Source organism: Trachypithecus francoisi, unplaced genomic scaffold, assembly GCF_009764315.1.
Source record: "Trachypithecus francoisi isolate TF-2019V2 unplaced genomic scaffold, Tfra_2.0 Lachesis_group10, whole genome shotgun sequence".
In the NCBI taxonomy this organism is placed as follows: Eukaryota; Metazoa; Chordata; class Mammalia; order Primates; family Cercopithecidae; genus Trachypithecus; species Trachypithecus francoisi.
Window position 1 is genome coordinate 81,247,505 of NW_022681455.1, and position 143,205 is coordinate 81,390,709.

At 47.2% G+C, this 143,205-nt stretch overlaps 2 protein-coding genes and 1 pseudogene across 13 annotated transcripts in view; 2 read left to right on the plus strand and 1 right to left on the minus strand.

Annotated features, from left to right (window-relative positions):
- Nucleotides 1-678: 678 nt before the first annotated feature.
- On the plus strand, nucleotides 679-53,141 carry IL4R (interleukin 4 receptor). 4 transcript variants are annotated; one of them, XM_033217896.1, is made up of 10 exons: nucleotides 679-799; nucleotides 28,066-28,153; nucleotides 29,983-30,121; nucleotides 32,717-32,868; nucleotides 34,926-35,077; nucleotides 40,981-41,137; nucleotides 44,214-44,313; nucleotides 47,307-47,385; nucleotides 49,155-49,204; nucleotides 50,607-53,141. In XM_033217896.1, exons 2-10 carry the CDS (start codon nucleotides 28,084-28,086, stop codon nucleotides 52,183-52,185), a joined length of 2,478 nt encoding a protein of 825 aa, XP_033073787.1. In that variant the 5' UTR covers nucleotides 679-799; nucleotides 28,066-28,083; the 3' UTR covers nucleotides 52,186-53,141. The 4 variants fall into 4 exon arrangements, with proteins under 4 accessions (XP_033073787.1, XP_033073785.1, XP_033073788.1 ...); XM_033217894.1 differs by lacking the exon at nucleotides 679-799 and adding an exon at nucleotides 871-1,002; XM_033217897.1 differs by lacking the exon at nucleotides 679-799 and adding an exon at nucleotides 917-1,002 and having other exon boundaries at nucleotides 40,986-41,137.
- Nucleotides 53,142-88,655: 35,514 nt separating this feature from the next.
- On the minus strand, nucleotides 88,656-89,601 carry LOC117088736 (annotated as a pseudogene).
- A 9,532-nt stretch (nucleotides 89,602-99,133) lies between these two features.
- The window catches only part of IL21R (interleukin 21 receptor), a 51,608-nt gene continuing 7,536 nt past the window's right edge, over nucleotides 99,134-143,205 (plus strand). The window contains exons 1-6 of one of the 9 annotated variants that reach the window (XM_033217901.1): nucleotides 99,134-99,588; nucleotides 100,048-100,188; nucleotides 126,762-126,826; nucleotides 131,099-131,201; nucleotides 134,063-134,262; nucleotides 141,883-142,037. In XM_033217901.1, coding sequence (XP_033073792.1) covers nucleotides 100,139-100,188; nucleotides 126,762-126,826; nucleotides 131,099-131,201; nucleotides 134,063-134,262; nucleotides 141,883-142,037 — 573 coding nt within the window. In that variant the 5' untranslated portion in view covers nucleotides 99,134-99,588; nucleotides 100,048-100,138. Of the gene's footprint in view, nucleotides 99,677-100,011; nucleotides 100,189-123,919; nucleotides 124,087-124,216; nucleotides 124,260-126,761; nucleotides 126,827-131,098; nucleotides 131,202-134,062; nucleotides 134,263-141,867; nucleotides 142,038-143,205 lie in introns of those variants that run through there. The other 8 variants (XM_033217900.1, XM_033217898.1, XM_033217906.1 and 5 more) reach the window with 8 other exon arrangements.

Consider the following 143,205-nt stretch of genomic DNA (forward strand, 5'->3'; position numbering starts at 1 on the left):
TGGTCTCAATCTCCCGACCTCGTGATCTGCCCGCCTCGGCCTCCCAAAGTGCTGGGATTACAGGCTTGAGCCACCACACCCGGCCTCTTGGTTTTCTTTTTTACAATTTTATAAATGTCAATTTTTGTGGATACGGGGTCTCGCTAACAGGGTTGCCCAGGCTGGTCTCGAACCCTAGGGTTCAAGTGATCCTCCTGCCTCGGCCTCCCAAAGTGCTGGGATTACAGGCATGAGCCACGTTGCCCAACCCATTTTGAATTTCTTAAGTACTCTGTGCCTCAGTTTCCCGATTTGTAAAACCGGTGATAGTATCACTTCCTTATAGGGTAGTTGCCAGGACTGAACGAGTTAACATTTGCAAGTGCCTTCGCATAGCGCCTGACAAGATTGTACTAGTTACTGATTGAAGGGGCTGTTTTATTATCCAAATGTGGCTGGAGTAGGAGCTGGGTAAACATTTATTGAAGAATGTGCAAACACTGGCACTTGGAAGCTGGGTTGTTAGGAAGGAGAGGAGGATTCCAGTCGCCCAGCCCTCCCACCCCAAACGCAACTGCCCCCAGCGCAGGGGAGGCCGCGGAGGCCAGGCAGGAGTAGGTCCTGGAGGCCTGGTCGGCGTGGGCGTTTTATTCCGAGACCAAGGGGATCCACTGCAGAGTTCTCCGCTGAGCGTGACCTCCGCCTGCAGCGTGGGAGGAAGCGCGCCGCAAGACCCCCAGCGGGGTGCTGGGGTCGCCCCCAGCAGAGGACGGCGGCTCGGACTGTCCAGCGGCGGCGGGGACAGCGACAAGGGCGCGAGGTAGCCCGGACCCGGGCCGGGCGCGCCGGGCGGGGCGACGCATGCAAATCTGCCGGGCGCCGGGGCGGGGCGCAGGAAGCCGGGGCGGGCTGGGTCTCCGCGCCTAGGAAAGCCCCGCGCGGCGCGGGCCAGGGCAGGGCCGCCCAGGGGTCCCCCACTTCCCGCTCGGGCTCCCGGACGGCGAATGGAGCAGGGGCGCGCAGGTAGGACCCGGGGCCCGCGCGCCGATCGGGGTGCGAGGTTATCGCCCGGGCACGCAGGCTGAGGAGGTTCGGGAAGGGCTCGGCCGCCGGCGGGGACCCGGGCAGCGGGGACTACGGGGACCACCCCGACCCCGCGCGGGGCCCGAGCCGACGACTCTCGGTGTGCGCTGAGCAGCACCCAGTTCCATCCTTGCGGCCGAAGGGCAGAGGAGGCGCGAGGCCAGCGGTTCGTGGACACCCAGCGCTCCCCAAAGCGGGTGCTGGCCGTGAGACCTCCGCCGGGACGGCCTGCGGGGTGGGGGTCTTGGAGTTAGGCTGTCGGGGGCCACGCAGCCCCTCTTCTCCGGGCAGTGGCGCCCTGCCCCGCGCTCAGGAAGTCAGTGAGGACTTCGGAGAGACAAAGGGTGGGAAAAGTTTTGAGAACTGTAAATTTGAGTACTAGGTCAGTGAATCTGGGGAAACAAGGCCGTTTGGGACGTGCGGTCCCCGCCTCCGAGTTATCAGAGGGACCCACTAATGGCGATCATTGACTAGGACTTGTTTTACTGAAAGGATGCCGAGTGAAACCTCCCACTAACCTCTCTGTGGCCTGTGCTGTGCGTCATGGCCATTGTACAGATGAAGTCACCGAGATCCTGGCCACTTTAATAGCTTGTCCCGAGGTGCCGCCCACCTGGGAGTCCGTGGGGCAGCAGGACTGGAACCCAGGCAATCCCACCTAGAGCCAGGTGCTCTCCATCTCTCAATCACGTTTGAGGAGCCACCACAATAACCAGAATCTCCGGGAGATTTGCTTAAAATGCAGATTCCCAGTTCCTCGCCCTGAGATTCAGATTCAGTAAACCCAGGAATCTGATCTTTATTTTCTTTTTAAAAATTTATTTTATAGGGATGAGGTCTCACGATGTTGCCCAGGCTGGCCTCAAGTAATCCTCCCATCTTGGCCTCCCAAAATGCTGGGATTACAGGTGTGAGCCACTGAGCCCTGATTTTTTTTTTTTAAACAAAATCTGGATTTCTTAGAATTAAGCAAGATAGGGGATTGCTATTTTGTCTGGGGAATGCCCCCAGGCCAGTGCTAACCCTGCTTCAGTTCTAGTGTCTGCCCTTCCCCAGCCCTCGGGGAGGCATGACCCACTGCACTTCTCTGCCACCAGTGACCTTTGAGGAGCCCAAGGCATTTGCTGGGACCTCAGTGCCTTTATCAAAATCCCAAAGTCCGATGGGGAAACAGGCTCGGGTGTATGTTTGGCCAGGGTGTCCTGCACATTAGAGCATTCCAGGGTCCTGCAGGGGTTTCTTAGAACTCAGCTAGCCCAGCCCATGAATGGGAGGTGACCTGCTAAGGCCACTCATTCACTCACTAGCACTCATTCAACTCCTACGGGGCCTTGGGTGCTGTTCTGGACACTGGTGCTTGCCTCAAGGAGCACCCCCTCTGCAGGAAGACACACGTGACAGTGTGGGGGCTGCGAGGGTACAGATGCGCCAGTGGCCGCAGGACCACAAGCCAGAGGGGATCAGCTCTTCACAGGGCACTGGGCCAGGCTTCCTAGCACCGCGGGACCCTGAGCTAGCCTTGTAAGTGGAGCAGGGGAATCTGGCAGGTGGAGGATCGGAGGTAAAGGCGGGCACAGAGTGGGCGGAGGCTGGGAGGTGTGAAAGGGTACTGTGTATGGAACCTAGAGAGTAAGGAGAAGCCAGAGATGGATGGAAGGGTGGGCTGGGCTGCATTGTGGAAGGCCTTAAATGCCGTGCCAAGGAGCGTCGTTGGGCCAGTGTATTTTACCTTCGTTTCAGTTGTAAAAGCAACAATGTAGATTCCTGGGCGCCACCCTGGGCCTCTGGATCTGAACCTGGAGGAAGGTGTTGGGGAGGCAGTAGGGAGGAAAACCTGGCGTCAGTCACCCCGGTTACAACACATACAGTTACCGGCAGGTCTGAGATAACCTAAGGGTTTCCAAATGCTGAGAAGTGACTCAGTGACTGATATGTTTAATACGATACAATCCCAGCGTTGCAAACAACCCAGGGCAAGGGTGGGGATATTCAGTTTTATAATGCTTCCAGTTCAAAAAGGAGCTGAAACGAATTGTTAAAGAACTGAGAAGAAGCCAGGTGCAGTGACTTACACCTGTAATCCCAGCACTTTGGGTGTAATCCTACAAGGAATCGCCGAAGTAACCGCTGAGCTAAAGCCAGCCCAATCCCAGCACTTTGGTAGGCTGAGGAGAGAGGATCGCTTGAACCCAGGAGTTTGAGACCAGCCTGGGCAACATAGCGAGACCCTGTTCCTACAAAAAAAAAATTTAAAAACTCAGCCAGGCGTGGTAGCAGGTGCCTCTGGCCCCAGCTATTTGGGAGGCTGAGGTGGGAGGATAGCTTGAGCCCAGGTGGTCAAGGCTGCAGTGGACTATGATCGCGCCACTGCACTGTATGTAGCCTGGGTGACAGAGCGAGACCCTGTCTCAAAATAAACAAATACATAAATACATGAGAAGAGAGAACCTCTTCTGCCTCCCCCGTCTCCCTGCCCTCTTCCCCATCTGGGAGGATGGAGGAGAGCGTTTGGGATTAGATGCCCCACCTCTCGACTGCCCTCACTGGTACCTGGGAGTGAGGCCAGGACAGAAGCCCCCTAGGTACTGTGCTTCCTCACGTTTGTAAAAGTGAGCTTTCGTGAGGGTTGATGACATGTTTTATAAGCTACTTCACACAATGTCCAACACCCAGTGGGTCCACAATCAATGTATACGTCTGTTGTTACCTGTCAAGACGTATAGCTGGGGAATGATAGTATGGACTTGAACCAGACCACCCACTGCAAATGCTGGCTTTGCTACTTGCTGTGTAACTGACTTCCCAGAGCCTCAGTTTCTGCATTTGTGAGATTATAGTGACTATGCCATTGTATTGATGACTAAATGAGTTAATGTATGTCAAGCATACAAAACAGTACCTGGCATGTAGTAAAAACTATGTATTTGTTAAGTGAATACCCTTTTTTTTTTTTTTTTAGAGCCATGGTCTCTCTCTATTGCCCAGGCTGGAGCACAGTGGCACAATCATAGCTCACTGTACATCCAATACCTGGGTTCAAGTAATCCTTCCACCTCAGCCTCCTGGGTAGCCGGGACTACAGGTGTGTGCCACCATGCCTGGTTAATTGTTTTTACAATTTTAGAGACAGGATCTTGCTATGTTGCCTAGGCTTGTCTTGAACTGTTGATCTCAAGCAATCCTCCTGCCTCAGCCTCCTGAAGTGTTGGGTTTATAGATGCGAGCAAGCGTGCCTGGCCTAAATGAATACATCTCTATTGTTGCCTCCTTTGAGCTCTATTGGTTGGGATTTAGTCCACCCATTTTGCAGGTGAGAACTGAGACCCGGAGATGAATGTGGTAGCCTTGCCTCAGGCCCACATCTGAGGTACAGACTCCATCCTACTTTTCTTCCCGTGTATTCTTTCCTGCTTGTACCAGTTCGCTGGAGTGACCAAGAAAGACATTTCTGAGTATTCCTCCTGGCTGGCACAGTGGAGACATGCCCAGCCACGTTTAGCTAGACTTCCCATGGCTGGGCTAGAAGAGAGGCCAGGAGCTTGCCTGGAGGTTGCACAGACTTGCCCTTGGTGAGTGTGGATCAGAGCACCCCAGCAGAGGCTCGAGGTCCTACAGAGGCTGGGGAATCCACTGTCAGACCGGGTGCATCCCGTTTTATGACATCCGGCAAATAGCTCTGCTTCTCTGAGCTTGAGGCAGAGAGAAGGGCCTGAGCTTGAAGAGGGGGTCCCGGGTGTAAATCGGAGCTGGCTACTTCCCAGCTCTCCAGTGTGTAACCGGAGGAAGTTGTTTCGCCTCTCGGAGCCTCCCTTCGCCTGTCATGGGTATTTGCAGGGAGAGCGTTCGTGAGATAGTTTGTATAGACATTTTGCCCTTGGAAGGGGCTCAGTGATTGCTGTTTCTCTCTGCATTTTGGACCGAATCCCTTCTGCATATCCTGCACCTGGCTTCCTCCTGCATTTCTTCCTCGGGAATTTATTGAGCACCTATATATGCCAGAGCATTGGACCAAGTCCTTTGCTCTCCTAGGGTTTAGATTCTAGTTGAGCAGACAGGCAATGTACAGCCAATACATATGTACAGATCGACAGCTTTATCTGTTATTCCGAAATCCACCACCTCCGAAAACCGAAAGGTTTTCGTAAGTCATTTTGAAGCTAAACGTGAGGCTTTTTAGAGTGGTTATCCTCTTTGGTGTGATGCTCAGATGTCTTTCTGCAGAGATATTAGTGCAATTGATCATTGGGTGCTTTCCCACCCTGCATGGTGGGCACGTCGGGGGGTATTTTATACAAGGTGATCTTTCTACAGCCTGAGTCATTCTGAATTCTGAACAATGTCTGGCCCCCAGGGCTTTACAGGAGAGAACATGGGCCTGCATTATCCTATCAGGTGGAGACTGTGCTAGGAAGGAAAGCAAAGCTGGGTGGAGGTGGAATCAGGGAGGGCTTCCCTGGGGAGGTGACATTTGAGAGGGATGAGGGATGGAGGCCTGAGGAAGAGAGGGCCAGGTGGAGGGACTCACAGAGGACGGAAGACTCCACTTCCTGACTGGCCTATGCTTACCTCTCATTCTGCATGCACAGTTCTGTCTAAATGCGTCCGTTCTTGCCTTTCCAAGAAATGCTGATGTCTCTTAGGTTTCAGGTCTGTCTCTGACTGACTCATTCTCTCTTTAGGGGCCCCCGCAGGCCTCCTCACCTCCTCTCAGTTGCTTAAGAAATCTGAGGTCTGTGCTAAAGCCAGCCTGGGTGCTGTATGTAACCTCTCGGCTGAGGATGGTCCCCAGCTGGGCTTGCATCTGGAGATGGAGGAACTGGGTCCCGGAAGGGGAAGAGTAGCCATGGGGCCTTCCAAGGCTTTGGTGGAATTGAGTTCCTGGTGGGAGGGGCTGTGTTCTGGGTCTTAGAGCCTCTAGCCTGCAAAGCAAAGTTGAACATAACATGCGCTCACATGTCTCGAGTGCCAGCCTGGGGCTAGGCGCTTAATGCTTGCTTAGCCAATGTGCCAGGGGCTGGGGACACGGGAGTGAGTGACCCAGAAGTGAGGGCCCTCATGGAGCTGAAAGCATTCTGGGCTTGGTGACTTTGAGGAAGTGGCTTTGAGCTGAGACCTGAAGTACCAAGGCATGTGGCTGTCTGGGCAAAGAGTGATCCTGGCAGTGAGAACAGAGAGTGCAAAGGCCTGGAGGCGCGAATGAGCTTGGTGTGTTTGACCCGCAGCAAGGAAGCTGGTGTGGTTGGATGGAACCGAGCAAGAAGGAGGTCTAGAAACAGAGATCAGGGAGGGAACTGGGGCCAAATACCTGCATTGTCTTATTTAACTTGTGTAATAACCCTACCAGATAGGAGCTACTCTCATGCAAATGTTGCAGATGAAGTAACAGAGGCACAGAGAGGTTCAGTAACTTGTCCAGGGTCACACATCTGAAGGTGGCAGAGCAGGGCTGTGAACCTAGAAGCTCCAGAGTCCTCAGTCCTCACCATGCTGTTTAAACACAATAAAATCTATGCCCGAGTGCTGAAGACACACCTGCCATTTAGATCGATCTACTTTTGTACATTGTCAGTATACTCCCTGCCATCCATCTGCCCAGCAATACTGTGAATGTGGGCAGCGCAGAACTGGTTCCTCCAAGCCCCATTTGACAGACAGTCCAATCATTTTACATATTGTTTTTTGAATGAGCACTTTCCTCGGTCTCTCAGACCAGGGGTCCCCACCCAGCAGGGCCACACAGCAGGAGGTGAGTGGCGGGTGAGCAGGTGAGCAAGCAAAGCTTTATCTGTATTTACAGCTCTTCCCCATCGCTCACATTACCACCCAAGCTCGGCCACCTGTCAGATCAGCTGAGGCATTAGATGATTCTCACAGGAGCGTGAACCCGCTTGTGAACTGTACATGGGAAGGATCTGGGTTGCGTTCTTTTTTTTTTTTTGAGACGGAGTTTCGCTCTTGTCACTCAGACTGGAGTGCAGTGGCGCAATCTCGGCTCACTGCAATCTCTGCCTTCCCATGTTCAAGCGATTCTCCTGCCTCAGCCTAGTAGCTGGGATTACAGGCCTATGCCCTCACAGCCAGCTAATTTTTGTATTTTTAGTAGAGACAGGGTTTCACCATATTGGCCAGGCTGGTGTCGAACTCCTCCTGGCCTCAGGTGATCCACCTGCCTCAGTCTCCCAAAGTGCTGGACTTACAGGCATAAACCACCGTGCCAGGCCCCAGACGCGTGCTTCTTATGAGAGTCTAATACCTGATGATCTGTCACTGTCTCCCATCGCCCTCGGATGGAACCATTTAATTGCAGGAAAATAAGCTCAGGGATCCCACTGATTCTGCATTATGGTGATCATATAATTATTTCATTATATGTTACAATATAATAATAATAGAAATAAAGTACATAATACATGTAACGTGCTTGAATCATCTCGAAGCCACGGCCCCAACCACGGCCTCTGGCAGTGGAGGCTGGAGTCCACATCACGCTCTGTGCTAGGTGCAGGAATGGAGATGAGTGAGTGTCCTGCCCATTTCCTTGAGGAGGAACCTGAGGCTCAGGATAGAGACTTACCTGGGTGACACGGCTCCTAAGTGGCACAGTCCAGATTCAATCCCAGGGCTGCGGCCCCAGAAGCCTGTGCATTTAACCATGGTTCTGAACTATCCAGCCCAAAGAAGAGAGTTTTAAAGGATTACATTTTGTGGTTGGAAATCAGCGAGCATAGTCACCCAGAACCATTTTTGAAAAACCCAGAGAAGGCCTTATGTGTTCCTGAAGCGGCCAGGGAAGAATTCTGCCTTTTCAAAAGAGAAGACAGGGAGGAGAGATACCAGCTCTCTGGGTTGGGCAGGTCTCCAAGCAGGCAGAGCCACAGCCTCCCGACAATCTTGCTTCTAGCGTATTTCTTCCAGAAGCCACATTTCCACAGGTGGGCAGCTCCAGCTGGGAGAAAATCTTCCTGAGATTTAGCCAAATTAGCTTTCTTTTTTTTTCGAGATGGAGTCTCTGCTGCCTAGGCTGGAGTGTAGTGGTGCGGTCTTGACTCACTGCAACCTCTGCCTCCTGTGGTCAAGTGATTCTCCTGCCTCAGTCTCCTGAGTAGCTGGGATTTCAGGCATGCACCACCACGCCCGGCTAATTTTTATATTTTTAATAGCAATGGGGTTTCACCATGCTGGCCAGACTGGTCTCAAACTCCTGACCTAGGGTGATCCGCCCACCTCGGCCTCCCAAAGTGCTGATTATTATAGGTGTGAGCCACTGTGCCCAGCCCAAATTAGCTTTCTAGGAGCTTCCACTTTCTGGGTCCGTTTCTGCCCCTTGGAGGTAGTGACCATCTCCCTCCAAACTCGGATATTTCTCTTATTCAGACTACACAACTGTAGTTATTTCAGGCATTCTCCTTGACTCAGGAGATTATAAGTTTCGCCTGGCTTTGGACATGATTCAATTGGTTGGAGTCCTGCACAAAGACTGTTTGGTCAAAGAGGAAGGAGACTATCACCTCCTTAGATCTGGAGCTTATACTTCTGTTGATGCAACCTGGAATCATACTGTGTAGCAGCCATATCCCACTTGGAGTGCATATTGGGCTTGTCAGCTAAAATCTCCATGTTTCTTTTCTGTATGAGCTGCTGTTAATCCAAGTTCCTTCTATTCTGAGAGTCCTTGTCTGAAGCTAAGAGTTTCCAGTTTTTCATGCTCTCTAATAAATCTACTTCAGGTTAAAAGGCTATCATTTTTTCTTTGAGTACTGCTTTGGATTCATTCCACAAGTTGTTACACAATGTTATTCACCGCCCAGTTTAGAATTTTCCTTTTGGTTTCCATTTTAAGACTTACTTAATTATGTGCTTTTTAAATTTTTGAGACAGATGGAATTTTTAAAGTTATCTTTTTATTGTTGATTTCTAAATTTGGTCATTATGGTTGTTGTGGTCAATATATGTGGTTTCTATAATATCAGTGGTGGAGAATTTGCTGAGATCTTTACAGGATTTTCTGGTCGTTTTTTTCCTCTTGTGTTTGAAAAGGATGTATATTTTCTGTTGGGTATAAGGTTCTAGAAATGTATCTATTTGATCAAGCGAGCTATTATATTATCTGTATTTGTTATGTCATTATGTGTTTTTTTTACCTGATTTACCTCCCACCATAATACAATTACAATTCACCATAATAGGGGATTTTCATTTCTCCTTTTGAGTCTGTCAGTTTTTTGCTTTATTTTGGAAGCTATGTTGTTAAGTGCGTAGCCATATGAATAGAATAAGGGTTCAGGATTTTTATACCTTTTTGGTGAATTGTTCCATTTTTTTGAGATAGGGTCTCACTCTGTTGCCCAGGCTGGAGTTCTGTGGTGTGATCATGGCTCACTGCAGCCTCAGCCTCCCCAGGCACAGGTGTTCCTCCCATCTCAGCTTCCCGAGTAACTGGGACTACAGATGTGCACTACCACGGCCAGCTAATTTTTGTATTTTTTGTAGAGATGGGGTTTTGCTATGTTTCCCGGGCCAATCTCAAACTCCTAGGTTTAAGCAGTCCGCCCGCCTCAGCCTCCCAAAGTGCTGGGATGACAGGCGTGAGCCACCGCGGCTGGCTGAATTGCTCCTTTAATCAGTATAAAAGAGCCAACTTCCAGCCTGGGCAACCTGGTAAGACCCCATCTGTACCAAAACATAAAAATTAGCTGAGTGTGGTGGCGTGCGGCTGTAGTTCCAGCTACTCGGAAGACTGAGGTGGGAGAATCACTTGAGCCCAGGAATTCAAGGCTACAGGGAGCTATGATTGCTCCATTGCACTCCAGTCTAGGTGACACAGTGAGACATTCTCAAAACAACAAAAACAAAGAAGCCATCCACCTTCTCTCTTCTAATACTTACTCAAGACATCATTGTCATGAATTCTATTTTATGTGACGACATCAGTACTCCTGTACTCATGAGCCAGATGAGTTTAAAAACAACAGCTGCAGCAAAGCTTGCGGTGACGTCTCTGCTCTGTAACTATAATCTTGGGCAAGTAATTTTCTTGGTTTGGGCTTCAGTTTCTTCATCCATAAAATAGGAATATGACCTGTCCTGCCTTTCCCTCTGTTTTTTTTTTTTTTTTTTTCCTGGGCGGGGGGTGGGTTATAGGCACAGGATGGGGGCATGGCAGGCCAGGGTGGTCTTGGGAAATGCAACATTTGGGCAGGAAATGCTTGTCCTCACCTAGGTCCATGAGGATGGAACCCTAGCCAGGGACCACGCCCTCCTCCTTGCAGCACTTCCCTTCCACTCTTCTGTGTTATTTAAAGGGACCACACTCTGCCTTCCCAGCACTACCCGCTTACCAGTCCCAGCAATTCAGGAGGCTGAGGTAGGAGGATCACTTGAGCCCAGGAGGTCGCAGCTGCAGTGAGCTATGATGGTGCCATTGTACTCCAGCCTGGGCAGCAGAGAAGACTTTCCATCTCAAAAAAAAAAAAAAAAGAAAGAAAGAAATCAAGAGAACACACATAAAAATATAAATTTCTAACTTTTGAAAAATCAAAAGATCTAGCAACATGCAAGCCTTCATTTTCATGTGGTAAAAAAGTAGCTGTCCTTTATCACAGGGGGCTGTGTTTTCTACTTGTCCCATCTCTACTCCTTGAGGTCACGTGACTGTGTCCCTGTAGGTATCTGAGTCTACTGCAGAAGAGGTGGCTCTGTGGCCACAGTAGAGGTGGCTGTGGGCTGCGGGCCAGAGGCAGAGAAGTAGAGGGTTGGTGGCCTCTGGAGAGGCCTGGGGACTGAGATATCATCGGGAGTGGATTAAGGAGCCATTGGGATCCCACCTACCCTGAGGGTTAGTGGTTCTGAGATCTTTGCTATCCACCCAACAACCTAGATGGCAGCCTCTGCCCTCTCCCTTCCTTCTTGTTCTTGTCTGTTTTCTTTTCTCTTTTTCTTTTCTTTCTTTTTTTTTTTTTTTTTTGAGATGGAGTCTTGCTCTGTCATCCAGGCTGGAGTGCAGTGGCACGATCTCAGTTCACTGTAACCTCTGCCTCCTGGGTTCAACCAATTCTCCTGCTTCAGCCTCCTGAGTAGCTGGGATTACAGGCGCGCGCCACCACGCCTGGCTAATTTTTGTATCTTTAGTAGAGACTAAATGTTGGTCAGGCTGGTCTCAAACTCCTGACCTGGTGATCCACCCGCCTCAGCCTCCCAAAGTGCTGGGATTATAGGCGTGAGCCACCACGCCTGGCTTTCTTTGCCTTTTTATCACAGCATACGTGCAGACATGCGCACAGACAAGTGTAAAGCTTCATCCATTTTCACAAAATTAGCACATGCATATGACCTAATCAAGTAGCAATGCGTAACAAGCCTCCCAGAAGGTTTCCTCCTGCCTCTGCCAGGTCACAGCCCTGTCCTCCAAGGTCGCTGTCCTGACTGCCAACTCCAAGATCAATTTAATTCCTTTATCTAAACAGAACCAGGCAGTATTGCTGTTTTGAGCCCGGCTTCCTTCGCTCAGCTTGTGCCTGTGACATCCTGCGTGTGCTGTCGTGGCAGCTGTCATTTGCTCAAGGTCTCAAAGAGTTTTCTTGGTGCTTAGAGATGAGCCTTTGCCAACCACTCCACCAGCACTGTCCCAGGTCTCTCCCACCCAGCCACGGCCTCTTCACCGCCTTGCAACCAGCCATGAAGCAAGTGATCTTACTCTCATTTCACAGATGAGGAGACTGAGGGTCTGAGTAGACCCCAGCCCACCACAGTCTCCCACCCATACTGGTTGGAGCCTGCACTCAGGCCCAGAGTTATGCTTCTGTGTCTTCGATGCTCGGGGGTCCCTGCCCACAAGGGTGGCCCCCATGTCTGTGTGTGCCCACCCATCCAGGAATGGTATGGGGTGAGACAATAGGAAGAGCTCCATGGGGAGAACCCCACCCACTGCCTTCCATACACCAGTCTGCAAAGAGAAAATGAACAGGAAGCTCTTACCTGTGCCCATGTGTTGTCCTGGCTTTGGGTTTGCCCCGGGGGCAAAGTCCTGGTCATTGCTGAGACAAGTTCACTGCTGCTGAGGGCGAGCAAATGGTGACAAAGGCCAGATTCTAAATTCCTGCCTGATTACTTCCTGCTCCGTCAGGGTCACCTTGGCCAACTTCTGAAGCCCCCTCAGCCTCATTCCTCCCTCTGTGCTTGCAGGGAGGGTGTTGGACCGTATCTTCCACAGACTGTGCTGTGGACTCCAGAGCCAAAGGCCTGGGTTCAAATCCTGGCCCACTCACTAGCTGTGCATCCTTAGGCAGGTTCCTCACCCTCTCTGGGCCTAGGCTTCTCTATCTCTGCAGTGGAGATGATATTAATTACATCTGCAGTGCTCCTTGGATTGGGTTCATGGTTGAGTGAGTGAGTGAGGCTCAAGGGCTTCTTTTTTTTTAGAGATACGGTCTCACTCTGTTGCCTAGGCTGGAGTGCAGTGGCATGATCACAGTTCACTGCAGCCGTGACCTCCTGGGCGCAAGCCATCCTCCTGCCTCATCTCCCTTAATAGCCAAGACTACAGGCATGTGCCACCATGCTTGGCAATTTTTTTTTGTATTTTTGGTAGAGACAGGGGTCTTGCCATGTTACCCAGGGTGGTCTCGAACTCCTGGGCTCAAGTGATCTACCTGCCTCAGCCTCCTAAATTGCTCGGATTACAGGTAGGAGCCACCGCGCCCAGCGTTCAAGTGCTTTTTTGTTTGTGAGATTGGTACAACCAACGCCAAGGCTGGTGAGCAAAGTTGCACCCAGTTGGAGAGGGGTGAAACCAAGGACAGAAGGGCCCAGGGCATGGCCTCTCATGGCTAAAGGAAGTGGGGACACATGGCCAGTCGCAGTGACCTCTGCAGACCTCATGAAGGAGGCCAGCTGGGAGCCATAGCTGTCACTAAGACAGTCAAAATCTCATCAGCACCCTGGCGCCAGAGGCCATCTTCCGCTGCTCAGGACAATGAGTGGTAGTCGATAACCAGCTCTCCAGAGGTCAGGGCCCTGAGGTGGCTGAGATCTGTGCCTGCATTAGGACATTTAAGGGGACTCCAAGCCAGGATTTGCCAGCATTTGCCCAGCAGGGAGAGGTGGAAAATTGGGGATGACTAGCCAGACCTCCCTGCACACGGCCGGGGGAATTCATCCGGTTGTTTCTTCCATTTAGCAAATATTCATGGAATGCCTGCTGTGTGCCAGGCACACTAGGCTCTGGGGAGATGGCTGTGAGTGGGATCGACACTGGCCTTGTGTGAGCTGGCCTTGCAGTAGGGGATATGAGCACCAAACACATAACGCCTGAGTGTGCAACATGCCACAAAGAATGCAGAGAAATAAAGCAAGATAACGGGTTGCAGAAGATGGAGGCCAGGCTGGCTGCTGCTCGTGAGCAGGTGGCTTCTGGACACAGTGTCCTCAGGCCCTGTCTCCTCCCTTGGGCCTCAGGAATCTTCTAAAGACAGGCCTGGGTTCCAGGCTCCCGGATGGAGTTGCCTGTTGACTGTGTGGACACAAAGTGTCCGCAGTGCGCCGGAGCGCGTGGTCTTCCCTGGCAAATCTGCTTCTCTTCTCGGCTCTCCATCGTGGGAAGGGTCCCTGGGGTCCTCCCCACCACCCCAGCCCGAGGCCACTTTCCCCTCTGTCCCCACTCTCTCCACCCTGCTTTCCCCGCCAAGCACCACCAAGTCCCTGCTGCCTGCCCCTCCCAAACAGGCTCAAACCTGCCGCCTCTTTGCTAGCTCTCATCTCAGCCCTCTCCTCTCCTGCTTAATAGCCTTCACTGGCTCCCCACTGCCCTAGAGACAGAGTTTGAGTCTACTGCCATGGCCTGGCAGACGGTGTTGTCCTTGGCCTGCCAACCTTCCAGCTGCCATCCCAGTCACTCCTTCTCCCCCTTGCTCCAGCCAAGAGCCCAGCTCGTAGGGTGGGAAGTGGGCCATGTCCTCCCTCCTGCCTGCCTATTCACTCGGTCTTTCCTCATTCCCTCCCATACCCCGCCCTCTCATAAGAACCCTCAGAATCTGCCAGGCGCAGTGGCTCACACCTGTAATCCCAGCACTTTGGGAGGCTGAGGCGGGTGGATCACCTGAGGTCAGGAGTTTGAGACCAGCCTGGCCAACATGGCAACACCCTGTCTCTACTAAAAATACAAAAATATTAGCTGGGTGTGGTCGTGGGTACCTGTAGTCCCAGCTACTCGGGAGGCTGAGACAGAAGAACTGCTTGAACCTGGGAGACAGAGGTTGCAGTGAACTGAGATCGCACCATTGCACCCAGCCTGGACTACAGAGTGAGACTCTGTCTCAAAAAAACCAAACCAAAACAAAAAAAAACCTTCAGAATCTGTTAAATGGGTTTAATAATTATACTTATCTCATAGGGAGGGCTTAAAGCACCTAGGCCAGTGTCTAGCACCAAGGAAACACTGTATACCTGTTAAAATAAGAATAAAATAAAATACACATGATCACGTATTGAGTGCCTGCTGTGTGCAGGATGCCGGGCCCCTCCCCGGGAGAATTCTTGTGCATCCCTGCTAAAGAAACCTGACCCTCTAGGACGAGGGAGGGTCTTCCCTGAGGACCTGCTAACAGCCTCCTCTACTAATCTGAAGTCCTGCAGCTTGCCCAGCAGGCTGGCCTCTCACACGGGCTCCCCCTACAGGCCGCCATCTTGGAAAAGGCCGGCGGCTCTGGAATCATTCTTGACTCCTATTAGCCCTCCTGTTCTCTCTCCCACCCCACAGCATCCATCCTGTCAGCAAATCCTGTGGGCTCTATCTTCAATACAGCTCTAGAATTCAGCCCCTTCTCAACCTCCCCATCCCCGCAGCCTGGTGTAAGCCCTGGCACCTCTCTCTGGGGCCAGAGTGGCAGCCTCCTCATTGGTACCCACTTCTACCCGTTGCCCACCACCCAGGCAAGACAGGTCTTTTTTAGTCTCATCATGTCACTTCTTTGCTGAAAACGCTCCAGTAACTTCTTCCTTGCTCAAATATTTGTTAAAAGAAGAAAGGAATGAATGAATGAATGAATGAATGGCCTGTTTGCATCTGTAATAGCCAGCATATAGGAAGTGCTTGGAAAAGACCCACAGCAAGAATAAATGAGGAGATGCCTGGACATGGCAGCTCATGCCTGTAGCACGTTGGAAGGCCAAGGCAGGAGGTTTGCTTGAGGCCAGGAGTTTGAGGCTGCAGTGAGCTGTGATTGTGCCACAGCACTCCAGCCTGGGCCATAGAAAGAGATCCCATCTCTACAAAAATTTAAAAATTATCCAAACATGGTGGCATGTGCCTGCAGTCCCAGCTTCTTGGGAGGCTAAGGCGGGAGGATCACTTGAGCCCAGGAGTTCAAGGCTGCAGTGAGCCTTGATGGTGCTACTGTATTCTAGCCAGAGTGCGAGACCCTGTCTCTAAAACAAAAAAAGAGAAGGAGAATAAATGAGGTATTTGAGCTAGTGGGTGAGGACGGGTGAACCACAGCAGGCCCACAGGGAGGCTGGTGAATGCTGTTTTTGGAGGGTGCTGATTTGTGTTCCTGGTGGCTACAGAGCCAGTCTGTTGCCTCCCCTCCCTCCCACTGGCTGGGCTGGGGACGGAGCAAACCAGGCATAGCCTAGGCCATTCTGGAGCCCTGGCCTGGCCTGCCTTACCATCCCAGTGGGGCCACTGACGTGGCTGCTGGTTCTGGAAACCTCAGTTCTGGGAAGGTTGCTGTCCCAGGAAGAAGTGCATGCCTAGCTTCCGGCCAGCCCAGCCCAGCCCAGCCGCCCCAGAAGCCAGAGGAAGCTCTGGGCTGGTTTCTTATAAGCAGCATGACTAACTGATTGCGCCACAGGAGGTAAGGTTTCAGGCCAGTTTGTATCATGGAGTTTCAGGGGTCAGCGGCTCCAGAACCCCCAGCCCCCACCTGAAACCCCTGCTGTCCTTGGATTCCTCTCCACATGCCGCCTGTCACAGAGCTGCTTGCATCCTGTCTGCAGAACCAGCCCCCCCTCCAAGCCAGGTTTTCTGCCCAGAAGGAAGAAGAGCAGAAGGCCTGTACCACCCACTGCACGCCCCCACTCCTCTGCCCACCCCACCCACCCGCCATGGGTTTGGAAAGAGCCCTGCTGGGTTGCTTCCAGGCTGCTGCTGGCTTCTAACATTTCAAGGCTTAATCACTTAATCTCCCCCGAGTTTAAGACGTGAGTTAAGTGTGTTCTCCTGCTGGCGGGCGTGTTTTCCCAGGCCCCTGCTTCTGCTCACTTCCTGGCTGGGGCCTTCACTGACTTTGCTACTGCCTAACTCTGTGACCTTGGCCTTCTCACTTGCTCTCTTTGGGGCTCAGGCCAATGGGTCTCAGGCCAATGGGGCTCCCCGGACAAAGTTCCAGGGTTTTGGGGACTGCATTTCAAGGGTCAGCAAGCACAGTCCTTAAACACATGTATTCTGGAGTGACAATGCCTGGGTTATGGCTCTGCGACCACCAGCAAGTGCTCTAGCCTTTTTGTGCCTCAGTCTTCTCATCTGTAAAATGGGAATGTTAATGGCACCTACCTCATAGGGTCTTTGGGAGAACCAAATTGATTAATATATTGTAAGTACTTAGAACAGTGCCAGGCACAAAATAAGTACTTCTTATACAGTTACTATGGACAAAAGCTTGGGACCTGGTTCATGTTTAAAAATGATTATTGAGGCCAGGCGCAGTGGCTCACACCTGTAATCACAGCACTTTGGGAGGCTGAGGCGGGCAGATCACGAAGTCAAGAGATCAAGACCATCCTGGCCAACATGGTGAAACCCCGTCTCTACTAAAAATACAAAAATTAGCTGGGCATGGTGGTGTGCTCCTGTAGTCCCAGCTACTTAGGGGAGCTGAGGCAGAACAATCACTTGAACCCAGGAGGCGGAGGTTGCAGTGAGCTGATACCGTAACACTGCACTCCAGACTGGTGACAGAGTGAGACTCCATCTAAAAAAAAAAAAAAAAAAGATGATTGAATTTATTATTGCTGATTTTTTTTTTTTTTTTTTTTTTTGAGACAGAACCTCGCTGTGTTGCCCAGGCTGGAGTGCAATGGTGTGATCTCGACTCACTGCAACCTCTGCCTCCCAGGTTCAAGTGATTCTCCTGCTTCAGCCTCCCGAGTAGCTGGGATTACAGGCACCCACCATTATGCCTGGCTAATTTTTGTATTTTTGTAGACACGGGATTTCACCATGTTGGTGAACTCCTGACTTCAGGTGATCCACCTGCCTCGGCCTCCCAAAGTGCTGGGATTACAGGTGTGAGCCACCGTGCACAGCCTATTATTGCTGAATTTTAACCATTCATTCATTTAATATATGTTTATTAAACACATACTATACCTGTATCAGGCACTGTTTTAGGCACTGGGGATGAAGCAGTGAGCAGAGCATGTACGCCTGCCCCCCTTTTGCCTTCCCCGTGAATAAAAGCTCCCTGAGGCCTCCCCAGAAGCCAAGTAGATACGTGTGCTATGCTTCATGTACAGCCTGTAGAGCCATAAGCCAATTAAACCTCTTTTCTCTGTAATTGTAAATTACTCAGTCTCAAATATTTCTTTATAGCAATGCAAAAATGGACTAACACACTTGCCGTCTGTCTTTTTCTTATGGCATATTTTGATCTAGGCCAGACACAGTGGCTCACGCCTGTAATCCCAGCACTTTGGGAGGCCAAGGCAGGTCAATCACTTGAGGTCGGGAGTTCAAGACTAGCCCAGCCAACATGGGGAAACCCTGTCTCTACTAAAAATAGAAAAAATTAGCTGGGTGTGGTGGCACACACCTGTAATCCCACCTACTCAAGAGGCTGAGGCACAAGAATTGCTTGAACCTGGGAGGCAGAGGTTGCAGTGAGCCGATATCACGCCACTGCACTCCAGCCTGGGGAACAGAGTGAAACTCCGTCTCAAAAAAAAAAAAAAAATCTAGGGAAGTTGAAAACATTTTTGCAGTCAAAGCTATCTATCTTTGCTATCTGCATCTTGAAATAAAATAAACATTCACACATGTAACCTCACTAATCTGATTAGAGATAGTGATAAGTACTGTGACAGAAATAAACAGGGTGTTGTGATAAGAAGTCACAGGGTGGGCCCGCATTAGATGAGGGGGTTCAGAGAAGGCTTCTGAAGTGTTTCTGGTGCAAACACTTGGAGAGGGGAGAGCTGGGAGTGCATCCCAGGGCTCAGAGGCCAATGGAGGATTGCAGAAGAGGGAGAGGGGATAGGAGGGAAATGTTGGGGGGGTAAGCAGAAGCTAGTTTGTCAGGGGGCTTGGCTCTTTTCTTCATTTTCTTAAACTTTTTGTTTTCAGATAACTAAAGATTTATACACAATTGGAAGAAATCATAGAGAGGTGGGGCATGGTGGCTCACGCCCGTAATCACAGCACTTTGGGAGGCTGAGGTGGGCGGATCACTTGAGGTCAGGAGTCTGATACCAGCCTGGCCAATGTGATGAAATCCCATCTCTACTAAAAATACAAAAATTAGCCGGGCATGGTGGCACACCTGTAGTCCCAGCTACTGGGGAGGCTGAGGCAGGAGAATCACTTGACCCCGGGAGGCGGAGGTTGCCGTGAGCCAAGATCGCGCCACTGCACCCCAGCCTGGGCAACAGAGTGAGACTCCATCTCAAAAAGAAAAAGAAAAAGAAAAAGAAATCATAGAGAGACCCCCCGCCTCTATGCTGTTCCCCCCAAGGGCAAGATTGTAGAAATCTGTAATACAGTATCACAGCTGGGATATTGACACTGATACAATCTGCTGACCTTGTTCGGATTTCCTGATTTACGTGTACTAATTTTTGTGTTTGCATACGCGTGTGTAGTTTAGTGCTACACAATTTTATCACGGCATAGGTTTGTGTATGCAGCCAGGATCCAGCACAGTTCTATCATCACAAGGATGACTCCTGTTCTCCTTTTATAGCCACATCCAACTCCCTTCCTGACCCACCCCCTTAGCCCCTGGCAACCACTGATGTGTTTTCCATTTCCATAGTTATGTGATTTCAAGTCTTACATAAATGGAGTCGGGGGTGTGTACTCTGGGAACTGGCTTTTTTCACTCAAGGGCTTGGATTTTATTCTAAGTCAGAGATGCTTCTCTGATGAGCTGTGAACCCCTTGGGGATCTGTGGCCCCTGTAAAGAAGCCCTTTAGGAGCCAGGGGGCATTGAATGTGTGAGCTGGCCCTGGCCTCATTTCTGATTTTAAAATGGCTCTGGCTGTGATGTGGAGAAGAGGCAGGGTGAGCCTCATCTGCAGCAACTGCTAACTGCCCACATCCCCCCAGACTTCTCAAAACGTTGCCACTCCCCTGTTCAAAGAGCCTCAAAAGCTGCCTGCTGCTTAGAGGACAGGCCTTTGACCTGAGGTCCTCACTTGGGCTTTGGGGATTCTGTGAACCCTTAAAATGGAATGCAGAATGAAGTGTGTGCACATTGCCAGAAACAGGGTTTGGGGTTTGCATTAGATGCTCAGATAGGTCATTGACCCCAAAACACTAGGGACTCTGACTGCTAGACAGATAGTAGTTAAGAACCAAATCTTTGGAGCCCGAGTGCTGGATTTAAGACCCATGACTGTCACAGCTGTGCAACCTCAGACAAATCACTCAATCTTTCTGTGCCTTGGTTTCCTCATCCGAAAATGGAGAAAGTAAATTACCTATTTCATAGAGTATTAAATGCATTCGTATATGTAAAAGGTGTAAAAGAAAACTTGGCATGTGGTAAACTCTGTGTGTTTTTGTTAAGTGAATGGCTGCCCAGTATAGGAGGGCAGAACTTTTTAGGTAAAGACTTTCTAGGCCTCCTGGGATTCTTAGGCCCTCTCTGTGTTGGTTGTTGTCATACATGACAGCAGTATTCCTTCCAAAGGGATGTCAAGCTGTGGTTGCACACTGCAGTTAGATCCAGTTGATTGACAGCACTGTTCAATTCAACTATGTCCTTACTGATTTCTGCCTGCTGGATCTATCGATTACCAAGAGAGGTGTTGAAGTCTCCAGCTTCCAATATTATCCAATAATATTATTATTCAGAATAGTTGCAGATTTCTCTATTTCTCCTTGCTGCTCTCAGTGTTTGCCTTACATATTTTGACCCTCTGTTGTTAGTTGCATACACATTAAGGATTGTTATTTACATCTTGGAGAATTAACTCCTGAATCATTATGTGGCACCATTTTTTAAAATTTAGAAATCTTATTTTTTATTTTTTGAGACAGGGTCTTTCTCTGTTTCCCTGGCTGGAGTGCAGTGGCGTGAACACAGCCCACTGCAGCCTTACCTTCCTGGGCTCAAGTGATCCTCCTGCCTCAGCCTTCCCAGTAGCTGGAGCTACAGGCATGTGCCACCTCTAATAACCTTTCTTTAATTTACAATAGTATTAGTTTGTTCTCACGCTGCTCTAAGGACATGCCCAAGACTGGGTAATTTATAAAGGAAAGAGGTTTGACTCACAGTTTTGAAGGGCTGGGGAGGCTTCAGGAAACTTGTAATCATGGTGGAAAGGGAAGCAAAGACATCCTTTTTCACTTGACGGCAGGAAGAAGAGACAAGAAAAGTGGGAGAAAGCCCTTTATAAAACCATCAGATCTCATGAGAACTCACTCACTATCACAAAAACAGCATGGGAGAACTGCCCCCATAATCTATCTAATCACCTCCCATGAGGTCCCTCCCCCAACACGTGGGGATTATAATTCACATTATAATTCAAGATGAGATTTGGGTGGGGACACAGAGCCAGACCATATCACATTATTATTCATTTGTGCCTTCTCTCTTATTTTTTTGATTTGTCTAGGTAGGGATTTATCAATTTCATTGATCTTTTCAAAGAACCAATTTTTGATTTCATTGATTTCCTCAATTAATTTTCTATTTTTAATTTCATCGATGTATGCTCTAATTTTGTTTTTTTTTTGCTTGTTTTAGACACATATTGCTTTTCTGTTTCTAGTACGCTAGAAGGAAACAGATTATTGATTTTAGAACTTTCTAAGATATGCATTCAATAATGTCAATTTCCCTCTAAGCACTTATTTTGCTACATCTACAGATTTTTATAGGCTCTATTTTCATTTTTATTTAGTTAAAAATATTTTTAATTTCTCTTGTGATTTTCATTTTTATTTAGTTAAAAATACTTTTAATTTCTCTTGTGATTTCTTCTTTGATCCATATGTTATTCAGAAATCTCCAAATACTTGGAAATTTTCTGACTTTCTTCCTGCTAGTGACTTCTAATTTGAATCCACTGTGGCCTAAGAGCATACTTTGTATGATTTCTAATGTCTTAAATCTCTTAAGGTTGTTTTATGTCCCAGAATGTGGTCTGTCTTGGTGATTATTTCACATGAACTTGAGGAGAATGTGTATCCTGCTGTTGTGAGATGTAACATTCTATAAATGGATATACCTCTGTTAATATGACCTCAGGTGACTCTTTTTTTTTTTTTTTCTTGAGACGGAGTCTCGCTCTGTCGCCCCGGCTGGAGTACAGTGGCCGGATCTCAGCTCACTGCAAGCTCCGCCTCCCGGGTTTACGCCATTCTCTTGCCTCAGCCTCCCGAGTAGCTGGGACTACAGGCGCCAGCCACCTCTCCCGGTTAGCTTTTTATATTTTTTAGTAGAGACGGGGTTTCACCGTGTTAGCCAGGATGGTCTCGAACTCCTGACCTCGTGATCCGCCCGTTTCGGCCTCCCAAAGTGCTGGGATTACAGGCTTGAGCCACCGCGTCCGGCCTCATTTTTTTTTTTTTTTTTTTTTTAAGTTACTGCTTCACCATTGGCTTTTGGAGATTTTGCAGATGATAAAATCCCCAGAACTTTTCTGCTGCTCGGTCAGATTTTCTTATCCTATACTTGCGGAACTGTTGTTTGAAATTGACAAGCAGGATGGCCAGCTCTGCCCGGCTCATTTCATTTCATCTTACTGGATTCAGCCTGCAGTTTTAGGAGATGAGGTTGAAGGAACTGGTATACTGGAATCCACGGTGGGCTCAGAAGCAAACAAATGTGGGTTCTGATTCTAGCTCTGAGCTTTTACCAGCTGTGGGTCCTGGTGGATGGCTTATTTCACCTCCTGGCCTCGGTTTCCTTAGCTAGACAGTTGGGGTAACAGCCTACCTTTCAGGATTCTTGTGTGGATTCGGTGAGGTAATACTTCTAAAGCACTTAGCAAAGCGTCAAGTACAAGGTTAAGTGCTGGGCAAGCAGGTTTCCAGCCTCTGTTTAACTGAGACCTAAGAGAATGTTCCATCTGTGGCAGGGTATGGGCTGAAACTGCCTGGTGACATGTCAGAGGCGGGGTGTTCGCAGGACTTCCTTGTCCAGGTTGGCAGTTGAGCTTGGCAGGTGACCCCTGAGACCCCTCCCAACTCCAGCACTTCAGGAATCTCTTCATTTAGAATGGGGGCTTGAAGTCATCTCTTGCCACGTACTTGACCGGGATAACCTGGCACTTATCTTTTTAATTCTTTTACTCACCTGCATCTTTGTTCTTTTTGCCTCTGATGTGCACGGAAGCCTCTTCTCCCACCGCATCTGTGATTTCTCCTGAAATGTAGCACCCACGCATCCCTGAGAAGCTAGCTGCGGCCTGTGTGTGTGCACTTGGGCATGAGTAAGTGTGGGTGTGCCTTCCACAACAGAGTATCAATCCTGACACCATGCTGGGATGTTTCAGTCAATCCTGACTGGGTTGTTGACTTCCCTGTTTCCCTTTGGAGGACTTTACCGTGAAAGTCTTCTACTGTGTGACCTTGGACAGGCGTCTTGGCCTCTCTGTGTCTCTTTATTCAAAATTGAGGCTAAAGTGACACTTTTGCCATCTCTGCCACAGGATAATGTGGGCATCTGTGTAGTTGTGAGAGTAAAAGTTACTAGGACTTGCAGAGGAAATCAGTGTCGGGAACCCACCACCCCATTCCCACCCCTCCTTTACTTGAGACTTTGCTTTTGTAACTCTCAGCAAGGAAGACAAGTTCGGGCTTTGAGCAGATACGGAGCCTCCCCCTAGAGAGAGCTTTGCAGCCTCATGCTGAGCTGGTTAGGGGCCCCACATCATGTCCAAAATGAATTTAATCAACAAACAGTTACTGAACACGTGCTATGTGCCAGGCACCGTTGTAGGTACTGGGGACTCAGCGGTGAAAGGGACAGACCCTGGCTGTCAGGATGACAGACAATTTAAAAAGGGACAATTGTCCCACACTGGCTTGTCCTTTGCACCCCCGGCACTTAATGAGGAGTAGCGGCCAGTTCCTGTATTCACTGACCCTCGGCGTATGTTTGTCTGACGTTTCCAGATGATTTATGCATCCTTGGCAGGAACTCAGGAAAAGAAATGCTGTGCTCTTCTCAGGCATTGTTTCAGGGAGATGATGACGGGAATTTGTCCCGTTGCTGATGGTTAGTTTAGATCACCTGGTGGAGGTGGTGTCTGCCAGGTTTCTGTATTGTAACATTCATTGATATATATTTTCACTCATTAGTTAACATACAATACAAGTTTTGCAGGGAGTTACTTTGAGGCTGTCATAGTAAAATAGAGCTTTCCCTTCTTCCCTATTTATTAGAGATGAAGTCTGGCTTTGTTGCCCAGGCTGGAGTGCGGTGGTGCGATCATAGCTGTCTGCAGGCTCAAGCCATCCTCCTGCCTCAGCCTCACAAGAAGCTGGGATTACAGGCACATACCACTGCACCCAGCCTCCTCCATTTATTGATTTGTGTCAATACAGACTCCTGGACTTTAACTCAAAGGGTTACAAGTGGGTACCAAAATATTCATTTTGATGCTCAAATTGTGCCCATTTTGTCCAGGTCAAGCTAGCTGCTGAGTACTTCCTTACTGTCTGGCACAAGAATTCCAAGCCTATCTGGTACTTTTCCTTCTCCTGGAATCAGCCATTTCTCTAAGGAGCTCTGGTTCCTTTCAGTACAGAATAGTATTGAGAAGCCAAGACCTGGTCGCCAGGAAGCCATGATAATCAAATGTAATGAATGATCTTGGATTGGATCCTGGATGTCTAAAGGGCATTATTGAGGCAATTAGCAAAACAAATAGGGGCAGTGGATGAGATAGTGGTGATGCATCACTGTAAATTTCCTGGTTTCAATGGTTGTGTTGTGGTTATGCAGAGAATGTCCTTGTTTTTCTGACATGTACACTGAGGTATTGGGGTAATTTATTCATTATGGAAATGCGTGAGTGTGTGTATGTGTCTCATACACAGATGTTTCTTAATGATGGGGTTATGTCCCCATAAACTCATCATAAGTTGAAAATATTATTAAGTCAGAAATGCACTTCATACTCCTAACCTACTGAACATCATAGCTTAACCTAGCTCGGATCACTTACATTAGCCTACAGTTGGGCAAAGTCATCTAACACAAAGCCTGTTTTGTTATAAAGTGTCGAATAGCTTGTGCAGTTTATGGAATACTGAGAGTGAAAAACAGAATAGTTGTATGGGTCCTCCAAGTACTGCTTCTACTGAACACACATTGATTTTGCGCCATCATAAATTAGGGGAAGAGAGGAAAAGCACGAGTGAGGCAGGAAGGGCCGGGCGCGGCGGCTCATGCCTGTAATCCCAGTGCTTTGGGAGACCAAGGCGGGCAGATCGCTTGAACTCAGGAGTTCGAGACCAGCCTGGGCAACATAATGAGACCCCATCTCTACCAAAAATAGAAACACTTAGCCAGGCCTCGTGGCGCACATGTGTGGGCCCAGCTACGCAGGAGGCTGAGGTGGGAGGATTGCTTGAGCCCAGGAGGCAAATGTTGCAGGGGGTTGAGATTGCACCACTACACTCCAGCTTGGGTGACAGAGTAAGACTCCATCTCAAAAAAAAAAAAAAAAAAAAAAAGAAAGGAAAGAAGGGAAGTTCCCTCCAGGTAGAGGGGACAGAGAAAGGAAAGGCGTGGAGGTGGGACTGAGTTTGGTGTGTTTAAGAAGCGTAGGTGGCAGGCGTGGGATGCATGGGCGCTGGGCCCAGGTGGAGAAGGAGGTGGAGCCCTGCTGGGGAGGGCCCTGAAGTGTGCCCAAGTCACTGGGAGAGCATCCAGCAGGGGCCTAGGGCTCCTGAGGTGGCCTTAAGTCCTTATAGTGTCCCAGACATGGCACACAGTACTTCAGAGGCAATGCCTCAGTTCCTGTTTGCTGCAAGCCTGTGAGATTAGCCTTGGAACCAGTCCTGTGTCACAGAAACATAGAGCACCAAAAGAGAAATACTTTTAATGGCAAAGAGGTACTCATTAGCAGTACAAAGCCTGGGAGCTGCTTTTTTGAACAAGACCCCAGGAGAGAGACCCAAGCGGGAAGTGAAGGATGGGCACTTGAAACGTTGCAGGGAATATAATCCAGTGCATGCTTTTTTTTTTCTCCCTTTTGCGACAGGGTCTCACTGTGTCGCCCAGCCTAGAGTGCAGTGGTGCAATCTTGGCTCACCACAACCTCTGCCTCCCAGGCTCAAGTGATTCTCCTGCCTCAGCCTCCTGAGTAGCTGGGACTACAGGTGTGCGCCACCACCACCCGGCTAATTTTTTTTTTATTTTTGGTACAGATGGGGTTTCACCATGTTGGCCAGGCTGGTTGTGAACTCCCAAAGTGCTGGGATGACAGATGTGAGCCACCACGCCCAGCCCTAGTACACACTTTTTGGAGGGGATTTGACATTATGTACCAGGAGTGCTGGGGAAAAGTACACACTCAACTCCATGAGATTCTGCTGCTTTTTCCTTTTCCCTCCCCTCCCTTTCCTTTCCTTTTTTTTTTTTTTTTTTTTTGAGACGGAGTCTCACTCTGTCACCCAGACTGGAGTGCAATGGCATGGTCTCAGCTCACTGCAACCTCTGCCTCCTGGGTTCAAGCGATTCTTCCACTTCAGCCTCCCGAGTAGCTGGGACTACAGGTGTGTGCCATCACACCTGGCTAATTTTTGCATTTTTAGTAGAGACAGGGCTTCACTATGTTGGCCAGGCTGGTCTCGAACTCCTGACCTCGTGATCTGCCTGCTCGGCCCCCCAAACTTTCTTTTTTTCTTTTTTTTTAATGACAGGGTCTTGCTGGAGTGCAGTGGTGCAATCTTGGCTTACTGCAGCCTTGACATCCCAGGCTCAAACGATCTTCCCACCTCAACCCCCCAAGTAACTGGGATAACAGGCATGCACCACCATGCCTGGCTGATTTTGTTTAATTTTTATAGAGATGAGGTCTCATTCTGTTGCCCAGGGCGGGTCTTGAAACCTGGGCTCAAGCCATCCTCCCTCCTTGGCCTCCCAAAGTGCTGGGATTACAGGTGTGAGCCACCACACCTGGCTTCTGAACATTTTTTCTTAATGATAATAGCTGGTGCTATGGTCTGAATGTGTTCCCCCAAATTCATATGTTGAAACTTCATCCCCATTGTAGTCATATTAAAAGATGGGGCCTTTGGAGAAGTGATTAAGTCATGAGGGCTCTGTGGTTGGTCAATGAATGGGGTTAGTGCCCTTATGAAAGGCCTGAAGGAAGTGTGTTTACCCCTTCTGTCATATGAGGACACAGCAGCATGGCATTGTCTGTGAGGAATGGGCTGTCACCAGATCCGGATCTCCTAGTGTCGTGATCTTGGACTTCCCAGCCTCCAGAACTATGAATTAGAAAATTTATTTATTTATTATTTATTTATTTTGAGACTGAGTCTCTCTCTTGTCGCCCAGACTGGAGTACAATGACGTGATCTCGGCTCACTACAACATCTGCCTACCCCAGTTCAAGCGATTCTCCTGCCTCAGCCTCCAGAGTAGCTGGAATTACAGGTGGCTGCCACCATACTCGACTAGTTTTTATATTTTTAGTAGAGATGGGGTTTCACCATGTTGGCCAGGCTGGTCTCGAACTCCTGACCTCAGGTGATCCTCCCGCCTCAGCCCCCCAAAGTGCTGGAAATACAGGTGTGAGCCACTGTGTCTGTCCTGAATAATAAAATTTTTAAAACAATTTTTCAAAAATTCACCATGAGGTCTCACTATGTTCCCTAGGCTGATCTCAAAACCCTGGACTCAAGTGATCCACCCCACCTTCCTGAGTAGCTGGGACTAGAGATACACACCATTGTACCCAATAGAGCAATACATTTCTGTTCTTTGTAAATTACCTGCCTTAAGGTATTTTTGTTACAGCAGCCTGTATGGACTAAGCTGACTGGTAATGTTACTTGAGACTTTACTGTGTTCCTGTCACTGTTGGAGGGCTCGGTCTGTGTTAGCTCATTTAATCCCCACAGCACCTCAATCAGATGGGGGTATTCTTAGTCCCACTTTATAGATAAGGAAACTGAGGCACTGAAGCACAACTCGTTCAAGGTTCACATCTAGTCAGTGACAGAGCAGGTATTTAAACCTCAGGAAATAATCAGAGAAACATGTGTAGAGGGTTCTCCAAGGAAGGCCACATCCAGAAGCACCTCCTGGGACAGTTCTTGTGTGACTCACCCTCTGGACTTTGTGGGTCTGGGTGTTGTTTCATGATTATAGAGAGAGCTCTGTGAATGTGGAGGACCTGTTGTCCACAGAGACACAAATGGCCAGGGCATGGCTGGGCGTGGTGGCTCAGGCCTGTAATCCCAGCATTTTGGAAGCCCAGGGGGGCAGATCATGAGGTCAGAAGTTCGAGATCAGCCTGGCCAACATGGTGAAACCTCGTCTCTACAAAAAATACAAAAATTAGCCAAGTGTGGTGGCGGGCACATGTAATCCCAGATACTCGGGAGGTTGAGGCAGGAGAATCACTTGAACCCGGGAGGTGGAGGTTGCAGTGAGCTGAGATCACACCACTGCACTCCAGCCTTGGAGACAGAGGGAGACTCTGTCTCGGAAAAACAAACAAACAAATGGCCAGGGCAGGGGAGGGTTGCGTGTTGAGTAAGATGAGCTCTGGGGGAAGCACAGGTCAGCACTAACCTGCTTGCTCTCTCTCTGCAGGTGCCTTGGCATCTCCCAATGGGGTGGCTTTTCTCTGGGCTCCTGTTCCCTGTGAGCTGCCTGGTCCTGCTGCAGGTGCCAAGCTCTGGTAAGTCACCACCTCTCAATCATTCATTTGTTGACTATTAATGGTGTGCCAGGGTCCTGCGGTATATCACTTGGCCTTATGGAGATTACACTGCAGTGGGAGGGGACAGCCAATGACAGGTGGCCCTGATTATCAGTAAATTCTAAAGATTGTTAGAAAGTGATGGGGGCCGGGTGTAGTGGCTCACACCTGTAATCCCAGCACTTGGGGAGGCCAAGGCGGGAGGATCGCTTGAGCCCAGGAGTTCAAGGTCAGCCTGGGCAACATAGGGAGACCTTGTTTCTACAAATAATAAAAATATTAGCCAGGTGTGGAGGTGCACGCCTGTAGCCCCAGCTACTCAGGAGGCTGAGGTGGGAGGATCCCTTGAGCTCAGGAGGTCAAGGCTGCAGTGTACTGTGATCGTGCCACTGCACTCCAGCCTGGAGTCTAAAAAAAAAAGAGAGAGAGACGGTGATAGGAAAAGAACACAGAACAGCATAAGAGGGGGTTGGGGAAGCTGGGTAGGGTGGGGAGATTGCAGTTTAAAGTAGGGAAGTCAGGGAAGGCCTCATCGAGCTGACTTGGAGGAAGCGGGAACCATGCAGATATCAGGGGAAGGCTTATTCTTGGCAGAGAGGCCCTGCACTAAGCCTGGCGGGAGGGTTGAGCACAGGAGTGAATGTGGTGGAGGAGAGTGAGCAGCAGGAGGAAGGAGTGAAGGTCAGCAAAGTGACAGGGTGGCTGAATCAAAAAGGACCTTGCAGTGTTTGAGCAGAGGATCCACATCATCCGTTATGTTCCAAAGGACCCTTCAGGATGCCGTGTGGAGAAAGGACGGGGGTGGAAGCCGGGAGGTCTGGAGTGGAGGAGATGAGAGGCTCCAGATCCCTCTGGGAGGCAGATTTGAGGACAGATTGGAATTGGGGTGAGAGAGAGAGAGAGAAAGAGAAGTGGCCAGGATGACTCCGAGATTTCTGACCCAAGCTACTGGGAAGGACGCGGTTGTCATTTCTGAAATGCAGAAGGATGCCAGAAGAGAAGGTACTTTGGGGAGGGGCAGGAATCAGGACTTAGTTCTGGACATGAGATAAGCTTGGAGTATTTATTTGCTATCTAAGACGGCTCCTTAACATGGTCAGCCCTTATGCAAGTTGTTGTCAGCTGAGATGGGCGTGGCACTGAGCATGGGAGCATGGAGGCACCTAAGGGTCAGGGGCTGGGTGGCCTCATGTTCAGGTGATTTAGCAAACTCAGTGTCCATCCTGCCGATTCCAGTCCTGCCGCAGCCACTGACAAGCTAGGAGAAGGACCCCAATGTTTCCTCCAGCCCATCCATCTCCTCTTTCCCATTGGCCAAACCCAACTGGAAACCAAAGGCCAAGCGTACCTGGTGATGAAGACTGTGGTATCAGCCTCCTGAGCACAGAGAGGGCAGAAAGGGGTGGGAACTAAGAGGGGCACAGATAGTGGGCAAATGGGGAAGTGGCACTTCCCCTACCTTGAGGGCAGAGGCTTGGTGTGATGGAATGGCACTCCTTAAACTGCTACATATTTTCTCTTCAATTTGGCCAAGAACAAGTTGTCAAGTTTGTATAAGATAAAGGTGCACTTGGTTCATTCTTCTCTAATGGCCCCTGCACCCATGGGTATTTCTTCAGCTTCCACAGTCATCCAGACACTAGCTGGGAAGCTCCAGCAGCTCGGGTCCTGGCCCCAGCTCTGTGGGCGCTGGCCCTCAACTTTGCCTGCACTGTGGTTTTGTGCTGTTCCCCTTGGTCCTGTTTGGGTGCAAGTCCCCCTCATGCGTTGCGTTCCTGGCCACTCAGGCTGCTCCTGTGTCTCCCCAGGGAGCATGAAGGTCCTGCAGGAGCCCACCTGCGTCTCCGACTACATGAGCATCTCTACGTGTGAATGGAAGATGGGTGGTCCCACCAACTGCAGCGCCGAGCTCCGTCTGTTGTACCAGCTGGTTTTTCAGTCCTCCGAGTAAGCCTGCGCTGGAGCTGGAGGTTTGGGGAGGTTTTACCCAAAGGGTTTGGCCCAAGAGTGAGCTGGGTCCAGGTGGTGCGCTGGAGTGCAGGATGCTGAGTATGGTTTGCTGCTGTTTATTGGGTATGGTGTTAGAGGGGAGGTCCCATCTCCGGGGACATGTTATGTAAGATGCAGCGGAGCGCGTGCTGGGAGTGTTGGTCCATGTGGCACATGGATATGGCTGGAATATTGGACTAGACCAGCCGTTCTCACACTTTTTGGTCTGAGGACCCTTTTTCACACTTAAAAATAAGTGAGGACCCAAAGGGCTTTGATCTAGGTAACACATCGTTCTATGTTTACCTAATTAGAACTTACAATGGAGAAATTTTGTAATTTTTAAAAAATTAAAACAATTAAAAATGTTTTTCTTATCAAGATGGAGGTCTCACTGTGTTGCCCAGGCTGGTCTCAAACTCCTGGGCTCCAGTGATCCTCCTGCCTCAGCCCCCCAAAGTACTGGGATTGTAGGCGTGAGCCACTGTACCTGGACCAAAATGGAGAAATGTTAAGTCACAACAACATGCAAACCCCCATTCAACAAATCATCAGATCAATGACACGATCACAGGTCATGTAGCCTCTAGAAAATTCCACTGTACGCCAGTGAGAGAGAGTGAAAAGGCAAATAATGTCCCTGTATTATGATGAAAAGAGTTTGACCTGGTGGACCCAGACCACACTTTGAGAACCACTGGACTAGACCCTTGATTGAGGAGTAGTGTTGAGAGTGGAGTTCAGTGTGATGGTGGATGGACCAGGGGACCTGGCATAGGAGTCAGGTGGTTCCCTGGGCTACTCTGTGGTGCACAGGATGCTTTGTTACACTGGTACCCAGGACATAATCACGTACACAAGACACACGGTTATGGGACAGACTGGGATATACGGCATACCAGCACACAAGGTACACTGGTAGAGGTGGTATTCCATGATTATTCTAAGGTAGATGGGCTGTGCTTTGTGTCCATTGGTATAGTCCAGAAACTGGCAAACTATGGCCTGTGAGCCAAATCTGGCCCACTGCTTGTTTTTGTAAATAAAGTTTTATTGAAACACATTGGCTGCTTTTGTACTACATCAGCAGAATTGAGTAGTTGTAACAGAAACTACATGGCCCTCCTTTATCTTTTTTTTGAGATGGAGTTTCACTCTTGTTGCCCAGGCTGGGGTACAACGGCACAATCTCGGCTCACGGCAACCTCTGCCTCCTGGGTTCAAGCGATTCTCCTATCTCAGCCTCCTGAACAGCTGGGATTACTGGTGCCTGCCACCACACCCGGCTAATTTTTTGTATTTTTAGTAGAGACCAGCTTTCACCATGTTGGCGAAGCTGGTCTCAAACTCCTGAACTCAGGTGATCCACCTGCCTCGGCCTCCCAAAGTGCTGGGATTACAGGCATAAGCCACTGAGCCCGGCCTACTCCTTTGTCTTAATTGAAATAATTCAGAAATGGAAAGTCAAATACTGCATGTTCTCACTTATAAGTAAGAGTTAAATAATGTGTACACATGGGCATTATTCCAGGTACAATGGAATAATAGACATTGAAGACTTGGGAGGGTAGGAGAGGGGGTGAGGGAAAAGAAATTACTTAGTGGGCATAGTGTAAACTATTTGGGTGACGGACCCACCAAAACCCCAGACTTCACCACTAGGCAGCATATCCAGTGAGAACAGATCTGGGGGTTGCCATCAAAATTGCACTTGTAAGGCTGGGCACCTCAGTGGCTCACAGCTGTAATCCCAGCACTTTGGGAGGCCGAGGTGGGCAGATCACTTGAGGCCAGGAGTTCGAGACCAGCCTGGCCAACATGGTGAAGCCACGTCTCTACTAAAAATACAACAGTTAGCTGGGTGTGGTGGCGCATGCCTGTAATCCCAGCTACTAGGGAGGCTGAGGCAGGAGAATTGCTTGAGCCCAGGAGGTGGAGGTTGCATTGAGCTGAGATCGCACCACTGCACTCTAGTCTGGGTGTCTGAGCGAGACTCTGTCTCAGGAAAAAAGCTCTTGTACCCCCTAAATTTATACAAATAACCAAAAAAAAAAAAAAAGCAAAACAAAAACAGCAACAAGAAGTTGTATGGTTTTTGAAGTCCAAAATATTAACTATCTGGCCTCTTACAGAAAATGTTTGCAGACCCCTGGCTTAGCCCATGAGATGTGGGTTGGCTTTTAAGGTGGAACACTGGAATTACCCTATGATGGCCAAATTTTGGGATGCACAGCTTATGTTGTTCTAAGTTAATTAGTGCCACCAGTTCTTCCCTTTCATGGGCTTTCAGGGACAAGCTAAGTCCCAGGACCAGGGCCAGCAGCTAGGCAGGTGTGAGGAGCATCCCTGGTGCATGTGGCCAGCAAGAGAGGCAACCCTGGTCGGCTGCCCCCAGCACACCCTGGCGGCTCCCAAGCCCCCAGATCTGTCCTCACGTCAGTGATCGGGAAGCTGGAAGAGTATGGTGCGGTTCCTGGAGCCATGTCCCGGGCACAGCCGTGGGGCCCAGCCAGCCTACAGGTGACCAGCCTAACCCAGCCCCTGTGTCTACAGAACCCACACGTGTGTCCCCGAGAACAACGGCGGTGTGGGGTGCGTGTGCCACCTGCTCATGGATGATGTGGTCAGTATGGACAACTATACGCTGGACCTGTGGGCTGGGCAGCAGCTGCTGTGGAAGGGCTCCTTCAAGCCCAGCGAGCATGGTGAGCAGGACAGAATGTGGTGGGCGTGGGTAGGTGTGTTCCCACAGCCGCCTGGGCTGAGGGTGTGGTGGGCAGGGGAGGTGGTGAGGTCACAGCAATAGCAGGAGGAAGCCACCTGTATTTTCCCAAATCTGATGGGATTTCTGCCCCTGCCTGGGCCTCAGTCCTCCCATCTTTGAAACAGAGCTGGGCACAGTAGACCACCAAGCCCCCTTCAGCTCAGCTGTTTCCACCCTGAACTTAAGTGCCCAGGAAGGCGTATTGAGATGAGGCGTGCTTGCTTGAAGACATGCCTGCTGCTGATTGAAAACTGAACTGGGAACAGTCCTTCTGTTCTGTGTCCACTGGTCAGCTGCTGCGGCTTCAGATGATCTAGACCGTGGAAGGCTGACCTTTTCCTGGTACCTGGGGTCCCTGCAGGAGCCTCCCGTGAGCTTGCTGGAGTGTGGTGACAGGAGTTTAAAACACTGGTCATTGCTGTGTGACCTTGGGCGAGTCATGTTTCCTCTCTGAGCCCCAGTTTCCAGAAGACAGTTACTGTCCCCATTTTGCAGTTGAATGAACTGTAGTTCTGAGAAGGCAAGTAACCTGCCTCGGGTCACACAGCTTCTCAGCAGCAGAGGCAGTACTCAAGGCCAGGGCCCTGCAGGGCTCAGTTCACCGCTCCATCAGCCATACCAGAAGGTCTGCTCAGGGCTGGTAGCTGGGAGGTTATTTAAACTGACCCATGAATGAACTTTAAGATAATTTTTACATTTTTATTTAATTTTTGTTTTTACATGTTTCCTGTTTTTTTAGAGACAGGGTCTCTGTCACCCAGGCTGGAGTGCAGTGATATGATCATAGCTCACTGCAGCTTCCAATTCCTGGGCTCAAGTGATCCTCCCACCTCAGCCTCCCGAGTAGCTAGGACTAAAGTGTGCATCACCATACCTAGCTAACTTAAAAAAATTTGTTTTTTGTGGAGATGAGAGTCTCACTGTGTTGTTCAGGCTGGCTGGTCGCAAACTCCTGGCCTCAACTGATCCTCTTGCCTCAGCCTCCTAAAGTGCTGGGGTTACAGATGTGAGCCTACATACCCAGCCTACATTTGGGTTTTAATATAAATGAAATATATTTTTAGTATATTGATTTTAATGCATATTAAAATGCATTATATTATATTCCCGTGATGCATAGTATAACGCGAGGTCTCAGGGATATGATTGCTTCAAAGGAGACTAAGTTTTAAAACAGATCAATCAAAATAAAGAAAAATACTCAGTAAATCATCATAAAGTACGGAGATGTAGCCAAAGGAGTAAAGGATGCAGCTGTAAAAGCTGAAGTTTGAGACTGAGCATGGTGGTTCACGCCTATAATCCCAGCACTTTGGGAGGCCGACGCTGGTGGATCACCTGAGGTCAGGAGTTCGAGACCAGCCTGGCCAACATGGTAAAACCCTGTCTCTACTAAAAATACAAAAAATTAGTCTGGCATGGTGGCAGGCGCCTGTAATCCCAGCTACTCGGGAGGGGAGGCTGAGGTAGGAGAATAGCTTGAACCCAGGAGGCGGAGGTTGCAGTGAGCCTAGATCACGCTACTGCACTCCAGCCTGGGTGACAGAGTGACATTATGTCTCAAAAAAAAAAAAAAGCTGAAGTTTAGGTGACTTTGGCTCATACATTTTCCTTCACTGTAGAAAGGTGGTTAATAAAGACCAGGCGCGGTGGCTCATGCCTGGAATCCCAGCACTTTTGGAGCCCGAGGCAGCAGATCACTTGAGCCCTGGGCAACTGAGGCTGCAGTGAGCTGACTGTGCCACTGCACTCCAGCCTGGGCAACAGAGTGGGACCCTGTCTCAAAAAAAAAAAGGGGTAATTAATAAACACTAAAGTTCTATGTAGAATTTTAGCAACATTAAATTGTGGCTCTGAATCTGTGGTGCTCCAGAAGTATGCTACAGAGGTTTTATCGACCACAAATCTGGGTGGTGGCTGCGGTTTGCAGTCTGGGGCTGGACTGGGTGATGGGGAGTCATTGCACAGATCCTCACATAGACGCCGCTTCTCCTGCAGTGAAACCCAGGGCCCCAGGAAACCTCACGGTTCACACCAATGTCTCCGACACTGTGCTGCTGACCTGGAGCAACCCGTATCCCCCTGACAATTACCTGTATAATGATCTCACCTACGCAGTCAACATTTGGAGTGAAAACGACCCGGCAGATGTGAGTGGGCATGCTTTGACGTTTTTCTGTGACCTCTGGGGAACAGGGTGGGTGACCAGCAGACGCCCAGTCCCTGGAGCCAGGAGCCTAGGCGGCAAGCCCTGGGACTGGATAGCAAATCCCAGGAGCTGGAGACCTGGCTTCTCACCTGGCTCTGCCCTAGGCAAGTCCCTTCGCTTCCTGGCCCCCCACCTCGCACATCAGAGAAGGGGAGTTATTTCTGCACGCCGCTCCTCATCTGTAAAGGTAGGGCTGTGGGCTGCGTCTGTGTTTCCCAGTTTGGGGGACACAAGCGATCGTAGGTGGCACATCCACAGCTCACTTGAATAACCCTATTATTGAAGAGAATAATACTGACTCAAGAGAGAGTGACCTATGTCAGTGCCCTTTTGAGGCCAACCGGGTAAGGAGGAAGTCTCTGTAAGCTGACTCGTTTACTAATTCCTCTTAATGAAGAGAGCAGAGGCCACACCCCAGGCTTAGACTTTCCCAAGAAAACAAGGTCAGTTAGTTGCTTGGTCCACATGGCAGCTAGTCCTGATATTCCCTTCACGGTAGTGGTAGTGGAGTTTTTGTTGTTATTGTTTGTTTGTTTTGAGACAGTGTCTCACTCTGTTACCCAGGCTGGAGTGCCGTGGTGCCATCTCGGCTCACTGCAACCTCCACCTCCTGGGTTCTAGCGATTCTCCTGCCTCAGCCTCCTGAGCAGCTAGGACTACAGGCAGCTGTCACCGTGCCTGGCTGATGTTTGTATTTTTAGTAGAGATAGGGTTTCACTGTGTTGGCCAGGCTAGTCTCGAACTCCTGACCTCAGGTGATCCACCCGCCTCAGCCTCCCAAAGTGCTGGGATTACAGGTGTGAGCCACCGCACCTGGCCAGTGGAGTTCCTCCTTAAATACATGTGTTGACATCTTTAAAAAGAGCGAGAGGATTTACAGGAAACCATCAGGTCATAATGGCAGGGACCGTCCACAGTGGGTGGCTGAGTCTCCTGTTTTTGCTGCCGGTGTGCGGGGAGGTCATTTCCTGCCACCTGTGTTTCCCTACCCTGCATCCACCTTCCTCACATTCCCATGGAAGGGATAATTTCTGGACATATGGGTCCTGGGGTCCACAGGGCTGCATTCCAATGCCTGCTCTGCCACTTGCCAGCTGTGTGATGTTGGGCATATCCCATAACCTCTTTGTGCCTCAGTTTCCTCATCTGTAACAGAGGAGTGACAAGAGCACCCGCCCACAAGGCTATGAGAGTACAAGATGTGTGATACAGATGAACTCCCCTGTTTGGCACACATGTGTCCTAAAAGCCATGTACCCTTTCTCCCAAGTGCCCCAGGCCACAGAGATCCCCATCTGCCCACTGACCCACACACTGGTCTGTCATTTGCTCCTTGAGGTTTGTGAGGGCCTGCTCTGTGCATCCCAGGGGCCCAGGCTGGGCCTGGTTGACTGTCAGGGAGCAGGCACCTGCCACCTTAAGCTCCCATACTGGTGTCTGTCGCTGTTTCCTCTCAATCTGACCAAGCCAGGGGTGTTGATTTACATCTCTCAGGTCTGGTTTCCCCCTTGGCACTGGGCCAGGTATGGGGAAGGAGCAGGAATGGGGCAGTTGGATCACACAGCAGAGGCTCAGAAAGCCGAGGACATGGGGGAAAGGAGTATACAGATGCTAGAGAATGGGGCAAGTTTTGTTTGGTCAATAAATCTCCTTCCCGTGCCCCAGGCCTGTGCAAGACCTACGGAGAGTCCCAAGGATGGGCAGGGGGGAGGAGAAAGTTACCACCTATAGGGTCCAAAGATATGTTATTTAATATTTTCATATTTCTAGATCTGCCTTCAGGCATGGCTGGATCCAGCTTCTAGAACCTGTCCAGCTCTGCGCCCTGCTTTATTCTGTACTGGCTTCATTTTTAGGCAGGCTCTTCCCCCATGTAGTGGCAGATATGCCCACTAGTTGCTCCAGGCCTACATCCCAAAGCCGTAGTGGGAAAAGGGTTCTTTTCTTGGTGGTTCTAATAAGAGTCCTGAGGCTGCTGCTCAGTGGCCCGGCTTCGATCCTATGCCAGCCTCTGAACCAATCACTGGCTGTGGGTGCAGAGAGGGTATTGGTGGAGGGCCCTGCTTGTGCAGGGAGGTGTCACATATCTGCCTCTAGGGCTGCAGGTGGACTCAGCTCCACCCAAACCAGATGAATTGAAAATAAGGTAGGAGTGGCTTCCCTAGGGGAAACTGGGGAAGGGGAAGCAGGACTGCACTGGTTAAAATGCCAGCCAGGTTTAAGACCTGGCACCAGATGCCAGTCATGGGATTGGATTGGTCAGCATGCCTGGGCTATGGCTTAGGGGCATGTTGGTGCTCAGGGATGCCACAGGCCACCGGATACCGGGTCTGAGGCAGAAGGATGAAGTCCAGCTTCTCTTGTGGGTGGAACAGTGGCAACTGAGATACCCCATCTCTCCCTTCCTGAGGACAGAGCTGAACATAAAGAATTTAGTGATTGGCCAGAGCTTGGCCACGTACTCCCCTCTGATGAATGATAGGCTAGGCGATGGGATTGGCACAATTGGCTTAGACCAATGAGGGTTAGCCCTGGAGTTGCAGGCAGTGGAGTTCTGTCCTAAGCAGTGGGCACCGAAACCTGATGGCATAAAAGCTGGGCAGGTGTCAACCTGCATCTGCCACAGCACTGCAGACACCAGCTGTGGCTCATACTGAGTGGGATAAGTTCCAGAAAGAAACATTAGGAACTTACTACTGAATTTTGGGGCTAGAGCTACTCATTTATTCCCCTAGATGATTTCTAGGCAAGGTTCCATAGTGGAGGGGGAGTTTTGGCTTGGGCATTGAAGGATGCATAGGAGTTTTCTAGATAGGAAAAGAAGGGAAGGGTAGACCAGGCAGAGGGAACTGCCTGATAAAAGGTTTATGGGTCTGAAAATTCATGGGATGTTTGAGGATTATGGGGATGGGGGATGTGGGAATATGTGCAGTGTAAAAGCACAAAACAAAGCCAAAAGTTTAGAGCCCTGAATGCCTTCCTCATAATAATGGTTTCCATATTTTATATGCCTACTATGTGCCAGGCACATTGCTCAGGATCACACAGCTGGGTGTGGCAGGGCTGAGTTTTTGTTGTTGTTGTTGTTGTTTTTGAGATAGAGTCTCACTCTGTCACCCAGGCTGGAGTGCAGTGGCGTGATCATGGCTCACTGCATCCTCGACTTTCCAGGCTCAGGTGATTCTCCCACGTCTGCTTCCCAGGTAGCTGGGACTACAGGCACAGGCCACCATGCCAGGCTAATTTTTTGTATTTTTAGTAGCGACAGGGTCTCGCCATGTTGTCTAGGCTGGTCTGGATCTCCTGGCTTCACATGATCCCCCTGGCTCGGCCTCCCAAGGTGCTGGGATTACAGGCTTGAGCCACTGCATCCAGCCCAGATCTGAGATTTGTGCCCAGTATTTGAACTCCCAAGCCTGTGTGCTCTTTTTCCTCCCATGGACATTTCTCTCAGAGATGGTCTCCTGAACACCTGACCTTCTTGTTAAGAAAACAGACAAACCGCAAGTAGTTCCTTGGAAGCTCAGATTTCTCTTTTGTTTCTTAACAAAACGTTTCCCAGTTCCCAGCTCCCTTCCAGGGTGTACAGTTTCTTCGGTAATCTAGCTATTGCTTCTTGTTTACTCTTGTTTAGAAAGAAAGACGAAAGGGAGTGAGAATTTTCCCTCCCATCTCCAGTCTCCCCTCAACTCACACCCCGCCCTCAGCTCCTCTGGAATAGGAAAATCTCTGAACCCACTGCAATTGCTCCAGCAATCTATTGGGACTTTGCTTCTTTCTTGTGAAAAACTCCCCTTGGCTCACTTTGCACCAGATTTCCCCAAATGTGCTTCTAACCACAAGCAGAAATGGAGCTCCAGGAACCAGGAAGAAACTGCCGGGGGCTGAGGAGGAGGAGAGGGAGGTGCATAGCCCTGGATCTCGCAGGAAGAGGGTGACAGGATGAGAACTCAGGTTGCTCACTTGCCATCGTGGTCAGTCATGAATATAGCATTCATTTATCACTTTTTAAAGCTTTTTTGGAGGGTAAAAGTAATAGTTACATGAAATAAAAATACAAATGGTACAAAAGGACTTAGAATGGAAATACGTTTCTCTCCCGACTGCAGCCTCCTGTTTTTTTTCCCAGAGACTGATGGCTGCTATCTGTCTCTTGCCAGGAGGGAAAAGGAGGCAAGGTTAGGGCAGGCAGAGGGCATGTGCATCCTCTAGAGAGAGCTTATATCTATACAAGCAAATGTGTGTGTTCATTCATCGCTGTCTTAATTTTCTATTGCTGCATAATAATGGTACCACCAGCTTCACAGCTTTAAACAACACCTGTTTATTATCTCACAGTTTCTGTGGGTTGGGAGTCTGAACATAGCTTAGCCAGGTTCTCTGCTTTAGAGTCTCGTGAGGCTATAATCAAGTTGTGAGCTGGGGCTGCAGTTTCATCTGAGGCTCAACTGGGGAAGGGTCACTTCTAAGCTCATATGATATTGGTGACATTCAGGTCCTGGCAGGCTGTTGAACTGAGAGCCTCAGTTTCGTGCTGGCTTTTGGTTGTAGTTAACCCCGCATTCCTTCCCGTGTGCCCTTTGCAAAGCCATTAAGGCAGAGAGACTTGCAGTCTTCTGTAATATAATCACATCCATGAAATCCTCTATGTATCTCATCACCTTTACCATATTCTGTGGGTTAGAAACAAGTAGCAGGTCCTGCCCACACTCGAGAAGACCAGATGACACAAAGACATGATTCAAAGTGGGGATCCTGGGGGCCATCTTAGGTTTGTCTGCAATGATCCTTGTGCCATCTCTCTCTTTCTTTCTGTTTTTTTTGAGACAAAGTCTCGCTCTGTCACCCAGGCTGGAGTGCAGTGGCGTGATCTCAGCTCGCTGCAATCTCCGCCTCCTGGGTTCAAACGATTCTTCTGCCTCAGCCTCCTGAGTAGCTGGGATTACAGGTGCCTGCCACCACACCCAGCTAATTTTTGTATTTTTAGTAGAGACAGGGTTTCACCATGTTGACCAGGCTGGTCTTGATTGAACTCCTCACTCAAGTGATCCACCCACTTTGGCCTCCCAAAGTGCTGGGATTACAGGTGTGAACCATGCCCGGCCCCATCTCTCTTTAAAAAAACAAAACAAAACAAAACAAACAAACAAAAACGTAAAAGGAAGCAGAGAACACATACACATCTGCATCTTACCTTGTTTACTTAACAACACATCTTGGAGGTCACTTCTTAGTGAAGGCTAGGTTGGGCAGAGCATTAGATTCTAGGCCAATGAGTTTGGACTTGACCCTGGAGACACTAGGAAGCCCATGAAGGACAGAGAGAGATGCCTTAACCCTGCCAGTCCTTCAGAAAGATCACCCTGTGCTTTTTGTATACCAAAACCTATTCAAAATACTTACCTATATTAACCCATTTCCTTATCACCACAACCCTGGGGGGAGGGAGATAGGCACTTTTATTACCCTCATTTTGCAGATGAGGACATTGAGGTCCAGAGAGGTTATGTCACTTACTTAAGGTCACACAGCCAGGAAGTGGTAGTAGGGACTCTTACCCTTGTTTTACAGATGAGATTGAATTATCTCACGAAAACTCAGAAAGGTTAAACAACTTGCCTAAGTAACATAATACGGCTAATGAGTCGGGGAGCCTAACCTGTGTTGCTTTGGCCTAGTCACAGTTACAGAGGTGGCAAGCAATGACCTAAACAGGACGAACAACCAAATACCTAGGCTGATGGCTCTTAAACATGGTGGGGTCAGCTACGGACAGCAACCAGGGTGGGCACTGGTCCCCCTCGCCTCCGGCTGGTGCACTAACATCTCCCTTTTCTCTACCAGTTCAGAATCTATAACGTGACCTACCTAAAACCCACCCTCCGCATCCCAGCCAGCACCCTGAAGTCTGGAATTTCCTACAGGGCACGGGTGAGGGCCTGGGCTCAGCACTATAACGCCACCTGGAGTGAGTGGAGCCCCAGCACCAAGTGGTACAACTGTGAGTATCAAGAGGCCTTAGCAATGCTAATCTCCACTCTCTATTCTTCCCCTGTGGCCAGACACTTCCCCTGGCTGAGTCTCTGGGTTTTTATATCATAGGATGCCTCTAATGGCAAATAATGAAATTACCACCTGCCATGGTGTACCGGTCAGGTAGGTAGGCTAGGCTGCAGTAACAAACAAGCCCACAATTTCCATGGCTTAACACTATAGGAATATATTTCTTGCTCATGTAACAAGCTAATGTGAATGTTGCTGGTTTGTGGGTGGTTTCCCTACCTATAGAAATCTGGGGAGTGAGGTTCTGTCCATCTTGTGGTACCCTCATTCTCCAGGACAAAGATTTTTAACTGTTTTTGTGTCCTGGTTCCATCTGGCAGCCTGGTGAAGCCTATGGACCTCATCTCAGAATATTTTTAAATACATAAAATCCCAGCCTGGGCAACATAGTGAGACCCCCATCTGTACAAAAAATTAGTCAGGCATGGTGGCATGCACCTGTAGTCCCAGGTACTGGGAAGGCTGAGGTGGGAGGTTCACTTGAGCCCAGGAGTTTGAGGCTTCAGTGAGCCGTGATCGTACCATTGTACTCTTACCTAGGTGGACAGAGCAAGAGCCCATCTCTAAAAATAAATAAATACAATGAAATAAAATAAAATAAATAGAATTACAGAGGAAACTAATTGTATTGAAATGCAGTTATAAAATATTTAAACACATTTTTAATCTAGGGATATATGTGCTTCTTTATTAAGATATAAATAAGTTCTAGGGGTAGATCTCATAACTAGTATAATTTCAGAGTAGATAAGCATAAATAATACTTCATGATACTGAAATTGTGATGTGATATGAGAATAGCTGTGAGTTTTCCTGGGGACAGGATCACTGAGGCTATCATTACTGGGGTCTCCTCCCTCCATTCATTTTTTAAATTTAAATTTAAATTTTATTTTAAAAATTTTTAAATAAATAGAGACAGGGTCTCACTATGTTGCCCAGGCTGCTCTTGACCTCCTGGACTCCAGTGATGCTCCCATCTTGGCTTCCTAAAGTGCTGGGATTGCAGGTGGGAGCCAGTGTTCCTGGCCCCTTCCTCCATCCTTAATGGAAAGAGATGCCAGGTGTCAGAGGTTAGGGGAAAATAAAGATGTAATTTCTTTCCCATCCAAGTTCTCAGAGCCCTGAATTCTACCTGTAGCCATGTTGGTCCACCAACCCCAAGTGAAGAATCCCTGCTCTAGGGCCCCACCATTCTGCATCCAGCCAGCAGAAGAGACGTGATGGTGTGGAGAGCACATCTGCTTCTTGAAAGCAGGCGGCCCAGAAGTGGGCCACATCACTTCCTCTCAAATTCTATTTGAAAATGGTTACATGACTACACATAGCCACAAAGGAGGCTGGGAACTTTCTCACTTGAAACCTACATCCCAGAAACAACTCTTTTCAGTGAGGTATCCCACAAGTCTTCTGCAGTAGAAATATTGGTTATCTCACATAAAATGAAATCTTACAAATGGACCTACTGGGGTTTGTACAGCAACCAGGTGATATCTCTTCCCTTCTGCCATCCTTCACACAGTGGCATTTTATCCTTAGACTTGCCACCCATGCCCTCAGGTTGGCCGTTGCACACTGCCTTACATAAAGCAGGAAGGAGAGGAAAGGCCGCTATGAGAAAGTGTACCTTGTGCATCTCTCTTTTTTAATCGGGAAGCAAACATCTTTCTAGAAGCTTCCCTGGCAAAATTCCCCTTACTTCTCATTGGCTAGGACTGTTAGATTTACATGGTTACTGTTACTTGCTCATTGCAAGGAAGACTGGGAACTCCAATGCCTGGAAAAGGGAATGGGATAATTGTGATTGGCCCAAGCCTTAGGGTGGTCATGGCTCCCTGACAAGGGAGAGAGGAAAAAGCTGTTGAGTGAAGAAGACTGCTTCAGTTTCCCCATCTGTATAATGGGAGAAGTAAGGGCTGTTGTGAAAACTCAATGAAAGAAGATTCTTCAACGTGGTGGGTGCAGTGGCGGCTGGCAGTACCCCGACCCTGCCACCGCACAGCCCTCTTAGCATTGCTCATCCTACACTGTGGATATCAGTTGAGCCACGTGTCTCCCGCCCTGGGCTGTGAGCTCCGTAGGCAGGGTCTCCATGGCTGTATCTCCAGAGCCCAGCACAGAACCAGGTGCTTGGGAAAGTTTTGAATTGATTCTTGTCTGCCATTGGCCTGGGGAAGGGAGTTAGCTTGTATGAAACAGATACAATGTGTAGGACCCTCATTAATTATTTCAGCAAATAGTTACTGAGTTCATCCTACATGGCTAGCCCTGTGCTAGACACTGGGGAATCAGCGATGAACAAAGCAGACAGAAATCCCTGCTCTTGTGGAGCTGACATTCTGCAGGGGAGAGACAAAAAGCAGACATATAAAGAAAGAAATCACACGGATCCGGATGACAGTGAGTGCTGGGAAGAAAATAAAAGCAGAGGAAGGGGCTGGAGGGATGGGAGGGCAACCGCAAGGAAGGTATCAGGGAAAACTTTTCAGAGAATGTGACAATGAAAGTGAACAAGGAGGAGTCAACCATGTTGAGATAAAGGCAGCTAACGGTGTGGACAGGCCACTCTGTTCTGAGTGCATTATCTATTGATTCATCCTGTAATCCTCGCAACAGCCCTGCACGGTAAGTTCTGTCATTAGCCTCATAGTACAGATGAGGATGCTGAGGCACAGAGAAGGTAAGGGACTTGTCCTGCGTCACACAGCACGAAGCCATCCGGCTTCTAGGTCGGTGCATTTGACTTCTGTGCTTCCGGAAAGAAAGAGAAGCAAGTTCAAGATCTGGAGGTGGCGCTGAGCTTTGGAGGAGCAGGGGGCAATGAGGCGGCCGGTGTAACGAGGACTCAATGTGCAAGAGGGAGAGTGGGGGGAGATGAGGTGGAAGGGTTGTCGGCGGCCAGATCGTGGAGGGTCTCAGAGGAGGGTCTTGACCCTGGGTCTCCAGTTCTGGGAAGTGGAGCCCAGGCTGTACCATGGCTGACTCCAGCTCATGGCTTCCCCTCCCAATTCCAGCCTACAGAGAGCCCTTCGAGCAGCGCCTCCTGGTGGGTGTCAGCACCTTCTGCATTGTCATCCTGGCCGTCTGCCTGTTGTGCTATGCCGGCATCACCAAGTGAGTCCTGGGCCCAGTGCCGCCGAGCGGTCCCTCTGGAGTGCAGGGTGGCAGGGACTTGCCCCTCCAATCTGCCCCTTTGCAGTCCTCTCATTCAACAATACATATTTCTTGAGCAGCTACTACACACCTTGAGAGTGGAGCTGAGAACAAGATCAACAAGGACCCCAGTTTTTTTTTTTTTTTGAGATGGGGTCTCGCTCTGTTGCCCAGGCTGGTACAGTGGTGCGATCTTGGGTAACAGCAACCTCTGCCTCCCGGGTTCAAGCGATTCTTCTGCCTCAGCCTCCTGGGTAGCTGGGATTACAGGTGCACACTACCATGGCTGGCTAATTTTTTGTATTTTTAGTAGAGATGGGGTTTCACCATGTTGGTCAGGCTGGTCTTGAACTCTTGACCTCGTGATCTGCCCGCCTCAGCCTCCCAAAGTGCTGGGATTACAGACCTGAGCCACTGCACCTGGCCAGGACACCACATTTCTAAAACCGACGTCTTAGTGGGGAGACAGAATACATATCAATGATGAACAGATGGTTTTCCATAGTGACCCACGCTCTGAATGCACTAGACCAGGGTGCAGGTCAGAGATCTTCTGGGGTGCTCTTTGCAAGGGGGACCAGGATAAGGCTCTCCAAGGAGGGAAAATGTGAGGGGGGCGCTGACTGGGGAGAATGAGCTGGCCGGGGACAAACAAGATAGAGTCATCCCACGTCCCCTTACGACACTGGCTGCCTGGGCAATTGGGGGCATTTGGGGGTATGTGGTAGGAGCCAGAGGAATTTGCGACGATTGCCCTGATGGACTCAGGAGACCTGGGTTTGAATCCTGACCTTGGAGCTTGGTAGCTGGTGGCTGACAAGTTGCCGAAACCCCTGAGCCTGGGGTTCCTGCTTTGCAGATTGAGAGTGATGGTGAGAACATATTTCGTCAGCCAGAAGAGGCCGAATCACAGTAAAGGCTGAGGGAGGAGATGAGGGGCGAGTGGCTGGTAGGTGGTGGAAGGAGCATTGTTTCCAGAGAGCTCTTGCCAGCCCTTGGAGTCGTGGTGTCTCAGAGCCTCAGTCCTCCCATGTCTGAAATGGGACTAGCAAGCTCAGCCTCACCAAGTCAGGATTAGAGGTGGCTGAGGATTATTCACATGATTGATGAAAGTGCCCGCTCTTAGCCTGGCACACACTAGGTAGGCAGGGAATGCAAATTCTCGTCCATATCTTGTCACTGATGCCTCCAGGCAACCTTGGGCTGATTGCCTTGCTCTGAGCCTCAGTTTCCCCATCACCTGTACCTCTTCCCACTCCCTATCACCATATCCCAGCATGCCAGCTTCTTTGCTGTCTTTGTCTTTGGTTTCTTGTTTTGTTCTGTTTTTTAGACAGGGTCTCACTCTGTTACCCAGGCTGGAGTGCAGTGGCATGGTTATGGCTCACTGCAGCCTCCAATTCCTGGGCTAAAGTGATCCTCCCATTTCAACTTCCAGAGTAGCTGGGACAACAGGCATGTGCCACCAGGCCTGGCTAATTTCTTTATTTTATTTTCTTTATTTTCTTTTATTATTTTATTTTATTTTTTGAGATGGAGTCTCAAAGACCAAGCTGGAGTGCAGTGGTGTGATCTCGACTCACTGCAACCTCCGCCTCCTGGGTTCAAGCAATTATCCTGCCTTAGCCTCCCGAGTAGCTGGGATTACAGGCATGCGCCACCACACCCGGCTAATTTTTGTATTTTTAGTAGAGATGGAGTTTCACCATTATGGCCAGGATGGTCTTGAATTCCTGACCTCAAGTGATCCACCTGCCTCAGCCTCCCAAGGTGCTGGGATTACAGGCATGAACCACTGTGCCTGGCCAATTTTCTTACATTTTGTAGAGACTGGCTGTCACTTATGTAGCCCAGGCTGGTCTTGAACTTCTATCCCTTTATCTTTATTCATGGCACTTATTGCCATGAATGATTAACCTCATATAAGCATTTCTTTCTTTTTTTCTTTTTTTTTTTTTCTTTGAGATGGAGTCTCACTCTGTCACCCAGGCTGTAGTGCAGTAGTGCGATCTCGGCTCACCACAACCTCTGCCTTCTGGGTTCAAGGGATTCTCCTCCCTCAGCCTCCTGAGTAGCTGGGATTACAGGTGCGTGCCACCATGCCTGGCTAAGTTTTATATTTTTAGTAGAGATGGGGTTTCACCGTGTTGGCCAGGCTGGTCTCGAATTTCAGGTGATCCACCTGCCTCGGCCTCCCAAAATGCTGGGATTACAGGCGTGAGCCACCATGCCTGGCCTCATATAAGCATTTCTGCCTCCATTGATCATCCATCTGTCCCTCTTGAAGGTCAGTTTCACCAAGGCAGGCATCTTTGTTTTGTTCACTGTTGTGGCCTCAGGGCTGGACACAGTGAGTCAAACATAGAAGGTGCTCAGTAAATACGTGTTGACTGAAACCATGGGCAGAGGCTAATTCAGAATGGGTCTGAGGATCTTACCTGGCAGTGATGATGCACCATGGCCCAGGCAGGCCAGGAGGAGAGAAGCGGCGTGCTTCTCCGTAGATCCCCCAGCTTCCCAGGCCATCCCAGGCCACTCCCTGGTCATTTACCCTCATCTGCCCTGAAAAAGGGATTGTTGAGGGGAACCTAGAATCGTCTCTCTGCAGTTTCAGTCTTTCCTAATCCCCTGGGGTCTCGTTCCCACTGGGGACACAGGTGGCCTCATCAGGAACTCTGCTCTGGGTAACAGAATGCAGAAGTGTGAACCTGGCTCTGCCACCTACCAGCTGTCACTCCACCTTCTTGGGCCTTACTCTCCTCATCTGTAGAATAGGGTTAGCAATAGAATCCATGTCACCAGGTTAGAGTAAGGAGTCAGTGGTTTGACCTCCAGAAACTAACCAGCCTGATCTCTGACGCCAAATAAGTATTGGTGATAACGAGCATTTTTATGGGAGGAGCATTCACCTGTCAGTAATTCAGAGATCAACACCTTTTCCTTTTGTTTTTCAGGATTAAGAAAGAATGGTGGGACCAGATTCCCAACCCAGCCCGCAGCCACCTCGTGGCTATAATAATCCAGGATGCTCAGGTAGGAGCGGGCGTGGGTGAGGATATGTGGGACTGCGTACAGGAAGAAATGTGGTTCAGAACACCTGGGCTGTTAAGGACATTCATTGGCTTCTGGAATGGCAAATGGACAGTCAGGAGGGTTGCAGGGGAGACAGAGGCAGAAGCCGAATGAGGTCATTAGGAGACCAGAGGCTTTCCCGCCCTTCCTCTTGGCAATCCCAGCCTGGGGTGGGCTCCTCTGGAGTTGGTTTCCTGTTTTTTTCCCTCCCCTTGGGAGAATGACCCTTGGGTCATCATCACTGTGTCATTCCCTGGGGAGGTGCCAGTACCAGGGCTAGAGGCCAGAAGGAGAGGAGGACCGAGAGGGTGACAGGCTTTCTGTGTCTTCCTCTTAAGCATAGGAAACTGCCCCCGCAGCACCAGCGAATCCCTTCCGGGTTCTCATTGGCCTGAAATGTATCCCACCCCTGAGCCAGGGGTGGAGTCAGCTTCCCCAAGGCGATGGTCCTGTGGGTGAGTGGGTGGGGTTTGCCTGAGCAAGATTAGACTTCTCTAGGAAGGAGAAACAGGGGATACAGGCCCTGTCTAGAAGAGAAGGTCTCAGGGTCCTTGCTTTCCCAGGGACTCTGGAATCTAGTGGTGCTGGCTTTGGTTCCTGACTCTGCCACTCACTGGCAGTGTGGACTTGAGCAAGTTGCTTAATTCTCTGAGCCTCAGTTTCTTCTTGTGGGTTATAACAGTGTTTACCTGGTAGGGCAGATATTGGAATTTATTGAGACAATACATATAAAGTGCATATTCCAGCCTCTTGCAAATACCAAGTGCCATTTATGTATCAGTGTTCACTATGTAACAAATGACCCTGAAATGTAGAGGGTTACAACACCAACTTTATTTAGCTCATGCTTCTGCAGGCTGGCATTTGGGGCTCGGCTCAGCAGTGAGGGTGGCGGGGGAGGCTGGGCTGGGCTGGGGAGATCTGGACTGAGCTGGCCTCCCTCCATGGCCTCCCTCCGTGTCTGACAGTTGGCTTTTTTTTTTTTTTTCTTTTTCTGAGACGGAGTTTTGCAGTTATTGCCCAGGCAGGAGTGCAATGGCGTGATCTTGGCTCACCACAACCTCCGCCCCCTGGGTTCAAGCGATTCTGTTGCTTTGGCCTCCCAAGTAGCTGGGATTACAGGCATGCGCCACCACACCAGGCTAATTTTGTATTTTTAATAGAGACGGGATTTCTCCATGTTGGTCAGGCTGGTCTCGAACTCCTGATGTCAGGTGATCCACCCGCCTCGGCCTCCCAAAGTGCTGGGATTACAGGCATGAGCCACTGCACCCAGCCTAGTTGGCTGACTTTTACCTGGGACAGTCCAGGTGCGTGAACCATGTGCCTCCCACCCTCCAGCAGGCCGGCCCAGGCTTGTTCACCAAGTGGCTCAGTTTTCGAGGGTGGGAAGTCCCAAGGCTTCTTGAGGCCCAGGCGCAGAACTGGCACGATGTCACTTCCATCACATTCTATGGGTCCAAGCAAGTCCCAGGGCCAGGGTAGATTCAAGGGATGGGAGGAGATTCAGAGCACTCCTCTGTGGCCACTTTTGCCATCGACCACAGTCCCTGTGAATATTAGGACAATGTCATTAATTCCCAGGAATCTGAGGCTCAGAAAGCGTAAGTGACCTGTTGGACTTCCGACTTGTGTGATGTCAAGGCTTGCACCCCTTCCTGAGCATTGCCGTACTGCGGGCCGGGCTGCAAGGCCACTCTGCTCTTTCATTGGCTGTCTCTGTATTTTAGGAGTCACAGTGGGAGAAGCGATCCCGAGGCCAGGAACCAGCCAAGTGCCCGTATGTATCTGAACTTAGGTCACAGCCTGCATGCATTGGGAAGGTGATAGAATTGGAGAGGCAAACCCCTAGCTCTATGTCTGCCTTCTCTTCCCCAGCATTCGGTAATTGCCCTGTGACGTTAGGCTTCAAGGGACAGCAGGAGGAGGGGTGTTTTGGAAACGTGGAGTGCTGGCCAAGCCCCCTGAGTTTCACTGGTGTGTCAGGTACATGGTGAAGCCCCTTGGGAGTGCTGTATAGTTAACAATCAGAGCAGACGTGCCTGTTGTTAAAATCCTGACCTAATTATATACCTGTTGGCAAATAGCCACTATCCTGAACACTCCCCCACTTTTTTTTTTTAAATATACAGGATCTCACTCTGTCGCCCAGGCTGATGTGCAGTGGTGCAATCATAGCTCACCACAGCTTCAAACTCCTGGGCTCAAGTGATCCTCCCACCTTAGCCTCCCGAGTAGCTGATACTACAGACGTACATTACCACGCCTGGCTATTTTAAAAGGTTTTTGCCTGTAATTCCAGCTACTCAGGAGGCTGAGGCATGAGAATCACTTGAACCCGGGAGGTGGAGGTTGCAGTGAGCGGAGATTGTGCCACTGCACTCCAGCCTGGGTGACAGAATGAGACTCTAGTCTCAAAAAAAATAATAATAAAAAAAGTTTTTGTAAAGACAAGCTCTCGCTGTGTTGCCCCGCCACTGTGGCCTCCTTAGCTTCTTCCCTGGGGCCTGCTGGACCTTTCCACACTCCAGAAACTAAAGGGGGTCCAGGATGCTTCTTCAACCCTAGGACCCTGCATCTTTTTTGGGACACAGGGTCTTGCTCTGTCCCTCAGGCTGGATACAGTGATTCACTGCAGCCTCAAACTCCTGGGATCAAGTGATTCTCTGGCCTCAGCCTCGTGAGTAGCTGGGACTAAAGTGATACACCAATATGCCCAGCTAATTTTTCATTTTTTAAAAAATTTTTGTAGAGATGTTTGAGACAGCCTGGGCTCTGTTGCCCAGGCTGTTCTCAAGCTCCTGAGCTCAAGCAATCCTCCCGCCTCAGCCTCCTAAAGTGCTGGGATTACAGGCGTGAGCCCCTGCACCCGGCTTCCATGGCTTGGGATATGGTGTTGCTTTTAATTATAATCATCCATAAAGACTTTTTCTTATTCAACAGATCTGAGCTTGTGTTTGGTGCCAGGACATGTGCTGGGTTCCTGAAATCCCAAAGACACAGGCCCTACCCTCATTTCCCATTCTAGCAATATAGACTGATCAATTACTGATTGTAACATTAAAAGGCATATCTGCAGTAGATGGCCATCAGGACATGATGATTTCAGGCTGGGCTTTGAAGAATGAATAGGAGTTTTTCAAGTATTGAAACTGAACCCTGATCAAACTTTGCTTTTGCAGACACTGGAAGAATTGTCTTACCAAGCTCTTGCCCTGTTTTCTCGAGCACAACATGAAAAGGGATGAGGATCCCCACAAGGCTGTCAAAGATCTGCCTTTCCAGGGCTCTGGAAAATCATCATGGTGCCCGGTGGAGATCAGCAGGACAGTCCTCTGGCCAGAGAGCATCAGCGTGGTGCGGTGCATGGAGTTGTTTGAGGCTCCAGTGGAGTGTGAGGAGGAGGAGGGGGCAGAGGAAGAAAAAGGGAGCTTCTGTGCATCACCTGAGAGCAACAGGGATGACTTCCAGGAGGGAAGGGAGGGTATTGTGGCCCGGCTGACAGAGAGCCTGTTCCTTGACCTGCTCGGAGGGGAGAATGGGGGCTTTTGCCAGCAGGACATGGGGGAGTCGTGCCTTCTTCCACCTTTGGGAAGCACGAGTGCTCACATGCCCTGGGATGAGTTCCCAAGTGCAGGGCCCAAGGAGGTGCCTCCCTGGGGCAAGGAGCAGCCTCTCCACCAGGAGCCGAGTCCTCCTGCCAGCCCAACGCAGAGCCCAGACAACCTGACTTTCACAGAGATGCCCCTCGTCGTCTCAGGCAACCCTGCTTACCGCAGCTTCAGCAACTCCCTGAGCCAGTCCCCGCATCCCAGAGAGCTGGGTCCAGACCCGCTGCTGGCCAGACACCTGGAGGAAGTGGACCCTGAGATGCCCTGTGCCCCCCAGCTCTCTGAGCCAACCACTGTGGGCCCACCTGAGCCAGAAACCTGGGAGCAGATCCTCCGTCGGAATGTCCTCCGGCACGGGGCGGCTGCAGTCCCCGCCTCGGCCCCCACCAGTGGCTATCGGGAGTTTGTACATGCGGTGCAGCAGGGTGGCATCCAGGCCAGTGCGGTGGCGGGCTTGGGTCCCCCGGGAGAGGCTGGGTACAAGGCCTTCTCGAGCCTGCTTGCCAGCAGTGCCGTGTCCCCGGGGGAATGTGGATTTGGGGCTAGCAGTGGGGAAGAGGGGTATAAGCCTTTCCAAGACATCATTCCTGGCTGCCCCGGGGACCCTGCCCCAGTCCCTGTCCCCTTATTCACCTTTGGACTGGACAGGGAGCCACCTCACAGCCCGCAGAGCTCACACCTCCCAAGCAGCTCCCCAGAGCACCTGGGTCTGGAACCAGGGGAAAAAGTAGAGGACATGCAGAAGCCCCCACTCCCCCTGGAGCAGGCCACAGACCCCCTTGGGGACAGCCTGAGCAGTGGCATAGTCTACTCAGCCCTCACCTGCCACCTGTGCGGCCACCTGAAGCAGTGTCATGGCCAGGAGGATGGTGGCCAGGCCCCTGTCGTGGCTAGTCCCTGCTGTGGCTGCTGCTGTGGAGACAGGTCCTCGCCCCCTACACCCCCCCTGAGGGCCCCAGACCCCTCTCTAGGTGGGGTTCCACTGGAGGCCAGCCTCTGTCCGGCCTCCCTGGCACCCTCGGGCATCTCCGAGAAGAGTAAATCCTCATTGTCCTTCCATCCTGCCCCTGGCAGTGCTCAGAGCTCCAGCCAGACTCCCCAGATTGTGAACTTTGTCTCCGTGGGTCCCACATGCATGAGGGTCTCTTAGGTGCATGCCCTCTTGTTGCTGAGATCTGCAGATGAGGACTAGGGCTTATCCATGCCTGGGAAATGCCACCTCTTGGAAGGCAGCCAGGCTGGCAGATTTCCAAAAGACTTGAAGAAACGTGGTATGAAGGTGTTAGGTTCCACTGACATTGGCCTAACGCTGGGCTGCAGAGACTGGACTCCGCCCAGCATTGGGCTGGGCTCGCCACATCCAATGAGAGTAGAGGGCACTGGGTCGCTGTGCCTCACGGCAGGCCCCTGCAGGAAAACTGAGGGCCTTGGGCACCTCGACTTGTGAACAAGTTGTTGGCTGCTCCATCCACAACTTCTGCAGCAGACTGTCCCTGTTGTACCTGCCCAGGGCATGTTTTGCCCGCCAAATCACCATGGCCCACGTAGAGGCCCACCTGCCTCTGTCTCACTGAACTAGAAGCTGAGCCTAGAAACTTAACACAGCCATCAAGGGAATGACTTGGGCGGCCTTGGGAAATTGATGAGAAATTGCAGTTCAGGGAGGGTGGTCATTACCTAGAGGTGCACTTTCATTCAACAGAGCTTCCTTAGGTTGCTGGAGGCAGCATCCCGGCTGTCAAGGGGTGTTCAGTTAACGGGAGCAGCAGAGGACATGAAAAATTGCTATGACTAGAGCAGGGACAATTTGTTGCCAACCACCCATGCACAGCTGTATGGCTGGGGGCTCCTCATATGCGTGGGACCCCCAGAATAAATATGCTCAGCTACCCTGTGGGCCGAGCGATCCAGGCAGCAGGCATAAGGCACAAGTTACCCTGCACGTTGGCCCAGACCTCAGGTGCTAGGGAAGGCGGGGACCTTGGCTTGAGTAATGCTCATCTGTGTGTTTTAAAGATAGTTTCATCACCTGTTGTCTGTGTTTGCTGAGGAGAGTGGAACAGAAGGGGTGGAGTTTTGTATAAATAAAGTTTCTTTGTCTCTTTATTTTGTATGTGTTAACCAAACATACTGCCAGACACTGCTGTGGGTGTCGTGTCTCTAATAACTCCTGGAGTTCACCCATCCAGAGGAACCGGGATGCAGGGGGTTAAGAAACTTGCCATCTGTGTTTGGGTTCCCCAGACAAGGATTCAAATAGTTGATTTAGGAAGTAATCCCAGGAAACCCTGCTAAGGTAGTGGGAAACTGAGGCAGGGAAGGGCACGAACCAAGCAAGTGTTACCTGAAAGGAGTCCAGATGCAGACCCCAAAAGAGGGTTCTTGGGTCACAAGAAAGAATTCAGGGCAGGTCCATAGAGTCAGTGAAAGCAAGTTTATGAGGAAAGTAAAGGAATAAAAGAATGGCTACTCCATAGACAGAGCGGCCCCGAGGGTTGCTGGCTGCCTATTTTTATGGTTATCTCTTAATTATATTCTAAATAAGGGGTGGATTATTCATGCCTCCCCTTTTTAGACCACATAAGGTAAATTCCTGATGTTGCCATGGCATTTGTAAACTGTCATGGCGCTGGTGGGAGTGTAGCAGTGAGGATGACCGGAGGTCACTCTTGTTGCCATCTTGGTTTTGGTGGGTTAGAGCTGGCTTCTTTACTGCAACCCGTTTTATCAGCAAGGTCTTTATGATCTGTATCTGTGATGACCTATCTCATTCTATGACTAAGAATGCCTTAACCTCCCAGGAATGCAGCCCAGTAGGTCTCAGCCTCATTTTACCCAGCCCCTATTGAAGATGGAGTTGCTCCAGTTTAAATAAACCTCTGAGAAAAGGGTGAGTTATCCAACAGATTACCAGCATGGGCAACTGACACCTGCCGGGGATCTCTGGAAGACCATGCATGGCACATGCCTGTTGTGCCTGCAAAGGGGAGGGAGCTGGGGTATTTGTCCACCAGCTCCCATCTGTGTTTGGCTGAGAGCTGCTTCTAGGAGTGTTAATTCTCCAGCACTTCCAGCTACTCCAGGAAAAAAAAAAAATTATTGAACTGAGAGTTGGAGGTGTTGAGAGATTCTGGCACACCAAGGAGACGTGGACAGGACACCGACAGTGGCTGATACACTTTGCCAAGGTCACACAGCTAGTTAGCAACAGACCTATAGTGGAATCCAGACAGTGTCTCCATCACCCAGGCTCTCTCTCGTGATCTGCACTTCACAATCCCAGGCAGGCAGAGTGATGGTGTGGGCCTTAGATGGGCAGGCTGGGAACCTGAAGCTCCTATGTCTGTATCACTTTGTGTCTCTGAGTAAGTGCCCTGATTTCACACTTGAGAAGCTTGGCCATTTTAGATTCCTTCCTGCTCTAGGAGCCTACATAATACATTGGAAATGATGGGGAGCTCTCTACCTCACATGCAGCCTGATGTTTGTTAGAAACACCCTGCACCAAGTATGATGGCTCACGACTGTAATCCCAGCACTTTGGGAGGCTGAGGCAGGTGGATCACTTGAGGTCAGGAGTTCAAGACCAGCCTGGCCAACATGGTGAACCCTCATCTCTACCAAAAAATAAAAAAATTAGCCAGGTGTGGTGGCGGGGCACCTATAATCTCAGCTACTTAGGAGGCTGAGTTGGTAGAATTGCTTCAACCCGGGACACGGAAGTTGCAGTGAGCTGAGATCGTGCCATTGCACTCCAGCTTGGATGACAGAGGGAGACCCTGTCTCAGAAAACAAACAAACAAAAAAAACCACCTCCTTGTTCTAAGCCCAAATCTATCCCTTTAGCTGCCCAAATCACACAGTTTACAGCTGGAGAAACCGTTTTAGAGAGGAAAAGGGATTTGCCCAAAGTCACCCAGAGAATAGCAGAGCCTGAATTAGCCTTCTGGACTTCTTGCCTCCAAAAGCTCTTTATAATAAAATATAATAATTTAAAATAAAAATAGGTATCTATTTAGGGCCAAGCAATATGCTAAGCACCGTCCAGCCACTGTCATTTACATCTCCAAACAGCTCTAGTTGGCAGGCTCAATGATTATCCCAATTTTACAGATAAGGAAACAGGTCCAGAGAGGTTGAGGATTAGCTTAGGAAATCCTGGGCCAGGATTTGAACGCAGGTCTGACCTAAGCGCTCCCGGCCGCCATGATATGTCAGCTCATGTCATCCTGACACCTACTCAGATGTCGGCTCGAATCCACTTTGCCTGAGCATTGTCTCAGAAACATCTAATTTAAAAATTAGGCAGAAAATAGAAAATAGGCTGGGCGCGGTGGCTCACGCCTGTAATCCCAGCACTTTGGGAGGCTGAGGCGGGCGGATCACGAGGTCAGGAGATCGAGACTATCCTAGCTAACTAACACGGTGAAACCCCGTCTCTACTAAAAATACAAAAAATTAGCCAGGCGCGGTGGCGGGCGCCTGTAGTCCCAGCTACTCGGGAGGCTGAAGCAGGAGAATGGCGTGAACCCGGGAGGCGGAGCTTGCGGTGAGCCGAGATTGCGCCACTGCACTCCAGCCTGGGCGACAGAGCGAGACTCTGTCTCAAAAAAAATAAAAAAGAAAGAAAAAGAAAAAGAAAATAGAAAATATATTTGAGTGCTAGAGATGCAATTGGACTGGGAGCCCAACACAGAATAGAGGCTGGACTCATGGTTCCCTCCCCAGGATCTTACGGCAAAAGAAATCCAAGTTGTTGGCCTTAGCTCCTATTACTGAACTGGCTGGGCTTTGGGAAGCCACAGAGGGGTGGGAAGACCTGGTGGATCAGGTGGGCCCAACTCAGGCCGGCCCCCGCCCTGCAGGAAGTAGGCAGGGTCCAGGGTCGTGGGCCCAAACTGCGGGAGTTTCCCCGGCAGCCCCCGGGGCTGGACCAGAGGGCAGGAGGGGACCACCTGGGTAGCAGCACCAGAGTGGGCTGAGTGGCGTGGGCCCTTGTGGGGAGCTTCCAGAGATGTTGATTTTGGGATCCTCCCTCAGCCCTGCCTTTACACAGAATTAGTGGAGAGGAAAGCAGTGAGTGCGTCTGCATTAATTTTTTTTTTTTATTTTACAAAAAGCGGCTTATTGCATTTTTCTGATTACTCTATCAGCACGTGCAGACCTTTTCCTATTCAGAGAAAGCCTGAAGGTACAAAGAGGAAAGTGAAGAAAAACCACCGGAAATCCCATCCCCGCCCCAGCATCTGGCACTGTGTGGGCGATCACAAAATGAGTGCTTGTTTTTGAAGGCGTAGTATCTCCATGAGCATTCGGTTGAACAACCTTTCTGACTTTATTTTTCCCACGAAAGTTATTAATTATAAAACAAAAAGCAAAACACCAAAAAAACAAAAAACAAAAAACCCAGCAAGTGTTTGAGCTCCCACCACCAAGGACGTCTGACGTCACTGGATCCTCCGAGGCAGCCGATGAGGCTGCGTGGGACTTGCCCACAATGTGATGTGCCCTTACCGTGTGACATAGCCAGGCTTAGAACCTGAGTCCTAACTAACTGCCCTGTATATACCATGGGCTCATCGTTTTCCCTGGTTCCAGCTCAGAACAGAGACTCAGAGGAACAAGGGCTCTGCGCTCACCCTGCCTGGTTAGGTCCAGCCTTTGCCGATTCCAAGCTGTGTCACCATGGGAAGTGTTTGCCCACTCTTGGCCTAGATTTCCTCCTTGGTAAAAGGCACACAAGAGCAGTACTCTGCATGCCACAGTGGTGGGGTGGGCAGCAGATGACGTGGTGGGTGGAGGCCAGATGACACCCAGCTGCTCTTGAGCTTAACTTGCCTGTAGTGGTGGGAGGACCGTGTCAGTTCTTCTGCCATATCCCACCTGTTTCCACCAGGATGTTTGTTGACAAGCCAGAGGCGCCGGCCAGGGTGGAAGGGGTGCGAAAAGGAGGTCATCTCCCTGGTCCCTGCTGCCCTCTGGTGACCACATCAGCATCAGCGCCTGCTCCATCCCAGCAGCTCCAGGTCCAGGCCGTCCCCAGAAAACTTGGCCTGGGAGATCCCTACCCCCCCATCCCACCTCTCTTCCATCTCTGCATTTTCCAGAAATTCCGCCAGCACCAGACAAAAGAGCCTAATATCCATTAGATATGCTGTGTGGCGCCAGACCAGCGTGTAACCTCTCAGTGCTTGATTCGTCCTCTGTAAAATGGGAATCATTATCGTATCTGCCTCATGTAGCTAATGTGAGAATTAAATATGTCAGCATCTGTGAGGCCCTCAGAACTATGCCTGCAGCTGCGTGCAGTGGCTCATGCTTGTAATCCCAGCACTGTGGGAGGCCAACGCAGGCGGATCGCCTGAGGTAGGCATTCGAGACCAGCCGGGCCAACATGGTGAAACCCTGTCTCTATTAAAAATACAAAAATTAGCAGGGCATGGTGATGGGTGCCTCTAATCCCAGCTACTCAGGAGGATGAGGCAGGAGAATCGTTTGAATCTGGGAGGTGGAGGTTGCAGTGAGCAGAGATCGTGCCACTGCACTCCAGCCTGGGCAATAAGTGGGACTTGTTAATCCCTTAAAAGTATTTGCTAACATTCTTCTTCCTCTTCCTCTTCTTTTTTTTTTTTTTTTTTTTGAGACAGAATCTTTCTCTGTCACCCAGGCTGGAGTGCAGTGGCTCAATCCTGGCTCACTGTAGCCTTGCACACCTGGGCTCATGTGATTCTCCCACCTCACGCTCTCAAGTAGCTGCGACCACAGGGGCACACACCATCATGAATCCTGTCTAATTAAAAAAAAAATTTTTTTTGTAGAGACAGGGAATCACTATGTTGCCTAGGCTAGTCCCAAACCCCTAGGGTTCCAAGCGATCCATCCACCTCAGCCTCCCAAAGTGCTAGGATTACAGATAAGGGCCACTGTGCCTGGTCTGCTAATATTATCCTTAATATTACACTGAATAGGCCTGTGGATTTTGTGGGAGGTGAGGATATAAAACATAATTAGAGGAAATAATGACATTCTAAATTTAATTTGACTTTATTACAAAAAGGGCAGAATGGAGCAACTGTGATCCAGGACAAAAAATTGTCCCAATCCCATCATTCAACCCACTTGTGTTTGCATCTGTTTGTGCCACTTCTGTATGTTGTTTACATGCAGAGTCGGTGTTTGCATAATTGTGGTTTTATATCATTCATTTCTCATCATATCTATATCTATATATTTATATTTATATTCCTGACATTTTTCTAGAGACTTTTTCTCTTTTTCCCTTATGTTCTTCCATACTGGGACTTATAGGACCTTGCCCAGACTCAACTTCTCTCTTCTCCATGGACCCAAGTTGCTGAGCTTCCAACAGGTCTTTACAGCGAAGGAGAATGAGACAGAGAGAAGCAGAGATGCAGAGAGAAAGACAGAGAGACAAGACTAAACTGATTGATCCCAACTCCATTATGATATCTGACTCCAACCACAGAATGACCCCTGACCTAGCCACAGACTGACTTCTGATCCTGGCCACAGTCCACCTCCTGTCCTCCGCCACAGAACGGCTCTGATTCAAGCCAGGAACTGAGTTCTGACTCATGTTACTGACTTACTCATGATCCTGGTTGCAGGCTGGCCCCAGCCACATGCTGACCCCTGACCCTCACCACAGACAGATCTTTGATCCCAGCGATAGACTGACCTCTGATTCTGGCCACCCTGACCCATCACTCCTATATACTGATGACCCACCTTAGCGTGATCCCACCCAGGAACTGGCATTTACTGGGACAGGATCTTGGCCACCTGCTGCTCTGCACGAGGCCCTACTCATCCTCCCCCTTCCACCACCATCCATGATTTCCTGATTTCTAGCAGCAAATTTAGCTTGAGCTGGTCAACATAGGTGGGCTGCCTGACCTTCTTCTCTGCCATGGAACCACAGAGCAGGCCAGCAATTCTCCTTCCTAATCAAAAAGAGCAACATGGAGGAGAAGGCCCCTTTCCCACCTTCCTTTCTGCTTTGGATGGTGCTTTGGCAGCCACCTTGCAATCATGAGGAGGCAAGCCTGGAGATGAAAGGAGGCATTTTGAATATGGCACAGTGGAAGAAGAAAAAGGCCTGCCTGGATCTTTGATTACATCACCAAGTGATCAAACCAACCTTAAATTCTTAAATAAACTGTAAGTGTGCTTTTCTTTAAACCACTGTGAGTTTTCTTTTGCAGTCATAAAGCAGCCTTAAAAATTGCAGTAGGTACAATAATGAACCCCTCAAGATGTCCATGTCCCAATCCCCGGAACCTGTAAACATGTTACATTACATGGCAAGGGGGCATTAAGGTTGCAGATGGAAGCAAGGTTGCTAATCAACTGACCCTGAGATGTAGAGGGAGATTATCCTAAATTATCCAGACAGACCCAAAATAATCTCAAGGATCTTCATAAGTGAGAGATGCAGGAGAAGCCAAGTCAGAGAGAAATTTCAAGATATTATGCTTCTGGCCTTGAAGATGGAGGAAAGGGCCATGGGCCAAGGAATACAGGTGACCACTTGAAACTGGAAAAGTCAAGGAACAGACTTCCCTAGAGTTTCCTGAATGAACACGGCCTTGCTGAGACCCTGATTTTGAGCTCGGTGAGACCAGTTTCAGACTTCTGACTTCTGGAATTGCAAGATCATAAATTTCAGTTTTAGGCCACTAAACTTGTGGAAATTTGTCAGAGAAGCAATGGGAAATGAACGCGCGGGTGCATTCATGCATCCAACTTTAGGCTCTGGACTCTTCCTCAAGCTCCTTCCCCAATCCCCATTCTCTCCCTCTGTATTGGCACTCAGTCTTCACTTGCAGAGGATCCTGTAAAATTCCTGCCCATTCCATATCGGCATCCACCCTCTCTTGTTACAGTTGACGTAGGACAGGCCGGCTCCACAGCTATGGACCAGATAGCAGCCCATACCCCCGTGCTCAGAGGACCCCTACTCTTCAGTGTCATGCTCTGAAGTCCCCATTTTGAAATTCTTGGCCAGGCACAGTGGCCCACACCTGTAATCCCAGCACTTTTGGAGGCCAAGGTGGGCAGATCATTCAAAGTCAAGAGTTTGAGACTGGCCTGGCCAATATGGTGAAATCCCATGTCTACTAAAAATACAAAAATTAGCCAAGCATGGTGGTACATGCCTGTAATCCCAGCTACTCAGGGAGGCTGAGGCAGGAGAATCACTTGAACCAGGGAGGTGGAGGTTGCAGTGAGCTGAGACTATGCCACTGTACTCCAGCCTGGGCAACAGAGCGAGACTCTGTCTAAAAAAAAAAAAAAAAAAGAGAGAGAGAGAGAAAAGAAATTCTTAAAAATTTTATCTCTGAAGTTGCATTTTGTAGGGGGGTTCAGTGGGACCAAGGACCACCCACTGAGGGTTTGGAGCCTTAGCTCACACATGGTCTCACCACCTGCCTGCTTCCCTGGGACAGGCTCCTGGCCACCTGCTGCTCTGTCCCCGGCACACCAGGCCCTACTCATCCTCCCCCTTCCACCACCATCCATGGCCACCGCTGCCTTCTGCCCCTGGAGGAGGCCTGGGCACAGGTGCAAAAGCTGACCAAGGTCAGTAGCTCACCTCATGGGACCTTGGGTTGGAGCATGGTGACAGTCATTCCTACCCCAGGGGTATCTGCTGGGCAGCCAGAGGGCACAGCTCGGCCCACTCCTAATCCAGGAACCAAGAGTGACCATCTTGAATTCTCAGCCCTTTTGTTTTGTTTTGTGTTTGAGACAGAGTCTCGCTCTTGTCCCCCAGCTTGGAGTGCAGTGGCTCAGTCTCAGCTCACTGCAACCTCTGCCTCCCGGGTTCAAGTGATTCTCCTGCCTCAGTTGGGATTACAGGCACAAGCCGCCAGGCCCGACTAATTTTTGTATTTTTAGTAGAGACGGGGTTTCGCCATGTTGGCCAGGCTGGTCTCAAACTCCTGGACTCAAGTGATCCGCCCGCCTCGGCCTCCCAAAGTGCTGGGATTACAGGCGTGAGCTACCGTGCCTGGCCAAATTATCAGCCCTTTTTGAATAAGAAGAGCTGCATTTTTATTTTGCACAGTGCCCCTCCAATGATGTAGCCGTTCCTGATGTGGGGTCATTCCCTCTCTCCCAGTCTGAGCTCTCGTTTCCCTCTGGACCCTAAAACACCATCACTCCCCTGTGTCTTCACCTGCCTCCCTCTGCTGGCCTTTCCTCATCGCCATGCACATCTACTCAAGTCTTTCCATCTTCAAACAGCCCAAGCTTCCCTCCGCCCCCGCCTCCTATTTCTCTCTCTCGCCTCCTCTCCCCCAGCCACAGTGCTTGTGTTCAAAAGCTGTCTCCTCTCTTGGGCTCCACTTCCTTCCTCTGCACCCACTCCTCAACCCTCTCTGTGCAGAGTCGGCCCGACTCTGCTACGAAACTACTTGTACTGAAGCCAGCTCCACCATCCAAGCCAAGTCTCGGTTTCAATCCATACCGCTCTGTGGCACTAGCCTCTCCCTCACTCCTGAAACTCGACCCCTCTTGGTTCTCTGACACTGGCTGTTTGCTCCTGTCCAGTCTCTTTTTCTTTTTCTTTTTTTTTTTTTTTTTGCAAAAAACACAAGACACTTTTATTATCTCACACTGTCAGTGAGTCAGGAGATTAAGCATGGTTTAGCTAGATGCTCTGCTTATGGCTCACAAAGCTTCAATCAAGGTGTCAGAGGGACTGCAGTCTCATCATCTGCTTGCAAGCTCACATGGTTGTTGGCAACCTTTAGTTTCTTTTTTTTTTTTTTTTTTTTAATTTTTTTTTTTTTTATTATACTTTAAGTTCTAGGGTACATGTGCATGACGTTTATATCATGTATAACTCCCCAATGCAATCCCTCCCTCCTCCCCCTCCCCATGATAGGCCCCAGTGTGTGATGTTCCCCTTCCCGAGTCCAAGTGATCTCATTGTTCAGTTCCCACCTATGAGTGAGAACATGCGGTGTTTGGTTTTCTCTTCTTGTGATAGTTTGCTAAGAATGATGGATTCCAGCTGCATCCATGTCCCTACAAAGGACGCAAACTCATCCTTTTTTATGGCTGCATAGTATTCCATGGTGTATATGTGCCACATTTTCTTAATCCAGTCTGTCACAGATGGACATTTGGTTGATTCCAAGTCTTTGCTATTGTGAATAGTGCCGCAATAAACATACGTGTGCATGTGTCTTTGTAGTAGAGTAATTTATAATCCTTTGGGTATATACCCAGTAGTGGGATGGCTGGGTCATATGGTACATCTAGTTCTAGATCCTTGAGGAATCGCCATACTGTTTTCCATAATGGTTGAACTAGTTTACAATCCACCAACAGTGTAAAAGTGTTCCTATTTCTCCACATCCTCTCCAACACCTGTTGTTTCCTGACTTCTTAATGATTGCCATTCTAACTGGTGTGAGATGGTATCTCATTGTGGTTTTGATTTGCATTTCTCTGATGGCGAGTGATGATGAGCATTTTTTCATGTGTCTGTTGGCTGTATGGATGTCTTCTTTTGAGAAATGTCTGTTCATATCCTTTGCCCACTTTTTGATGGGGTTGTTTGTTTTTTTCTTGTATATTTGTTTGAGTTCTTTGTAGATTCTGGATATTAGCCCTTTGTCAGATGAGTAGGTTGCAAAAATTTTCTCCCATTCTGTAGGTTGCCTGTTCACTCTGATGGTAGTTTCTTTTGCTGTGCAAAAGCTCTTTAGTTTAATTAGATCCCATGTGTCAATTTTGGCTTTTGCTGCCGTTGCTTTTGGTGTTTTAGACATGAAGTCCTTGCCCATGCCTATGTCCTGAATGGTACTACCTAGATTTTCTTCTAGGGTTTTTATGGTATTAGGTCTAACATTTAAGTCTCTGATCCATCTTGAATTAATTTTCGTATAAGGGGTAAGGAAAGGATCCAGTTTCAGCTTTCTACTTATGGCTAGCCAATTTTCCCAGCACCATTTATTAAATAGGGAATCCTTTCCCCATTTCTTGTTTTTGTCAGGTTTGTCAAAGATCAGATGGCTGTAGATGTGTGGTATTATTTCTGAGGACTCTGTTCTGTTCCATTGGTCTATATCTCTGTTGTGGTACCAGTACCATGCTGTTTTGGTTACTGTAGCCTTGTAGTATAGTTTGAAGTCAGGTAGCGTGACGCCTCCAGCTTTGTCCTTTTGACTTAGGATTGTCTTGGCAATGCGGGCTCTTTTTTGGTTCCATATGAACTTTAAAGCCGTTTTTTCCAATTCTGTGAAGAAACTCATTGGTAGCTTGATGGGGATGGCATTGAATCTATAAATAACCTTGGGCAGTATGGCCATTTTCACGATATTGATTCTTCCTATCCATGAGCATGGTATGTTCTTCCATTTGTTTGTGTCCTCTTTGATTTCACTGAGCAGTGGTTTGTAGTTCTCCTTGAAGAGGTCCTTTACATCCCTTGTAAGCTGGATTCCTAGGTATTTTATTCTCTTTGAAGCAATTGTGAATGGAAGTTCATTCCTGATTTGGCTCTCTGCTTGTCTGTTACTGGTGTATAAGAATGCTTGTGATTTTTGCACATTAATTTTGTATCCTGAGACTTTGCTGAAGTTGCTTATCAGCTTAAGGAGATTTTGGGCTGAGACAATGGGGTTTTCTAATATACAATCATGTCATCTGCAAACAGGGACAATTTGACTTCTTCTTTTCCTAACTGGATACCCTTGATTTCTTTCTCTTGCCTGATTGCCCTAGCCAGAACTTCCAACACGATGTTGAATAGGAGTGGTGAGAGAGGGCATCCCTGTCTTGTGCCAGTTTTCAAAGGGAATTTTTCCAGTTTTTGCCCATTCAGTATGATATTAGCTGTGGGTTTGTCATAAATAGCTCTTATTATTTTGAGGTACGTTCCATCAATACCGAATTTATTGAGCGTTTTTAGCATAAAGGGCTGTTGAATTTTGTCAAAAGCCTTTTCTGCATCTATTGAGATAATCATGTGGTTCTTGTCTTTGGTTCTGTTTATATGCTGGATTACGTTTATTGATTTGCGAATGTTGAACCAGCCTTGCATCCCAGGGATGAAGCCCACTTGATCATGGTGGATAAGCTTTTTGATGTGCTGCTGAATCCGGTTTGCCAGTATTTTATTGAGAATTTTTGCATCGATGTTCATCAGGATATTGGTCTAAAATTCTCTTTTTTTGTTGTGTCTCTGCCAGGCTTTGGTATCAGGATGATGTTGGCCTCATAAAAAGAGTTGGGGAGGATTCCCTCTTTTTCTATTGATTGAAATAGTTTCAGAAGGAATGGTACCAGCTCCTCCTTGTACCTCTGGTAGAATTCAGCTGTGAATCCATCTGGTCCTGGACTTTTTTTGGTGGGTAGGCTATTAATTGTTGCCTCAATTTCAGAGCCTGCTATTGGTCTATTCAGGGATTCAACTTCTTCCTGGTTTAGTCTTGGAGAGTGTAAGTGTCCAGGAAATTATCCATTTCTTCTAGATTTTCTAGTTGATTTGCGTAGAGGCATTTATAGTATTCTCTGATGGTTGTTTGTATTTCTGTGGGGTCGGTGGTGATATCCCCTTTATCATTTTTTATTGCGACTATTTGATTCCTCTCTCTTTTCTTCTTATTAGTCTTGCTAGCGGTCTGTCAATTTTGTTGATCTTTTCAAAAAACCAACTCCTGGATTCATTGATTTTTTGGAGGGTTTTTTGTGTCTCTATCTCCTTCAGTTCTGCTCTGATCTTAGTTATTTCTTGCCTTCTGCTAGCTTTTGAATGTGTTTGCTCTTGCCTCTCTAGTTCTTTTAATTGTGATGTTAGAGTGTCCATTTTAGATCTCTCCTGCTTTCTCTTGTGGGCATTTAGTGCTATAAATTTCCCTCTACACACTGCTTTAAATGTGTCCCAGAGATTCTGGTATGTTGTATCTTTGTTCTCATTGGTTTCGAAGAACATCTTTATTTCTGCTTTCATTTCGTTATGTACCCAGTAGTCATTCAGGAGCAGGTTGTTCAGTTTCCATGTAGTTGAGCGGTTTTGATTGAGTTTCTTAGTCCTGAGTTCTAGTTTGATTGCACTGTGGTCTGAGAGACAGTTTGTTATAATTTCTGTTCTTGTACATTTGCTGAGGAGTGCTTTACTTCCAATTACGTGGTCAATTTTGGAATAAGTGCGATGTGGTGCTGAGAAGAATGTATATTCTGTTGATTTGGGGTGGAGAGTTCTATAGATGTCTATTAGGTCCGCTTGGTGCAGAGATGAGTTCAATTCCTGGATATCCTTGTTAACTTTCTGTCTCGTTGATCTGTCTAATATTGACAGTGGAGTGTTGAAGTCTCCCATTATTATTGTATGGGAGTCTAAGTCTCTTTGTAGGTCTCTAAGGACTTGCTTTATGAATCTGGGTGCTCCTGTATTGGGTGCATAGATATTTAGGAGAGTTAGCTCTTCCTGTTGAATTGATCCCTTTACCATTATGTAATGGCCTTCTTTGTCTCTTTTGATCTTTGATGGTTTAAAGTCTGTTTTATCAGAGACTAGGATTGCAACCCCTGCTTTTTTTTGTTCTCCATTTGCTTGGTAGATCTTCCTCCATCCCTTTATTTTGAGCCTATGTATGTCTCTGCATGTGAGATGGGTCTCCTGAATACAGCAGACTGATGGGTCTTGACTCTTTATCCAGTTTGCCAGTCTGTGTCTTTTAATTGGAGCATTTAGTCCATTGACATTTAAGGTTAATATTGTTATGTGTGAACTTGATCCTGTCATTATGATATTAACTGGTTATTTTGCTCGTTAGTTGATGCAATTTTTCCTAGCCTCGATGTTCTTTACATTTTGGCATGTTTTTCCAATGGCTGGTACCGGTTGTTCCTTTCCATGTTTAGGGCTTCCTTCAGGGTCTCTTGTAAGGCAGGCCTGGTGGTGACAAAATCTCTAAGCATTTGCTTATCTGTAAAGGATTTTATTTCTCCTTCACTGATGAAGCTTAGTTTGGCTGGATATGAAATTCTGGGTTGAAAATTCTTTTCTTTAAGAACGTTGAATATTGGCCCCCACTCTCTTCTGGCTTGTAGAGTTTCTGCCGAGAGGTCTGCTGTTATTCTGATGGGCTTCCCTTTGTGGGTAACCCGACCTTTCTCTCTGGCTGCCCTTAAGATTTTTTCCTTCATTTCAACTTTGGTGAATCTGGCAATTATGTGTCTTGGAGTTGCTCTTCTGGAGGAGTATCTTTGTGGCGTTCTCTGTATTTCCTGAATTTGAATGTTGGCCTGCCCTACTAGGTTGGGGAAGTTCTCCTGGATGATATCCTGAAGAGTGTTTTCCAACTTGGTTCCATTTTCCCCCTCATTTTCAGGCACCCCAATCAGACGTAGATTTGGTCTTTTTACATAATCCCATACTTCTTGCAGGCTTTGTTCATTTCTTTTTCTTCTTTTTTCTTTTGGTTTCTCTTCTCGCTTCATTTCATTCATTTGATCCTCAATCGCTGATACTCTTTCTTCCAGTTGATCGAGTCGGTTACTGAAGCTTGTGCATTTGTCACGTATTTCTCGTGTCATGGTTTTCATCTCTGTCATTTCGTTTATGATCTTCTCTGCATTAATTAGTCTAGCTGTCAATTCTTCCACTTTTTTTCAAGATTTTTAGTTTCTTTGCGCTGGGTACGTAATTCCTCCTTTAGCTCTGAGAGGTTTGATGGACTGAAGCCTTCTTCTCTCATCTCGTCAAAGTCATTCTCTGACCAGCTTTGATCCGTTGCTGGCGATGGGCTGCGCTCCTTTGCAGGAGGAGATGCGCTCTTATTTTTTGAATTTCCAGCTTTTCTGCCCTGCTTCTTCCCCATCTTTGTGGTTTTATCTGTCTCTGGTCTTTGATGATGGTGACGTACTGATGGGGTTTTGGTATAGGTGTCCTTCCTGTTTGATAGTTTTCCTTCTGACAGTCAGAAGGACTGTCTGTTGGTCTGTTGGAGATTGCTTGAGGTCCACTCCAGACCCTGTTTGCCTGGGTGTCAGCAGCAGAGGTTGCCGAAGATAGAATATTGCTGAACAGCGAGTGTACCTGTCTGATTCTTTCTTTGGAAGTTTCCTCTCAGGGGTGACTCCACCCTGTGAGGTGTGGGGTGTCAGACTGCCCCTAGTGGGGGATGTCTCCCAGCTAGGCTACTCAGGGGTCAGGGACCCACCTGAGCAGGCAGTCTGTCCGTTCTCAGATCTCAACCTCCGCGTTAGGAGATCCACGGCTCTCCCCAAAGCTGTCAGACAGAGTCGTTCGCGTCTGCCACGGCCCCGCTCTTTCCCCTAATGGACTGCAGCTGTGCGCTGTCCGCAGAGGTAGAGTCTACAGAAACAGGCAGGCTTCCTTGAGCTGCTGTGAGCTCCACCCAGTTCGAGCTTCCCAGCGGCTTTGTTTACCTACTTAAGCCTCAGCAATGGCGGGCGCCCCTCCCCCAGCCTCGCTGCTGCCTTGCGGATAGATCGCCGCAGAGGGCTGTGTTAGCAGTGAGGGAGGCTCCGTGGCCGTGGGACCCTCCCGGCCAGGTATGGGATATAGTCTCCTGGTGTGCCTGTTTCCTTAAAGCGCAGTATTGGGGTGGGAGTTACCCGATTTTCCAGGTGTTGTGTGTCTCAGTTCCCCTCGCTAGGAAAAGGGATTTCCTTCCCCCTTGCGCTTCCAGGTGAGGCGATGCCTCGCCCTGCTTCAGCTCACGCTGGTCAGGCTGCAGCAGCTGACCAGCACCGATTGTCCGGCACTCCCTAGAGAGATGACCCCAGTACCTCAGTTGAAAATGCAGAAATCACCGGTCTTCTGTGTCGCTCGCGCTGGGAGTTGAAGACTGGAGCTGTTCCTATTCGGCCATCTTGTCTTTTTCTTTTTCTTTTCTTTTCTTTCTTCTTTTTTTTTTTTTTTTTTTTTTTTGAGGCAGAGTCTTGCCCTGTCATCCAGGCTGGAGTGCAGTGGCGTGATCTCAGGTTACTGCAACCTCCGCCTCCCAGGTTCAAGCGATTCTCCTGCCTCAGCCTGCTGAGTAGCTGGGATTACAGGCGCCTGCCACCACGCCTGGGTAATTTTTTGTATTTTTAGTAGAGACGGGGTTTCACCACGTTGGCCATGCTGGTCTTGAGCTCCTGATCTTGTAATTCACCTGCCTCGGCCTCCCAAAGTGCCGGGATTACAAACATGAGCCACCGCACCTGGCCCCAGTCTCTTTTTCAAAGGTCTTCTCCTCTGCCCTCTCTTACACATTAGGGGTCTGCAGGGCCCATTTTGGGCCCTCCCCATCTCCTCTCCTCTTTCCACGGAGCTAATTACAACCTTCGCTGAATCTGAACTGGAGTTGCATGGAGCAGAAACTGTGTAGTCTACAGCCCAGCACAGTGCTTGGCACATAGAGCATGCTCAATAAACATTTACTAAGTGAGTGAATGAATGAATGAATGAGTGAATGATGTCTTCTAAACATATCTCCCCAGCCGAGATCTTTTGCCTGAACTCCAGAGTCATACATTCAACTGCAATTCGGTTATGTCTCAGTTTCCACATTCCCCACCCCAACATTTCACATGTCCTAGCCAGTAGCCATTCCTATCTCTTGTAACATATGTTATTATATATTGTATATATTATTCTTTCATTTCTTTTTTTTTTTTTGAGACGGAGTCTCGCTTTGTCGCCCAAGCTGGAGTGCAGTGGCCGGATCTCAGCTCACTGCAAGCTCCGCCTCCCGGGTTCACGCCATTCTCCTGCCTCAGCCTCCCAAGTAGCTGGGACTACAGGCGCCCCCCACCTCGCCCGGCTAATTTTTTGTATTTTTTAGTAGAGATGGGGTTTCACCATGTTAGCCAGGATGGTCTCGATCTCCTGACCTCGTGATCCGCCCGTCTCGGCCTCCCAAAGTGCTGGGATTACAGGTTTGAGCCATCGCGCCCGGCCTATTCTTTTATTTCTTATTTCGCACCAGGTCTCCCACATCTCCCCTATAGAAAGTAGACTCATGGTGAACGAGATTTCAGTTTGTTGGCTCACTGCTTTATTCCAGGGCCTACAACAGTGTCTGGCACATAGTAGGTGCTCAATAAATACTTCTTGGTTGGGCACCGTGGCTCATGCCTGTCATCCCAGCACTTTGGGAGGCCAAGGCAGGTGGACTGCTTGAGCCCAGGAGTTTGAGACCAGCCTGGGCAACATGGCAAAACCTCATCTCTACAAAAAATACAAAAACTAGCCATGCATGGCGGTGCATAATTGTAGTCTCAGCTACTGGGGAGGCTAAGGCGAGAGGATCGTTTGAGCCCAGGAGGTCAAGGTTGCAGTGAGCAATGATCACGCCACTGCACTGCAGCCTGGGCAACAGAGACCCTGTCTCTAAATAAATACATAAAAATAAGTAAATAAATAAATACTTCTTGAACAGATAAATGGATCTCCACAGAGACATCCCCACATCTCAGATTCAGTATATCCAAACAAGCTCTTTATCATCCTCGCCAAACCTCCTCCTTCTGGTTCCTGGTTTTGATTGCTAAAGCAAGAGAGCGGGTGCCCCCCAATTGCCTACCTCCTTCCTCCCTGCAGAACTTCCGGTGCTGTGAGTCTGTCCCTGGGACCCTGCTCTCCAGCTCCTCTGTTCAGCCATGTCAGCCTCCCTATTGTATCCCCTGGGTCTAGGCCAGTAGTGACTTTCTCAAACACTCCCCCGCGCCAGGACCAGGACCATCTTTGTGACTGCGTCCCTTCCTTGCTCCCTGGGGTCCCTAAGATGATTTTAGGTGACATGTGGGCATGGTGAGCTGAGAAAACAATTCCTTTTTCAGTTCTCTTTCTCTTCTCCTCATCAGCCTGCCACAGGCTGCAGCATCTAGCTGGAAGTTAATAACTCGGTTTTGGTTTCATTGGGCTTGTTTTTACAGTTCCCTTCTGTTTACAGTAAAGGATCCTGATCTTTCATGTGTGATGGTGACAATGTTTCATTTGACAATAAGTGATTTAAACAAAAGGAGGAAACCAATATGAAGAAAATGTAATGATGGAGAAAAAATATAAATACGGCAGAAATCACTTGTGTGCATAGGGATGAGAGTTTGGGCAACACTGGCGTACAGGCCCTGTCCAAACCTCTTTGCAACTTGGCCCTGGTTCCCTCAGTTCTCATGTCTTCAGGCACATGACCTGACCCCTCTAGACACCATTATCTGACTACACGCCACCACCCAGCCACAGTTTCCAGCCTACACCATGCAGTTTCAACCTCCAAGCCTTTACTCAAGCCTTTCCCTCTGGCAGGCACGCCCCTCCCTACCACTCTTCCGGAGGAACCCTGACGTCCTGCCTGCCCTGTATCTACTCTCCCTTCTTCTGACATCACCACCCAGTGGTCCTTGCCGGGACAGCGTCTCCCCACTCTCAGTTCACGCAGCTTCCAGAGAACTGATCTAACTCCTAGCTTCCCAACAGGGCACATGACTCAGGCTTGGCCAATCAGAGCATTCCTTTCCCAATCTAAAGATTGGGTCAGGGACAGGCATATGATTCAAACTGACCAATGAGAGCATTTCCTGGTAGCATCATTGGAACCATTAGGAAAACATGCCTTCTTTCCTTTGGGCTTTGAAAGCTGGTAGGTGATAAGTCTTGGCTTCTGAAAGTCCTGCTTTTCTTTGGCCACCATTGAGGCTTACTCAGCTTGCTTGAGAATGAGACTAAAGCCAATACAAAAGAAAGCAGATCCCAGAGTAGAGCCTTCCGGCCTGAAGACATTATTTGAGAACCTTGATCCATCCATGCCTGAAACTATATTCCTAAAAGTCTTATTTTTTACTTTTAAAATGTATTACTATTATTTTAGACACAAGGTCTTGCTCTGTTGCCGAAGCTGGAGTGCAGTGGCACGATTATGGCTCACTGCAGCCTCAAACTCCTGGGCTTAAGTGATCCTCCTGCCTCAGCCTCCTGAGTAGCTGAGACTACAGGCGCAAGTGACAACGCCTGGCTAATATTTGTATTTTTTTGTAGAAACGTTGTCTTGCTATGTTGCCTAGGCTGAATGTTGCCTAGACTGATTTTAAACTCCTAGTCTCAAGTGATTCTCCTGCCTCAGTCTTTCAAAGCTCTGGGATTACAGGCATAAGCCAACATGCCCCACCTAAACTTTCTTTTTAAACAGCCATTTCTGTCGCTTACAACCAGAAAACTCCCTGTGGTTGAAACATAAGCTTATTTATTTATTTATTTGAGGTGGAGTTTCACTCTTGTCGTCCAGGCTGGAATGCAATGGCACGATCTTGGCTCACTGCAACCTCTGCCTCCCAGGTTCAAGGAATTCTCCTGCCACAGCTTCCCAAGTAACTGGGATTACTGGCACCCACCAACACGCTCAGCTAAGTTTTGTGATTTTTAGTAGAGATGAGGTTTCGCCATGTTGTCCAGGTTGATCTCAAACTCCTGACCTCAGGTGACCCAGTCACCTTGGCCTCCCAAAGTGCTGCGATTACAGGCGTGAGCCACTGCGCCCAGTCATAAGCTTATTTTTTATTGAGATAAAATTTATATGACTTAAAATTCACTATTTCAACCACTTAAAAATATATAACTCAGTGGGTTTTAGTGTATTCATGATGTTGTAGTACACACATCCTCACTATGTAATTCTAGAACATTTCCACCATTGCCTCTTCTCTAAAAAAGAAAAAAGAAAAAAAATCCTGATCCGTATCTGTCGTTCCAAATTGCCTCCCCTGATTCCCTGGCAATCACTGCAAAACATCATCTTCTCAGGTACAGTGGCAGCAGGCCTTTCCCTGTGAGTCCTCCCCTCCAGGGAGGGGGGAATTGTTCTCTCCTTTGTCCTCAGGCCTCTTTGATCACTTATTGTAATCGTCACTTACTGCAATTGACTACTTGCACCTGTAGTCCCAGCTACTCAGGAGGATGAAGCAGGAGGATCGTTTAAGCCCAGGAGTTTGAGGCTGCAGTGAGCCATAATTGTGCCACTGCACTCCAGCCTGGGCAGCTGAGCAAGACCTTGTGTCTAAAATTTAATATAAAAATTTTTTTAAATATTAAATCATGGAATATTTCAAACATACAGAAAACCATATCTCTTGTATGTCTCCTATCACGCTCCCTGATAACAGGAACACAGATTCATTACTTCTTCTGTGTCCCAATCCTCAGCCTAGAGCCCAGTCCAGATTAAGTGTTCAGTAGAAAAACAAAACAAGGCCAGATGCAGTGGCTCACGCCTGCAAGCCCAGCACTTTGGAAGGCTGAGGTGGGCGGATCACAAGGTCAGGAGTTCGAGACCAGCCTGGTTAACATGGTGAAACCCCCTCTCTACTAAAGATACAAAAAATTAGCCGGGCGTGGTGGCAGGCACCTGTAATCCCAGCTACACAGGAGGCTGAGGCAGGAGAATCGCTTGAACCTAGGAGGCGGAGGTTGCAGTGAGCCGAGATCATGCCATTACACTCCAGCCTGGGTGACAGGGCAAGACTTCATCTCAAAAAAAAAAAAAGAAAAAAGAAAAGAAAGAAAAACAAAACAAAAATGTGAGCAGAGGCTCACTGCAAACATCCCAGTCCTAGGCCAGATGAAGACATAAAGATTCTGACAAATCTCTGTTGACTGGCTGACCAACAGCCTTGGTCAATGTGTCCATGATGGACAATACTCTGTCTTTGTGTGTAAAGGGCTGGCAGGGAGCAGGGGAGGGACTGAACCATCACTTCCCACACTCTGACATTTCATTAAACCGAGAACTAAATTTACAGTTGTTTCCCATATCTGGGTACCCCCTAAAATTTCCCCAAGCCGCACCTACTTCAGATGCTTCAAGGTAGCATTGCGGGGAGGAAGGGCAGACCAGTGATCTTGGGCATATTGACTTATTAATAACTTCCGTCTGTCTCAGTGGTCTCATCTGTACAGTGGAGCTAAGAATATTAAATACCCCGTAGGATCATCTGAGGATTAAATGAGTGAATACTTGTAAAACACTCAGGATGGTGCTGGTTCCTTTACGAAATCTGCTCAACAGGATGCTTTTGCTGGGGGAACCCAGTGGTGCATGAGATCGCTAAGCTGTTGCAGATCCTATTTCCTCTGCTTGCAAATAACTCTTTCTACCCCTCACTTGCTGCTTTACTCTCTTCCATTTCAGCTTAGATACTACTTCCTCCAGGAAGTCCTCCAGCTCCCCAGGCACTTGGTTAGTGCCTCTCTTCTGGGCTCCTTATCACCAATACTTCCCCATCAGCACAGGCAGCAATGGTCTCAGCACCTTCAGGTACACAGTACCGGGCACAGGGTAAGTGGTGAGTGAATGAAAGAACAGATCAGAATATGCATCAAAAGATGAACAAGAGGTTTGGTTCTTGTCCCTGGCTCTTCTAACTGAGACTCCTTACTCTGTTCCAGGTACCAAAGCTCTGGCTCTGTCCTCCTTGTGTCTATGGGAAGAAAAAGTGTGTTGAGTCCAGCTTGCACCAGCTCCCAGGAGCCACCTGTGGCCATCTTTGCCTCTGCAACCCCTGACATCACCCTGGAAGCCTGAAATGAGCCGCAGTGAGAATATCTACACCATGCAAAGCAGCAAACACCATCTTTCAGGATTTTGCAGCAATCACCACATATTGGGTTTTTGGTTTGTTTTCTGTTGTTTTTGTTGGCTTACCAGCACACCACTGGCTGTGATTTTAGGGGCCCTAAAAAATGGTTGTTTTGGTCTCACCAAGGCACACTCTCTTGATGCCAGGTTTTAGACAAGCAGTTCCCTCTTCCTGGCCACTGTGTCCCTTGCTGGGCCAGTGACAGCTCCCTCATGGCCCCTGAGCTTTTACGTAGGACAAGGCCTGTGCTTATTCATCCCCGCTCTCTCCCTAGCGTGTGAGCGGCAGCTGTCCGTAAATGCTTGTTGATTGACTGACAGACAGTTCTTGGTAAATATTTTTGTGAGAGTTTGACCTTTCCCCCATGTGAATGTGGGGAAACCACGGCAGCCTGAACTTTCAGTAAAGCAGAGCCTCTTTGAGGAAGGGAGTCTTTGCAGAAACTCACCACAGCTGCCTGGAAGCCGAGTCATTGCAACCCATCCTCCGCCTGTGTGTGCAGCCTCTTGGAAGATCCAAATGTCTGTGTTCCACAGGTCCCTACGGTGCAAGATGAGGGGAGGGGAGGAGGTTGGTGACTTAGGGACAGGGGCTCTTGATAGGGCGGGAGGCCCTGAGGAGAGTGGGGGACTGCTGAGGGACTTGCACACATACAAGCCCGTGGAGAGGTGTACACATGTCTGCAAATTGCATGTGCATTTTGTCTCACAGGCCATGGTCTCATCTCAGGGAAGTTGCTGGAGGCTTGAGGTCCTTGGGCCACAAGGGGGGCTGAAAATAATGCTGATCCCTGTCCCCTGCACGCCATCCACTCCTGTCAAGGGCCCAGGTTGTGCCATGTGGCTTCTGCAGGAAGGGAGGTTTATATTCATACGTGTACATGTAAGCATGGGGGCTGTGGTGTTTACGGACCCCTAATGCATGAGGCAGATTCAACTCTGCAACTATATGCATAATAAGCACTCCATAACTATGAGCTTTCCATTTCTTTTTGAGATGGAGTCTTGCTCTGTTGCCCAGGCTTGAGTGCAGTGGTGCGATCTCGGCTCACTGCAACCTCCTCTGCCTCCTGGGCTTAGACGGCTCTCCTGCCTCAGCCTCCCAAGTAGCTGAGATTACAACATGCGCCACCATGCCCAGCTAATTTTTGTATTTTTAGTAGAGACGGGGTTTCACCATTTTGGCCAGGCTGGTCTTGAACTCCTGACCTCAGGTGATTCGCCTGCCTCGACCTCCCAAAGTGCTGGGATTACAGGCTACACTTTCTATCTGATTTGGTCACACATGCCTCCCCCTGCCCTTGATTACACACTCTGGGAGAGTAGAAACTCAGTTTTCTTCACTTTTATATTCCCAGCAACCAGCACAGTGCCTGGCACATAGTAGGTGCTCAAGAAATGTTTATATGCAAGTGTGCACACATATATATGCCTGTGCTTACATGACAATGTGTGTGTACTTGCGCATGTGTGAACTTGTGAGTGGGGGTTCTGCATGCTTTTCACGCAGGCATATATTAACAGGGACATGCACACTTGTATGTAAATGTGTGTGAGTGGAGTGAATTCTCGCTGCCAATTGACCATGTATGATGAATCTCATGCTAGAGGGGAACCTATGTCTTTGTGCTTGGGTTGCATGGGCCTGTGAGTGCATGAGCAAGAGCGGGATTTTGTATGCTGATTTGCACATGTATATATGTGAGATATGTTCATATGTACACAAGGGGACTTGTGTGGGCATTTGTGAAAAAGATGACAGTGTCATGGTTAACAGCTCAGGCTCTGCAGCCAAACGGTCCAGGTTTGAATCCCAGGTTCACATCTTCTTATCTGTGTGACCAAGAACAAGTTATTTAAATTCCCTGTGGCTTGGTTTCCCCATCTGTGATATGCGCTAGTAATAATGCCTGCCTCCTGTTGTTGGGGGGTGATATGGTTTGGCTGCGTCCCTACCCAAATCTCATCTTGCAGCTCCCATAATTCCCATGTGTTGTGGGAGGGACCCAGTGGGAGATAATTGAATCGGGGGGGTGGGTCTTTCCTGTGCTGTTCTCATGATAATGAATAAGTCTCATGACATCTGATGACTTTAAAAACGGGAGTTTGCCTGCACAAGTGCTCTGCCTGCCCCCATTTACATAAGATGTAACTTGCTCCTCCTTGCCTTTGGCCATGATTATGAGGCCTCCCCAGCCACATGGAACTGTTAAGTCCAATTACACCTTTCTTTTGTAAATTGCCCAGTCTCACGTATGTCTTTATCAGCAGCGTGGAAACAGACTAATACAGGAATACAGGGAGACAACAGAAGGCAGACATTACTATTATTACTAGCTCTTATCACGGACGGACAGAGATCAGGATTATTTTTAGCCCCACTTGTGGCCCAAGGACCCTAAGCCTCCAGCAACAACATAAGACTTGGAGGTGTTTAGTGGAATAAATAAGATACTAGCATCTGGCACTGAGTAAGTACTCGACACCTGCTACTGCTGCTGTTTTCATTTGTGTGTTGTGCACACCTGTGTGTGCACATCTGTGTCCTCCAGCATGTCCCCCATCCCAGCCCTAGAGAGATAAGGACAGTCTCCAATGGGTACTGAGATTAGCATGTGGGTTCCAAGAAAATAACCAAGTCATGGTCTCAGATGACTGGAGGATGGGGAAGGGGTCTCTACTCTGAGCATCACACCCTCTTCTTGAGGGACCTCACTGCCCACTTATCAAAGAGAACGTAGTCCCCTGACTCCATCCTCCACACCTGGAGAGGCCAGACCTTTCCAGGCCAGCTCACTGTTTAGGGGAGGCAGAAATGAGAGAATGGGTGGGGAGCTCTCTCCAAGGTAGAATGTGGTCCCAGAATGTGCCATGGTGAATCTATTTGGAGGCGGTTCTAGGTGTGCCCATCAGAGGTCTGTTGGGCTGAGTTCTTTCACAAATGCCCGTAAAACTGAAAGAGCCAGGTGCCTTTGAGGGGCCTAAAAAGAGCTGCAGTACTCAGGAAGAAAATATAGTGCTTCTAAAGGCAGCCAAGGAGATTGGCACCCATAAGAGTGATTAAGGAGAATGCCCTAGGTCCTTTGAGGTGGTGTCATTCAGAGCATTCATTCATTCACTGATTCACTCAAATCACGTTTTGTGAGTCCCAGCACTGTCCTAGGCCCTGGGTGGGGGGTGGTACAAGACTGGCCCCTACCTGGGATTAGGGTCAAGTGCATAAACAACAACACACTGTGTTCATAACATGACTCGGGAAGCTTGGGCTCAGAGGAGGGAATATTGACCCAGACTTGGGCAATCAGGGAAAGCTTCCTGGAGATGACATCTAAGTTAAAATCTGAAGGATGAGAACTAGTTTTCCAGGAGATGGCAATGGAAAGAATGCACCAGGTGGAGGACATGGTCTATGCGGGAGCCCGGAGGAAACATCCCATCCCGGCTGGAGCACATCGTGTGAGAACGGAGGGTGAAGTGAGAGGTGAATTCAGCCAGAGGGAAAAGCGGAGCTGTGTGAGCCACACGTGAGATTTGAGACTGAAGGGGCCTTGCCATTTGTAGGCCAACCTGACTCGGGGGCAGGGGTGATCCTCTTTCCTGGGGTGAATCCTAAGTGGGGCTGAAGTAGGCCTGACGTTTTGTGAGCACCTATGGTGTGCCAGACACTGCCCTAAAGGGACTGAGGAAGGTTCTGCAGTGAGCAGAACAGGGTCCCTGCTCTCCTGAAGTGACAGCTAGTGAGGACAGAGAGCCAAAAGATGTGCAGGTGAGCCCACGGTGTGACGTCAGAGGGGCTTGAGTGCTATGCAGGACAGGCAGGCGGGGAGGGGTCAGGGGAAATTAGCAGGTGGAGAGCTGCTTAGGAGGGGCCAGGAAAGACCTCACTGAGGAGGTCTGAATACAGGCTTGAGTGAACTAGGGGAATGAGCCACGCAGATATCTGGAGGGACAGGGAGAAAGAGATTGTTCTAGGAGGAGGGAGCAGACTGTGCAAAGGCCCTGGGAAGTGAATGGCATGATGGGGGTGCAACCAGGAGGCCAGAGTCAGAAAACCAGGGTAGAGGAAAGAGACAAATTCAGAGGCAATGGGGATCAGCCATGGAGGGCCTTACTGGCCACACACAGGGCTTAGGTAGGGTTTGTTCGACAAAGCATAGGAAGGCTTCGGATGTGGAAGTGACATGATCAGATGATTGTCTCAAAATGATCATTCTGGCTGCAGTTAGAAGACGTGGATGTTTTTGGTAGAGGAGGCCCTAATTTTCCAATGCCTAGAGCAGGCGGCAGCCACAGCTGTGGATTCTGGGCATGTTTTGAAAGTGGAACCAACAGGAATTCCCGACAGGTGGGATTGGGGTGGTGAGAGAAAGCAAGGAGGCAAGGATGATCATGCTATCGTCACCATGGGGACTCCGCCCCACACGCAGTTCACCTCTTTAGCCTCGCCCCAGGTGCAGAGGAAACGATTCCCACCTAACCTCTGCTGTTTGTGCAGCCTGCTCTTCCAGGCACAGCATCCTCCTAAATATCCTGGGGGTGAGTATTCTCACCCCAGTTGGCAGGTAGGGGTGAAGAGGCTCAAAGAGAGGAAGGACTTTGCCTGGGGTCTTGCAGCCCTAGAGGCTTAGTTTGGCACTGCAGACATCTTCTGTAGGACTCTGGATCCAGTGCTCCTCCCCTACAACGTGAAATCAGAGGTTCTCAACTTGGGAGCAATTTTTGCTCTCCAGGGGACACCTTTGGTGGTCACAATTGGGGGAAAGGCATCTAGTTGGAAGTGGCCAGGGCTGCTGGTCACCATCCCACCACACACGGGATGGCCCCCACCATAAATGGTCCAGCCCGAATGTCAACACTGCCAAGGTGGAGAAACCCTGCCAAATATTCTATCGAAGGGCTGGAGATGCTGTAGCTTGGCAGCCTCCCCCCAGCCCTCCAGGGCCTTCTCGGACACTACTCAATGTGTCCAGGTGCCCCTCCATGAAAGGGAAGCCAGCCTGTGCCACAGTTGCAGTGGACAGCCAGCAGCTGTGGTGGCAGTTTCCCCAGCGACAGAGGCCGGTTCCTGGAAAACTAAACTTGGCATCCTCTGTGGCTCATCTTCTCCTTTCCAATCAGACCCAGGCACGTGGGCCACATTCCCTCATCTGCAGATGGTCTCGCAGGGCCCTACAAGTCCCCCGCCCAGTTGGATGGGGACCAAGGGTAGCTTGCTCTCATCACTCCCCTTCTGAGAGCCTCCCATGGTTCTGGCCATCGATGGGGTGGGGTTCTGCGCCTGCTGCTTGCAGGGAAGCTTCTCCAGGCTCTGGCACTATCTTTGCCAGCAGGCTATGGCCTCAACACTTCCTCCTTGTTCTGGTGGCCCCCTCTGCCCTCCCCACCCATACCAGGGCCCTCATCCTTCCCCGAACAGGCGGGGCAGTCACGCCCTCACGTCTTTGACTTACCAGAGAACCAACTCCAGGCTTGGTTGGTCCTCTGCTGTGCTTGCTTCCTCTTTCAGCCAATTCTGATCTTTATAATTTTCCTTTTCTTTCTTTTGGGTTTATTTCACTGTCATTTTCTAATTTCTCGAGAGAGACGTTTGGAACATTAATTTTTAGCTTTCTTCTTTGCTAATTTGTGAATGTTAAGGCTACAAATTTCCCTCTAAGTATTTTTTTAGCTGCAACCCACACGTTTGCGTGTGGTTTTTTTTTAAACCATTCCGTTCAAATATTTTCTAATTTTCCACTGCAATTTTTCTCATTGTCTCTTGGATGATTTAGAAATGTGTTTCTTAGTTTCCTGTCCACATTTGTGGACTGCTTTGAAATGCACTGTCTATCTTTTCAAGGCCAGAACAAGTGACCCCTCCTCCATGCAGCCTTCCCTGACACTCCCTCCACACCATGGCCGGTATCATCAGGGGTCACTCGTGTCTGCTGTCATTGTACTTTGTACCAACCACCATTCTAGCACTTTGAGGTCACATAGTCATGTATCTGTCAAGATTCTTTCAGTTTCAAGTGAAAGAAACTTACTTAATCCAAACTGGCTGAAGCCAACAGGGAACTTATGTCCTATTTAACTAAAATGTCTTGACTTTCAGGCATAGCTGGATCAAGGGATCCTGATTCCCGAAGGCCCAGTTCATCTCTTGAGTAAATTCTTCCAGGGCGACCCCATCCTGAGGCAGGTTCTCCTGTTGTGGCCACAGATACATACAGCAGCTGCAGGGAACACGTAAACACACTCTCCTGGCTTCAAGTGCAGAGTCTTTGCCCTGACCAATCCCTCTAGAGTCTCATGGGATCTCTTAGACTCTGACTGGATCCATTAATGTGGCTAAGGGAATATAGTGGATTTGTTTAGGCTAGGGTCATGCACTCCCCTAGGGAAAGGAACTGAGAATGGAGGGGAATTACTGTAGATGTGATGGCTGGAGCTCAAGCAGCCATTTGGAACTAAAGGGGGCATTTGGGGGCATGATATCTCAGAAAATATTGGGATACAGTGACCAGGAGAAGAGTAAATCAGGACTAGAAAACAAAACAAAACAAAAACAAAGGCAATATGCTACTGCTGTTAATAATAATCATACTAGTCTGGTAGCAGCAACAACTGTAAGTATCTCTTTTTTTTTTTTTTTTTTTGACGGAGTTTTGCTCTTGTCGCCCAGGCTGGAGTGCAGTGGTGCGATTTCAGATCACTGCAACCTCCACTTCTGGGGTTCAAGCAATTCTCCTGCCTCAGCCTCCCGAGTAACTGTGATTACAGGTGCCCGCCACCACGCCCGGCTAATTTTTGTAGTTTTAGTAGAGATGGGGTTTCATCATGTTGGCCAGGATGGTCTCAAACTCCTGACCTTAGGTGATCTGCCTGCCTCGACCTCCCAAAGTGCTGGAATTACAGGCATAAGCCACCATGCCTGGCAGTACCTCTTATATACTTAGTATATACTAAGTACTATACTTAGTACATGCCACTAACCCAAGTGCTTTACTTTTAGACCTGTGTTTCAGCCTTTCCATTGAATTTAAAACCTTTGACAGTGAAAAGAAGATCTGTTTTGTTAACTGTGAAAATTTTGGAGGTGGCAGGGTAAGGAGGAGATGGGCAATTCCTCCTCTACTCTAAGACTCTAATCAGCTCAACCCACCGCAGCTCCACCCCTGACCTTGGAGGCTGGGGCTCAGCCCCAGGCTCCCCTAAGAGAAAGCTTGCAGAGGTGCCCAATCAGCTCAGTAGTTGCTGTAACCCTCTGTCTTAGCTGCTCAGGATGCTATAACAAAATGGCCGGGTGGTTTGCACAACAGACATTTATTTCTCACAGTTCTGGAGGCTGGAAAGTCCATAATCAACAAGTTGGTCCAGGAATAACATTAGGGATCAGAATGCTAGGGAAATTCCTTTGTCCATTTGTGCCTGTCTCCGGTAGGCACATTTTCGGTGCACCACCTGAATTCTCTGTGCAGCATCTGGAAGACTTTGGTGAACTCCCATCTCCCCAGCTCTGCAGTCAGAAAGGAAAGCCAGCTGATTCTGGATGAAGGCTCTCTTCCTGGCTGGCAGAGAGCCACCTTCTTGCTGTAAGGGAGATTGAGGGCAAACTCCCTGGTGTCTCTTCTTATAAGGCCACTAACATTATTAGATCAGGACCCCACCCTTCTGAGCTCATTTCACCTTAATTACTTCCTTAGAGGCCTCATCTCCAAATACAGCTACATTGTGGGTTAAAGCTTCAGGATATGAATTTGGCAGGGGTTGAAAGTGGTACATTCAGTCCATAATGATCTCCTTCCAGGGTAAGCCCTCCTACGTCTTTCTAAGAATCAGAGATACACTGACACTCAGCATGAAAGGAGACTTCATTGCCCTTGGTCCAACCACACACTCAGTTAATCCAACCATACCCCCACAGCAAGGAGTTGCTTACATACCACCAGGGACGGGGAGCTCACTGTCTTCTCCAATTCATCAACTCTGACTGTGCTGGTCTGGACTTACTCATGACCCCCATGCTGAGTCTTCTCTTTCCAAATACTTCTGTCTCATGCTTTTTTTACTGTCTCCACACCAGCTGCTCTACCTTCTCGGTTGCCTCTTCTGAATATACATCAATTTGCCAATGTTCTTTAAAAACGAAGGCCCAGAACTGGATGTAGACTGTAGGTGTGGTCAGTGCAGTGAGACTAGCCTCCCTTGCCCTGGACACCATACCTCTTTTAATGCAACCCTAGGGTGCTTCAGGTTCCCCTTGGCTGTGACACACTCTTGACTTTGGGGAAATCTCGCAAGCATTTTCCATGTGACATGTTGGTTCCGTGGTTCTAATCTTCATTTACATGTAATTGAACATCTGGCTTGAAGTAAAGGACATTACATGCTTCGGGGGGACCACGGCTCACATCTCTATAGATTTTTTATGCCTTCTCTTCTTTTCACCCTTTTCCCACCACACTGATGTTTTGTGACCTCTTTCTTTTTCTCTTCAAAATGGAAATAGCTTTGTTATTTTTCCCAAATTCCAGAAGTAAGATATCATTTTAAAAATCAGATAATACAGAATAATATAAAAAATTAAAAATAAAATTTCCCACCACCCAGAAATGGGCCTATTAACCTCTGGGGCTAGACTGCTCAGGTTCAAATGTTGACCCCACCACTTACCAGCTATGTGCCCGTGGACCAGTTGCTCAGTCTCCTGCACCTGTTTTCTTATGTCTAAAATGGGGATATTAAAAGGTGGTTTGGGGCTGGGCACAGTAGCTCCCGCCTGTAATCCCAATACTTTAGGAGGCTGAGGCAGGAAGACCACTTAAGCCCAGGAGTTTGAGACCAGCCCTGGCAATATAACAAGACTTCATCCCTACAAAAAGATTTTTTAAACTTAACCAGGCGTGGTGGTGCACACCTGTGGTCCCAGCTACTCGGGAGAGTGAAGAGGGAGAATGGCTTGAGTTTGGGAGGTTTAAGCTGCAGGGATCACACCATGATCACACCACTGTACTCCAGCTTGGGCGACAGAGTGAGACCCTGTCTCAAAAATACAAAATTAAAATAAAAGGTGGTTTTGATAGCTTAGTGCAGATGGCAAGTCCCTTACACTGTAAACAATTTTGTATTATTGTTATTAATAATTGTATTGGTTACAGTTCTGTTTCTTTGGAGAACACTGACTAATACAGATACATCTGTTTTAGTCAGCTCAGGCTGCCATAGCAAAATACCATAGACTGTGTGGCTTCGGCAACAGTTTATTTTCCCACACTTCTGGAGGCTGGTAGTCTAAGATCAAGGTGGTTGATGGTTGTTTTCTGAACAACCTTTCTAGCTTGCAGACAGCCACCTTCTTGCTATGTCCTCACATGGCGTAGCTACAGGGTATTCTGTTTCACAGATGTTTGATAAATTCATCCAACCCTCTCTTTCATTTCAACCTAGTCAGTACTTTATACACACAGCATACCTGGTTATACCTAGCATAACGTGCTTCACCAGTTTGGGTAGACAGATAACCCCCTTCCTCTTTTTGATAGTCACTCAAGCCCCTTGTATGGTTAGAAGTTCCAACTTCTAATAGAGACCAACCACAGTGGCTTAAATACGTAAGAGCTAATTCCTTTGTGGAATGAGAAGTCTAGAGACAAGTGATTACTGACATTTGTTCATGACCCATGATATCAGGGTCAAGTTCTCTGTGATTCTCCTGTTCTTTTTCTTTAGTTCCAAATGGCTGCTTGAGCTCCAGCCGTCACATCTATACTTTAGGGAGGGGGAAGGAGAAGAGTGGAAGGGCCACAGAGTGCTTCCAGAAGGTCCACGTGAACACTCCCACCACTAGCTGCAAGGGAAGCTGGAAAGTGGTCTATTAGCTGGGTCTGTTGCCATCCAGAATTACACTATGGTTCTGATATGAGAAAGAAGGACAAGATGGAAGCTGGGACACAACTAAATTGTCCCTATCATGGTCTCTGTAGCAGATGTTGAAGCCTTCCCTTAACTTCTCAGCTTTATACACCAAAGCATTTTTACTGTGTTTGCAACTCCCTGCAACTCCCTGCTTGAGGGTTCATTTTTGGCAGCAGGTGCACACAATTGGCAAGCTGGAAGTGTCAGAGAGTCATGGCCCTGGAAGCAGCCCTCAACTAACAACAAATGAAGTCCTGGAAAAGAAATATCCCAGATTTCTTGTTTCTCCTTTGGGACAAGTTGGAGACATGTTCTATATTGACTCCCAGAGGTACCCAGTGGGATTCAGTTCCAGTTGCCAGCAGCAGTAACTTTCTCCTTAAAGCACCCTCTACTCACTTCCTCCCTTTCCCTGCCTCACTTCTCCATTCTCCTATAAGTGTTTCCTAGGATTATTTCCCAAATCTATGACTTATCTTTAAATCCTTGTCTTAGAATTTGCTTCTTGGGGAACCCAACCAAGACACAATTCATGTACCAAACAGCAATTGATGTGATCAATGACTAGGGCAGTCTGATCAGCCCATTAGAGATCCTAATTTTAGAAAGAAATTTACAAAATTCTTAGTCTTATCATCTGCTTAAATGATACCCCTATCAGTCCAGAGCCTAATACAAACCAAGATGAGCCTTTAAGGCAGGATAAACATATTCTGTCTGTGTTACTCATAACTGAGGGCACTATTTATTATTTTTTTCTTTATATTCAGTCATTGCTCTTAAAAGAAACCTGCTGTCTCAGGGTAACTGAGTGAAAAGGGGGTTCCCGGTTTCAGCCACATGTTGCACACAATCCAGCCCTCTAGACGTCTCCTTCCTTTGTGGTTTGCTCCCCATGAAACATCCCCTGTCCCTTCTTGGCTGTGGCCCTCAGCAGACCATCTGGTCCATTAGAGGAACCCCACAATGTTGGACCTCAAAAAGGAATGCATCAGTTAATACCACTGAACTTACACTTAAAATTGGATAAGATGGTACATTGTATTAGTCTGTTTTCATGCTGCTGATAAAGACATACCCAAGACTGGGTAATTCATAAAGAAAAAGAAGTTTAATGGACTCACAGTTTCATGTGGCTGGGGAGGCCTCAGAAGGCGAAGGGTACATCTTACATGGCGGCAGACAGGAGACAATGAGAGCCAAGGGAAAGGAGTTTCTCTTTATAAAACCATCAGATCTCATGAGACTTATTCACTACCACAAGAACAGTATAGGGAAAACCACCGCCATGATTCAATTATCTCCCACCGGGTCCCTCCCACAACATGTGGGAACTGTAGGAGCGACAATCCAAGATGAGATTTGGATGGGGACACAGCCAAACCATACCGTACATGTCATGTGATGTGTATTTATTACAATAAAAATTAATTCAAAAAAATGAATGGATGAGGAAGGGGTTGTCTGAGAAGAATTTTCAAAGATCTAAATAAATGGAGGGAGTGCCTATATCCAGGATTGAAAGTCTCCAAGTTTTTGAGGTGGCAGATTTCCTCAAATGGATCTATTGATTCAAGACAATCCTTGCCAAAATCCCAGTAGGAGTTTTTGCAGAATTTAGCAAGCTGAAACTTATATGGAATTTAATATTTATAATGGAAATGCAAAGGACTCAGAATGGCCAAAACAATTCTGAAAAAGCAGAACAAATTTGGAAGACTCCTACTTCCTGATTTCAAAACCTACTGCAAAGCTACAGTAATCAAGGCAGTGTGGTGCTAGCAAATGGATAGACATATAAAGCAATGGATCAGAATATAGGGTCCAGAAATTAACCCATATATTTATAGTCAATTATCAAAATAGCTGCCAGGGCATTTCAATGGGGAAAGGACAATCTTTTCGAAATATTGTGCTGAAACATTTAGATATTTATATGAAAAAAGATAAATTTAGATCATGACCTCACATCACTCACAAAATTAACTCAAAATCATAATTTTAAAAAGGTAAGGCCAGGTTCGGTGGCTCACTTTGGGAGGTTGAGGCGGGTGGATCACTTGAGCCCAGGAGTTCAAGACCAGCCTGAGCAACATGGAGAAACCCCACCTCTACCAAAAATACAAAAATTATCCAGGCATAGTGGTGTGCAACTGTAGTCCCAGCTACTCAGGAGGCTGAGGCAGGAGAATAGATTGAACCCGGAAGGCGGAGGTTGCAGTGACCTGAGATTGCAGTGAGCCACTAGACTCCAGTCTGGGTGACAGAGCAAAACCCTGCCTCAGAAAAGAAATAAATAATAAAAAATAAAAATGCAAGAGCTAAAACAATTAAACTTTTAGAAGAAAACATGAGAGGAGATTTTTGCTACCTTGGTTTAGGTGAAGATTTCTTGGATATGGCACCAAAAGTCCAATCCACAAAAGAAAAAAAATTGATAAATTTGGTTTCAATAAAATTGAAAAGGGTTATGCTTCAAAAAAAAAAAAAAAAACACCATTAAGTATATTATTAAAAAACGGCAGAGTAAGGAACTCCAAGGATTAGTTCCTCCACTAAAGCAAACATTAAGCTGGAAGAAACTGTCAGAAGAAAGTCTTTTGGAACTCTGAAATATAATCAAAACCTTTTAGTAACCAGAAGAGGCTGCTAATCCTTGGTAAGAAAATATTGTAGCATTTTTGCTTACTTGCCTACCATCTCACATTCATTAGCTTAGTCGTGGCTGTGAGTACAGTAGCCTGCATTCTTGGCATGGCTTGCTGGTACCAGAAAGAACAAGACAAGCCTTGGTCTCAAAGAATTGTGTTTCTACATTTTGATCGGTCTGGCCTCTCCCTAAAGGATCCACTCAGGTGTTTGCCTTTGTTTTGCCCTCCCCCTTCCCTTGAACTCTAGGCTGGAGCAGCTTCCCAGGCAATGTCTGTTGAAAAACTTTAAAGACACAAACTACCCATGTGGGGCAAGGGATGACAGACAAAGCAAGAAGCAGAGACCAAAAAGCTGGAGAAGAAAATGACTAAGGAGGAATACATATGGGGGAATAAGGGCTTTGAAAAGCTTCCATGTATACCAGGGAATCTAGAATATAACACATATGCACAGGGCTGAAGTCATGCACAGAAATGATATGAGATGACCCTAGGCTTGCACCTCTGGCTGATTAGGCTCTGCACAAGCAGAGGTGAAGGCTAAGACAGAGTTGTAGTCTGCTTGGTTAAGTGTTAAAGGAGTACCGCAGCTCAGAGCCAATTTACAAAGACTGGTGGAATATCTTTTATTTTGTTTCTTCTTTTGGCTGCAGGTATTTAAGGAAACCCCTTACAGATCACTGACTAACTGCTGAGATAACAGAATGGAGACTTCAGTGAACATACACAACAAGGGATATAGTCCTTGCAAAAATAGTTTGGAAAAGTCACTAAATAAATGAATGGCTGAAGCTCACAGCAAATGACAAAAGCAAGCCTTGTGGACAGGGGAAGGGAGAACGTGATTTCTAGAATTACCGCATTGTAACATTCAAAGTGCCAAGTTTCCAACAAAAACCTATAAAGTATACAAAGAAACAGGAACACCCAGCCCATTCACGGGGGAGAAAATGGATAGAAAATGTCCCTAACGAAGTCCAAACATTGGAGCTGCTAGACAAAGACACTGAATAAATTGTCTTAAATATGCTCAAAAAGCTAAAGGAAACCATAAGGGAAGAACTAAGGTAAACCAGAACTACGTGTGAACAAGTAGAGAATATCAATAAGAGCTAGACATTATTCAAAATAACCAAATAGAAATTTCAGATCTGAAAAATATAATAGCCAAAATGAAAAATTTATTAGAGGGCTTCAACACCAGATTTGAGTAGGCAGAAGAAAGAATCAATAAACTTGAAGCTAGGTAGATTGAAATCATCTAGTCTGAGGTGCATAAAGTAAAAAGGAAGAAAAATAAACAGAGCCTGAGAGACCTGTGAGACACCATTAAGTGTATAAACATATGCATTATGTGAATCTGAGAAGGAGAAGAAAGAAAGGAGCAGAAAGAATATTTAAATAAAGGTCAAACATTTCCAAAATTTGATGAAAGATATGAATATATACATCCAAGAAGCTCAGTGAACTCCAACTAGGATAAAACCAAAGAAATCTACAGCAAGACATTATAATCAAACCGTTGAAAGACAAAGACAAATCGAGAATCTGGAGACTAACAAGAGAGAAGTAACTTGTCACATACAAGGGGCCCTCAACAAGATTAATGACCAAAGTCTCATCAGAAGCCCCAAGGCCAGAAGACAGAAGGATGATACATATATATTTTTTTCATAATTGAGATTTTATTGGTTGAAGATCAGTACAGACATTTCAATTTGTACACAATTCTTAACATATGTAATGAAATTCTAAAAAGCCATGTATTGTAATTCTTTTCAAAAGTTATTCCAGTGATTTTCCAGCTTAAAATTTGGAAGCAAATTTTCCTTAAGAGGCTATCAAGTACCGGTATCTTCACATGTTGGTCAGTTGTTACATGTGGCCCACCAGTTCACAACTGGATAGCATGTACACTACACATTTAAATTTGTAATCTTTCACAGCACAGTAACAAAGTTATTAGGAAAACAGGACTACCACAACCAAAGATGCTACAGAGTGCACACAACTCTGACAGGGAGCGCCATGATCAAGGAGTGGTTTTCTTTAGGAAACAATTCTACTGAAAAACAACATGGGAATAGAAGTAATTTAAAATATGGCCAGGCGCGGTGGCTCAAGCCTGTAATCCCAGCACTTTGGGAGGCCGAGACGGGTGGATCACGAGGTCAGGAGATTGAGACCATCCTGGCTAACACGGTGAAACCCCATCTCTACTAAAAAATACAAAAAACTAGCCGGGCGAGGTGGCGGGCGCTTGTAGTCCCAGCTACTCGGGAGGCTGAGGCAGGAGAATGGCGTAAACCCGGGAGGCGGAGCTTGCAGTGAGCTGAGATCCGGCCACTGCACTCCAGCCCCAGGCGACAGAGCGAGACTCCGTCTCAAAAAAAAAAAAAAAAAAGAAGTAATTTAAAATGTTCAAGACATTAAATGCAGGACTGACTCCATATTGTCATTTAATATGCTTTGTATTCTAGGATATAAAAACTAACCCCCCATCTATGGAATGTTAAGCTGACACCCGAGACAGCCAAAGTCTCCCATAATTCAATATCCCACACTATTTTCTGGTTGTACCAAAAAATAAACAACCAGCAAATGATTTCACCTCTTAAAAAAAAAGCATTTACACTTAAAAAATGGGATGAAGTGGGATTCCCTCCTTCTTAAAAATGTTTCTAGAGCTACTAAAAAACTTGCATTTACAAAATAGTTGATAAAAATATTCCTCTGAATTGTACAAGAAGGGAGACAGGAACCATTGGTAAGACACGGTATATGGTATTAATCAGACTTGGCTTCCTCCTCTCCTACTTCATCAGAGGCTGGACTCTCCTCAGTTTTCGTTTCCCCGTTTTCTGCAGGTAAATCTTTAGTTTCTTGGTTAGCTACTTCAGCCTGTTTCCCTTTGCTCCCCTTTTCCCTTTTGTTTGCACTTTTTTGTCTGAAGATTTATCCTTCGCTGCTGCCTTTTTCGGCTTCGCTTCCACTTCTGCAGAGGTTTAGCTGACAACCGCGCTGATTTCCTCTTGGGCTCTTCCTTGGCGGCCCTTTCGGTGGAGCTGACCTTCCTCTTGAGCATCCTGGCGGCGGGGAAGGCGCGTGCGGGGTGCCTGCGGACCGTGGCACTCGGAGAGCCTTCGCGAAACTGGGCTGCCTGGCCGCCGCCACTCCTCCCGCTGCCCAAGCTATGATATATTTAAAGTGCTGAAGGAAAAAATCCTGCCAACTGAGAATTCTTTATCTGGCATAACTATCTTTCCAAAATGATTAAGAAATTAAAACATTGAAAGATTGAAAAAAAGTGAAGTAGTTCATCACTAGGAGGCTTTCCCTATGAAAAACGCTAAAGAGAGTCTTTCAGGCTGAGATGAAAGGACACTAGACAGTAAATCAAAGCCATATGAATAAATACAGAACACCAGTAAAGGTAAATATAAAAACTAGTATAATTATATTTTTGGCTTATGACTCCTCTGTTTCCTATATTATTTAAAAGATAATACATAAAAATAATTATAAATCTATGCTAATGAGCACATGCCACATAAAGATATAGTTTGTGACAATGACAACAAAAGAGGAGCAGGGATAGGAGTAGAATAGGGTAGAGGGAGCTGTATAGGAGTAGGGTTTTTAAATTGCTATTTAAACCAAGTTGTTATTGATTCAGACTATATTGTTATACATTGCCTGTTAAGTGTAAACCTCAAGGTAGCCACTAAGAAAATAACTAAAAATATACAGAAAAGAAATGAGGAGGGTATCAAAATGGTGCACTGGAGGAAAATCAATCAGTACAAGAAAAGACAGTAATGAGAGAATTGAGTAACAAAAGAAAATTTGATATAAATGAAATGAGTGGCAAAATGCAGAGGTAAGTCTTTTACCATTAATCACTTTAAATGTAAGTAGATTAAACTCACTGATTAAAAGAGAGAACGCATTGGCAGAGAGAATAAAAAACATGATCCAACTATATGCTGTCTGCAAGAGACTCACTTTATATCCAAAGACACAAATAAGTTAAAAGTGAAAGGATGGAAAAAGATATTCTATGAAAATAGAAACCAAGAGAGAGCTGAGGTAGCTATACTAATGTCAGATAAAATGGGTCTTAAGTAAAAAATTGTTACAAGAGACAAACCAGGACATTATATGTTGATACATGTGTCAATTTGTCAAGAAGTTTGGCCAGGTGGTGGCTCAAGCCTGTAATCCCAGCACTTTGGGAGGCCAAGATGAGTGGATCACCTGAGGTCAGGAGCTCAAGACCAGCCTGGCCAACATGCCTAAACCCTGTCCTTACTAAAAATACAAAAATTAGCAGGTTGGCCAGGCGCGGTGGCTCAAGCCTGTAACCCCAGCACTTTGGGAGGCCAAGACGGGTGGATCATGAGGTCAGGAGATTGAGACCATCCTGGCTAACATGGTGAAACCCCGTCTCTACTAAAAAACACAAAAAACTAGCCAGGCGAGGTAGCGGGCACCTGTAGTCCCAGCTACTTGGGAGGCTGAGGCAGGAGAATGGCATAAACCTGGGAGGTGGAGCTTGCAGTGAACTGAGATCTGGCCACTGTAGTCCAACCTGGGCGACAAAGCGAGACTCTGCCTCAAAAAAAAAAAAAAAAAAAAATTAGTAGGGTATGATGGTGCACACCTGTAGTCCCAGCGACTGAAGAAGAGGCTGAGGCATGAGAATTGCTTGAACTTGGGAGGCGGAGATTGCAGTGAGCCGAGATCATACCATTGCACTCCAGCCTGGGTGACAGAGCAAGACTCTGTCTAGCAAAAAAGAACCCGGGAGGTGGAGTTTGCAGTAAGCCGAGATCACAGCACTACACTCCAGCCTGGGTGACATAGCAAGACTCTGTCTCAAAAAAAAGAAGACATAATAATTATGATCATACATGTGCTAAACATCAGAGCCCAAAAATATATGAAGCACGTATTGACAGAACTGAATAGAGGAATAGACCGTTCTACAATAATAGTTGGAGACCATCTAGACAGAAGACTAAGAAAGTATGTGACAACTATAAACCAACCAGAGCTAATAGACACACATAGAACACTCCACCCAACAATAACAGTGACCACGAAGTGCACATGGAACATTCTCCAGGACTGATTATATGTTAAGCCACAAAACAAGTCTTGATAAAGTTTTAAAAATTGAAATCATACAAAGTATCTTCTGTGATCACAATGAAACTAGGTATCAATAGCAGAAGGAAAATTGGAAAATTTACAAATATGTGGAAATTAAATAGCATATTTTTAAACAGTCAGTATGTCAATGAAGAAATCACAAGGAAATTAGAAAATACTTAGAGACAAATGAAAATGCAAGCACCAAAAACACACCCAGAAAAATGGGATGTAGCAAAAGCAGTGCTAACAGGGAAATGTGGAGCCCTACATGCCTTCATTTAAAAAAAAAAAATAAGATCACAAATCGTAACCTAACTTTACTTTTTAAGGAACTAAAAAAAAAGAAGAACAAACGAAACCCAAAGGTAGCAGAAGGAAGGAAATAATGAAGATTAGAGTGCAAACAAGCAAAATAAAGAATATAAAATCAATAGAGAAGATAAAAGAAACCAAGAGTCATTTCTTCAAAAAGATTGACAAAAATGACAAGGCTTTAGTTGGACTAAGCAAAAGAAAAAAATACAAATCACTAAAATCAGAAATGGAAGTGGGAATATTACTACAAATCATACAGAAATGAAAAGGATCATAAGGGAGTACTGTGAATGACTCTATGCCAACAAATTAGATAACCTAGATAAATAGAAAAATTTCTTGAAACACTATATAATAGTTGGCAACTTAAATATTAAAGTTTGGTAACACAAACTGCCAAAACTGACTCAAGAAGAAATAGAAAATCTTAATAAATATGCAACAAGTAGAGTTGAATCAAAAACCTTGCAATGAAGAAAAGTCCAGAGTCAGATGGCTTCACTGGTGAGTTCCACTAAACATTGAAAGAAGAATTAATAGCAGTTCTTCTCAAACTCCTCCACAAAACAGGAGAGAAATCCAAATCAGAGAACCACAAGAAAATAAAACTACAGGCTAATATTCCTTATGAATATAGATATAAAATTTCACAAAAATACAAGCAAACTAATTCTACAGCACATTAAAAGGATTACACAGTGTGACCAAACAGGACTTATTCCAGGAATGCAAGAGTGGTTCAACATAAGAAAAGTGATCAATACAATACATAACATTAATAGAATAAGAAAAACCACATTATCATCCAAATTGATGCAGAAAAGCATTTGACAAAATTTAACACCCTTTCATGATAAAAACACTCAGTAAACTAGAAATAAGAGAGAACTCCCTCAACATGATAAAAACCATATATGGAAAAACCTGGCCAGGCACAGTGGCTCATACCTGTAATCCCAGTACTTTGGGAGGCCAAGGCAGGGAGATCACCTGAGGTAAAGAGTTCGAGACCAGCCTGGCCAACATGGTGAAACCCTGTCTCTACTAAAAATACAAAAATTAGCTGGACATGGTGGCATACACCTGTAATCTCAGCTATTTTGGAGGCTGAGGCAGGAGAATCACTCGAAACCAGGAGGTTGCAGTGAGCTGAGATCATGCCACTGCACTCCAACCTGGGCCACAGAGTGAGACTCTGTCTCAGAGAGAGAGAGAAAGAAAGAGAAAGAAGGAAGGAAGGAAGGAAGGAAGGAAGGAAGGAAGGAAGGAAGGGAGGGAGGGAGGGAGGAGGGAGGGAGGGAGGAGAAAGAGAGAAAGAGAGAAGGAAGGAAGGAAGGAAGGAAGGAAGGAAGAAGGAAGGAAGGAAGGAAGGAAAGAGAGAGAGAAAGAAAGAGAGAGAGAGAGAAAGAAAGAAAGAAAGAAAGAAAGAAAGAAAGAAAGAAAGAAAGAAAGAGAGAGAGAGAAAGGAAGACCCATAGCTAACAAGCTAACATCACACTAAATCAGTGAAAGACTGAAAACTTTTCCCCCAAGATCAGGAACAAGGATGCCCACTTTCACCACTGGTATTCAACATTGTACTGAAAGTTTTAACTAGAGCAATTCAGCAAGAAAAAGAAATAAAAGGCATTCAAACGGGAAAAGGATGGAGTAAAAACTACCATTATTCACAGACGACATGATCATATATGTGGAAAATTCTAAAGAACCCACCAGAAATTATTAGAGCTAATAAATTCAGCAAAGTGACAGGGTATAAGATCAACATACAAAAATAAATTGTGTTTGTATATACTAACAATAAACAATCACAAAAGGAAATTAAGGAAATTCTATTTATAATAGCATCCAAAATAATAAAATAGTTAAGAATAAATTTAACCAAGGAGGTGCAAGATTTGTACACTGAATACTATAAGATATTGCTGAAAAAATTAGAGAAGACCTAAATAAAGTTTTTAAAATTATATGTCAATATAACGGAAGATTTAACATTGTACTGCTCAAAGTAATTTATAAATTCCTATAAAATTCCTATAAAAGTCCCAGTGGCCTTTTTTAAAAAATGGAAAAACTGCTCCTAAAAATCATGTGAAATTTCAAGGGACCCAGAATAGCCAAAACAATAAAGTTAGAGGACTCAAATTCCCACTTTTAAAATTCACTGCAGAGCCAAGATTGTGCCATTGCACTCCAGCCTGAGTGACAAGAACAAAACTCTGTCTCAAAACAAAAACAAAAACAAAATAAAACAAAACAAAGCTTACTGCAGAGCTACAGTAATCAAAACAGTGTGATAATACCGGCACAAGGATAGACATATAGATCAATGGAATTGAACTTAGAGTTCAGAAATAAACGCATGAATCTATAGTCAATTTTTTTTCATTGTTTTGCATTAAAGCACACTATCAAAAAAGTGAAAAGACAGCCACAGAATGGGAAAAATATTTGTAATTTGTATATCTGATAAAGGTGAGTTTCCAGAACATATAAAGACTCTTAAAATTCAACAACAAATGGGCTGGGCTCAGTTGGTCACGCCTGTAATCCCAGCACTTTGGGAGGCCGAGGTGGGTGGATCACAAGGTCAGGAGATCCAGACCATCCTGGCTAACACGGTGAAACCCTGTCTCTACTAAAAATACAAAAAATTAGCCGGGCGTGGTGGCGGGCGCCTGTGGTCCCAGCTACTCAGGAGGCTGAGGCAGGAGAATGGTGTGAACCCGGGAGGCGGAGCTTGCAGTGAGCTGAGATCGTGCCACTGCACTCCAGCCTGGGTGACAGAGTGAGACTCCATCTCAAAAAACAAAACAAAAGAACAAAAAAATCAACAACAAATGACAAGCAATCAAATTTAAAAATTGGCAAGGGGCTGGGCGCTGTGGCTTACACCTGTAATCCCAGCACTTTGGGGGGCTGAGGCGGGCGGATCACCTGAGGTTAGGGGTTTGAGACCAGCCTGGCCAACATGGTGAAAACCCGTCTCTACTAAAAACACAAAAATTAGATGGATATGGTGGCATACATTTGTAAACCCAGCTACTTGGGAGGCCGAGGCACAAGAATCACCTGAACCCAAAAGGTAGAGGTTTCAGTGAGCCAAGATCACACCACCGCACTCCAGTGTGGGAGACAGAGCAAGACTCTGTCTAAAACTAATAATAAAATAAATAAAATTTGGCAAAGGACTTGAACAGACATTACTTAACCAAACAAGATATACAAATAACTACCAAGCACACGAAAAGATGCTTACCATCATTAGCCATTGGGGAAATGCAAATCAAAACCACAATGAGATACCACTTTGCATCTGCTAGGTTGGCTATAAGAAAAACCAAGAGAAAACACATGTTGTCCAGGACATAGAGAAATGGGGACCTTCAGACATTGCTGGTGGGAATATAATACAGGGCAGCAGCTGTGAAAAACAGTTTGTCAGTTTTTTAATAAGTTAAACTTAGAATTACCTTGTAACCCAACAAGTCTCCTCCTGGATATATATCCACAAGATTGGAAAATGCATGTCTATACAGACTCGCATGCAAGTGTTCATGGCATGCTTGTTTGGAATAAAGGAAAAAGTGGACATACTCCAAATGTCCATCATCTCATGAAAGGATAAATTATGTAGCATATCTATGCAATGTAATATTCTTCAGCAATAAAAATGAATATTTATTTATTGATTGATTGATTTATTGAGATGGAGTCTCGCTCTGTCTCCCAGGTTGGAGTGCAGTGGCACCATCTCTGCTCACTGCAACCTCCACTTCCCGGGTCCAAGCAATTCTCCTGCCTCAGCCTCCCAAGCAGCGGGGACTACAGGCATGTGCAACCACACCAGGCTAATTATTGTATTTTTAGCAGAGGCGGGGTTTTACCATGTTGACCAAGCTGGTCTTGAGCTCCTGATCTCAAGTGATCCTCCCACCTTGGCCTCCCAAAGTGTTGCAATTACAGGTATGAGCCACCGTGCCTGATCTAAAAATGGAGTTTTAGATACGTGATGCCTCAAACACGCAAGGCTGAATGAAAGAAATCGAACACAAAAGACAACATATTGATATGAGATGCCCAGGAAAAAAAAAAAAAAAAAAGCAAAATCAGTAGAGACATAAAGTAGATGAGTGGCTCTGGGAGTGGGAATGGAGATTGACTCCAAGCAGGCACAAGGAATCTTTCAGGGGTGATGGGATTGTTTTAAAATTGGATCATGGTTATATTTGCACAATTCGATAAATTCACTAAAAGTCATTGAACTGTACACTTACAGTGGCTTGATTTTATGTTATGTAAAGCACAGCTAAATAAAGCTCTTAAAATAAAAATATAAAAGAGGAAATGGGTTGAGGGAGGGAGTGTGTCAATTATTTTTTTCCCAAGAGGCCCCTTGGCTGAAATGCAAATGTGACCACTTCCTCCCCACTGACCAGCTATGAGTACTGAGGCATGGTTGGAGGGCCACTGAGATCTTATAGCACCCTCCTTCCAAGGATATAAGGGCCATACTTATGAGACATTTACAGACCCAGAGGAACCCCTCAAGGTACCACATGTCTATTTCTAAGGGGACTCATGTTTACCCCAGTGGACATGGGCCTGGCAGCTCCAAATGCATCTACTTTTTAAGCACCAAGGGACTGTGACCCCTGCTGATCCCACCCACTCCCGAACTCCTGGTCTGAATTGAAAATGTAAACTGGATTAAGTCACTCCTAAGATGAAACCCTCCAGTGATGACTTTCCATCTCCTTTGGAACAATCTACCTTCCTCACCCAAAACTGTGAAGTCTCATGTGGTGTAGATGTGTGATTTCCATGCCTTCACCTTCTACTATTCCTCCATTTGCTCACTGTATTCCGCCATGCTGTTCTCAAGTTCCTGGAGCCAGCCACATTCTTTCCTACCTCAGTGCCTTTGCACTTGCAGATCCTTCTGCCGATAATGTTCTTCCCATGGCTGGTCCCTTCTTAGCACCTAGTGTACCCCCAAATATCACAGCCTTGATCTCTCATTGGTTTTCTATGACATTTAGTACAGTTTGCATTGAGTTTGTCTGTTACTTCTTTTTGTCTACCTCTCCCTACTAGTATATAGGCTCCATGGGGGCTGTCACCATGTGTATATTTCTGTGGGTTATCCCCAGGACATAGCAAAGCTGTGTGACCTTGGACAAGTCACTTAACCTCTCTGAGCCTGCTCAATAAATATTAACGGGAGGAAGCAAGGAATGGCTGGGTGGGTGGGTGCAGAGAAGAATGAATGGGTGGATCGGTAGGTGGATGGGTAGAAAGAAGGTAGATAAAGAAGGAAGGCAGGCAGGAGGGAGGGAGGAAAAACTGAACATCCTTGTTTTAATACACACCCCAGAGCAGTGCAGTGAGTTAACAAGAGTATGGGTTCTGGAGCCCAAATGACTGAGTTCAAATCCCAACTCTGCCACTCACCAGCTGTGTGACCTTGGACAAGTCACTTAATCTCTCTGAGCCTCAGTTTCCTCATCTGTAAAACAGGGACGATGATGATGATGATGATAACTATCTTCTAGACTCAGTCTTTTTCATTTTGGGGATTTTATTTTTGGAGACAGAGCCTTGCTCTGTTGCCCAGGCTGGAGTGCAGCACGGCAGTCATAGCTCACTGCAGCCATCAACTCTTTGGCTCAAGTGGTCCTCCCACCCTCAGCCTCCAGAGTAGCTGGGACTACAGGCATGCACCACCATGAATGTCTAATTTTTAAATTTTTTTGTAGAGACAATGTCTTGCTGCATTGCCCAGACTGGTCTGAACTCCTAGCCTCAAGCGATCCTCCCACCTCAGCCTCCTAAAATGCTGGAATGATAGGTGTACACCACTGCACACAGACTTCTCGAGTATTTCTGAGGTTTAAATGAGAGGGTACATCTTGAAAGTTCTTAAAACCCTGGCACACAGTGAGCTTTCAGCAAATATTAGCTCTTTTTACTGTCTCTTCTCCTGATCTTTCAACCACCACAAATTTCAGTGCATGTTATCAGTGTATTCACCCTGAAGATCAAGAGAAAGAAAAACAAAAGCTGGCGTCTTCCCAAGATTCGTTCTCCAGAGAACACGAAACATTTCGGTAGCTAGGAAGAGAAGCTTTACAGGGCCAGGATCCTTCAAATCAACCACAGGGGAATTTGTACCAACTTCCTCAAAAATAGCTAGAAAAAAAGAAAGAAAGAAAGAAAGAATAGCAAGACGCTTTCTCTTTTTTCTCTGGAGCGGTCATGAAGGTCAGCAGCAAGTTGATTCCCAAAAACGAGTCAGCTGGGAGAGCTACCAAGTGCATCTGAGCCGACTTTGTTATCAAAACAACACAAAATAGCCTCCCCTAACTGTGGGGCATTTCATCCTGGCACAGTCCTATTTTCACAGCCTGCTATAACCTTAGGAATCAAATACACCCAGGTTCAAATCCCAGCTCTAATTCTTGGCTTTTGTGACATTTCACTCCTCTGGGCCTCAGTCTCTCCTTCTGTAAAATGGGACTAATCTTGTCTGCCTCACACTTTGTGGGATAAAGTAAGATCATGTAGGCACCAAAGTAATTCGAGGTGGTGGTGTTGGCAGTGGTGGCAGTGGTGGTGGTAGCAATTCTCTTGCTTTCCTTCTTTTGACAAAGACTGCTAGGGATTGAGCTTGTTACATTTTCTCCCCTGGCTTCTTAAATGTCTTCCAGGAACATCTGACCCTTTCATGGGCCTCTGGCATGTTAGCAAGATGAAAACTCTCTTGAGAATTTCTTTTCTCTGTTTTTTCCTGAGCTCCCATGTGTTAATAATGTCTGCCCTCTTCCTCATAGCTAGGTGCCCCCATTTGACAGATGGGCAAAGTGAGGCATTCAGAGAGGTGATGTGACATGCCCAAGAGGTCCTGCTCCCTGGAGCTCTGCAGCAGGAGGCTGGATCCAAAGGAAATGGAGGCAGAGAGTCATGGGGGTCAAGCCAGAGCAGAGGGTCCCAAGCTCAGACTCTACTAGGCAGGTAAGGTTCAGGAATGAGAAACAAGCTGGTTTGCAAAGTCTGAGAAAGGGGCTTCCATGGGACCTTGGGCAAGGTTCTGGTCCTTCTCTCTGTGCTGAGGGATTGGACTCGGCGACTGAGGACTCCGGGTCCACGGGTCAAACTGTGCTACCTCTTCACACCTCTGGCCTCGGTTTCCACATCTGTGCAATGTGGTGGCTACAGGAGGCACTGCTTGCCTCATGGGTTATGACTGAGAGGCCTGTGGGGATGATGTCACAGGTCCCCAAGAGGGACGTGTCACCCCGATGGCCCCAAATGTCTTCCTTGCAGGTGACCTTTGGTGACGGTGGGTGCCTGCTGTGGGGCTGGGCCCCCTCCCACCTCTTTCTCACTCCCTCCTAGGAGGAGCCCAGCTGCGGGTGGGCGGGGCTGGCGGGGAGAGGCTCACCACATCCTCCTCTTCCTCCCCACTCTGCACATGTGGCTGGGTGGCAGCCAGCAGCCTCGGACAGACCCACTGGCGTCTCTCTGCTGAATGACCATAAGCTCGGCATCTGGTCCTCTGCCTGCCTCTCCCTGAGTGTGGCTGACAGCCACGCAGCTGTGTCTGTCTGTCTGCGGCCCGTGCATCCTTGCTGCAGCCACCTGGTACCTGCCTTGCCGTCTCCTTCCTCTGTCTGCTGCTTTGTGGGACACCTGTCTGGAGGCCCAGCTGCCCCTCACTGGAGTGACAGGTCTTCTGACAGCCTGATTGGTGACTCGGGCTGGGTGTGGATTCTCACCCCAGGCCTCTGCCTGCTTTCTCAGACCCTCATCTGTCACCCCCACGCTGAACCCAGTTGCCACCCTCAGAAGCCCATCAGATTGCCCCCTACAACACGGAATGGATTTCTGAGAAAGAAGCCGAAACAGAAGGTAACTCCAGCCCTGGTTCTCCGCTGGGACCAGGGTGCCTTCTCTGCCCAGGAGGGACTGTTCCCTGCCTGCTGCATCTAGTGTCATGGTGGGAGGCCTCAGAGGACTGTGCCCAAGTCACAATTGGGGACACCGAGGCAAAGAAGCTTCATGCAGTGAGACTGGGCAGAATTGAGGCTGAGGTCTCTTGGTCAGCACAGCTTAGGGGCCCGACAGCAGGGGTGTGGCTGAGATGACCCTCTGTCTTGAAAACCAGCCTCCAAAAGGTAGCGGGTTGGGGAAGGAAAGCCAGTTTCAAGCCAAACATAATGTGTCAGTCACCTGATTCTGGGCGGCTGAGCCGGGTGGCGATGGGCATGGGTGCAGAGCCTGATGGGACCCATTCTGTGTCAATTTCTGTCTCACGACCTTGATTCCACCCAGTCATTCAAAACAAGGGCTGGTGTGCCCATTTCACAGATGAGGAAATGAGGCTGCGAGAGGTAGAATGATTTTCCCTCGGTGACTCAATCGGGACGTAGCAGGTTGGGCAGTCAAGCCAGGTGATCCCATGAGCTGTCGCTGCATCTTTCTCATGAGGCATGGGGAACGCGTCGGGTGGTAAGAGGCCATCCCAGTTCCCTGTGCATGTGGAGGAGAGAGGAGTGGAAGGATGGGAAAGGAGGAAACACTCCTGGTGGAGGAACCCTGGGGAGCGGGAACTTAGGACTTGCCGCAGGAATGACGTCTCTGCTCAGTGAAGGCAGAAGATCAGGTGCGGGGCATTCACAGCCGGGAGGCTGCTGCCAGGAGGACAACTGTGATTCCCTGGGGGCAGAGTGGGGCTTTCAGAAGCACATGGTGGAGTCGGGGAAAACCTGCCAGGTCAAAACCCGGCCACGCGCCTTCCTCACTCCGTGAACTTGGGCAAGTCTCTCTGCTTCTAGCCTCGAGAAGCCATGGTTTTCTCATCTATGAAATGGGGACCAAGGTACCTCCATCCTTGTGGAGCTGGTTGTGGGGACCTCAGGGCAGAACAGGGTGAAAGCTATGCTCCTAGCTGGCCCTTTTCTTTTGAGGAAGGGAGTTTGTGGCATGAGAAGCTTTGAGCCCAGGAAGGGCCAGATTCCAAGAGTGACAGAGGGCGAGGGACACACTCAGACTGCTGTGGTCCTGCCTGGCCAGCCACCTGGCTCTGGTCCCCCCAGTGCCAACTCACCATGTTGTAGGCACTTAAGAGTCTCCCACAGTCCTCAACAGGTGAAGCGGGCAGCCTCATTCAGCCCATTTCACAGGTGACAAGAGTGAGGCTTAGTGGGGACAATCTTGCCCCAGGTTAACTGTGACCGGATGACATGGAGCTGGGATTGGATGCCAGTCTGTAGGACAAGGCCACTACCTGCTAGATAGAATAACATGAAAACAAGACTTGTGGTCCTGGATAGCTTCTGAGAAGCAGCATTGGATGGGGATGGCTGAGTGTTCATTCCCACGGGGATGGGTAACCCCCGAGGAGAGACCCTGCTCACCTGCTCCCCACAGTGGGCTCAGCGATGCCCCTGTCCTGCCCGCTCCACTGCCAGGAGGGTGTCCGGATCCTCACTCTGTCCCACAGTGGAGGTAGCTAAGAGCCTTGTGACAGGAGGTGGCAGAATCCAGGACCAGGAGAGGCAGGGAGAGCAAGGCAAAGACAGTTCTGAGCTCAGACTGCAGGTTCCCACTGCCCAGCGATCCTGGCTTCACGTCAGGAGAAGGAACTGGGAGGTGAGGGTTAGAGCCAGTAAGGGGTTTGTGGGCAGTAGAGTGGGGGGGGGGGGGCGGATACTGGAGGAGGAGGCCCATTCAAGAGAAAGCCAGCCACCAGAAGCTCTGGGAGGAACCCACCTCTTTGTAGCATCAGGACCACCCGGGTGCCTGATAAATAAATGAATGAAAGGAACGGGGTATCCATTCCTTCCACAACCAGAGAGGGAAGCTAGTGCCTTTAGCATCCTCGCGGACAGGCACAGGGGCCTTCTCCCCACAATTAGGAAGGGGTGCCCGCGGTTAGATGGGGGCACTGGACCTGGCTTCCCAGCACACCATCCCTTGTGACTTAGAGCTGGCCAGACCTGGTTCAAGTCCCAGCTCCACCGCTTAGTACCTGTGTGACCTTGAGGAAGCCACTTAACCTGTCTGCAGCTCAGTTGCTGTATCTGTAAGAGTGGGAATAGGAATAAGAATGCCTGTCTTAGGTCTGTGGTGAGGATTTACTCGACCTATTATTTATGGAACATCTACCATGGCCCAGGCACCTCCCTAGGTCCTGAAGCTCTGGGGTACACAGTGAGAGCCAGTGTGATGAGGAAGGCAAAAGAGCTGGGCACAGATGGCTCATGAGAAGTGGCTGCTATTATGTTTTACTTTTTTTAAAATTTTTTAATTTTTTGGGACGGAGTCTTGCTCTGTCGCCCAGGCTAGAGTGCAGTGGCCGGATCTCCACTTACTGCAACCTCTACCTCCCAGGTTCAGGTGATTCTCCTGACTCATCCTCCCAAATAGCTGGGACTACAGGCACCTGCCACCACACCTGGCTAATTTTTGTACTTTTAGTAGAGACGGGGTTTCACCATGTTGGCCAGGCTGGTCTTGAACTCCTGGGCTCAAGTGATCTGCCTGCCTCAGCCTCCCAAAGTGCTGGTATTACAGGCATGAGCCACCGTGACCAGCCTATGTTTTACTTTAAATTTTTAAGAGCTCTTTGCTTTTAGCTGTGAAAATACAGATAAAAATAAAATAATAAATATTATTGGTCATATTGGCATTTATGAGACCTCAATAAATGAGAGCTCTTACAATGATTCTGCTTCCCCCCTTTTACAGATGGGGAAACTGAGGTTCAGAGCGGGGTGGGGGTTTTTCTAGGGTCACTCAGGGAACCGTCTAGAAGGGAGCAGTGAAGAGAGGGGAACAGATACTTCCTCCAGGAAAAGGGTCTTCTCGCCCTTGCAGCCCCTTCCTCACATGCCTTCCTTCCCTGCCCTCCAGAGCCCCCGAACACGTGAGGGGGAGGGGGAGGGGGCAATGGGAGGAACTCAGTCCCACCCCGGGCTCACAGGTGCCACCGCCCCCACTCCCTGCCCTGGCCCCAGGCCAAAGGGACTTTTCATGACAGCTCAAATAAGACCTCTGAGTAAACTTGGAACTTGTGAAACGACCTGAGAATATTCCCCGAGCTGGGGGGCAGGGGCCCCATGGAGGGCCCCGACTGCCCAGGACATCTGCATCAGGAACCCAGCCTGCTGTTCTCTGAAGCCCACAGGAAGGATCTGACCACCCCAGCCCCTGCCCCAAATTGTCCCCAGGTAGGTGGGGCAGGTGCACCAGGCTGGCTCCCAGCCCAGACCCCTGCCATCCCCCACTGTGTGAACAGGACAAGACCCTGGACCTCTCTGGGTCTCCTTTCCCCATCTGCCAAGCGGGCTTGACTAGGACGAGGGCTTGCCAACTTTCTGCAGAATGAATCAGTAACACCAGTCCACTTTGGCCAGGGTCAGGGCAAGCTGATGGGGGCTGCTGAAAATTGAGGGGAGAGAGAGGATGGGTGGCCAGCCCCGCCCCACCTTGTGGCATGGTTCAAAGCCTCCTTTCACTGTTCTACAAGCAGCCTCTCCTGGCCTGGAGGAAATGAAGCTGGAGTGAGATCTGGCTGCAGAGGCTGAGAGGTTGCAAGGTTTGGGCAAGGCTGCAGAGGATGGCAGGGCTTGCAGGGAGATAGAGGTTGCACAGGCAGTGGGGGTGGGGAGTGGGAGGTGCCGGTGCTGGGACTGGAACCTCATGCTCCACAGCTAGGAGAGGTTGCACAGGCTGGAAGAAGTGCCAGGAGGGAAAGATTGCTGGAGCTAATACAGATTTGTTGCCTGGCTAGGAGAGAGAGATAAGCTGAGAGGTCGCACAGCCTCAGAGGTTGCACGAGCTGGGGAGGAGAAGGCCCTTCCTCTCACCTTCATCTTCTACTGATTAAGCTGTAAGCCTAAGGTCCCCAACATGCCTGTCTTCAGACACCCATAACCCACCCCTTGCCACTGGCGAAGAAAAAAAAAGATGAAAAGCAACTAACACTAAACACACACCTAACACTAACCACACTAACCTGCCTTACACTCCTCATCCAGGCTAAGCCTGCTGCACCCATTCCACAGATGAGGAGAGCTGAGGCTCAGAGAAAGGTAGAGATAGAGCCAAGTTCCCACTGTGAGTGAGTGACAGAGTCTTCTTTCTGACCCAGGGCCACTGGGCTAGTTCTTCCCCAGCCTGAGAACTCACTGAGATGAGAACTCGCTGTATGACCCTGAGCAGCCCACTGTCCTTCTCTGAAAGTTCCTTGTTACTAATCTGATTACATTAGTCATGATTATTCACACTCTGGGAGCAAAGGGTTTTGCCTGAGGTGGGTTTGGGGGGAGTTTCTGGGGACAGTGAGGAAGCTAATGAGGAAATTAGGACCTCTTAGGGGCTGCCTCAATTTTTAGCCCCATTTGTTCGTTCATTCATTCATTCATTCACTTAACATTCTTCTTCAACGACTTATTGGACACCTACACGTCCCCTTCTCTGCACTAGAGATACTGTGCTGAACAAAATAGGTCAATTACCCAACCTCTGGGAGCTCATGCTTCAGTACAGAAACGAGTTATAAACACATACAACAGAGACATTTACAAAACCATTCCTCACATCACACCTGCTATGAAGGAGACAAACTAGGGGATGTGGGGTATAGAATCTGCAGCGTACACCCAGTTCACATAGGGTGGATGGCTTCTTCAAAGAGGCAACACTGAGCTTGAATCCTGAGGATGAGAAAGGAAAGAAGCTGCAGGGAAAGCATTCTAGGCGGAGGGAACGGCATGTGCAAAGGCCCTGATGTAGGGGAAAAAGGTTGAAGCATTAAAGCTCTTATCCTCGGCCAGGTGCGGCGGCTCATGCCTGTAATCCCAGCATTTTAGGAAGGCCGAGGAAGGTGAATCACCTGAGGTCAGGAGTTTGAGACCAGCCTTACCAGCATGGTGAAACTCTGTCTCTACTAAAAATACAAAGTTAGCCAGACTTGGTAGCCCACGCCTGTAATCCCAGCTACTTGGGAGGTTGAGGCAAGAGACTCACTTGTACCTGGGAGGCGAAGGTTGCAGTGAGCCAAGATCGTGCCACTGCACTCCAGCTTGCGCAAAAGAATGAGACTCCATCTGAAAAACAAAACAAAACAAAAAACAACAACAAAACTTATCCTCACCAAATACATAAGGCTCTCCATCCCCTAGGCTCCAGAAAAAGGGGTCAAAAAGGGTAAGATTTAACTTGGGAGTGTACGGTCTATACAGTTCTTAACATGGAGGATAATGTTTGTTCACAATTCATTCCCATTTAGTCACTCGTGTAGCAAATGTTTTGAGTACCCACTGTAGGCACTGGTTAGTCACTGAGGATTCAGCAGTAACGAAGAAACATGCTGGCCCTGCCTAGAAGGTGCCCAGAATACAGATGAAAACACCATGAGCTATGTACTACGTGGAGGGTGGACCCCAGAGGAAGGAGTGACTCATGCTCTTTGGAGAGGTCAAAGATTGACAGAGGAACTGCCATTTGAGTGGGATTTTGAAGACTGAGTAGGAGGTTAACAGTCAGCCAAAAAGGACAGACAGTTTCCGTGGCTAAAACAGCACATGCACAGGTGTGCAAGCCAGGTGAATGGGGCATGTTGGTGAGGCTGTCAGTGGTCTGATGAGCCTGAAGTCCGGTATGAATCCTGGGGGCTAGATCCTGAAATGCCTTGAATACCAGACAAGGAATTTGGGGTTTTTCTCTTGTGGATAACAGAGAGCCATGGAATGACATGGTTGGAGTGAGAATGGAGTTGGAGGAACCACAGCTCTACAGCTATAGCAGGAAGGTCAGAGAGGAGGACCAGCAGGAGAGCACGTGGGCAGAAGTCCTTGAAGACCCTGGATAACTTTAGGAGTTCTTTCTTCTGTGTTCCCTCTCGGGAAGTCCCTCTGCCTTAACACTTCCTCTTCTGGTGACCTGTTGGCTCTTGTTCCCGGCACCTCTGGGGAGTCCCTCTTCACCCACCTCATTTATTTGTGATCCCTATGGGAAATAGGGCCATTTTACTTTTACCACACTCCCCACCTTTCACTTTCAGCCCCATGTCCTCACCTGAGTCACATTAGAGAGAATGGCCGACTTGAGGAACTAGATGGATCCCATTCCTCAATCATGTGACAGAAAAAAGATACAGGGAAACCAAGAACTTGGGTTCTTTCCAGTGTGGGGAGGTTGTAAATAATGCTGCTATGAACATGCTGGTACATGTCTGCTTGGCACATATGCTTGCATTTCTCTTTGGTCCCCACCTGAGGCACATTAGAGAGAATGGCTGACTTGAGGAACTAGATGGATCCCATTCCTCAATCATGTGACAGAAAAAAGATACAGGGAAACCAAGAACTTGGGTTCATTCCAGTGTGGGGAGACTGTAAATAATGCTGCTATGAACATGCTGGTACATGTCTGCTTGGCACATATGCTTACATTTCTCTTTGGTTATATAACTTGGAAACGGAAACGTTGAGTCTCTGTTCAGCAGAAGTTTTCCAAAGTGGTTGTGTCAATTTACACTCTTACCAGAATATTGAGTAGAGACCGAGAGTTTAGTTACTCTGTATCCTTTCCAGCACTTGGAATTGTTTATATTTATTTCTCTCTCTCTCCATATATACATAAATAAATTATATATATTATTATGTATAATTTATATTTTATAAATATATAATATTTATAAATACATATTATATATTTATATTGTATTATAAATTTACACATATATAATTCTTTCCTTCTTCCCCTTTCAGTTTCTTTTCCATTCTCATAATGGAAACTTTTGATCAATAAAAATTCTTAATTTTAATGAAGTTTATTTATAAGTCTTTCTTTATGACCAGAACTTTCTGTGTGTGTTTAAGAAGTGTTGCCTGCAATAAGGTGATAAAAATATTATCCTATGTTTTCTTCTAGATGATTTATTGTTTTACCTTTCACATTTAGGTCTACAGTCTATCTGTAGTTTATTTTTCTGTATGGTGTGAGGTAGGGGTCAAAGCTTACTTTTTCCATATGTATATTCAATTAATGTACCATCATTTAAGAAAACATCATGTTTTCTCTCCACTGCCTTGCACTGGTGACTTACTGAAAATCAAGTGGTTGAATACATGAGTTTATTTCTACTGTTTCTATTCTTTTCCATTTGTTAGTTTGCTTTTTCTTGCAACAATGCCATACTTTCTAAATTACTTTATAAATCTTGATATTCTTCTTCAAAATTGTCTAAACTATTTTCAGTCCTTTGCATTTCTATATAAATTTTAGAACTATCTTGTCAATTTCCACCAAAGAAAATCTTGCTGGGGATTGTTTTCTTGAAACTTTGAATTTTACTGAAACTTTAGTTCAATTTAGAGGGGACTAGCATCCTTAAAATATTAAATTTTCCAATCCATGAACATAACATGTACCACCACTTATTTATATTTTCTCTAATTTTTCTTAGTAATGTCTTGTAGGTTTCTGTGTAGAAGTCTTGTACCTCAACCAGGTGCAGTGGCTGACACCTGTAATCCCAGCATTTTGGGAGGCCAAGGTGGGAGGATCACTTGAGGTCAGGAGTTTGAGGCCAGCCTGGCCAACGTGGTGAAACCCTGTTTCTACTAAAAATACAAAAATTAGCTGAGCATGGTGGTGCATGCTTGTAATCCCAGCTACTTGGGAGGCTGAGGCAGGAGAATTGCTTGAACCCAGGAGGCAGAGGTTGCAGTGAGCAGAGACTGTGCCACTGAACTCCAGCCTGAGTGACAGAGCAAGACTCCATCTCAAAAAAAAAAAAAAAAAAAAAAAGTCTCATACATCTTTTGTTGGATTTCTTCTTGGATATTTGATTTTTTGATGCTGACATAAATGGCATAATTTTAAAATTTCTTGATTATTCATAGTGTACAGAAACATAATGAGTTTTTATACTTTACAACTTTATTAACACTTTTTAAAGCTAAAGTTCCAGATATAAAAAGAAATAGCTATCAAACCCAGCCCACTTCAACTGACCAGCAGTTGAGGGCTTCCTGCCTTTCTTTGCTTTTGTAATGTTTATGGATCTTTTTCTCTGCTAATCTAACAAGAGAGGGTAATGTAGTGCAGAGTATAGTGTCCCCGGTTTGGATTTTATTAACCAGTAGATCTTTTTTACCCTCAACAATTTTTAGATGTACAGTACAATATTGTAAACTGTATGCACATTGGTTTACAAGAGATCTCTAGAACTTTTTCATATTGCCTGGGTGAAACTCTATACCCACTGAACAACAACTCTTCATTTCTCCCTCCCCCAGTCCCTGGCAATCACCATTCCACTTTCTGTTTCTATGAGATTGATTACTTTACATATATCATATAAGTGATACAATACAGTATTTGTTTTTTTGCAATTGGTTTATTTCACTTCGCAGAATGTCCTCAAGAAGCATCCATGTTGTAACATACGACAGGACTTCCTCCTTTTTAAAGGCTGAATAATATTCCATTATGTATGTACTACATTTTCTTTATCTATTCACTTATCAATAAATTTCGGTTACTTGCTCATCTTAACTATTGTAAATAATGCTGCAGAAAAAGGTGCACAAATATCTCTTTGAGATGCTGTTTTAATTTCTTTTGGATATATGTCTGGTATTTCTAGATTTTGAATTTTAAAAAAATTTAAAAGGTTTTGCATCATTTTCCAATCCCACTAAAAGTGCACAAGGGTTTCAGTTCTCTACATCTTCACCACCACTTGCTCTTTTCTTTTTCTTTTTTTTTCTAACAAGTGCAAGGTGATGTCTCATTGTAGTTTTAATTTGTATTTCCCTGATGATTACTGATGTTGAGCATCTTTTCATATGCTTAATGGCCATTTGCTGATCTTCTTTGGGGAAATGTCTATTCATGTCCTTTGTCCATTTTTTTTTTTTTTTGAGACAGAGTCTTGCTCTGTCGCCCAGGCTGGAGTGCAGTGGCATGATCTTGGCTCACTGGAACCTCCACCTCCCAGGTTCAAGCAATTCTCCTGCCTCAGCCTCCTGAATAACTGGAATTATAGTTGCCTGCCACCATGCCTGGCAATTTTGCATCTGTTAATAGAGATGGGGTTTTGCCATGTTGGCCAGGCTGGTCTTGAACTCCTGACTTCAGGTGATTCGCCTGCCTCGGCCTCCCAAAATGCTGGGATTACAAGTGTGAGCCACCATACCTGGCCATTTTTAAATTGAGTTGTTTTTGTGTTGTTATTGAGTTGTAGGAGTTCTTTGTCTATTCTAGGTATCAACCCCATATCTCTTGCATGGTTTGCAAATATTTTCTCCCATTCCATAGGCTGCCTTTTGATTCCATTGATTATTTCCTCTGCTGAACAGAAGTTTTAAAGTTTGATGTAGTCTCATATGTCTATTTTTACTTTTGTTGCCTGTGCTTTTGTTACCATATACAGGAAATCATTGCCCATTCCAATTTCACAAAGATTTTCCCATATGTTTTCTTCTAGGAGTTTTATAGTTTCAGATCTTATGTTTAGGTCTTTAATCCATTTTGAGTTAATGTTTGCATATGGAGTAAAATAAGGATCCAATATCATTCTTTTGCATATGGATATTTTGTTCATTCAGCACTATTGCCTTGAACAAACTTCCTTTTCCCTCTTGTATAGACTTAGTGCCTTTGTAGATCATTTGACTATATACACAAGGGTTTATTTCTGGGCTCTCTATTCTGTTCCATTGGTCTGTATATCTGTCTTTATGCCAGTACCATACTATATTGATTACTGTAGCTTTTTAATACATTTTGAAATCAGGAAATGTAAGGCCTCCAGCTTCCTCCTTCTCCTTCTCCTTCTCCTTCTCCTCCGTCTTCTTCTTCTTCTTTTGAGTGTTCTTCTTTCTCAAGATTATGTTGGCTATTTAGGGTCCCTTGAAGTTCCTTATGAATTTTAGGGTGAATTCTTTTATTATTTCTGCAAAAACTGTCACTGAGATTTAGATAGTGTTTATATTAAAGTCAGTTTTCTTTGAGTGGTATTGTCATCTTAACAATATTAAGTCTTCCAATCCATGATCATGGGATGTCTTTTCACTTATCTGTGTTCCTTAATTTCCTTCAACATGTTTTATACAAGTCTTTCTCCTCCTTGGCTAAGTTTATTCCTAAGTACTTTTCTCTTTTTGATTCAATTGTAAATGAAATTTTTTGCTTAATTTTCTTTTAGGATTGTCTGTTGTTAATGTAAAAAATGTAACTGAGTTTTGAGTGTTGATTTTGTATCCTGCAACTTTGCTTAATTCATGTTTCAGTTCTAACCATTTTTTAAAACTTTTAGGGTTTCCTACATATAAAATCATGTCATCCGTGAACACAGATAATTGCATTTCTTCCTTTCCAATTTAGATACCTTTTCTTTTCTTGCCTAATTGCTTTGGCTAGAACTTCCAGTTGAATAGAAATGGCAAGTGTGGGCATCCATGCCTTGTTCCTGCTCTTAGAGGAAAAGCTTTCAGTTTTTTACTGTTGAGTATATTCACTGTGGGCTTTTTATATATAACCTTTGTTATGTTGAGGTAATTTATTTCTATTTCTGTCCTTGAATGTTTTCTTTATCATGAAAGAGTATTGAATTTTTTCAAATACTTTTTCTACATCAAGTGAGATGACAATGTGATTTTTGTCCTTTGTTCTGTTAATTTCATGTATTACATTCATCTGATTTTTGTAACTATCCTTGAATTCTGCAGCTAAATCCTACTTGGTCATGGTGTACAGCCTTTTAATGTGTTGTTAAATTTGGTTTGCTAGCATTTTGTTGAGGATTTTTGCATCAGTGTTCATCAAGAATATTGGTCTATAGTTTTGCTTTCTTGCACCTTTGTCTGGTTTTGGTACTGGGGCCTCATAAAATGAGTTTGGAAGTGTTCTCTTCTGTTCAATTTTTTGGAAGTGTTAGGGATGGATTGGTGTTGATTCTTTAAATATTTGGTAGCATTCTCTAGTGAAGCCATTTGGTCTTGGACTTTTTTTTTTTTTTTTTTCTAGGAGGTTTTTGATTACTGATTCAATCTTCTTTCTAGTTTAGGTCTGTTTAGATTTTCTATTTTGTCATGATTCAGTCTGGGTAGGTTGTATATGTCTAGGAACGTATTAATTTATTTCAAGTATCCAACTTGTTGGCATATAATTGTTCATAGCAGTCTCTTAGAATCCTTTTTATCTCTGTGACATAGTTGCAATGTCTCTTTCATTTCTGATTTTAGTTAATTTGAGTCTTCTCTCTTTTTTTCTTAGTTTAACTAAGGGTTTGTCAATTTTGCTGATTGTTAGAAATACAATAGATTTTTATATTGATCTCATCTTCAGCTTCTTTGATTAACAATTATTATTCTAATAGTTTATTTGTTGAGTATCACGGACTTTTCTGGTTCCTCAATTCTTATATAATTTAAACACATAGTTTTCTCATCTTTATAAATTAAATTTTTCTTATTGTTGCCTTATTATGTTAATTAGCACCTCTAGTATAAGATGTTTTTGTTTTTGCCCTGACCTCAGTGAGGAAGTGTTCAATATTTCACAACAAAGGATATTGTTAGCTATGTATGGTGTGTGTGAGTGTGTATGTGTGTGTGTAATATTAATTAGATTAAAGAAGACTTCTCTATTTCTGCTTTCCTGACAGGTGTTAAAAATCATGAATGGGTGTCGCAATTTATTAAATGTGCTTTCTGAACTTATTAAACGATAATATAAATTGTGTTCTTTATTCTGTTAACGTGGTGAAATTGATTACAGTTTCTAAATGTCATACTAACCTTACATCCCTGAAATAAACCAATATGATAATAATATGTTATCTATTTTTGTCCATATTATTAGATTTGACTTGTTAATATTTTGTTTCAGATATTTTGTATATTATTTATGAGAAAGATTGACCTGTAATTCCACTTTCCTTTAATGTCAAATTTTGGTATTAAGATTGCCTTTTATTTCAGACATCAATCAAAGCGCTGGTGTGTTTGGGATTATGTCTACCATCTTGCTATTTGTTTTCTTTTCTGACCTATCTATTCTTCCTTCTTCTATTCAAGTTTTAAAAATTATTATTCCATTTTTCCTATTAGTTTGTCATTGTACTTTCTTTTATAATTCTTTATGTGCTTATCTTAGAGATTATAATATGCATACTTATTATTATTAGGATCTACCTAATATGAATTCTTCCAAAAGTTCATGGAAAATTCAAATTATGAAAATACTATGCATGAAGTTCAAACTTTTTTCTGCACCAAAATAAACTTGTACTAACTTGCTGTAACATGTCTGAACAGGATCTAGTTTGAGGCACTAAGAAGGATAAGGCGTCTGTTTGAAAAAAAACTCCCTATCATTGCAACATGAATTCTGCTAAAATTGAAGCAGGAACAAACATCAAATTTATGGTGCAACTAGGGTGGATGAATGGCAAAATCAATGACGAAGATAAGGCCCTCCGTGGGCGATCATCCACATCAATTTGTTAGGAAAAAATTCATCTTGTTCATGCCCTAATTGAAAAGGACCAATGATTAACAGCCCAAATAATAGCCAACAGCATAGACATCTCAATTAGTTCAGGTTACACAATTCTGGCCGAAAAATTAAAGTTGAGCAAACTTCCCACTCACTGGGTGCCAAACCACTGTGTCCAGATCAGCTGCAGACAATAGCAGAAACTTCCATGCAAATTTTAAACAAATGGGATCAAGATTCAGAAGCATTTCCTCAAATAATTGAAACAGGAGATTAAACATGGCTTTACCAGTTCATCCTGAAGACAAAGCAATGGCTCCAAAGAGGTAGATGAGGTCAGTCAAGGCAAAAGCAGACCGGTCAAGAAGAGCAAAGGTCCTGGCAACAGGTTTTTGGGATGCTCAAGGCATTTTGCTTGTTGACTTTCTGGACAGCCAAAGAATGATAACATCTGCTTATCATGAGAGTGTTTTGGGGAAATTAGCCAAAGCTTTAGCAGAAAAATGTTCAGGAAAGCTTCACCAGAGATTCCTCCACCATAGCAACACTCCTGCTCATTCTTGCCATCAAGTAAGGGCAATTTTACAGTTTCCATGAGAAATCAGGCATCCACCTTAAAGTCCTGTTTGGCTCCTTCTGACTTCCTTTTGTCTCCTAATCTTAAGCAATCTTCAATGATCACCCATTTTTCTTTAGTTAATAATGTAAAGAAGACTGCATTGATATTGTTACATTCCCAGGATTCCCCAGTTCTTTGGAGATGGACTATATGCCTGGGATCATCACTTACAAAAGTGCCTTGACCTTGACTGAATTTATGTTGAGAAATAGAGTTTATTTTTTAATAGTTATCTTTAGTTCCATGTTTCCATGAGTTTTTTTAAGTCCTCTTGTACAATTTGAAGTCCTCTTGTACAAAGTCCTCTTTAACTTTACTCACCTCTTCTTACCTTTGGGGTTTCATGGTCGTGTATTTTAATTCTGTGTATAAGAGTTTACATCATTAGTATGTTAAGACATTAAAAATCATATTTATTTATTTATTTATTTATTTATTTTGAGACAGAGTCTCACTTTCTCACCCAGGCTGGAGTTGCAGCTCACTGCAACTTCCGCCTTCCGGGGAGGCAGAGAATCAAGTGATTCTTCTGCCTCTGCCTCCCTAGTAGCCTGCACTACATGTGTGCACCACCACGCCTGGCTAATTTTTTGTATTTTTAGTAGAGACTGGGTTTTGCCGTATTGTCCAGGCTGATCTCGAACTCCTGACCTCAGGTGATCCACCCACCTCGGCCTCCCAGAGTGTTGGGATTACAGGTGTGAACCACCATGCCCAGTCTAATTCATATATTTAGAGTACTTTCTGTTGCTCTTCATTTCACCCTATAGTACCTTGCTTCCCATCTGGAATTATTTTTCTTTTACCTGAAAAACTCACTGTCGTATATCTCTTGATGCAGGTCTATCAGTGACAAAATCACTCACTTATTTTTTGTCTGAAAAAAAATCCTTATTTTGCCTTCATTTTCAAAAATCTATATTTCAGATGTAATTTGCAAAACTGAAAATGTACTCTTAAGATGTGCAATTCAACAAAGTTGTGCAGCCATCACCACTAACTCTACATTTTCATGACTCCAAAAACAAACCTACACCCATTGCTGTTACTCTCTATCCCCCGGCCCCTCAGCCTCAGCTCCTGGCAACCTCTAACTACTTTCTGTCTCTATGGATCTGCCAATGCTGGACATTTCATACATATGGAATCATACCATATGAGGCCTTTTGCGTCTGGTGTCTTTACTTTAGCATGAATTTTTAAAGTTCATCCATTTTGTAGCACGTATCAGTAGTTCATTCCCTTTTATGGCTAAATAATATTCTACTGCATGGATATACTACATTTCTTTATCCATTCACCAGTTGATAGAAGTTTTGCTTGTTTCCATTTTTTTGGTATTATGAATAATGTTGCTGTGAACTTTTGTGTACAACGGTTTATAAATTTCTTTCTGGACATACATCCATAATTGTTTTCTTTTCTTTTTTCTTTTCTTTTTTTTTTTTTCTGAGACAGGGTCACACTCTGTCACCCAGGCTGGAGTGCAATGGTGTGAAAAACAGCTCACTGTAGCCTCAAACTCTTGAGCTCAAGTGATCCTCCCACCGTAGCCTCCTGAGTAGCTGGGTCCACAGGTGCATACCACCATGCCCAGCAAATGTTTTAATTTTACTTTTTGTAGAAATGAGGTCTTGCCATGTTATCCAGGCTAGTCTCAAACTCCTGGCCTCAAGCAACCCTCCCACCTCGGCCTCCCAGTATGCTGGGATTACAAGGCATGAGCCACTGCATCCGGTCAATTCTCTTCACTATATACCTAGGTGTGAAATTTCTTGGTCAGATGGCAACACTGTACAGTCACACATTGCTTAATGATGAGGATACATTCTGAGAAATGTGTCATTAGGTAATTTTGTCATTGTGTGAATGTCTTAGAGTGTACTTACACAAACATAGATGGTATAGCCTACTACACACCTAGGCTGTGTCTTATAGCCTATTGCCAATAGGCTATAAACCCGCACAGCATGATACGGTACTGAATACTGTAGGCAACTGTAACACAATTGTAAGTATTTGTGTATCTAAACATAGAAAAAGTACAGTGAAAACATGATATAAAATATGAAAACATGGCATGCCTGTGTAGGGCTCTTACCATGAATGGAGTTTGCAGGATTAGAAGTTGCTCTGGATGTCAGTGAGTAAGTGCTGAGGGAACGTGAAGTCCCAGGACATTACTGTACACTCCTGTAAACTTTATCAACACTGGATTCTTAGGCTACTCTAAATTTATTTGAATTTTTAAAATAATAAATTAACTTTAGCTTACTGTAACATTTTTCCTTTATTTTATTTTATTTTATTTTATTTTATTTTATTTTATTTTATTTTTTGAGACACAGTCTCACTCTATCGCCCAGGCTGGAGTGCAGTGTTGCAATCTCAGCTCACTGTAACTTCCACCTCCCAGGTTCAAGCAATTCTCCTGCCTCAGCCTCCCTAGTAGCTGGGACTACAGGCGCCCGCCACCACACTTGGCTAATTTTTTTGTATTTTCAGTAGAGACGGGGTTTCACCATGTTAGCCAGGATAGTCTTGATCTCCTGACCTCGTGATCTGCCCGCCTTGGCCTCCCAAAGTGCTGGGATTACAGGTGTGAGCCACTGCGCCTGGCCAACATTTTTCCTTTATAAATGTTTTAACTTTTTAAAACTTTTTGAATAACACTTTTGTAATAACAGTTATCTTATTGTAATAACACTTATCTTAAGTGTTTTCATGCACTCTTGTACTAACACATCTTAAGACACAAACACGTTGTACAGCTATACAAAATATTTCTTCATTATAGTCTTATTCTAAAAGTGTTTTTATATATTATATTTTTAAATTTTTTATTTTTTATTTTTTTACTTAAACATTTTTTTTTGTTAACACCTAAGACACGCCGGGCATGGTGGCTCACGCCTGTAATCCCAGCACTTTGGGAGGCCAAGGAGGGCGGATCACCTGCAATCAGGAGTTCGAGACCAGCCTGGCCAACATGGGAAACCCCGTCTCTACTAAAAATACAAAATTAGCCAAGCATGGTGGGGGGTGCCTATAATCCCAGCTGCTCAGGAGACTGAGGCAGGAGAATCGCTTGAACCCAGGAAAACCGAGACTGTGCCATTGCACTCCAGCCTGGGCAACAAGAGCAAAACTCCATCCCAAAAAAACCCAAAACACAAAAAACAAAAATCTAAGACACAAGCACACACATTAGCCTAGGCCTACACAGGGTCAAGCGCATCAATATGACTGTCTTCCACCTCCACATTTTGTTCCACTGGAAGGTCTTCAGGGGCAAAAACACACATGGAGCTGCCATCTCCTATGATAACGGTGCCTTCTTCTGGAATCCATCCTGAAGGACCTGCCTGAGGCTGTTTTACAGTTAACATTTTTGTTTGTTTTTGAGAGTCTCGCCTTGTCACCCAGGCTGGGGTGCAGAGGTGCGATTTTGGCTCACTGCAGCTTCCGCCTCCTGGGTTCAAGTGATTCTTGTGCCTCAGTCTCACAAATAGCTGGAATTACAGGCACACACCACCACTCCTGGCTAACTTTTGTATTCTCAGTAGAGACGGGGTTTCACCATGTTGGCCAGGCTGGTTTCCAACTCCTGACCTCAAGTGATCCGCCTGCCTCAGCCTCCCAAAGTGCTGGGATTACAGGCATGAGCCACTGTGCCCATCCAACATTTTAAAAAATAAGTACAAGGAATACACCTTAAAATAGTGATTTAAGATATAGTATAGTAAATACATACACCAGTAACATAGTTTACTATTATTATCGAGCATTATGTACAATACATAATTGTATAGGCTACCTTTTTTTTTTTTTTTGAGATGGAGTCTTGCTCTGTTGCCCAGGCTGGAGTGCAGTGGCATGATCTCGGTTCACTGCTACCTCTGCCTCCCCATTCAAGTGATTCTCCTGCCTCAGCCTCCTGAGGAGCTGGGACTATAGGCATGTGTCACCATGCCTGGCTAATTTTTTGGTATTTTTAGTAGAAACGGGGTTTCACCATGTTTGTCACACTGGTCTTCAACTCCTGACCTCAAATGATCCACCCGCCTCAGCCTTCCAAAGTGCTGGGATTACAGGCATGAGCCACCGCACCTAGCCCTGCATATGCTATACTTTTATGTGACTGGCAGTGCAGTAAATTTGTTTCCACCAGCATCGTCACAAGACCATGAGTAAAGTGTTGTGTTATGACATCACTAGACAATAAGAATTATTCACCTTCATTATAGTCCTATGGGCCCGCCTACGTATATGCAGTCTATCATTGACTGAAATGTCATTATGCAGCACGTGACTGCATTTAACGTTTTGAGAAACTGCAAAACTGTTTTCCTTAGTGGCTGCACCATTTCACATTCTCACCAGCTATGTATAAGGGTTCAAATTTCTCATTCACATTTGTGATTGATTATTATTACCCTCCTAATGCATGTGAAGGGGTATCTCATTATGTTCTTGATTTGCATCTCTCTAGAGAGTAAGGTCAGTGGCCACCTTTTCATGTGTTTGTTGTTTGGCTATCTTCTTTGGAGAAATGTCTATTCAAATATTTTGTCCATTTAAAATTTTAATTCTTGTCTTTTAGATCTTGAGTTGCAAGTGTTCTTTATATATTCTAAATACCAGACCTTTAACAAATACATGATGTGCAAATACCTTTTTCCCATGCTGCATGTTCTAGTTTTACTTTCTTGATAGTATCCTTGAAACACAAACATTTTAAATTTTGATACACTTTAATAGATTATTTTTTCTTTGTTTACTTATGCTTTTGCATCATATTTAAGAAACTATTATTATCTAATACAAGGTCATGAAGATTTGCACCTAGGTTTTATTCTAAGAGTTTAATAGTTTTACTTTTTACATCTAGGTCTTTAATCTATTTTGAGTAAATGTTTGTATATGGTGTGAAGTAGAAATCTAGCTTCATTATACTGCATCATGGATATCTATTTCTGCAGTACCATTTGTTTTAAAGACTATTCTTTCCCCCCATTGAATTGTTTTGGCACCCACATCAAGAATCAGTTAAACATAAATGTACGCGCTTATTTTTGAACTCTCAGTTCAATCCCACTGATCTATATGTACGTCTGTGTGTCAGTACCACAGTGTTGATAAGTGTAGCTTTGTAGTAAGCTTTGAAATAAGGAAGTTTGACTCCTCTAACTGTGTTCTTTCTCAAAATCTTTTTGGCTATTCTACTCCCAGTGTGCCTGGCCTCCCTTTTTTAACTTTAAACAAAGACAAACCACATCTCTAGTTTCTAGGACTCTCAGGCAGTCCTAGTTTGTCAATTTCTGTGAAAAAAAAAGAAAAGAGCCAGCTGGGATTTTTATAGAGATTACTTTGAATCTGTAGATCAATTCGAGGCATTATCTTGATAACATTAAGTTTTCCAATCTGTGAACATGGTATATCCTTCATTTATTTAGGTTTTCTATAATTTATTTCAATAACATTTGTAGATTTTATTGCACAATCTCACATGAATAAATGAATCCATCTCATATTACTATAACTAATGAATTGTGTTAAATTTACTTTAACCATTTTATTCTGTTTTGTATTATTGTAAATGAAATCACTTTCTTAATTTCATCTTCAGATTATTTATTGCCAGTGTGTATTAAATATCATTATTTGTGTCGATCTGATATTCTACAACTATGCTAAATTTGTTTATTAACTCTGATTGGTTTTTGTTTGTCTTAGGTGTAAATTCCTTTAGTTTTGTATATACAAGATCATATTATCTGCAAAGACAAATGGTTTACTTCTTCTTTTCCAATCTGAATGGTTTTTATTTCTTTTCCTTGCCTAATTGCCTTGGCTAGAACCTCTAGTAAAATGTTTTATAAAAGTCACAAGAGTGGACGTACTTGTCTTGTTCATGATCTTAGGAGCAAAGCTTTCATTTTTTTACCATTAAGTATGATGTTAACTGTGATATTTTTATAGATCTCCTTATTATATTGACCTTGCCTTTATTTTTTAAGAGACTTCTTTCTGGATATAAAATTCTAAGTTGGCTTTTGAAATTTCAGCATTGAAAGAAGTTGTTTCATCGTCCGCTGTCTTCCATCATTTTGTTAAAAAGTCAGCTGCCAGTCTTATTGTTGCTTCCTTGAACACGGTGAAGTGTCTTTTTTCTCCGCATACTGCATATCTTTGTCTTTTATTTTTTTAAATAGTTTTTCTATGATATGCCCAGATGTGGTTTTCTTTGTATTTATCTTTTTTGTGGTTTGTAGAGTTATTTAAATCTGTGGCTTAATGTCTTTTGTTAGTTTGGAAAAAATTTTTTACTAAGATCACTGCTATTTTGTCTACCTTGTTTTCTCTCTCTTCTGTTTCTTAATTGCAAATGCATGTATGTTAGATCTTTTCACAATGTCTTATATGTCTCTTTTGCTCTTTTCTGTATTTTTGAACTTTTCTTCTCTGCATGCTTCAATGTTGGTATTTTCTATTGACCAATCTTCCAGTTTACTAATCTTCTCTTCTGATGTTGCTACTATGTTGCCAAATCCATCTCTTCAGTTCTTATAAACTTCAGTTATTATATTTTTCAGTTCTAGGATTGCTACTTTTTAAATAGGTTCCAAATTTCTGGTAGAATTTTTGAACACATTAATCATAGTTATTTTAAATCATATCTGATAATGCCATTTTCCAATTCACCTATGTAACTGTTTCTATTATCTATTTTATCTTCGTTGTTGATCATTTGATACTGTTTTCTGGTTTACCTTGTAATTACCTGAATGTTGGACATTATGTATAAAAAGTATAGAGGCTTTGGGCGAAGCTAACTTTTTCTAGGTCGGTTTAAATTTTCTTCTAGCAGACATATAGCACATAAGCAGATCACACCTTGATGCAGTCAAGAATGAACTATTTCTAATTTTTCCTTATTCCCAAGGAATAGTCTTTTCTAAATAGCTGAGTACTCACCAGGGCCCATCTTTTTTTGCCAGGCCCTGAACTCTAATTCTTCTAATTTGCTAAGTTTCTTAGCATGCTACTTATTTTCAATGACTTGGCAAATGATTTCAGGGGAAATTGCGTGCAGAGCTTCAATGCATTTTTTTTTTCTATTAAGTACTATATAACTTGGCACTCTCTTGTGCAGTTTTTCTTTTTTCTGCTTAGTAGTTGCCCTTATTGGGAGGATTAGTCTGACAACGGTCACTTCATTATAGCCAGAAGTGGAAGTCCCTCATCCATGTTTTATTTTACAAAACTAAGCCTCCTTTACATTTAAAATGTTATGAAATAGTTTGAACATACAAAAGGGCATAAAATATAATCAGCACCCATGGTAGCTTCACCAAGTTTTACCGAACTGTTGAGACCCTTGAACATTCCTCTTTCTCACACCCCCTCCTTTTCCATACTATTCAAAATTTGATGTTATTATCCCCATGAATTTTTAAATACTTTTATGACAGGTATGCTCACCTAAACAATATATAGGATGATTTTGTATGGTTTACAGTGTGGTGTAGATGCTGTTATTATGCTTATGCTGTCCTCAAACTTCCTTTTTTCACTCCAAATTTTGTTGGTGAGAGTCATTCACTTTGTTGTGTGTGGCTGTAAATCATTCATGTTTACATGGAGTGACAATATTGCGATTTATTTTTTCACTCTCCTGATGATGGCTATTTAGATTGTTTCCAATTTTTCACTGTTAAAATCAATGCTACTATAGACACGCCAGAAGAATTTCAAGAGTGAAGTTACATGGTCTTAGGTAGGGCATGTGTTCGCTCTTATTAGGTCATGCCAAACTTTTTACCAGACCAGTGATAATAATTTACGTTTCCTCTGGCTATAAATGAGAGTTCCTATTAATCATATCCTGAGCAATGTGTGATGTCATCAGACTTTTAGTTTTGGCTAATCTGACAACGTTAAAATAGTATGTCATTATGGTTTTTCTTTGTATTTCGTTTCTTTTTTTTTTGAGATAGAGTCTCGCTCTGTTGCCCAGGCTGGAGTGCAGTGGTACGATCTTGGCTCACTGCGACCTCCACCCCCCGGGTTCAAGCAATTCTCCTGCCTCAGCCTCCAGAGTAGGTGAGATTACAGGAACCCACCACCACGCCTGGCTAATTTTTGTATTTTTAGTAGAGATGGGTTTCACCGTGTTGGCCAGGCTGGTCTCGAACTCCTGACCTCAGGTTATCCACTCACCTCGGCCTCCCAAAGTGTTGGGATTACAGGCATGAGCCACTGCATCCACCATGAAGTTAAGCACCTTATATTCTCCATAGCACTCACTTCAATCTAATTTCCTGCCCCAAGCTTCTCCATTTCCCCAGAATCTCCTGAAGTTGGTCAACTTTTAGTGTGAATTATAGCAACTCCAGGAAATATTTCTCAGGACTGAAACTGGTGGATAAACGCACCTACAGGACTTCAAATTCGATGATGCTTTTAATGCTCATGACAAACTGCAGCAAAGATTAATGACCTCCATTTTATAGATGAGAAAACAGAGAATCAGAGGGGTTAGGGAACTTACCCAAAGACATACAGCTGGCACCTGGCACACTCCAAGTCAGGTGCGCTTCACTCCTCCATAGGACACTGCAGAGGTTGGGTGCTGTAGCGGTGTGTTAGGCCATTCTTGCATTGCCATAAAGCAATACCTGAGATTGGGTAATTTATAAAGAAAAGAGGTTTAATTGGCTCATAGTTCTGTAGCTGTACAAGCATGGTGCAGCATCTGCTCGGCTTCTGGTAAGGAGGCTCTCAGGGAGCCTTTACTCAAGGCAGAAAGTGAAGCAGGAGCAGACACATCACATAGCGAGAGCTGAAGCAAAAGAGAGAAGGGGGAAGCACCACACACTTCTAAACAACTAGATCTCAGGTGAACTCACTCATCACCAAGGGATGGCGCTGAGCCATTCATGAGAAATCCTCCCCCATGATCCAATCACCTCCCACCAGGCCCCGCCTTCAACATCGGGGATGACATTTCAACATGAGATTTGGGTCGGACAAATATCCAAACCATATCAAGGGGCTCCCGTAGCAGGACGCCTCCTAAGACAACTTCTGTCCTTGCAGGAAACACATGGTGACCCGATCTGCATCTGAGGATAAGGTGCTGTTGCCCTCAGGGGTCGGCCTGCGTGCAAAGACCCAAAAGGTCTTTGGATTCGGGACAGAGAAGGCAGTGGAATTAGGGGAGGCCCCACGTGGTGCTGTGGGAGCGTGAGGAGGGAGTGATGGAGAAAGTCTGTGTTTTTAAGCTGATGTTTTCCAGAAGTGAGCAGTTTATTTTAAACAGTGTTAAACCAGTGTTAAATATCCCTGGATCCCCTAGTGAAAGCGTTAGGCCTTTCATCACTCGCCCTGCTGACGGAGGAAGCAAGACTCTCGATCTGGTGCTATCGTGTCTTAAACACTACTCTCTCTCTTTTTTTTTTTTTTTTTTGAGACACAGTGTCTTGCTCTGTTGCCCAGGCTGGAGTACAGTGGTGTAATCTCTGCTCACTGTGACCTCTGCCTCATCCTGGGTTCAAGCAATTCTCCTGTCTCAGCTTCCAGAGTAGCTGGGATTATAGGCACACACCATGACGCCCGGCTAATTTTTGTATTTTCAGTAGAGATCGGGTTTCACCATGTTGGCCAGGCTAGTCTCAAACTCCTGACCTCAAGTGATCCTCCCACCTCGGCCTCCCAAAGTGCTGGGATTACAGGCATGAGCCAGTGTGCCTGGCCTCCCTTTCTTAACTTTAAACAAAGACAAACCACATCTTCAACTTCTAGGACTCTCAGGCAGGCAGTAGCATCTCACTAAAATTCAATTACTGCGTTTGTTTTTCTTGTGTTTAGTTTTTATGGTTTATTGTATTTAGTTTTATGGTAAGTTGATTGTTTTGTTTAAGTGACGTTTATATAATATCTCCTATATGCCAGGCACTGTTCTAAATGCTTTATAAATGTTGACTAATGTAATTCTCCCAAGGACCTATGAGGCAGGTACCATGATCATTGTTATTCCCATGTTACAGATGAGGCCCAGAAAGGTTAAGCAAACTGCCCGAGGCCACAAAACCTGTCAGTGGCAGAGCTGGGATTTGAACTGAGACCGGCCAGCTCCATAGTCTGTGTCTTAACCAGCATGGCACACACTCCCTGTCTATTTCATGTCAGTTATCTGCTGATGGTCATGATATAATATTTTTGAGACATGTTTATTGGAGTAAAAAATAGAAGGCAAGGTAAAGATCAATAGTAAGTGGATAATTAATAGTAGCACCAGTGAAAACCTCAAATGCAGTAGGCCAGTGGCAGGAGTTCTGGAACATTCCAGTGTGGCTGCAGGGATACAGCACGTGGACCATGAAAGCTGAGTTGAGAGGATGGGAGGGGAAAGGTGTTGGAGGGGAGGAGTCTGCTCCGGCAGAGGCAGAGACGCATGACGAAGGCTGGGCTGCCGGGGAGATGATGAGTAATTCAGGGTAGTCAGCCAGTAATGTCAGGAAACCCATGCACTGGTAGAGCACTTCACAGTCCGTGAAGCACTACCACATCTGCTTTCTCACAGCCTCTTCTTCACTGCCAGGTGCAGTGAGCACTATTGTCCCCATTTCAGAGATGGTCACTGAGTTCAGAGAGTAAAAGAGCCAGAGAAGAGCTACTATTTGCTCCCAAGATCTTCTGGTTTCAAATTCTGAGCTCTTTTCTCTACTCCACTGTGTCAGGGATCTTTGGTGGCAAGCGACAGAAATAGAAATTCAACATGATTGAGCAACATAGGTGGTTTCTGGCTCATGGAAATGAGAAGTCCACAGGGTGGACATCAGATATGGCTGGATCCAGGACCTCACATGATGCCATGGGGACTCCTGATTTGTATTTCTCAGTATGGATGCCATTTTCAAGGAGGCTGTCTCTACAAGGTGACAAAGATGGCTACAAGCTCTCAGAAGATACCAAAAAAGTGTCAGTTTTCTAGAGTTCTAGAAAAAAAATCTCAGGACTGCTTTCACTGGCCTTGCCTGAGTTGACATCCATCCCTGATGCAATCACTGTGGTCAGACAGATGGGGTGTTTTGATTGGCCAAGCCTGGGTCAGGAGCCCACTTTGTGGAGCATGGGGTGGAGTCAGCCTCAGGCAAACCACTAGAGGCAGCTCAGATGGAGGAGCTCTTTGGGAAGAGACACCGGGCAGGCAGAAGCAGCAGGTACTCGCTCCGCATCCCTAGGGCTCTGTGATGTAGGCAGAGGTAAGAAATTAAGAGGGATGAGGAGTTTTTTGTTTGTCTGTTTTTGTAAAGACAGGGTCTCACTCTTTCATTCAGGCTGCAGTGCAATAGTGCAATCATGGCTCACTGCAGCCTGGACCTCCTGCACTCAAGCGATCCTCATTCCTCAGCCTCCAGAATAGCTGGGACCACAGGTGCGTGCCACCCGGCTAACTTATTTTTACTTCTATTTTTATTTTTGGTAGAGACAAGGTCTTGCTATGTTGGTCAAGCTGGGGATGAGGAACCTTGAATCTGGGCAAAGGAGTTTGCACTCTGTTGTGCTGTGGTCAAGATAAAGCCATCAGGGAGTGACAGGGACAGAGCTATGTCAGGACTCGCACTGTGGCTGGGGTGATGGATGTAGACACAATAGTGAGGGGGCAGATCACAGACTCCCCCTCCTGTGATCAGAGGCCACATCTTCAAAGTGGCCTCTGCAGGGGTTGGAATCCCACAAGATTCATATTCCTAAAAGCAGGTTGAAACAGCATCTACCCCAACATTATTTTATTTGAGTAGTGATGTTACTGCTTAGGATGATGCTGGAGTTAAATTTTTAAGTGTGCTTATCTATGGAAAATGCATTAAAATATATATTTAAATAAACAACAGTGCACACAGTATACAAATATGGCCAAACTTTTGGAAATGAGATATTTTGGCAACTCTTGGCTGGATCATTCTGAGACCCCTTCCATTTCTGATGCTCTACGTTGTCCATCAATTTCAGCTGTTGGTTGAGTGTTTATGTGATAGGGGCCATCCCCGGGGTTTTATGCAAATCACCTCCTTGAATTCTCACAACAAGCCTGGAAGCAGGCCTTGCTGTTTCCACTTTACAAGGCTCAGAGAGGGCAACGGACTGGCCCAGAGCCACACAGTTGGTCATCTGAACCTCCCTGGCTCCCCAGCCTGTGCCCTGACCCAGGGTTCTTTGGTGACTCTGTGAGGGAGGTCAGAGGGAACTATGGATGGGCCAGAGGAGGATCTTTGGGAACCCCGGTGCAGAGGAGGAGGGTCTTCCCCTTGTGGAGTCAGGGATAGTGTCTGGAGAAAGCCATGCCTATGACTTGGGTCCTGCAGGGGACATCCCTCTTAGGTTTAGCTTTAGCTCCCTTCTTGTCTGTGGGGGCTGGTCTGGGAGGGGCTCCTGAGTCTAGATAGGTGGCCCACTGCCCTGTGGTCGGCGCTTCCTCAAACAGACACAGAGCTGGTGGGTACAACAGACAAGCCCCAGGAGGAGCCTGGCATTGCCAGCTTGGTGGGTCATTCCTCTGCCCAAGACAGAAAAGGCCACTCTTCCCGGATAACCTCACTCTGTTCCCCAAAGAGGTTCCTTCTCCATCCTGGCCCAAATTAGGAGGTCAAGTTTTCTCTGTTTGGTTGGGCCTGGATTTCCTAGCATGCTCCCCAGTGGGCTAATCTGGGCTTTGTAATGGAGTAAGAAGCCTGATTATTGGGCTAACCTTATCTTAAGTATTCAGCAGGGGTTAACTTTGTAGGTTAACTTTGGATTTACTATTCAGTAAGAAACCAATTTATTGATGGCTGGGCACAGTGGCTCATGCCTGTAATTCCAGCACTTTGAGAGGCTGAGGCAGGTGTATCACCTGTGGCCAGGAGTTCGAGACCAGCCTGGTCCACATGGCAAAACTCTGTCTCTACTAAAAATGCAAAAATTAGCCAGGCGTGGTGGTGGCCACCTGTATTTCCAGCTACTTGGGAAGCTCAGGCAGGAGAATCGCTTGAACCTGGGAGGCAGAGGTTGCAGTGAGCCAAGATCGGGCCACTGCACTCCAGCCTGGGCAATAGAGTGAGACTTTGTCTAAAAAAAATAAAAATAAAAAAGCCAATTTACTGAGCTATCAACATGAATGTTTACAGGAAGGAAGATCCAAAACTGCTCCTCAGCAGATCCCACTTTCCAAACTAGTTTTTTCTTCTTCTCTCCCTTTCTTCTTCTCTTTTTCCCTCCCTCTTTCTTTGTTAGATAGATTAATACATAATTTAATTTCACACACAATGCTACATCAATAGACTCAGCAAGGGCAAAATAGTCAGCAATCTTCTCACTCTTTAAATTCACCTTGTGCTGGGCATGGTGGCTCACACCTGTCATCCCAGCACTTTGAGAGGCCAAGGTAGGAGGATCACGTGAGCCCAGGAGTTTGAGACCAGCCTGGGCAACATAGCAAGATGCCATCCCTATAAAAACGTGTTAAAAATTAGCCAGGCATGGTGGCACGTGCCTTTGGTCCCAGCTACTCGGGAGGCTGATGTAGGAGGATCGCTTGAGCCCAGGAGGTCGAGGCTGTAGTGAGCCGTGATTGTGCCATTGCACTCCAGCCTAGGCAGCAGAACACGACCCCATCTCTAAAAATATTAAAATAAAATAGTAAAACAAATTCACTTTGCATTTGTGATGTGATGTGGGGGCAGAAAGAAGGTGGGAGAAGGAATTCTCAGGGTGAATCTGCCATTTCTAAGAGGTGGGAGTTCTTGGGGTCATCCACAGGCTCCGCGGGATCTTGCTTTTTTCTTAAGACAGTTCCAAGAATCGAGGGCAAGTCTGCCTGAGAAGAGATAGGATGAGGGGGAGGCTGGGGGAGCCCTGAGCCCCGCCCGGTTCACCCTCCGCTGTGCGTCTCTTGTAGGCCTGTAGGAGCCAGCATGCTGCGTGGCTGGGCCGCCCCCTTGCTCCTGCTGCTGCTCCAGGGAGGTAAGTGGCTGCCCATGGTCTGCGAGTGGGGAGGGCCCCCATCACAGAGCTGAGCTAGGGCCGGGCTGGCTTTGTGGGCTCAAAAACACGGCTAGAGTCCACAGATTCAGAACAGATGGCATCCGTGCCCTTGAGGCTGACACGAGTCCAGCAACCGGCTCTCCACTAACCAGAATCCATCCACCAAAGAGCTCCACGAACCAGAAGCAGTAGACATGAGTCTCACGTGGCCCAGCCCGTGGGCTTGTCTTCGGGTGTCACTGGGGGGATGAGAGGCTTCATCCTTCATTTCCCCTGACCTCTGCCTTGGCTGGCTCTCAACTCTCTGAGTGAGGAAGTTCTGCCTTCCATCTAACCTCGGTTTCTCCTTTTGTAATGACTCTCCTTGGAAATGTTTTTCAACAATTGCTGCGCCGGGTGTGGTGGCTCACACCGGGAATCCCAGCCCTTCGGGAGGCCGAGGAGGGTAGTCGTTTGAACTCAGGATCTCAAGACCAGCCTGGGCAACATGGTGAAGCCCTGTCTCTACAAAAGAAAAAAAAAAAAAATTAGTTGGGCATAGGAGCGCATGCTTGTAGTCTCAGCTTCTTGTGGGGCTGAGGCGGGAGGATTGCTTGAACCTGGGAGGTGGAGGTTGCAGTGAGTCAAGGTGACAACTCTACTCCAGCCTGGGCAACAGAGCGAGACCCTGTCTCAAAACAACAATCACAACAACAACAATAAACAAAAAAAATCGCTGGATTCTTAGCAGGCACTGGTGGTCCCTGGGCTGGGGACAGGAGGAAGAGCCAAAAGGAGACCGAATCTTGGTAGGCAGCCCGCGGAGGACCAGATATTGTGGTTAGAGGGGGCGATGTTAGAAAGCAGAGCTGGGAAGGCCAGGAGTCTGACTGAGAGGACACTGCTGAGAACTAAGAGATCCTGGAGGGCTTCCGGGAAGAGGGGGCCATGAGGAGGCAGGATCCAGCACAGACTTGTGTGGAGGCCGGCCTAGGGGCAGGGGAGGAACTCAACGGCTGCTCTGCTGACTCATGGGCATTTTTCTCTGGTTTTTACCAGAAGACCCAGGACCTCAAATAGCTCCTTCAGGAAACAGATGTCGAGCTTTGATTTTCCCTTTCTGAGTGGCAAGCATCACCGTCTTGGTTCTAAAAAGCCTTTGGGTCACCCATCATGGCTCCACATCTGGTGGGTGCAGATAACAAGCCCTGGCTGCATGCAAAGCTCGGAGCATCATCCCATTCCACTGTCCCAACAGTCCCGCAAGGCCCATGTTGTAACGACGCCCAGTTTTTTGGTTGAGGAGGCTCAGAGAGGCTAAGAGACAGGTGTGTGGCCACACCACGGGGCAGAGGCGGAGCTGGGATCAATTTGTTCTTGGGGTCTGTCTTAGTCCGTCTGTGCTGCTGTGACTGAATACGTGAGACTGGGTAATTTATAAATTATGGACATTTATTGCTCATAGTTCTGGAGGCTGGGAAGTCCAAGATCAAGGCACCAGCAGCACCTTTGCTTCCGGTGAGGCCCACCTTTATTATTATTTTTTTTGTGTGTGTGGAGACTGAGTCTTGCTTTCTCACCCAGGCTGGAGTGCAATGGTGTAATCTTGGCTCACTGCCACCTCTGCCTCCCGGGTTCAAGTGATTCTCATGCCTCAGCCTCCGAGTAGCTGGGATTACAGGCACATACCATGGCTAATTTTCCTATTTTTAGTAAAGATGGGGTTTCACCATGTTGGCCAGGCTGGTCTTTAACTCCTGACCTCAAATGATCCACCCACCTCTGCCTCCCAAAGTGCTGGGATTATAGGCATGAGCCACTGCACCCGGCCCCCATCTTTGCCTTTAAGATTCCACCTTGAACGCTGCAACCCCCAGAGGGGACACACGCTGCATCCTCATGTTGCAGAAGTGCAAAAAGGGGCTGAATGTTGAGTTCCTCCAGCCCTTTTATAGGATCAATAATTCATTCGGGGGGTCTGCCCCCGTGACTTAATCATCTCCTAGAGTCCCCATCTTTTAATACGATCACATTGGCAACTGAGTTTCAGCATAGGAATGTTGGGGGTGGACATAGACATTCAAACCGTAGCATGGTCTTCACCACTCTGTGCTGCTATCTGTTGAGTGATAGCCATGTGCGGGCAGCGTGCAGGCACAGGCACCATCTCATCTCAACACCTCAACAGCCTCTAGGGCAAGCAGTATCTCCGGCTTACACATAGGGAGGAGAAGCAGTTTTGACTCACATGTTTACAGTCACAGAGCTGGGGACAGCACAATCACTTTGTGCGTCTCTCACTGCCTCCTGCACGCTTTCATAACCCAAGACGTGGGATGGCCCTGGGGCTCTCTGCCCTGTAGCTGGGGTACTGGCCGGGCACTTTCTCACCCTCCCACCCCTGGTGCCACCTCCATGCCATTCGGGGGCTGCTGTTGCCTCCCCAAGTTTGGAGACAAACCCTGTCCCTTGGTAGCTTTGAACCTGGCTAGGAATGGCAGCTCCTCTCCAAATTCCTAGCACCCTGAGAAAGAACCATGAGGGTACAGACTCAGAGATGACACAGCTACTTAGAGGCTCTGTGTTGAGGTTTTGCCACAATCAGTCCTGTTTTCTCCATCAAGTGCTGGAACTAGCTCCTTTGCACCCCACCGACATGTCCTGTGTGTCTCCCTGAGGAAAGCACCCTCTAGAGCAAGATTTATTTCCATGACTCAGACCCCTTGGTAGCTACTGCCTGGAGAGCTGTGTTGAGAAGCATTCTGAGGTCACGCCTAGGGGAGAGAGTGCTGTGATCCATTAGCAATGTCTGCCATGTGTGCGGCTATGAAAAACTAGCACAGACTAGGTTTTTCCTTCCCTGGGTGATTGTCTCAGCAGCCCAGACCAACAGAGATGAGAGACGTGGTCTAGTCTTGGAGCCTCAGTGTTCTCACCTCTACAGTGGACTAAAGGGTGTTTCCAGACACAGTATTCTTGGCTCCGAATATAGGTTCTGTCCTAAACTGAGACCCAAGAAGGGAACCTACCACCACCATCACCTCATGGGTCTTCATTAGTCAAGGGAAAATAGGAAAAAGCCACCGAAAATGAACCCACTTATAAAGGGGAACAAGGCCAGGCATAACGGCTCAATCTTATAATCCCAGCACTTTGGGAGACCAAGGCAGGTGGATCGCGTGAGCTCCGGAGATTGAGACCAGCCTGGGCAACATGGTGAAACCCCGTCTCTACGAAAACACAAAAATTATCCAGGCATGGTGTCGCACAACGGTCGTCTCAGCTACTCAGGAAGCTGAAGTGGGAGGATTGCTTGAGCCCAGGAGGTGGAGGCTGCTGTGAGCTGAGATCACACCACTGCACTACAGTCTGGGCAACAGAGCAAGAGATCCTATCTCAAAAAAAGAGATGGGCAGTACAAGTTTCTAGTAAATAGCAGCTAAAAATAATGGAAATGGCACTCAAATACACAAAACAAAACTATAAATTATTCCGTTGATTTTGTCCAACATTTAACAAAATTTGGATGATGATCGCACCTCTGTTTTAGAACACAGTGAAACAATGTTTGGAGAGCAGGATGGAAAGGTGTTAAATCTGCCAACAAAATTGCCTCATAGGGCAATACCTTGATGACCTCTTGGTGGCGGTGGCGGTGGCATTTTTGGCTGCAGGATCATGCAGACCTTTCTGCAAAAGTGTCCGAGGGCTTCTTAATTCTCTCATGGTTTCCTACCCCTTGAAGCACCTTCCTGAATCTCTGAGAGTGCATGTCCTCTGGAGCCAAATTCTGTAGAGCCAAGGTCTCTTCCTTTCAGGGTTTGGGACATTTTCAGCACAGCTGTCCTTGACTCCATGAGGTCCTGACCTTCTTGGGGTATGTGGGTGTGTGCTGGCTGGGTTCCTACCACATCCGGGGCATTTAAGATATTGCCATTCTGAATGGGAGCTTGGCCAGGAGGGACACAGACCTGGTGGCCAGGTGCAGGGCTCTGGAGGAGGGTGCTGAGCTGGGACCAGGTAGTTTTATATTATTTGCCATCATGAGTGTCCTGTCTTCATAGCCAGCCTTGAAACACTGGTGCTCAAACAAGGAATTCCCAGGTAGTGAGGCCCCCTGGGCGCCAGGGTTACATCTTAGCAGCTCCTGAGTCCTCATATTTGTCCCGGCCTGGGGACCCCTGCACCCACTCTTCTCCAGCCTTCGAGGGGGTGGAGAGGAAGCTCTGCAGTCCCCACCCACCAAGGCCTCTCTCCCACCTGACCCTCCAGGCTGGGGCTGCCCCGACCTCGTCTGCTACACCGATTACCTCCAGACGGTCATCTGCATCCTGGAGATGTGGAACCTCCACCCCAGCACACTCACCCTTACCTGGTAAGTGGCCGGGCCTCGCCAGTCCCTGGGGATGTAACTCACAGTGCCTGCTCAGTGATTCCCCCAGGAGGACGCTATGCACTGAGGACCACTGTGCCTGCCTTTCAGACAACTACTCAGGGCTCACAGGACTTGAAAAGTCAGGAGCCCACAGGGTTGGTCTATCCACCAGCTTCAAAGGCCACTATCTCGCCCACACAGGTCGGCCATAGTTTTGAGACCCCAGGATGGCCGGTCTCCCGCATGATTTTTCAAGCACTTAGTAGGTGCCAGGCCCCTAGCTACATGCTTCGCATGACTCCCAACCCTCACAATGATTACTCCCATTTTACAGATGAGGACGTTGAGGTTCAGAGAGGTTAAGCAACTTGCCCAAGGTCACAGAGCCTGTGAATGCTGGAGCTGGGATTCAAATTCAGACTTCCCAACTCCAAAGTCCATGGGTCCCTTTTATACCCTATGCAGCTCAGGATAAAGAAGAGCTTCCGTTATCCATCAGCTCATTCATTCATTCAAAACCATTTACAGGCCAGGTTCAGTGGCTTACGCTTCTAACCCCAGCACTCTGGGAGGCCAAGGAAGGAGGATAACTTGAGCCCAGGAGTTTGAGACCAGCCTGGGCAACATCACAAAACCCTGTCTCTACAAAAAATAAATCAGTCAGGCGTGGTGGCACAATTGTGTAGTCCCAGCTACTTGAGAGTCTAAGGCAGGAGGACCAAGCTCAGGAGTTCGAGGCTGCAGTGAGCTATGATCATGCCACTGCACTCCAGCCTGGACAACAGAGCAAGATCCCATCTCACAAAACAAAACAAAACATGTGTGAAGTTCCTGCCAGACACTGTAGCAGGCACTGGGGATTCAGCAGAGCGAGACTGAAGGGGCCCCAGATGCTTTGGAACTGACATACCACAGTGGGGCGGTGGCTGGGGGAGACAGACGCACAAAACAACCAACAAGATGCTTTCTCTTTTTTTCTTTTCTTTTCTTTCTTTTTTTTTTTTTTTTTGAGACAGGGTTTTGCTCTATTGCCCAGGCTGGAGTACAGTGGTGTGATCAGAACTCACCGTAGCCTCGACCTCCTGGGCTTAAGCGATCCTTCCACCTAAGCCTCCCGAGTAGCTGGGACTACAGGCATGCATCATCACACCCAGATAATTTTTGTAGTTTTTGTAAAGACAGGGTTTTGCCATGTTACCCAGGCTGGATTCAAACTCCTGGGCTCAAGCAATCTGCCCACCTCAGCCTCCCAAAGTGCTGGGATTACAGGTATGAGCCACCATGCCAGGCCCAAACAGAATACTTTCTTTCTTTTTTTTTTTGGAGACAGAGTCTCACTCTGTTGCCCAGGCTGGAGTGCAGTGGCGTCATCTCAGCTCACTGCAACCTCCGCCTCCTGGGTTCAAGCAATTCTCCTGCCTCAGCTTCCCAAGTAGCTGGGATTGCACCCAGGTGTGCACCACTATGCCCTGCTAATTTTTGGATTTTAAGTAGAGACAGGGTTTTGTCATGTTAGCCTGGCTGGTCTCGAACTCCTGGTCTCAAGTGATCCACCCACCTCAGCCTCCCAAAGTGTTGGGATTACAGGCATGAGCCACCATGTTCTGCCCTAAACAGGATACTTTCTAATAACACTGGGTGCTATAGGATCCTGGGCCTCAGGTAGAGGGACCACAACTTCTAGTGAGAAGGAGGCAGCCAGGGAGCTGGGCAGAGGGCACTGCCAGTGCAAGGGCCCTGTGGGAGAAGAGCTGGTGAGTTTGAGGAATAGCGAGGAGGTCAGTGTGGCTGGAGTGGAGTGAGGCAGGGTGAGGGGGATAACGAGCAAGTTCAGGCTGGGAGGCCTGGAGAGCATTTATTCAGCAAGAACTTCTATTCCAGCAAATTTAGCAGAGAACTCAGTCCACACATCCCTATTGGGCCTAGAGAGTAGTCATGTTCAGAACCTGAACGTCTAGGTAGGGAAATTAATATCTGATAAACTCCTATATGGACTTCAAAACCCATCATTTTTGTCTGGTGGGAGTTAAAAAGTCACAACATTTTCCCTAACCCCATCCCACCAGCTTTCCCAGAAGTCCACCCAGAGAAGGAGATGAGGTTCATTTAGCTCTTCTCCTGGCCCTCAGCACAGGCTCTTATTAGGTATTCAGTGGATTTTGGGACTGGATGAGGTGGCTCAGTACTGTAATCCCAGCACTTTGGGAGGCCGAGGCGAGCGGGTCACTTAAGCCCAGGAGTTCGAGACCAGCCTAAGCAACATGGTGGGACCCCATCTCTACAAAAAGTACAAAAAGTTAGCTGGGCATGGTGGTCCATGCATGTAGTCCTAGCTACTCAGGAGGTTGAGGTGGGAGGATCAGCTGAGCCTGGGAAGGTTGAGGCTGCAGTGAGCCATGATCACACTACTACACTCCAGCCTGGGGGACAGAGTGAGACCCTGTCTCAAAAAAGTGGATGTTGGACAGAAAGGAGAGAAGGAAACCCAAAATACCTAGTGCCCTTCCTGTAGGACAGCCATCTGGTTGTTTGGACCGACAGGGACAGATTTAGGCTTGGTCCAAGCAAGAATGGCCCAAATTTCCAAAATTGAGAGCTGCTGCCCTAAATGAGGTAGTGAGTTCCTGGTCTCCGGGAGGCATGCAAGCTGAGCCCGGATACAGTTCACTGGGGATGCTGCAGGGGAGGTGATACCTTCCCTGGGAAAAGGTTGGTTGGACCAGGTGACCACCCCCCAGCCCTGCCTTAAATCCCTCCCAGCCCTGAGAGTCTGGGTTTCTGCCCTGGCCCTGAGCACGGAGCCCGCCACCATCCACCCTGCCCCTGGCTTCCAGCCATGACCGGCTGCTTTGTCCTTGAAGGCAAGACCAGTATGAAGAGCTGAAGGACGAGGCCACCTCCTGCAGCCTCCACAGGTCGGCCCACAATGCCACGCACGCCACCTACACCTGCCACATGGATGTATTCCACTTCATGGCCGACGACATTTTCAGTGTCAACATCACAGACCACTCTGGCAACTACTCCCAGGAGTGTGGCAGCTTTCTCCTGGCTGAGAGCAGTGAGTATCCTGGGACCCCAGGCTTAGGGTGGTGCTCAGTCTTAGCTCACTATGGCCCCGATCTCTTCAGGCTCAGGTGATCCTCCCACCTCAGCCTCCCATGTAGCTGGGACAACAGGTGTACGCCACTATGCCCAGATAATTTTTTTAGTAGGGATGGGGGTCTTGCCATGTTGCCCAGGCCAGTCTTGAATTCCTGGGCTCAAGTGATCCACCCACCTTGGCCTCCCAAAATGCTAGGATTGTAGGTAGGGGCTGGGCCCCCTACTCCCCGCCCTCTGGGCCAGCTCCAGCTTCCACCAGATCTGACCTGGCCTATGTCCTCACCACACCTTAGAGTTCTATTTTGAGTTGTGCTATTTTTTACTAATGTGTGAAAGGTTGATATTAGGTTTGAGAGGTATGGAAGGAGCTAGGCTGGGATCTGGAACTTCTGGGTTCATGTTCCGCCTCAGCTCTGCCCATCTGTGTGACCATGGATGAGGCACACCTATCTCTGGGACAGCTTCCCTGTTTGTAGAGCAAATGTCTTTTTAACCCAGACTCTCTGGGATCCCGACTCCATAATGAGGTGAATGGAGGACACTGAGTCGCAAAAAAAACCCTCCTGGGTTTTTTCCTCTTCATAAGCTCCAGGGAGGCCTGGAATTTCCCTCCAGGCTGGAGGTAGAAGGGCATCCCAGGGGCAGGGGGGCCTGGTGGGTGGGAGCAGTTTTATCTGTGAGTTCAGAATTAGGTCAGGTGGCAGGGCAAGGTGGTTCACACCTGTAATTCCAACACTTTGGGAGGCCGAGGCAGGAGGATTGCTTGAACCTGGATCTTCGAGACCAGCCTGGGCAATATAGTGAGACCTCATCTCAAAACACAAAACAAGAACCAGGGCAGGGGCCAGGCGCGGTGGCTCACGCCTGTAATCTCAGCACTTTGGGAGGCCGAGGCAGGTGGATCATTTGAAGTCAGGAGTTCAAGACCAGCCTGGGCAACATGATGAAACCCCATCTCTACTAAAAATACAAAAAAATTAGCCAGGCATGGTGGCACATGCTTGTAATCCCAGCTACTTGGGAGGCTGAGGCAGGAGAATTGTTTGAACCTGGGAGACGGAGGTTAAAATGAGCCAGGATCACCCCATTGCACTCCAGCCTGGGTGACAGAGCGAGACTCCGTCTCAAACAAAACAAAACAGAACTAGTGCAGGCCATGGAAGGACCTGGGAGGTGGCTTTGGCATGGTGTGTGTGTGTGTGTATGTGTATGTGTGTGTGTGTGTATGTGTATGTGTGTGTGTGTGTGTACCCAAAGCGGCCCCAGAGGCAAACAAAGGGAGCCTGCAAAGGGAGCCTGCTCTCGGGAAGGCCCTGCCTGCGAGCTCGGGAGTTTCTGCCCCTAGATTCCCAGCAGAGGCGCTGGGGGATAAGAGGTGTCTGTGTTTCACACTCTGGGGGTCCAGGTTTGCACCACTTTGCTGAGGGGGTGTCACACCACAGAGGGCGGGAGTGAAGCTTCGCACACTCCCAGACACAGGCACACTCACGCGCATTCCCAGGGTCCCAGACTCATTCACTCACAGACTCATTCACTCACAGACTCATTCACTCACAGACTCATAGATGCGCCCTCAAACTCACACGTCTCCCCAGCCCCAGCCTGCATGGCGTGGACACAGACGCCCACATTGTGTCTCTCTCTTGCTCGCTCTCTCTCTCACATACACACTCACACATACATACACACACACATGCGCACACACACACCCATGCACACACATACACATACACACTCACACATACATACACACACACACACGCGCACACACACCCATGCACACACACACGTACACATGCACACTCACACATACGTACACACACACCGCGCACACACACACCCATGCACACACATACACATACACACTCACACATACGTACACACACACACAGGCGCACACACACACCCATGCACACACATACACATACACACTCACACATACGTACACACACACACGCGCACATACACACCCATGCATACACGTACACATGCACACTCACACATACGTACACACACACGCGCACACACACACCCATGCACACACACACGTACACATGCACACTCACACATACGTACACACACACATGCGCACACACACACCTATGCATACACATACACATACACACTCACACATACACTCTCACATCACTCGCACATGGGCATACACATACACACACATGCACTCTGTCACACACGTGCACACTCACACTCACATGCACTCACACACGTGTGCACACATGCACACACACACTCTCACATACTCATACACTCACATCACACACGGGCACACACATATGCACATACACACATGCACTCTCTCACACACATGCACACTGCCATGCACACGCATTCTCACACACGCCCTTTCTCACACACACATGCACACACACATGCACAGACTCACACACACATCACAGGCACACACATGCACACACTCACATGCACTCACACACACAGGCACACACACAGGCACACACACTCTCACACACATTCTCTCACAGCCACACGGATCTGGGATCCAGGACACGAGGTTCTCTGCACACGCATGCACCATCTGGAGCAGGGGCCCCTCCAGGCTGAGTGAACTGAGGCAGGCAGCAGCCCCACTGCCCTGGCCACCCCACACCCCCCACCCCCACAGCTTCTCAGAAGCAGAGGAGAGCTCAGGGCAGAGAAGGGGCCCCTCCTTGCCACTTCTCTTGCAGCGTGAATCCAAGCATTTCTCTCTGGCATGCTCTCTCTCCCTGCCAGGATCTGCAGCTAGCCTGGGCCCAGCTGGGGCAGGAAGTGATTTTCTAACCACCTCCTCCCCAGGGTCCCTTCCTGCTCCTGGGTCCTGGGCCTCACTGGGCTGAGCAGCCCCCCTTCACGACCCCCAGGCTCTGCAAACATCTCCCGAGTACCCATGGGGCAGTTCTCAGTACGCTGGTGTCTTCTGGGACTGATCCTTACCCAGGTCACACAGGGACGCCCAGAGCCGGCCTCCACCTGCCCCGGGGAGGACAAAAGAGGGGTTAGAAACGATTTCAGTCAAAAACATCCCATCGCTGGAACAGCAACAGCAACAACCCAGTGTTCACCGTGGCATTCTGTAAAACGTGCACCTCTGTCACCTCGGGGCGCGGTTTTCAGGATCACAGGCAGCCTTAGAGCTCCTTTCTGGAGGCCTTGAAAGGTTCATTTGTTAATTTGACAAATATATATGTGTGTATATATATGGTCGTGTGTGTGTGTGTATGTATATATATATCTATAGAGAGAGAGAGAACGCCAGGGTGTAGCTCTTTCCCCCAGGCTGGGGTGCAGTGGCACAATCACAGCTCATTGCAGCCTGGAACTCCTGGGCTCTAGCGATCCTCCCACTTCAGCCTCCTGAGTAGCTGGGACTACAGGTGCATATCACCATCCTGGCTAATTTTTAAATTTTTTGTAGAGCTGGGATCTTGCTGTGCTGTCCAGGCTTGTCTTGAACCCCTAGCCTCAAGCAGTCCTCCCGCCTCAGCCTCCCAAAGTGCTGAGATTTTTGGCATGAGCCACCTTGCCCAGCCTAATTTGCCAAATATTTATTGAGGGCCTATTGTGCCCCAGGCTGTGTTCCAGGAGCTGTGTGCACAGATTGAACCTGGAGGACAAAACCTCCGCCCCAAGGAGCTAAGATGCCAGCGAGAGAGGCACATGGTAAACAAAATCACAGGGTGAGAGGTGCAGAGTGCTAGATGGTGGCAGATTGAAAGTGGAGAAGGTGGCTGGGTGTGGTGGCTCACTTTGGGAGGTTGAGGTGGGTGGATCACTTGAGGTCAGAAGATCAAGACCAGTCTGGCCAACATGGGGAAACTCCTTCTCTACTGAAAATACAAAAATTAGCCAGGCATGGTGGTGTGCAGCTACTTGGGAGGCTGAGGCCGTGGAATTGCTTGAGCTCGGGAGGCAGAGGTTGCAGTGAGCCAAGATCATGCCACTGCACTCCAGCCTGGGTGACAGAGAGAGAGAGACTCTGTCTCAAAAAAAAAAAAAAAGAAAGAAAGAAGAGAAAAAAGAAGGGAGGAAGGAGGGAGGGAGGGAGGGAGAGAGGAGGGAGGGAGGGAGAGAGGGAGGGAGAGAGGGAGGGAGGAAGGAAGGAAGGAAGAAGGAAGGAAGGAAGGAGGAAGGAAGGAAGGAAATAAGAAGAGAAAGTGGAGAAGGTGAGGGCAGAGGCCTGCAACTCCTCTCTGACACTAATAGACACTTGCCACTCAGTTCCTCTGAAGGTACCGCCTCCTGCTAAATAGCTTCATCCCTTTGAACAAGCCCCATGATACGGGAACTGGGTCCATTTTACAAGAGAGGAATTTGAGGCCCTTGACATATTGTGTTCTGCTCAAGTTCGTGAAATGTCCTTCGAATGGAGCAAAAACAGAATGCTGGCTTTGACCTTCACCTGGAGGCCACCCATGAAAGCTTGCTATTATGGCTCAGAGCTCTGCTCTTGCACTTGCTGGGAGATACTGAAAGATGGGGACCATCAGATTGGCCTCCCAGGGCCACTGTGGGGTGTCAAACTGCCCAGAGCAGGGCAGCCAGGCAGGCTCTGAGTAAATGACAGCCCTCACCATTAGCATTCATGCTAACAAGAGTCTTCAACTGCCTGAAGTAGCTGGGGTTGAAAGAAAATGATGCCATCATTTAGAACAGAAATGGAAAAGGAATGGATTTGCCAGGACGCTGCTGAGAATATCTGTGGATGGGCTGCTAACTTTAAAGCTTAAGATAGGCCAGGTGCAGTGGCTTGTACCTGCAATCCCAGGATTTTGGGAGGCTGAGGTGGGAGGATCACTTGAGGCCAGGAGTTTGCAACCAGCCTGGGCAAACATAGTGAGACCCCGTTTCTACAAAATAGACAAATAATTAGCCAGGGGTGGTAGCACCCACCTGTAGTCCCAGATACTTGGGAGGCTGAGGCCGTGGAATTGCTTGAGCTCGGGAGGCAGAGGTTGCAGTGAGCCAAGATCATGCCACTGCACTCCAGCCTGGGTGACAGAGAGAGAGAGACTCTGTCTCAAAAAAAAAAAAAAAGAAAGAAAGAAGAGAAAAAAGAAGGGAGGAAGGGAGGGAGGGAGGGAGGGAGGGAGAGAGGGAGGGAGAGAGGGAGGGAGGAAGGAAGAAGGAAGGAAGGAAGGAAGGAAGGAAGGAAGGAAGGAAGGAAATAAGAAGAGAAAGTGGAGAAGGTGAGGGCAGAGGCCTGCAACTCCTCTCTGACACTAATAGACACTTGCCACTCAGTTCCTCTGAAGGTACCGCCTCCTGCTAAATAGCTTCATCCCTTTGAACAAGCCCCATGATACGGGAACTGGGTCCATTTTACAAGAGAGGAATTTGAGGCCCTTGACATATTGTGTTCTGCTCAAGTTCGTGAAATGTCCTTCGAATGGAGCAAAAACAGAATGCTGGCTTTGACCTTCACCTGGAGGCCACCCATGAAAGCTTGCTATTATGGCTCAGAGCTCTGCTCTTGCACTTGCTGGGAGATACTGAAAGATGGGGACCATCAGATTGGCCTCCCAGGGCCACTGTGGGGTGTCAAACTGCCCAGAGCAGGGCAGCCAGGCAGGCTCTGAGTAAATGACAGCCCTCACCATTAGCATTCATGCTAACAAGAGTCTTCAACTGCCTGAAGTAGCTGGGGTTGAAAGAAAATGATGCCATCATTTAGAACAGAAATGGAAAAGGAATGGATTTGCCAGGACGCTGCTGAGAATATCTGTGGATGGGCTGCTAACTTTAAAGCTTAAGATAGGCCAGGTGCAGTGGCTTGTACCTGCAATCCCAGGATTTTGGGAGGCTGAGGTGGAGGATCACTTGAGGCCAGGAGTTTGCAACCACCTGGGCAAACATAGTGAGACCCCGTTTCTACAAAATAGACAAATAATTAGCCAGGGGTGGTAGCACCCACCTGTAGTCCCAGATACTTGGGAGGCTGAGGTGGGAGGATGGCTTGAGCCCAGGAGGTTGAGGCTACAGGTGAGCTGAGGAGGGTGGATCACCTGAGGTCAGAAGTTCAAGACCAGCCTGGTCAACATGGTGAAACTCCGTCTCTATTAAATATACAAAAATTAGCCAGGTGTGGTGGTGGGCACCTGTAATCCCAGCTACTCGGGAGGCTGAGGCATGAGAATTGCTTGAACCTGGGAGGCAGAGGTTGCAGTGAGCCAAGATCACGCCATTGCGCTCCAGCCTGGGCAACAAAGCGAAACTTCGTCAAAAGGAAGGAAGGGAGGGAGGGAGGGAGGAAGGAAGGAAGGAATGAGGTGAGCTATGATTGCACCACTGCACTCCAGCTTGGGCAACACAGTGAGATCCTGTCTCTAGGGGGAAAAAACCCTTGGAGATCTCACACGATAATTCCAGGGGTCTCCCGTTTCTCATTCTGCACCTCATATTGAAACTTGCCCTTCAGTACATAGAAAGCAGGGTTTCAGATTTCATGTGTGTGTGCATGCACATGTGTGTGCGTGTGTGTTGCAAGTGTGGGCATGCGTGTGGGTGTGCATGTGCACATGTGTGTGCATGTGCATGTGTGTTTCCCTAGAAAACTTAGAAAAGCTGACCACCCTGTGCTGCTAGAGCCATTCACTTTTATTTTATTTTTATTTTATTTTATTTTATTTATTTATTTATTTATTTATTTATTTTTGAGACGGAGTCTCGCTCTGTTGCCCGGGCTGGAGTGCTGTGGCCGAATCTCAGCTCACTGCAAGCTCCGCCTCCCGGGTTTAGGCCATTCTCCTGCCTCAGCCTCCCGAGTAGCTGGGACTACAGGCGCCCGCCACCTCGCCTGGCTAATTTTTTGTATTTTTAGTAGAGACGGGGTTTCACCGTGTTAGACAGGATGGTCTCGATCTCCTGACCTCGTGATCCGCCCGTCTCGGCCTCCCAAAGTGCTGGGATTACAGGCTTGAGCCACTGCGCCCGGCCTAGAGCCATTCACTTTTAACTCATTTCTTTTTTCTTTCTTTTTTTCTTTTCTTTTTGAGACGGAGTCTCTCTGTGTAGCCCAGGCTAGAGTGCAGTGGCGTGATCTTGGCTCACTGCAAGCTCCGCCTCCCAGGTTCACACCATTCTCCTGCCTCGGCCTCCTGAGCAGCTGGGACTACAGGCGCCTGCCACCATGCCCGACTAATTTTTGTATTTTCAGTAGAGATGGGGTTTCACTATGTTAGCCGGGATGGTCTCGATCTCCTGACCTCGTGATCTACCCACTTCGGCCTCCCAAAGTGCTGGGATTACAGGCATAAGCCACCGCGCCCGGCCCGACTCTTTTATTTCTTCACAGTCCCTAAACCTACTTCATCCCTCTCTGTGACCTGCCCACCCCTGAGTTTGCAACCCTAATCTCTCAGGTCCCAGGTGGATAAACTGAAGCCCAGAGTCGGTAGTACTTTGCCCAAAGTCACTCAGGGTTGTTTGTCTTCATCTCATCCATGATGGGTGAGGCACCGTGGCCGGGGTGGGGGCAGGCAGGCCGTCTTCCCATCATCAAATCCTTTTCACCTACAGCAAAATCTCACCCCATTTTCTTTTCCTGGGTTTTCCCACCAAGTCAAGCCGGCTCCCCCTTTCAACGTGACTGTGACCTTCTCAGGACAGTATAATATCTCCTGGCGCTCAGATTACGAAGACCCTGCCTTCTACATGCTGAAGGGCAAGCTTCAGTATGAGCTGCAGTACAGAAACCGGGGAGACCCCTGGGCTGTGGTGAGGAATGTGGGGATCAGTGCAGCTTTGTGGGAGGGGAGGGGAGAGGAGGGAGTGCAAGGGCATCCCGGCGGGAGAGACGGGCGAGTATCATCATTCATGGCCAAGAACAGAGACCAAGGGTGCGAGCATTCCCTTACAGCCGTCCCTCCTCCTCCCCTCTCTTCTCCCCAAAGTAGGAGACCCCTGAATAATCTGTCCTCCCCAAACCTGTCTCCTCGGCTGTCAGCATGCCAAAGAGATTGTCCCTTCCCCAGACTCCACCCCAGGTCCCAGGTCTAGTGTAGTCACAGTAGAAGAAGTTTCAGAAACGGGGCAATCTGGAAGCTTCCCAATTGCTTAGAATGGCCATAGTTGGAGAGTTCCAGAAGTATCAATGATTAAGAAAGTCCAGCCAGGTGCAGCGGCTCACACCTGTAATCCCAGCAATTTGGAAGGCTGAGGCGGGTGGATCTCGAGGTCAGGAGTTTGAGACCAGCCTGGGCAACATGAAGGCTTTGAGAGATGTCCTTCTAGCCCACTACTTAGAATAGTCACAGGTGAGACCCTGTCTCTAAAAAATAAAAATAGTAATAATGATAGAACAGTCACAGTTGAAGAGTCCTAGAATCGTCCATCCTTTGGAATGGCCCCAGCTGGAGATGGCCATGAGTGCCATACTTTAGAAAGTCCCCAGTGGAAGACTTCCAGAGGTATCCATTGCTAAGATGTCTGTAGTCAAAGAGTTCCAGAAACACCCACTATTGGGAATGTCAGTATGTCAACTCTTGGAGTTCTTCAACAGTTGAAGATATTCTCAACTGATGTACTGAGACTTATATCAATATATCAGTTGAGAATGTCGTCAACTGTTGAAGAATTCCAAAAGTATGCATTGCCTGGAATGCCGTCAGACCATTACCACTCCTGAGATATGCCCAGTCCTGCAGGGAGAGTCCACTGCCAGGACTGTGAGTGGCTGAATTGGATCAAAGAGAAATCAAACAGAGCGTCCTATCACACGCAAGGGCCAGGCAGTGCCGGCAAGTCTGTGCTCCCCATGCCTGAGTCCAGCTACTCAGGCATAGGCTTGATTCTTGTGGGAAGAGAAGAGACACTCAGCCCCTTTTATGGAAGCTGGGAAAAGAGGTGGCTCTGCTGGAGCGGAGGCTGGCCTTGTTTAACCCTG

Coding starts and splice junctions, on each gene's coding strand:
- IL4R (XM_033217896.1), top strand. CDS start 28,084: ATGGGGTGGCTTTTCTCTGGGCTCCTGTTCCCTGTGAGCTGCCTGGTC. Junction 28,154..29,982: donor GCTGCAGGTGCCAAGCTCTG/GTAAGTCACCAC, acceptor GTGTCTCCCCAG/GGAGCATGAAGGTCCTGCAG. Junction 49,205..50,606: donor CAGGAACCAGCCAAGTGCCC/GTATGTATCTGA, acceptor TTGCTTTTGCAG/ACACTGGAAGAATTGTCTTA.